Raw genomic sequence first — 144,179 nt, forward strand, 5'->3', positions numbered from 1 at the left:
AGGGGAATGATGAGGGGCTAAACTCTGACCCAGGACTACACCAAGGTGGCAGGGACACCCAGGAGACTTTAATCCAATGAACGTTCAGCTAGCTCAGCACAAATAGATCAGGAGGACCAGCCTTGCCTGGCCCCTCCATACTCGGAACTTAAGTGCTAAATCTGCCACTTCATCAGCTGCAAGTAAGGGCTTTGGACATAAACTCCAATGTCCACTCAAACACTCATGACGTGTCTGTAAAACATACAAATGCAGAACAAAGGAGCCACCCTGAGCCATGGTAACACATCTGGTTTTAATTTTCACCATCATAAGGTCACACAAAGTCAAACCAAAACGTTTTTCAAGCTTAAATAAGTAATAATTCCCTCATCTAGGGCCAACACAAAAGCATCAGTGAAAATCCCGTGGTGTCTAAGGTGCCTGATGCTTACGTTTGTGGGTGCTACGTCTTGGTGCCGCCCCATCGCTCGGAGTGGCTTCTGAGAGAGCCTGCTGACTCTGCTGTCCAGGAGGCCTCGATGGCGGCCGTCCTCTGGCCCGTGGAGCCTGTGCTGGGCCCGCCTGGGAGGGAGCTGCCTGTTCCGCAGCTGGCATCTCCCCAGTCGTCGCAGCCTCACCCGATGAAGCGGTCACTGGAAGAAAGGCAGAGCAGCTGTTGCCCTCATCCGGAGCGCCATGAGAGGTACCCACAGATACGGCAGGCAGCTGCTCTGCCAACGTGAGGTCGCCCCAGACCTCCATGCTCACTGCCGATGGATGGGCAATGAGCTGGGAAGCTTGAAGCCCACATCATCCCCCGTATTGGCAATGACCAGCTGTGGCCACTGGCACTGTGAGGGCTTGCAGGTCTAAGCGTATCCCCAGGAGAAGCTGCTTGTTCTCCTGAAAGCCCCTCTTCAGGAGAGTTGCCATTCTCTCCATGGAGGAAACATGACGTTCTGCCATGAGGCTCATTGCATCACTGATGCTCCGCGTGGACTCCTCCAGCATGGACACCAAGCGAAGCATAGTCTCCTGCAGCACTCCCAGATACTCCCGCACACCTGGCCGCATTTCCTGCATCATGGACGACTCCAGAGGTACATTATCACGCACTGACTCAGCATTTGCCTGGTCCCCTGCAGTCCTCCGGCTGCAGGCACCATCGGCACTCTCTTTCTCTGCCATCTCCTCCAGCGATTGTGAAGTGACCCTTCCACTGTGACCCGGGACACTAGCTGATGTTACAATGCCCACCGAGGTGCTAGTATCTGCGCTGATGCCTGCCTCATAGAAATGGTGTGATGCAGGTGACATTTAAGGGCCCTCAGGTGTTAGAGGGGGTGTCTGGAATTGCTCCTGGTGGACGGGCTCTGATGATGCTGAAATTAACAATAAGGACAGTGGATCAGTTAGCGTGCACACAGTGACACACTTCATCCCTTTCCCACTGGCTCATTATGCGCTCAACCTTCCAGAATCTAAGGAGATGAACATTAGTGGGGTGGCAAATAGTCAGGAGGAGACCCTAACATTACAGACGGATACAGACGGGCTGGTCAGCTGGCCTAAGGAATGCCAAATGGAATGTTATGTGGATAAGTGTGAGGTGGTGCACTTGGGCAGGAGAAACAAGGTACGGGAATACATGAGGAATGGTAGGACCGTGGAAAGTAAGGAGGATCAGAGGGACCTTGCTGGGCATGTTGACAGGCCCGTTAAGGTAGTGGGACAGGAACATAAGGCGTCTAAGAAGGTAAATGCCATTATTGCCTTTATTAGCCAAGGAATAGAATATAGGAACAGGGAGGTCATGTTGCAAGTGCAGAAAACACTGTCTAGGCTACAGCTATAGACCTGCATGCAGCTGTGATATGAGCTTCACGGGAGGTGATTGGAATGGAGAGAGTGAAGAGGTCATTGGCCAGGATGCTGGCTGGGCTAGAGAATTTGACTTCTGAGGAGACATAGCACTGACTGGGGTTATTTCCTCTGGAGCAGAGGAGATTGAGGAGCATAGATAGGGTCAACAGAAAGGAACTTCTCCCCTTGATGGAGGGATGAGTAACCTGATGGCATTGATTTAAGGTAAGGGACATGAGGTTGACAGGTGAGGTGATGAGCAACCTTTGCACACAGTAATGTGGGGCACACTGGCTGAAAGGGTGGTGGATGCAGGAACCCTCCTAACATGTAATAAGTATTTGGATGTACAGTTGCGATGCCATGGCATACAAGACCATGGGGATAGTGATGGGAAATGGGATAAGGCGACTTTGGAAGGTGCTTGACATGCGCATCTTCGAAGGGCCGAGGGACCTTTGTCTATGACCCACACGACTGACTCTATCAGTCTGTGAATGAGCAGTGTTGCTACATTAACGATTCAAACAATCATCAGTGCTTTGGATGTTGGGAGGACAGAGCGGATGGGACATTTGGCCTCAAATACCTGGCCTTTCACCCCAGCCTCACCTACACCAGTGGGCCTGGGCACATGGCACCTCTCAAGCTCCAGGGCCTCCTGTTTGAAATGGCTTAAATTCATCAACTGGGCCTGGCCGCCTCCAGTCTGCGGATGCTCACATGCATTATGCGCATTCTTCTCCTGAAAAATAGAGAAGACCATTCATTGTGGCTAATCGCACATGGAATGTGCACACGCTGCACCCCAATCACAGTTGCCCATCTCAGGCCTCCGGTGCTTCCTCTCCCCGCCACTGCTGATCAGTCACACAAAACTAGTACGCCTGCTCCCAACGTCCCCCAACGGCCACTTGGATACTTTCTGCATCCATCACTTTGGAGAACACACGGTCTTAGCTCCCATGGCAAGGAGGCGCAACTATGTGCAGCTTTGAGGGCAGCCGATGGCTCTTGGCCATGAGACCTTGAGGCTCCCCTTCCACAATCTCATCACCATGACTAGGACATGTGTTGGAGTTCTGAGTATGCGCCTAGCTGCATCCCCTGCAGGTTGCCCCTAGACTAGTCATGTGCGACATAGAGCAACGCATGGTGCAGGGGAGAACCCATCTCCTCATGAACCACTGAGGTTGATCTAAGCATGGGCACTATCTGCTTTCCCACCCAGCGTAAAAGAAATGCCCAACATGATTCAATGCAGTCACGACAGTAAGACTTGTCGGGGGCGGGGGGGCGGGGGCGGGGAGGTGGGGGGCAGTGGCCTCAAAGGCTAAGGCTACCTGCTGGGTTAAAGGCCCAATGCCAACATGGTTCTCAACCTTCCAGAGTACAACAAATCATTGAAGCGCTTAGGGCACTGGATCCAGGTGCGCTGCACCACATTGCGGGAGCTCACCACCTCCGCCACCTCCTCCCAGACACGTTTGGTCATTCGGGGGGCCTCCTCCTCCCATCTTGGGGGACCAACATCTCCCGCTGTGCTGCCACCTCCTCGAGGAGGGCAGCAAGACAGACATCAAAAAAACAAGGGCCACACTGGCCTATCCTGCAGCCTGCCCTGCTCCTGTGGCAGACCCTGCAGCCTGCCCTGCTTCTCTGCCCTTCCCTCCAGCGCGCCCTGCTCAGCTGACCCCCCTGAAGTGTGACCTGGAAGTGGCCATTGTGAGCAGCCTCCAGGAGGCTGCCAGGCGTTCCTTTAACCAGACTGCCAGGTTGCCATCGGACCTGATTGTCTGTCACGCCCGCCGCAGCCCGCACACTCCCGCTATTCGCGGGAGTCAAAAATGCGCTAAGCAGGCCTTAATTGGCTCACCTGCGCAAAATGGCAGTTCCGCCCTGATCGGGTCCATGCTCACCCATGGCCGCTCCTGCTCTGCCCGCCCGACAGGCAGAAAATTCTGCCCCATGTGTTTTTATACAGATTACAATGAATCAGGTTCCTGATATCATGGCTTTAGCCACCTTGGCTTTTTTTATGAGCTTGGATGTATCTATTAATTTAAATCAATTAGCACTGTGTATGTGCACTGTAATTTTTCTTAGACACTTACTGATCAGGGAAGTCGGTTTGACTGGCTGTGGGGGCACCCGCAGTTTTGTAGATCATGGTCATAATTCTGATACTTTCCTATGATAAACTACTCTAAATTATATTTGGTTCTTTTTGCAAATATGGGAAAAGCAATTTCCTTATTCACAATATTTCCTAATTCCTTTTTGTGTCGTTCTTACAAATTGCTTTCCCAGTGGTCTTTGCGTCTTCAGTAAATTTGACTACAATTTGGTTCCTTCATCAAAGTTATTAATATAGATCATAAATAGTTGAGACTCCAGTACTGATTTTTAAAATTCATTCATGGGAGTTGGGCTTCACTGGCTAGGCCAGCATTTATTGCCCAACCCTAATTGCACTTGTTCACAGAGCATTTAAGAGTCAACCACTGGTCTGCACTGGAGTGCTGCTGTTTTTGGCTGCAGTCGAGTGCTTCAGTTGGAGTTTGGTGACTGAGGGAGTTTGGTGAGGAGGGGGGAGGTGCTCCTTTCTTTTTCAACCTTTCCTCAGAATTACAGGTATATGAAGATGGAGTTTGTGAGTGAAATAGGAAAATATATTAAAAGATGTAGATAAACAGTGGCAGACATCTAAGGATTTTTAACTAAAAGAACTATTCCATTGAGAAAGACAGGTTCCATGAGAAGGAGGCTAACTAAGGAAGTTAAAAACGTTATCAGTTGAAAGAAAAAGCTAACGATGTTGTTAAGGTTAGTGGTAGGCTGGAAGATTGGGAAATTTTTAGAAACCAGCCAATGATGACAAGAAGGGAAATAGATGAGGGTAAACTAGTCTCTTTATTTACTTATTTAGTGTCTGTTTATGGGATAAGCCTTCTGAGTTACATATTAAGGGAGCAAACCTTTTTGGTTTAGGTGATAATGCAAAATAGAATTCCCTGAATGACTGCACTTTGAAAACTCGCCCATTTGTAATATAGTTAGATTTTTTTTAAGAAAATAAGAGAGATACAAGTTATATTGTCATTCTATACACTTAAATTGTTTTAATCTAGCTTCTGCCGGACAGACATGCCGGACACAAACCTGCAGCACAAATTGGCCAGGTTGATGGGTGGAGTGGTAAATAGAAAGACCACAATCAGAGGATGTACATATTCAAGGAGGAGCAGTTTTACCCTGTGTGTAAATACTATTCTTCAATAGTATGCCCATATGTGGAAAACAGTTACAAACAACATAGAAAATTGTTCTATTCTTCAGAATTCTTCACTTTGATATGCACAAGTCAGCTAAACATGATAAACATTACCATTGAGCTGCACAGTAGTGATGTTTTCAGTCTTTACATTCTTCCTCTTTACACAATTGTAAAAAACCCGACTCCTCAGCCAGTTCTATAAACTGACTCTGGCGGTTTCATCACATCTCCTCTGAGTTCACTAATCGTGTTACATGACAATTCTGTTCCATAGCTAAGTTTTTGATGATTCTGATGTATTATTTTTATTCCTTTCAGACTTCCTAATAACACAATAGAGCTCATGGTGCTACTTCAAAATCATGTTTGACTCCACCCCCGCCACCCCCACAATTCACCCATTGAGCTTTGCCAATTTCTAAACAGTACTGTAACATTTTTTGCAACAGCTCAGTAAATATCAGTCTGTAAATGTACAATTAGAGAAGTAAACAATGAAACCAAACCACAGTGGCCACTTGTTAATTTGTTTAATGCACATTCTAAACAGCATAATTAGTGCTTTTACAATCAGTGGCTGGCCACTTATGTGACAAAAGCTCCAATATGCGCACGCCTTTGGAGTTAATTATTTTCATGAAATTCTTTTGTAACCCAGCCTAAGGAAAATAGCGTATTAAAATTCCAATCTCAATTCACAATCTAACCATAATTCATTTTTTGATTTACAGCAATGTCCTCATTAATTTCATTTCCAATACGCAAATATCTTTTTGAAGATAAAAAAACTGTCTATACTGTTACCTAGCTATGATTTAAGGATTAAAGTAAGTCTGTAACAATACAGCCCATAAAATGCCTTTCAGCACCCAATTCATCTTTCTTACAACAATTTTTTTTATTCATTCATGGGATGTGGTCTTCACTGGCTGGGCCAGCATTTATTGCCCATCCTAGTTGCCCTGGAGAAGGTGGTGGTGAGCTGCCTTCTTGAACTGCCACAGTCCATATGGTGTAGGTACACCCACAGTGCTGTTAGGGAGTTCCAAGTTTTTGACCCAGCGACAGTGAAGAAACGGCGATATATTTGCAAGCCAGGATGGTAAGTGACTTGGAGGGGAAATTCCAGGTGGTGGTGTTCCCATCTATCTGCTGCCCTTGTCCTTCTAGATGGTAGTGGTTGTGGGTTTGGAAGGTGCTGTTGAAGGAGCCTTGCTGAATTCCTGCAGTGCATCTTGCAGATGGTTCACACTGCTGCTACTGTGTGTCAGTGGTGGATTGAGTGAATGTGGTGCCAATCAAATGAGCTGCTTTGTTCTGGACAGTGTCAAGCTTCTTGAGTGTTGTGGGAGCTGCACTCATCCAGGCAAATGGGGAGTATTCCATCACACTCCTGCTTTGTGCCTAGCAGGTGATGGACAGGCTTTGGGGAGTTAGGAGGTGGATTACTCGTCACACGGTTCCTAGCTTCTGACCTGCTCTTGTAGCCGCAGTATTTATTTGGCTAGCCCAGTTTAGTAACACCCAGGATGTTGATAGTGGGTGTTCTGCCAGTTAAGATGCAGCAATAACCCCTGTTTATGATCTGGTGAGGAGTGAACTGGCTCTCCTCTGTTGATCCTACTTAGTTGGTATTATGACTGATGCAGTTGGTAAAGCTAAGTTATTTTAAAAAATCCCAGAGGGAAACTTTAAACAACTGTCATAACCTATAATTTTAAGTGAGATGTGACTCTAAACTCAGGAATCAGACCACTAGTTCTTGAGGTTTTACATTAAACTAAATGGAACATTTTATTAATTTACACAGGTTAAAATACAGAAACATAGAAAATAGGAGCGGGAGTAGGCCATTCATCATGATCATGGCTGATCATCCAACTCAATAGCCAGCTCCCGCTTTCTCACCATATCCTTTGATCCCTTTCACCCCAAGAGCTATATCTAACCCCTTCTTGAAAACATACAATGTTTTGGCCTCAACTACTTTCTGTGGTAGTGAATTCCACAGGCTCACCACTCTCTGGGTAAAGGAATTTTACCTCATCTCAGTCCTAAATGGTCTACCCCATATCCTCAGACTGTGAAACCTGGTTCTGAACTACCCCACCATCGGGAACATCCTTCCTGCATCTACCCTGTCTAGTCCTGTTAGAATTTTATAGGTTTCTATGAGATTCCGCTCATTCTTCTGAACTCCAGTGAATATAATCCTAACCGACTCAATATCTCCTCATATGTCAGTCCCGCCATCCCAGGAATCAGTCTAGTAAGCCTTCGCTGCATTCCCTCTATAACAAGAACATCATTCCTCAGATAAGGAGACCAAAACTGCACACAATATTCCAATTGTTGTCTCACCAAGGCCCTGTATAGTTGCAGCAAGATATCCCTGCTCCTGTACTCGAATCCTCTCGCTATGAAGGCCAACTTACCATTTGCTTCTTTACCACCTGCTGCACCTGCATGCTTACCTTCAGCGACTGGTGTATGAGGACACCTAGGTCTAGTTGCACATTCCTCTCTCTCAATTTATAGTCATTCAGATAATAATCTGCCTTCCTGTTTTTGCTACCAAAGTGGATAACCTCACATTTATCCACTTTATATTGCATCTGCTATACATTTGCCCACTCGTTCAGTTTGTCCAAATCACCCTAAAGCATCTCTGCACCCTCCTCACAGCTCACCCTCCCACGCAGCTTTATGTCATCTGTAAATTTGGATATATTACATTTAGCTCCCTCATCTAAATCATTAATATATATTGTGAACAGCTGGGGTCCCAGCACCGATCCCTGCGGTACCCCACTAGTCACTGCCTGCCATTCGGAAAAAGACCCGTTTATTCCTATTCTTTGTTTCCTGTCTGCCAACCAGTTTTCTATCCATCTCAATACACTACCCCCAATCTCATGCGCTTTAATTTTACACACTAATCTCTTATGTGGGACTTTGTTGAAAGCCTTCTGAAAGTCCAAATAAACCACATCCACAGGCTCCCCCTCATCAACTCTATTATTTACATTCTTGAAAAATTCCAGTAGATTTGTCAAGCATGATTTCCCTTTTGTAAATCCATGCTGACTCTGTCCGATTCTGCCACTGTTTTCCAAGTGCTCGGCTATTAAATCCTTTATAATGGGCTCTAGAATTTTCCCCACAACCTACGTCAGGCTGACTGGTCTATAATTCCCTGTTTTCTCTCTACCTCCCTCTTTAAATAGTGGGGTTACATTAGCTACCCTCCAATCTGTAGGAACTGTTCCAGAATCTATAGAATCTTGGAAGCTGACCACCAATGTATCCATATTTCTAGAGCCACTTCCTTAAGTACTCTGGGATGTAGATTATCAGGCCCTGGGGATTTATCAACTTTCAACCCCATCAATTTCTCCAACACCATTTCCCTATTAATACTGATTTCTTTCAGTTCCTCCCTTTCACTAAACCCTGTGTTCCCCAACATTATTTGCATCCTCCTTTGTGAAGACAGAACCAAAGTATGTATTTAGTTGGTCAGCCATTTCTTTGTTCCCCATTTAAAATTCCAGTTTCAGACTGTAAGGGACCTACATTTGTCTTCACCAATCTTTTTCTTTTCACATACCTGTAGAAACTTTTACAGGTGGTTTCTATGTTCCCCAGAAGCTTATTCTCGTACTCTATTTTCCCCTTCTTAATCAATTACTTGGTCCTCCTTTGCTGAATTCTAAAGAGCTCCCAATCCTCAGGTCTGTTGTTTTTTCTGGCCAAGTTGTATGCCTCTTCCTTGGATCTAATACTATCTCTAATTTCCCTTGTAAGCCATGGTTTACCTTTCCTATTTTACTTTTGCACCAAACAGGAATAATCAATTATTGCAGTTCACCCATGTGCTCTTTGAACATTTGTCATTGCCTATCCACCGTCATCCCTTTAAGTAACGTTTCCCAATCCATCATGGCCAACTCGCGTCTCATACCATCGTAGTTTCCTTTATTAAGATTCAGGACCCATGTCTCAGAATCAACTCCGTCACTCTCCATCTTGATGAAAAATTTGTACGTACAACGCAAGGCTACAAATTACTATCCTCTGCCATTTCCTCCAACTCCAGCATGATGCCACCACCAAACACATCTTCCCTTCACCACCACCCCCACCCCCCCCACCTCCGGCAGCATTCCACAGGGATTGTTCCCTCCAGGACACCCTGGTCCACTCCTCCATCACCCCCTACACCTCAACCCCCTCCCAAGGCACTGTCCTATGCAACCACAGAAGGTGCAACACATGCCCCTTTACTTCCCCTCTCCTCACTGTGCAAGGGCCCAAACACTCCTTTCAAGTGAAGCAGCATTTCACTTGCACTTCCCTCAATTTAGTCTATTGCATTTGCTGCTCCCAATCCGGTTTCCTCTACAAACGCAGACTGGGTGACCGCTTTGCAGAACACCTTCGGTCTGTCTGCAAGCATGGCCCAGACCTCCCTGTCGCTTGCCACTTCAACACTCCACCCTGCTCTCATGCCCACATGTCTGTCCTTGGCCTGCTGCATTGCTCCAGTGAAGGTCAACACAAACTGGAGGAACAGCACCTCATCTTCCGACTAGGCACTTTATAGCCTTCCGGACTGAATATCGAGTTCAACAATTTTAGATCATGAACTCTCTCCTCCATCTCTACCCCGTTTCTGATTCCCCCCATTTTTTCCCAATAATTTATATAGAATTTTCTTTTCCCACCTATTTCCCTTATTTTTAAATGTAATTGTTTTATCTCTAATTTTTAGCCTATTTCGATTCCTTCATCCCACCCCACCCCCACTAGAGCTATCTGTACCTTGTTTGTCCTGCTTTCTACCCTTAATTAGCACATTCCTTAGATAATGTCACACCGTCAACACCTCTTTGTCCTTTTGTCTATGACAAGTTTTGGCTATCTCCACCTATCACTGGTCCTCTAACCAGCTCTATCTGTCCCCACCACCACCCCCACCACCAGCCCCCCCCCCCCACCCACTTTAAACCAGCTTATATTTCACCTCTTTTCTATTTTTACTTAGTTCTGTTGAAGAGTCATATGGACTCGAAACGTTAACTGTATTCCTCTCCAAAGATGCTGCCAGACCTGCTGAGTTTTTCCAGATATTTTTATTTTTATCTTGAACAAGTAGTAAGCCATCTCTCCTGACCTTCAATGACAATGTCATGAAGAGATATTAATGTCTGTAATGTTATTTGAAATTGTTAAATTGGAATTGTAGTAGGTTCTGTGTCGATGTGCTTGATTGTGCGTGTTTAATTGGATTAAAAGGCAGCTAGTCTGGATGCCTTGATGTATAGTAGTTTTGAAATGTTAGGTAAACTTGAGGAGAAGGTAAAGTGTTAAATTTTCATTTGTTGAATAAAGCATTTAAAACAATGGGTACAGCCTTGCATCTTCCTGGGAGACACCAAGCAGTGTGTTTATATTACTAATAAAATTAGTGTAATGAAAATGTTATTGTTAGAAGACTGTTAGAAGAATATTGTTAAAAGCCTAGGATACAATAGAAAATTTACATTCAAAAGAAAAACTAGGTATAAACAGAAAGGAGTTTGTGTGTAAGTCAGAAGCATTTAAGATCTAACCAGCCTGTAAACTTACAACTGTGTCTGCAAAGGAACCAAACTGCAAGGAACTTAATTTTGAATTTGTGAGGTTACATGTGCTTTGTGTCTATTTAAAGTCTATGGGTTATTGTTGCCTTGGTGAAGATTTACCTGGGAGTGATTATTTGGGAATTTGTTTACAAGTTATTATGGTAGTAATTTGTAGACATGTGTGTGTGTTTAATTTGTTGTTAAATTAATAAATGTTTAATTTAGTTTTATATTTAAAAAAACCTCGAGGCGGTGGTTTCATTCCTGAATTCAGAGCTGCATCTCAAACATACCAATTGAAAACATAGGTTGTGACAGTTGTTCAAGTTTCCATCTGGGATTTAAACAACTTGGCCTTTACCAACTGCTGTATCATAACAGGACTATTAATTATTAATGCCCCACCAACATCTTGGAGGTCACCACTGGACAGAAGTTGAACTAAGCCAGCCAAACCAATAAAAAGGGTATAAAAGTGGGGTAGAATACAGTTGTAAGTCCTGACACGCAGACCTCCATGGGAATTGCCAAGGATGTTTCAACTTCCGCTGGGCAATTCCCCTGCTGCCTGGGATCTGCCATGTCTCCAACTCTGATCTAGAGTTGGAGACTTAGGCCAGTTCCGATGTACTTACCTGGACAGTTACCCAGGAAATGTTACAGAAAAATCTTAATCTAACTCCTGGATACCTACACGACTGACACCCCCCACCCCCCCAAACAATTACTCACATTGACTGCCCACCACCCCCCACATGATTCCAGTTACCTACTCCCCTGACCAACAGCACCCCCCAACTTATGACCTGACTACCTTACACGACCATGATGTGATCTTCTTCTTTCAACTCCACACAAGTTTGTCGCAAACTTGGAAAAAGGTTTGTCTATGAAGGTTTTATCACTTTTATTGAAACATAAAAGGAATTATTTGTAAAATACTATCAGCTATGCCTACCAGTTCATTAGGTTTCTCCTTGAACACCAACAACAACAAATGAAAACATTAATTTAAGGGGTCTTGTACAGAAAGACTCCCCTGAGGTGGCCTCCTTCAAGGTATCCACCCTCATAATAAAGATGGTTTTGCCAAACTCAGAAATAAAATCACAAGTTTTAAAAAATCCCCAACAAATATAAAACAGAATTTGGTAGAGGCTTTAAAATCAGGGGAATTTTGCTACAACTGGATTGAGTTCAACAGATTTAGATTCTTCAAAGCAGGCATGTTAAAGGGAATTCATTGTTAATATTTGACCTTCCAAAAAAAACCCATAAAAATTAAGAACTTAAAACAAGAATTATCAGAGGCCAGAGAACTTTTAAATGCCTATTGATGACGGCAGTTATTCATTTAGGTTTTATTGTTATAAATGTTGGAATGCATCAGCACTCAAAATGTAACATTTAAAATGAAGCATCTCTCAACTGGCCGAGTGCAAGAACAGTGGAGCTTTAATAAGGAAACAACAACATTTCACCTTTGTCACTAGTAAACATATTTATTAGAATAAATAATAGTTAATGTTTCTCAAGCCATGCATACACCAAGACACTTTGTTTCACAGGATTATAGTTTCTGAAATTTCCAGTATTTTTTTAATGCCCATACTGCACTTTTAAATGGCTGTATCACCTTGGCGATCAAATACATATCTTTAAACAGCATGACAAGTCATTAGCAGTGCATGAAATCAAAATAATTTCTCAAGTCTATTAAAGACTTTTGACTGTAGCTACACTTCCTTATTCTTCTAATAGGCAAACACTTCTGTAGGGTGTTTCAATATAAAATGGGAAATTTCTTTCCTCTTAAAGACATCAGGTACAATCCCTGCAATGTGCTACATTTTAAAAAAACAGTTGAATTTGCGTGCTCATCAAGTTGAGAGGTGTCAGTGCTGAGGAAAGAAACTCCAATATCATAACTATTCTCAATGAGGTAAAGCACTGGTTAGTTGCAAAATCAAGTTCCATTAGGCAGAAACCTGTAGTTAAATCCCAAAAGCAAAACCATGTTTTCCACGATCCATGCCAGCTATCCTAGTCCATGAGCAAGACTGACTATTTAGTGCCAAATTGTACTTTTAAGAATTGATATTGAATAGGAACTAATGCACATGGAAACCATCTAAACTCAGTTGGGGTTGGATTCAAATCCAGCTCCTAGAGATGAAAGGACAGTTTCTTGACCCACCACACAATCCCCACAAAAATAGTATATTTAAGACATTTTACTACAACACATGGTACAGCTAACAATACATCAGAATTTAAATCAGTTTGAGATTTATGGAATATTTTGCCTGCCATGTCTTAAAAAAGATTCTGCTACAATCTTAGGCTATTTTCAGAGATTTGTATTTAATCTCTTAAAATACCTAGACATGATGGCTTTATTGCTTAAGCACTGGACTGGGACATCCAAGCTGAAATCCCATATTAGCTGACATTTACATTCTAATGACATTGCCTACTTGAGCAGCTTCAATCGCAACATCCTGGAAGGGTAATAACCGTGACAATACCTTTCCTTTGTTAAAGAACACCCTCTGAAGTGCTGTTGAAGAACTGAACTCACCATTATACAAATGGTCGACTATGGATTCCCAACCAGAGAGCACAACAGGAATGGGAAATTTGGATGATTGCTACAATATGCTACTTCACTGAATGGTTACGACACAGGTGCATTCCAAGAATACAGTCATGCTGACAAGGATGTCAAGTGTATCCTATGACGCTGGATTATGAACTGCTTTAAACTCAAATTATGGTTGAATTTACTACTGTGCAATAAAGCTTATTTAGCAAGGTGCAGTGCTAGCATCAGCTGTATCATGCTATCACTGATAAAATATTTTAAAATATATTGCAATACTATTGCGTCTATTCTTTCAAATACTTCATTAGACTCCTAATGATAGTGGTTCTGATGTTTATTGCACTGAGATTCATCCAGTAAAGTCACTTGGAATAAATTATACCTCACTACACTACAACTATAATTGAACTTACTAAATGCATGACCAACCTTTTGCCCCATACAGCCTCATATCACCACTAATGAGGTGAACTAGATAATCCAATTCCTTCCTGTGTAAAGTCAAAACTGTGATTACCACCATACAGCCCAGGGTGCAGCAGCTCTGTTGTCAGCATGCTATTTACATGCAGTAGTACCTATGTAGAAATTGTGAAGGAAGCTGTAAAGTGCATCTTCAGAATCCGACAGATGCTTCAGCAGACATATAAAAATGGAACTTCTACATCACCTTTGCAAGATAAAGATGTAAATGTGCTGTTAGGGATAAGAGTCCAAGTTACTCAAGATTATTGCTTAAGTTATCTGTTTAAAAAGGATTCAATTTGAATTACACCCATGTCTAAAATTCGATCAACCTTAAAAATAGTGTATTTGATTTTAAACATGAAAAAGAAACCATCTAACCTCTGCCTTTTTTGTAAGTCTTATTAGAATGGACAACACCCCACATAGTAGAACGAAGGAAGTCTAAACAATCAAAATGTTTCTCCAGTTTTGAAACAATTTTAAAACTTGGTTCAAATTGAAAATCAGATTCCTGGGCCTCACTTTGCTGCAATATATCAGCTAGTTTTTAGCAAAAAGTATCATGCTCTTGATGCCTGAAACTTTTAGGTTTTGGACACTACAGTGTCACTGGTTGCAATGATTTATCTACAGTTATTGTCATGAATCAATTACCGTTTATAACCTCTATATCCTAAAGAACACACTGTACACCAGTTAATAATTGTCTCTAGTGTAGAGGATGTTCTGAAGAAATTCAGCCATGTAACAGCCAGAATAATATGACTCATGGATTAATTCTGGTAAGAGTGATCTTGTTCGTATATACTAGGAATAGGTAAACAGCATGGTAGGTTGGTTCATTTTGATGTCTGCCTGTCAGGACTGACCCATGACCTAAAATTACCACATCAACCCAGAGGAGAGGCAGAAGAAGCTGCACTCAACAAGGTGGCAGCATTCAACAAAACATGACAAAGAGCCCTACCAAACTTGAGGTCAGTGTGATCAAAGGCAAAACCAAGTGGCTGAAGTCCAAGGAAGACACTGTGGTTCAGGATAGGGGGAAAACAATGGCATATCAGGTCATCAAGTTCAAAGGAACATCCTGGAGGGCAAACATCAGATGTTTTATCAATGACCTTCCCTCCCTCATAGTCAGGATTGGGGCTCAATCAATGATGATTCCATAGTATTCAGCTACATTTACAACTCTTCCAATAATAAAGCAGCCCATCCAAGTCATTCTGCAGGCTGGGATTACAGCCAGGCAAAGGTAACAAGTGGCAGGTAAAATCTGAACCTTGTAAATGACAGGTATCAAGCAACACTTGGTCAGGTCCTTGATGTAGGAAAAGTCCCAAAATGCTTTTTGGGAAGTATTCAAAAGAAATAGGCACCGTGCCAAAGGAGCTGACATAAAAGTAGGCAAACAAAGGTTTGGTCAATAGAATGGGTGTTAATGAAGGTAGTAAGGGAAGGAATGTGGGGGTATAGAGGGGGACTTCCACAGAGATGGATGTAGGCAGCTAAAATCACAGGTGCCGATGGTAAAGGGGTGAAGTGCAGAGGATTTGGTGTGGGATGGGGGAGTGGGGGGGTGGGGTGCATAGGGAGGGAAAATGCATGAAAGACAAAATTCTCAGGTAAATTGGGAGGTAGGTGGAGGTACTTTAGGAGGTTACAAAGCTTTGGAGTACGTGTCCATGGAGGCATTTAAATACGAAGATAAAAGCAAAAAAACTGCAGATGCTGGAAATCCAAAATAAAAATACCTGGAAAAACTCAGCAGGTTTGGCAGCATCTGCGGAGAGGAACACAGTTAACGTTGAGTCCGTATGACTCTTCAACAGAACTACGTAAAAATAGAAAAGAGGTGAAATATAAGCTGGTTTAAGAGGGGGGATAGAGCTGGATAGAGGGCCAGTGATAGGTGGAGATAGCCAAAATATGTCATAGACAAAAGGACAAAGAGGTGTTGAAGGTGGTGATATTATCACCTTCGGTCTGGCCGCAAGCATGACCCAGACCTCCCTGTCGCTTGCCATTTCAAGACTCCACCCTGCTGTCATGCCCACATGTCCATCCTTGGCCTGCTGCATTGTTCCAGTGAAGCTCAATGCAAACTGGAGGAACAGCACCTCATCTTCTGACTAAGCACTTTACAGCCTTCCGGACTGAATATTGAGTTCAACAATTTTAGATCATGAACTCTCTCCTCCATCCCCACCCCCTTTCCGACCTCCCCCCTTTTTTCCCAATAATTTATGTAGATTTTTTCTTTTCACACCTATTTCCATTATTTTTAAATGTATTTCCATCCATTGTTTTATCTCTACCTTTTAGCCTATTTCAATCCCTTCCCTTCACCCCACCCCACCCCCAATAGGGCTATCTGTACCTTGTTTGTCCTGCTTTCTACCCTTATTTAGCACATTCCTTAGATAACATCACCACCTTCAACACCTCTTTGTCCTTTTGTCTATGACATCTTTTGGCTATCTCCACCTATCACTGGCCCTCTATCCAACTCTACCACCTCCCCCCCTAAACCAGCTTATATTTCACCTCTTTTCTATTTTTACTTAGTTCTGTTGAAGAGTCATACGGACTCGAAACGTTAACTGTGTTCCTCTCCAAAGATGCTGCTAAACCTGCTGAGTTTTTCCAGGTATTTTTATTTGCATTTAAATACAAAAGTTGTTGAAGTTGAGGCACTGGGTGATCAGGAGCTAATTTAGATCAGCAAGCACAAGGGTGAGGAGGACTTGATGCTAAATGGGATGAGTTTTCAATGAGGAAAAGCTCACGAAGAATGATATGCCCATCTGGCAAGGTGTTGTTGCTTTGTGTGCCTCATTTACACGAAGTATAAAAACTGCAGCAGTAACATTAGAAATAATTCATGCAACTTACATATTGAAGAAACTGATTCCTTATCACGATTGAATAGTATTTATAATCTTGCCAGATGAAAGGAAAAAGAAAATCACATTACTGATCTTTCCACTAAGGCAATTCAGTGCAAAAGGAACACTCAGCCCAATGCTTTTTCATATTACACTGGTCAATGACTGCACTGTAAAATTATCTTCGCCTTCTGAAGAACAGTAGTCAATATCACACTTTTCTACCAAAGGAAAACAACTTCTATTAAGTTAATGCATGACACTGCAAGTTATAACCATACAGGCTTCTGGTTACATACAACTGATACCATAGTTGATGATATAATGTAATAACAAAATTACCTGCTTTGATAAATTGTATAGATTATGAGAAAGCGAGAGTTTATAAACTGTGTAGGCAGCAAAGCAACTAATGATGTGCAAGTACTGGGAGCAAACCTAACTGTATGTGCTTGCTGGCACTATTTTCTCCAAATGTTCAAGTGCCAGTTACAGGACATGATTATTTTACTGTCTGACCATCTGCCTTAATTCCTTGCATTTTTCTCTCCATTATCATTGCAACTCTGAATCTAGCAACAGAAAACCGTTTTCAGATGTAATCATTATGAACAGAAAGTGGAAGAAAAATAAGCTGTTACTACATATGAGTCACAATGCTTTCTGAAAATAATTCTTGTACCATTAAAGTGTTTGCTTTGCAGGAGTCCTGTGCAAGAGCTCAGTTTGAGGGCCCTACATTTCACTTGTAGTTCACAAGGGCTGAATCCTACCTTTTCCCACCTCAGCCCCCATTCTTATGGGAGGGTGAATGGGGTAGGTGAGAAGGGAAGCACCGAGATCAGCTACTGCAGGCAGTTGTGTGCACCCTGGATTATGACTCAAAGTGGAGCTGTGAATTCCCTAGTTTAAGGCCCTAAGTAATTGAACTGCTTACACTGCCCTAATGCTGCCCCTGGGTCAGTGGGTAACATGTGTGTTCCTATGTACATGAGAAATAACCACCGACTCCCATCAACAATTTTAACAAAAAATTCACATGTTGTATGTATGTTAACATCTTTCCAACAAAGTCATCAAGGGGAGGATTTTAGCCTTGCTGGCATTAGTCATCTCAAGTATACCCATCCCATAATTAGTTGTATTAAGCCTACCTCAGTCTCCAATTATAAAACTAATTTTCTAAGCATTTCTGGTGATGAAGAGTTTTGCCTCCAGACATACACAGCACCCTGAAACTTAGTGGTGTTTTGCAAAGTAACGAGAGGGGATGTCTCAAGGCAGAAATGTTTCAGTCCTACTGTTAAGTTTCACCTGTGCCTTGCAGTCTACTTGTGCTACAGTACCACCACCTGGTTGAAGGAGTCATTAGCAGTTTGGTCTCCTATCCAATATTTTCATTTTCTTTTAACAGCATTTCAAAGCACAAATGAAGAAAAAATTGTCACAGAATACAGAATTCAAGTACTCAACCACCAATATTTGTACGCAATATACATCAGCTAGTTTATGTTTAGTCCTAATGCATTGCGTTGTAAGAAAAGATTTGGTATTATTTAAACTCAGTCTTTTACACGCCTACACTTAAATTAGCATTAATATGTTAATATGTACTTAATATATTAAGATCTATGAGATTTACAACACTGCAGTAGCAACTCTGGGCATTTTCAAGCATTATGAATGCTGAATATTTAAAGAACAAATAAACTCCCTTTGGTGAAGTCATTATTTTCATTGTATTATTCGCTTTTCCTTCCATTTAATTTTGATGACCGTTTTTCAACCCAGCAATGTGTGCTACTGCTCTGCTCAGAACATTGTGCTCATTTATCTCAGCCTCTTTCCTTCCTGTGCTCATCACTTTCTTAAGAACTAGGGGTAGATTACATAATTAGAAACTCTGAGCCTGTGTAAAGCCCCCTTCCTAACAGCACACACAAATTACTTTGTTATATACTTAATCACAGCGCAGAAGTCCAGTGATGAGGAATCCTAGCTTGTAGTAGTGCTGCAGCACTGCTCTGAGATACAATTGGCTGCTTTACCAAGTTCTCAATCCCAACTGCACTGTTGTAAAGAGATATTTGAGCCCAAGGAAAGACCTGTCTATCTCTCAATGTCATTAGTAAAGGATTAAAAGGAAGCTGACAACACAGCCTCTCAGCTGTAAGGATGCAGTTGGACTTCTATATAAAATAGCATAGTGCATGAATTGTTTACTCAATTCCAACTAACCAAGGGGTGGGGGCAGAAACATATATGCAGTGTTGTGATCAAAGAAATGAAGATAATTTTTGTCATGATTACCAGAAGTAAACAGTATTGCAACAGAAGTAATGACTTCATTCACAAAGTATGACTCGCCTTTAGTACTTTTGAGGACCAGTGCAAACTTTTGCATCAAATTGATACCGGTCACCCTGTCACTTTCTTGAGTCAATTAATTGTTGTAGAATTGAATACAATTCTCCAACCCTAATCAATACCCATATTTACAGGAACACTACGTTAAGAAAGAGTTCCTGTACTTTGAACGGTGAAAGACTGCTCAATCCTCAAAAGGTCACAAGGCAAAAAAATTATACATTCTACCCTGATTATAAAATGGTGTTTGAGAGCCAAATAACATGCATGATGTAATAACATTCATGCTACAGTACAGCATAAAATGAAACATGAAAAATCAAACATTCAGGTTCCACCAGCCCTGTAACAGACAGTACTGTGACTGAAGCACTTAAGGCAGGATGAGTACGTCTAGTTATATACCAAAATAGTTTTAGGAGGAGAAAATGGACCCAGATGGACAGATGACAGTCTTCTTCATATAAAAACAGTAACAAAATGGTATCTTCCATGTTTTAAAAGACCCAAAGGAACCAATACTATGTTGTAGGCTCGGCAAGGCACGGGTGTATGGGAGTTATTCCTGGTAACTGCCAGTGATGCTTCTCCTGGAATGTGTCTTGGTTATTCAGGCAATTATTCCACATTCTTGTATTTTGTGAATAGATTGTAAAGCACCCTTAATGTTGACTTCAGGTCCAAGTTTACAATGTCTGATGAGAGAATATGCAACAACACTCAATGAAAATCAAAACAAAAATCAGCAAATTTACAAAAACAGAAAAAGTAGGGGAGAAAAATATCTGGAAAGGGAAGATCACAGGCTAGTTGCTTTGCACATTGTAGCATATCCCCAGGGAATGGAAGAATACCGGTTTAATCCTTCCTTTTTAACTGCATCCCAATTTATATTTTTGGTGTGTAACATATGGCATAAAGCGTGAGCTTGCAACAGATGTCTCCACAAAAGTGAGAGTTTGGGAGTCACTGCTACATGCCATGTCGTCATTTCCTGTAGTCAACAGAAAACAAGCATCACAAGGAACAAACCCAGCAGTGGCAGCTTTTCACTCCAGCAGGGAATTTGCTCTTTGCACAGGGTGCTGCATAAAAAAGATGTCTATGCAACCTGAAAATTTAAATATCAGGTAGCATGAGACTCAGATCTGACCATACACCGATATCTAATAAGCATCTGAACTGATGCACAAATTAATCTCACACAAATTCTATTTTGTAACCAGTAACTAGTGTTATGTCTCATTATTTTTTTTATTTCTTTGGAAATTTGACATTGGTCTCAAGTTCTGTTTGATGGCTACAAACACTGAAGAATTGTTTAGCTGGTATGAGATCGGAACCTCTGTAGTAAAGATTATGTCTTTCTTAAATTCAAAAGGTACCTTCTGGGCGAGCCTTTGGTTTCTTAAGTCCTCCATCTTGCATAAGCTCAAAGGAAAATGCTACATTGTGAGCCTACACAAAATAAAAATCAGTCTGTTTAGTCCACTTACTTCATCACATTAAAATGCAATTAATCAAAAAAATTCAATTCTAAGAAAAAAAAAATCACTGTTCAATGCACAATTCACAACTAAGTCTACCCTGCATCTGTATGTTGTCCCATTTAAAGCGCAGGTCACCAACTCCTAGTGCTCCATGTGTGATTGGGGTCACCCAGCCCAGCTCCCAAACACTGCAACACCTGCATCAGTTCCAAGACTGTTCAGCATTCAACATCTCTGCCTCACCAGACAAGAATGAAGACATGAGCTTTAAACAGAAAACTTCCTTAATTACCTGATACATGTTAGTAGCAAACACAGAAACTGGCTTGTCATAAGCTTTACTCACTGGGGCAGTACTTTCTGGAAGAAAGTGCAACCTTACAAATGTTACTGTTTTGCTTCTTAATTTCCAACATTCATCCTTCACATGCCCTTTTTGCAACAAAAGTAGCTTGCTGGTCCCCTTGAACTAAACCTGTTCTCCGAAATTTTACTTTGACTAACCAAAGAAGGGCTTGGGTCTTTATCTTTTTCACCTTTCTCAGTAGGACTTGACCTATCATCGACCTTCCTTTCATCCCAGTCTCTCTGCAAGGTTCCAAAATGGAGCCTATGAATCATCTTATGAGATAACTCAATCGTTTGCCATTACCGAGGCTTCCCTTATTTGACAAGCTTTATGGTCTTCCAGATGATGCCTTAACCCCAAGGGGCACTATTTTTGAATTCCTCCACCAACATCATCTTCCTAAGGTTGTTGAAGCACCTTTTTCAACCTCCACCACCTATTGAATGTAATTTCCTTTTCCCTGGCAAATTCTGCATAGGTCTGGCCCATTCAGTTTCTCAAATTTCTATCCGTAGGCCTCTGGCACCAACTCATAACATTGAGTACAGAAGTCGATACTTCCTCAGAATCACAAGGTGCTCTGCCGAAAGAGATGTATGCATCTCCAATGCCTTGCCTATCAAAGCACTTTGTAGGAGCAGAGCCCACTGTTATGTCAGCCAATTCAGATTCGTGGTAATTTTCTCAAATACATCTCCACTCCCTCTTCACTTAATTTAGGTACCAAGCAAAAATTTTCACCAAATCAAACTTGAGGAGTTCCCCAGTCAGCCTTGCTTCTCGTCAACTCAAGTTTGCGTAATTGGAACACAGCTGTATTTGAGTTTTTCATCTCTCTCCATCTTTTTCCCTGTCCCTTTCCCTATCTTATTCTTCTTTTGCTAATTTCTCTCTAAGTCCATCTTTCGAAGTCCTATTTTAAAAAATATTCTGGCCATTTGCATGCTATCATTAATGAAACCGGTCCTTTCCCCCACGAGCCTCAGGTGCCTAGTCAATTCTTCAAAGTTCCCGTCCCTCTTAGCCGCTCATCTTGCATCAACAACCACATGTTCTGCCTAGGCCTGTAAACTGTCTTTTCTCAACTGTTTCAAGTCTCAGAGTCAAATCTGCTCTTTCAGCAAAGGCTTGAGCCTCTAGATTTCTCAATAAAATATAGCAAAAGCAAATGTGAAATCTTGTTTATTTAAATGCTGGAAAGTTTCAGTGAAGCCATTACTGTCTCTCTCAGGTCAGATCATTTCAGACTCAAGCCCCCAATTTGGTTACAATACCTGTGGGAATCCATAAACCAAAAATGACCAAATTTAACGAACAACCCCTGAATGAAGAAATTACCAAGATGATTTTACTTTTTGTAACTTTTAACACGAATCAAAATCAACACAAACTAAACATGAATTAACAGGCAAATCACAGTCGGTTTGAACTATAAATTACACACGGAATAGCAGATACACCAAAGAATATCCCACACCATTAGTAGGCAGTCCACTCCGCCTTTATGGTCCCAGTCCTTCCCAGTAGGATTACAGTCCATTTCCTTTAAAGACTTAGTTGATTTTCCATGGGCAGCAGCCAGCTCATGTTTCCTCTTTGTGCCTGTGTGCCACACATCCTTCGCATTTTAACTTCCTTCTTGTACTGCTTCCAGGTCAAGGGTGGCCAGGTCGCAAACATTTTAAAGTAATTTTCCTTACTATTACTGCCTCCAGCTCAAAGGCTGTCACAACTTGCATACCACAATTAATTATAGCACACAAGGATTAACTGTGCTGATACAATGAATCATAAGTGGTCTATACCTGCTGGTTTCCCTATTTTACTAAATTAATAAATGTTCGCAAGTCCTGAGTGCAATTGATTTAATGCATTTCGATGGCAGTCATAGTACTAACCTTCTGTTCAAAACTTTCTGGTGTCAGATAAAAGTTGTAGAGAGGAACAAAGTAATCTTCAAGAAGTCCCATAAGCAACACCAGGTACACACCATCTGCAAACTGACATCAAGGAAGCAGGTTAAAATATCACTGCTGCTATTCTTTAAAGCAAATGGTTAGTCAAAATCACTCCATACATACTTAACATTCTAAAAATCAACACAACATATCTGATTAACATGGAATAGAAATGAACAAAACAAAAAGGATGCTGAACGATATTGATTGTATAAGTAGGGCTCAAATTCAAAGGCGACGTGTAATAATACAAGCTCAGAATTGGTGCAAAGTAGTTTACAGTCTGTGCACAGCACTACTGTGGCCAGTTCCAGGACCAACATATAAATGGTACAGTCAAGCTATGGAGCTAGTGCAGGGAAGAACCAGGACACCAACTCCAGTCATCAGATCATTGTGTTATGAAGAATCACTGGAGAAACTTGGATTTTTCAGTCTTGAAAGGAGGTAACTGAGTGGTGATCTGACATAGAGGTGTAAAGAAAAAAAATAAATTGTATATGGAAATGGTAACTCTGAACATTATTTCTGTATACTGACAAGAGAATGAGGTACAGGTTCCAATTAGTGAAAGGCAACTGAAGACCAATGTCAGAAAGTGTGTGTTCATAAAAGGAGCAATCAACACTAAAAATATTTTTGAATAGAACAGAAGACGACACAAAACCCTGCATTCAATTAATGACAAAGGGCCTGTCAGGACAGTCAAAAGGTCCTTCACCTGTACCAATCTTGTGAAAGCAATTTTTTTTTCAAATACTCAAACATAAGAGATTCTCACATTTGCATGAAATTTTCCTGATGCAGCATCATTTGATTCAAAAACTGTAGCCATTTTATTAACTTGAAGCATAGCTTTCATCCTGATATCTAACCAAACTAAATGTTCTTTTTTTTAAACTACACTCTCACAATATTAATTGTAGTTTTTGGGTGTAGGGCTGGATGACCGGCAGGAAGACAGAGGGCAGGAAAGAAACTGACTGAAAGCACAGGTGCCTCAAGGGACAGCAAATGGATAGGGAAGCTGTGGCAGTAGATCCCATTTAAGATGGAGATAATCGATTCCGAAATTAGGCTTATTAACTTCAATATGTCATTTATAAAAATGAAGTGTTAAATGGGGCTATCTACCAATTTAACTAAAAGCAGTTGGGATGCAGGAAAATTTCACATGCCTGTGGTGCAGTAGAGAACAATGTGATTGGTTCAGTCACAAACATCCAGTCTGAAATGACACCATAGACATCTTTAACAAATAGCAAAAAACTTAAGCCCCACTTAAATCTGCTGCATGCTGTTTCAGACACAAACTAGAGATGGATGGATTTGCATTTGCTGGGTTTCACCCTTAATGAAGCTCCAGCAGTAAACATTATAACACAGCAAGACTATAAATGAACACAACTGCTCGTCAAACCTCTGGCTTTGGGATGGGAGAAAATCTATGAGTCAGTCTTACAGCAATTGTGTCTATGAACAAAATTTAGAAGTTTGTCAAACATTTTTCTTCATGAAGGTGATGTCACATTACTTTAGTGAACAGTGTCTCCCATCTCTTTCAGGGTTTTTCAATTTTCAAGTGAAATGGACAATTGCCATAGTCATGATCATTTCTCCTCTACAAACACATAATCACCGAGAAATGACACAGAATGAGTTACAAGTTTGGACTCTGTAAAATAGTTGTTTTTAAAGTTTTTCTCAAATGACGGGTCACAGGTTGCAGGCTCTGGTACATGGGGCATCTTATGAACAAAATTATTTTGATGACTAATGAAGAAATTATAAATAATGCGTACTGTACCAGTGATAAATGTTCATCCTAGTAATCAATTACAGTGCGTGTACTGCTATGCAAAAAATGAAAACATTTGTGTTCATACCTGTGTTTCCAGTTCTGTCACTTCTAAGTTGAGCTTGTTGAGATGTTTATTCACAAATGTGATAAGTGACTGGGGAAATAAAATAATCAAAAAAAAATTAAAGCTCTACTAATTTTCAAATCCACCAAGGTATCTCACAAACCAGTGCCTAGTTGCAGGTGAAAGCAAACTATCACAAAGCTTTAACATATGAAAATTTAACTAAAAGGCATAGGGATTTTGTTGGTTACAACTTATCCAAACTATGCACTAAATTGTAAAGTTATACATGGAACTTTACGCAAAACTATTGGTTCAGATTTTACACTTTAGAATAAATACACAGTCTGCAAAGGACCATTCAAAAAGGGTGTCACCCCGAGTAAGGGCACTGTGCATGTTCTCTATTCAATCTCTAACAGACTCCTAGCTATACAATGAGCTGGATTTTACTGTCGGCGAGCGGGGTGGGGCCCACTTGCCGACGCGTAAAATGACACACGGCGACGTCAGACAGAGCTCCTGACGTCACTGCACCTCATTTAAATTTTCAGGAGGCCATTGACAGAACAATTAAACTAATTAGTGGTCCTGCCTGTCCAACCTTAAGGTTGGCGGCAGGTCAGGAGCCCTGGTGCAAACTAGAAAAAACATGAAACCTCAAAATTTTAATAAAGTTTTTTTGGAAATTATGAACACGTCCCAACTCATGTGACAGTGTCACATGAGGGGACATGTTAGGGAAATTTTATTTTACTATTTTTGGCTTTTTTACATTTAGAGCTGATCTCCCTAAGGCAGCACTTAGCCTCAGGGAGATGAGTGCGCTCTTTAGTGCGCGTGCGCGAAAGAGGGCACTCTTGATTTTGGGATTCTGTGCGGAAGTCATGCTGGGTGGGCCTTAATTGGCTCGCCCACATAAAATGGTGCCACACCTCCGATTGGGGGTGCCAATCAGAAGCGTGCCAGTACGCACCCGCCCGCCTATCAACTTCAACCCCAATGGAGGGAAATTTCAGCCCAATGCATTTATAAGTTGAAATGTATTTTTGTTCAGCTTTGAAATCAAACATATAGCAGGCATACTCACTAAGGTGCAACAAGTAAGATCCTTACAACGTATTGGCCCTTATGAACCAATTGGACACCTCGCTTACATAACTGAGTAAAACTCACTAAAAGGTAAGGTACTAAACAATAGAAAACAGAAAAGCTACAGGTGTGATCCCTGGTCAGAATTGCTTTAGCTAATATCAGCTAATGGAGCACTCAGTTATCCAGTGTATTGCTGGACAAGACGGGGAAGGAAATAAAGGGAACGGTCGGAGTTGTCGCTCCTGACTATCTTCCAGTGACATTCTGCTAGACATGATCAAATTAAGCTTTGATGCTCGTGCCCTCTGTCAAGGTTTATTTAAAACCTTCCTCTTAAATGAAAAATAATTTCCCAATCAAGATCACACGACAGTTTGGGTCTTCACAGCTACAAACTTACTCCTTACAAACTCATTCCTTCTGTTCAGTAAATAATATCGTTTATTTGTGTTATTCATTCACTAAGATCAATAAATAAGGTTCAAATTTAACTTTTGGCAGTTATGGTAAACTGGCAATATTGGATGAGCAGTCCATCATAGTCAATGGAGAGGAATTGTTCGAGGGATAGAACGGCTCCATTATCACCAGTTTCTGCTACCGGGAATTAAAAATTGACCTATAAAATGAAGATATTAATCACAAAGGTATTATATCTTTTGAAAATTTGCTTCTTCTATTTAGATAGAGAACCTCACTTAAGCTACTTTGGCCAGCCAGCATGGTAGCCTTGTGGTTATACGGCCATAAGACGTAGCAGGAGTAGGCCATTCGGCCCACCAAGTCTGCTCCGCCATTCTATGAGATCATGGCTGATCTGATAATCCTCAATTCCTCTTTCCTGCCTTTTCCCCATAACATTCGATTCCCTTACCGATTAAAAATCTGTCTCTCAGCCTTGAATATACTTAGTGACCTAGCCTCTACAGCCCTCTTTGGTAAAGAATTCCACAGATTCACTACACTGAGAAGAAATTCCTTATCTCGGTCTTAAACGGGCAACCCCTTAATCTGAGATTATGCCCTCTGGTCTTAGACTCTCCCATTAGGGGAAACAATCTCTCAGCATTTACCCTGTCAAGCCCCCTAAGAATCTTAGATGTTATAATAAGGTCACCTCTCATTCTTCTAAACTCCAATAAGTACACGCCCAACCTACTCAACCTCTCCTCATAAGAAAATCCCTCCATCCCCAGGATCAACCTAGTGAACCTTCTCTGGACTGCCTCGAGTACATCTGGAATGCCAGTACATCTTTCCTTAGATAAGGGGATCAAAACTGTTCACAGTATTCCTGGTGTGGTCTAACTAGTGCCTTGTATAGTATTTTAGCAAGACTTCCCTATTTTTATACTCCATTCCCTTTGAAATAAAGGCCAACATTCCATTTGCCTTCCCTATTACCTGAACTTGTATGCTAGCTTTTTGTGATTCATGCACGAGGACCCCCAAATCCCTCTCCGCTGCAGCTTTCTCTATTTAAATAATATTCAGCTCCTCTATTCCTGCCAAAGTGCATGACCTCACATTTTCCCACCTTATATTCTATCCGCCAAGTTTTTGCCCACTCATTTAAACTGTCTGTCTATATACCTCTGTAGACTCTTTGGATCATTGTTTGACTTCCCACTTATTTTTGTGTCATCCGCAAACTTGGTAATAGTACATTCACTTCCCTTAGCGAAGTCATTAATATATATTGTAAATAATTGTGGCCCCAGCACTGATCCCTGTAGCACTCCACTAGTTACAGGTTGCCATCCTGAAAATGCCCCCTGCATCCCAACCCTCTGTCTTCTATTAGTTAGCCAATCCTCTATCCATGCTAATGTACTACCCCTAACACCATGGGCTCTCATCTTATTAAGTAGCCTGATGTGTGGTATCAAACACCATTTGGAAATCCAAATATATTACATCTACTGCTTCCCCTTTATCTAACCTGCTTGTTATCTCAAAGAATTCTAATAAATTTGTCAGGCATGATTTCCCTTTCATGAAGCCATGCTGATTCTGCTTGATTATATTATGTATTTCTAAATGCTCTGCTATTACATCATTTATAATAGACTCTAAACATTTTCCCAATGATAGATATTAAGCTAACTGGCCTATAGTTACCTGTTATTTTGCAGGGTGTTACACTGGAAGTTTTCCAATCCTCTGGGACTTTTCCAGAATCTAAGGACGCTTGGAAAATTGCTATCAGTGCTATCTCTGTAGCTACTTCATTTAATATCCTAGCTTGCAACCCATCAGGTCCAGGGGACTTAGTAACCTTTAGACCCATTAGTTTCCCTAGTACTAATGCTGAATTAGCAACCCAGGATCTTATGGGAACTTGTGAAATTGAATTTAATAAATCAGGCCATTTGCAATCAAATCATGGTTTTAAAAATTATAAAGACAGCAAATAGTGAAAGGCCATTCCCACTTGGTGAATCAGTAAGAAGGGAGCATGGATTGGAGATTATGGCTAGAAGAACCAAGGGAACATTTAGAACATTTTTTTCCTACACAATGAGTTATCAAAACTTGAGATGTTGTCAAGTGGCTGCTAAATTGATAGAGACACTAACACTATTTCAAAGGGAATTAGGCAAATAGGCGAAAAAGGAGGAATAAAAAATGATGCCTAGAAAGGACAAATGAACAGGATTATAGCAAATAGCTTCAATTGAAACCTAACACCGGCTTTGGCATAATAGGTTGAATGGTGTCCTCTGTGCTATTTGATAGAAGAATGATTGACCTTAAATAAAAGTGACTCATCAGAAACGAACATACGAATTAGGGATAGCAATAGGCCACTCAGCCCCTTGAGTCTGCTCCGCCATTCAATAAGATAATGGCTGATCTGAACGTAACCTCAACCCCAGGTTTCTGCCTACCCCAGATAACCTTTCACCTCGTTAATCAAGAATCGATCTAGCTCTGCCTTTAAAATATTCTAAGACTCTGCTTCCACCACCTTTTGGGCAAGAGAGAGTTCCAAAGACTCACGGCCCTCAGAAAAAGTTTCTCATCTGTCTCTTAAATGAGCGACCCATTTTTTTAACAGTGACCCTTAGTTCTAGATTCTCCCACAAGAGGAAACATCTTCTCCACATCCACCGTCAAGACACCCCAGGATCCTAAAGGTTTCAATCAAGTCACCTCTTATTCTTCTAAACTCCAGTGGATACAAGCCTAGCCTGTCCAATCTTCCCTCATAAGACAACCTGCTCCCATTCCTGGTATTAGTCCAGTAAACCTTCTCTGAATTGCTCCTAATGCATTTACAGCTTTCCTTAAGTAAGGAGACCAGTACTGTACAAAGTACTCCAGTTGTGTTCTCACCAGTACCCTGTACAACTGAAGCATAACCTCCCTACTTTTGTGATCAGTTTCCTTCACAATAAACAATAACATTCTATTAGCTTTCCTAATCATTTGCTATACCTGCATACTAGCTTTTGTGATTCATGCACTAGGACACCCAGATCCCTCAATCTCAAGCTCTGCAACCTCTCACTACTTAAATAAGCTTTTTTTTAATTTTTCCTGCCAAAATGGACAATTTCACATTGCCCACAGCCAGATTTTTGCCCACTCACTTAACCTATGTTAAGTCCTCTTCCCAATTTACTTTTCTACCTATTTTTGTGTCGTCAGTAAATTTAGCAATCATACCTTCAGTTCCTTCATCCAAGTCATTTATGTAAATTGTAAAAAGTTGAGGCCCCAGCACAGGTCCCTGTGGCATACCACACATCACATCCTGCCAACCCGAAAAAGACCATTTTACGTCTGGTCTCCGTTTCCTGTTAGCTAGCCAATGTTCCATCCATGTCAATATGCTACCCCTACACCACGAGCTTTTATTTTCCACAATAATCCTTGATGTGGCACTTTATCAAATTCCCTCTGGAAATCTAAGTACATCTCCTTTATCCACAGCACATGCGACTCCTTCAAAGGACTCCAATAAATCGGTTAAACATGAATTCTCTCACAAAACCTTGCATTTTTCTAAGAGCCCTGCTATAACATCTTTAATAATAGCTTCTAACATTTTCCCTATGACAGATGTTAGGCCAACTGGCCTGTAGTTTCCTGCTTTCTGTCTCCTCTTTTTGAATAAAGGAGTTACATTTGCTATTTTCCAATCTAATGGAACCTCCCCTAAATCTAGGGAATTTTGCAAAATTATAACCAACACATCAACTATCTCATTAGCCACTTCTTTCAAGACCTTAGCGTGAAGTCCATCCGGACCTGTGGATGTGTCAGCCTGCAGCCCCAACAATTTCCTCAGTGCCACTTTCCTGCAATTTTCCTGAGTTTCTCCCTCCCTTCCATTCCCTGATTTGCAGCTATTTCTGGGATATTACCTGTGTCCTCTATAGTGAAGGCCGACACAAAATACCTGTTTAATTCATCTGCCATCACCCTACTTTCCGTTATCAACTGACGGTAGAAGATCACTTGATCCGCTATTTTAGAAATTTTGCATCAGCACATTTTATTCAATTAGTGAATTTCAAGTCAGAGTGCTATTTCAGAAATTCAGGCATTTTAAAATCCATTTTGGAATTTACCTTCTTAACAACACTGAGCTTATCAGGTGCATGGTCGAACAATGTATCAAATGCATCCCGCTCTGAAATAATAAATGAGAATGCAATTGAGTTATTCTAACAGCAATTTAGAAACTTCAGTCCAATTTCTTCAGTATTTATTCCTTCTCTGGGGTACAGATGCAGCACTGGCACCAATTTTAAAATTTAGTTGCTCTGCATGGCCCATTTATTCCAGTGCAAAGTCCCTTCAATTTTTATTTTGTGCGCCTGCGAACACACATTATTTATTGAAGGAGGTCTTTTAGACTGTTGCATGGCTGTGCATCCACGCAGCTTGGCAGAAATTGCTGGATACCCTCTGGTATCTCACCCAAATGTCATTATTCATGATCTTGAGCGAGAGCCAGAAGCAGAGTTCAATCTTTCTTCACCTGGTAACCTGTTCATTTTTCACAAGGGTTGTTGCAGAGTGACCAGGAGCTGAAACTCTCAACTTACCCCCTCCCTAACCCAGGGAAATCAAGCCAATTTTAAAAACCTTTCGTGGGCTCAGATAATGTAACTCACCTCTCAAGATAAAAAGTCAAACCTGGAACCTCTTTGCCTGTATGGCTCCTAGGTGGAAAATTAACCTCCGTGCAAGTGAGGGAATTGTTATGAATCAGAGATTTTGAACCACAAAAGATTGGATGAGCAACCCATTATTGTAACACAAAGCAATTTCCTGATCTGAACTGTACCATCAGGAGGAAGTGCAGAGCGAAGACTGCATATAAGATGTAAATGAAACAAAATTGGCTGGTAAGTCAATTTGGGCATGTTCTCATTTAATTATGTTCATGCTGGTGCAACAGTGGCACTGGGGACAGTATAGCAGTAGGCTAGCTAATTACCCTCCAGAGAATACATGATCGTCTCATCCAGTACAACAAAGTTTCATTCATTCCTTATAGAAATAGAAGAAATCATATCAGCTTCAGACATCACTGCAGGAGTTCTTCACATAGTGTCCTAGGTCCAACCAGCTTCAGCTGTTTTATCAATGACCTTCCCTCCATAAGGTCAGAAGTGGGAATATTCACTTATGTTTGCAGTGTTCAGTACCATTCGCAACTCGGATACTGAAGCAGTCTGTGCTAATATGCAGCAAGATTTGGACAACGTTCTGACTACAGCTGATAAATAGCAAGTAACAATTGTGCTACACAAGTGCCAGGCAATGAACATCTCCAACAAAAGAGAATCTAGCCATCTCTCCTTGATATTCAACAGCGTTAGCATCACTGAAGCCTCTACTAACAACATCCCTGGGTGTGTGTGTGTGTGTGTGTGTGTGTGTGTGTGTGTGTGTGAGTGAGGGGGGGTGGGGGGTGGTTTCCATTGACCAGAAACTGAACTGGGCCAGCCACATAAATACTGTGGCTAGAAGTGCAGATCACAGGCTGGGGATTCTTGTGGTGAGTAATTCACCTCCCAACTCCTCAAAGCATGCCCGCAATTACAAGGCACAAATCAGGATGTGATGGAATACTCCCAATTAGCCTGAATGAGCGCAGCTCAAACAACACCCAAGAAACTCAACACCATCCAGGGCAAAGCAGCCCACTTGATTGGTACCCTATTCACCACCTTAAACATTCACTCCCCCTACCACTGGCACACAGTAGCATCAGAGTACGCCATCGCAAGATACACAATTCGTCAAGGTACCTTCCAAACCCACAACCTCTACCATCTAGAAGGATAAAGGCAGCAGATGCATGAGAACATCACAACCTGCAAATTCCCTTCCAAGTCACTCACCACCTGACTTGGAACTATATCATTGTTCCTTCACTGTCACTAGGTCAAAATCCTGGAACACTCTCTCTAATAGCACTATGGATGTACCTACATCACATGGACTGCAAAAAGGCAGCTCCTTTTCAAGGACATTTAGGGATGGGCAATAAATGCTGGCCTAGCCAGCAATGCTCACATCCCAAGAATGATTAAACAAAAAGTAACTTTGGCCCTTTAAAAAAAGGAATTGGGGACTTACATGTTTTTGAAAAAAATTGTAATTTCTAGTTACAAAATCTCTAAGATGTCATATTGATATGTTGCAATCATGTAAATAAAATAACTCTAGCATTGGAAGGACTTCACATCAATTTGGCTGCCATTTTTCTCTCAGGGCTAACAACTCATACTGGGGTATATTTGCACAGGTACCAGCTGATATCTCACCCAAGTAGCTCTTTTGGTGTAAATCTAGACAGTGACCATAAAAGCTAAAGAGGAGGAGAGCATTGTAATTGAACCTGCTTCTGTCATTCCCCCACCCAAGCCCACATACATGCAGTTTCCAGCAGGTGTCACTAGGTAGCAATCAGGAATGGGAACTCTGCACTCCGTTCTCTCAGGTCCACCTTAACATTGTCATCAAACCCGCTGACAAGGGTGGTGCTATTGTTGTCTGACGCAGTGACCTCTACCTCGCGGAGGCTGAGCGTCAACTCGCAGACACTTCCTCCTACCTCTCCCTGGACCATGACCTTACCACTGAACATCAAGCCATTATTTCCAGGACTGCCACTGACCCCATCTCCTCTGGAGATCTTCCTTCCATAGCTTCCAACCTGATAGTCACCAAACGTTGGACAGCCCGCTTCTACCTCCTACCCAAAATCCACAAACAGGACTGTCCCAGCAGACCGATCATGTCAGCCTGTTCCTGCCCCACGGAACTCATTTCTCGTTATCTTGACTCCCTTCTCTCTCCCCTTGTCCAGTCCCTTCTCACCTACATCCGTGATTCCTCTGACATCTTACTTCACATCAACAATTTCCAGTTCCCTGGCCCCAACCGCCTCCTCTTCACCATGGACGTCCAATCCCTCTACACCTCCATCTCCCACCAGGATGGTCTAAGGACTCTCAGCTTCTTCCTCGAACAGAGGCCTGAACAATCCCCATCCACCACTACTCTCCTCCGTCTGGCTGAACTTGTTCTCACACTGAACAATTTCTCCTTTAACTCCTCTCACTTCTTCCAAATAAAAGGTGTGGCTATGGGTACCCGCATGGGCCCCAGCCAAGCCTGACTCTTTATGGGGTATGTGGAACGTTCCTTGTTCCAGTCCTACTCCGGCCCCCTCCCACAATTCTTTCTCCGGTACATCGATGATTACTTCGGTGCTGCTTCATGCTCTCGTCGGGACCTGGAAAAATTTATTAATTTTGCTTCCAATTTCCATCCTTCTTCATTTTCACATGGTCCATCTCTGACACTTCCCTTCCCTTCCTTGACCTCTCTGTCTCAATTTCTGGTGATAGACTGTCCACCAAAATCCATTACAAGCCTACGGATTCCCACAGCTACCTCGACTACAGCTCCTCACACCCCGCTTCCTGTAAGGACTCCATCCCATTCTCTCAGTTCCTTCGCCTCTGTCGCATCTGTTCTGATGATGCTACTTTCAAAAACAATTCCTCTGACATGTCCTCCTTCTTCCTTAACCAAGGTTTTCCACCCACAGTAGTTGACAGGTCCCTCACCCTCACGTCTTCTCCTCCCTCCCAGAAACATGATAGGGTCCCCCTTGTCCTCACTTATCACCCCATCAGCCTCCGCATTCAAAGGATCATCCTCCGCCATTTCCGCCAACTCCAGCATGATGCCACCACCAAACACATCTTCCTTTCACCACCCCCCCCCTCACCGGCGGCATTCCGTAGGGATCGTTCCCCCATGACACCCTGGTCCACTCGTCCATCACCCCCTACTCCTCAACCCCTACCTACGGCACCTCCCCACGCATACGCAAAATATGCAACACCTGCTCCTCACCGTCCAAGGGCCCAAACACTCCTTTCAAGTGAAGCAGCATTTCACCTGCATTTCCCCCAACTTAGTCTACTGCATTCGTTGCTCCCAATGCAGTCTCCTCTACATCGGGTAGACCAAACGCAGACTGGGCGACCGCTTTGCAGAACACCTTTGGTCTGTCTGCAAACATGACCCAGACCTCCCTGTCGCTTGCCATTTTAACACTCCACCCTGCTCTCTTGCCCACATGTCTGTCCTTGGCTTGCTGCATTGTTCCAGTGAAGCTCAACTCAAACTGGAGCACCTCATCTTCCAACTAGACACCTTACAGTCTTCCAGACTGAATATTGAGTTCGACAACTTTTAGATCTTGAACTCCCTCCTCCATCCTCACCCCATTTCTGTTTCTTCCCCCTCCCCTTTGTTTATTCCAATAATTTGTAAAGAATTTTCTTTTCCCACCTATTTCCATTATTTTTAAATTTATACCTTTTCCCTTTTAGTCTTATTTCACCCCACCCCTACTAGAGCTATCTGTACCTTGTGTGTCCTATCCATTCTTAATTAGCACATTCTTTTACATAATATCACCACCCTCAACACCTCTTTGTTCTTTTGTCTGTGACATCTTTTGGTTATCTGCTCCTATCACTGCTTTCTTGTCCCTACAACCTTCCCCCCACCCACCCACCCCCCACCTTAAACCAGCTTATATTTCACCCCTCTCCTATTTTTACTTAGTTCTGTTGAAGGGTCATGAGGACTCGAAACGTCAACTTTGTTCTTCTCCGCCAATGCTGCCAGACTTGCTGAGTTTTTCCAGGTATTTCTGTTTTTGTATGGGAACTCTAGTGCAGGGCTGCTTTGGGCAATTGCTGTAATGACACTGCTGGCTGCCCCAAACAAAATCAAATAATTCAGCACAGAGCAGGAATTAAAGCCGAGGCCACCATGGTCCATCCAGCTAAATACCACAAAAACATTTCCTCCTCTGTGTCATTACGAGAGTTTCTTTTGGATCAGTGAATATGCTGGCAGCTGTGCCACAGTATAGTCTAGCTTGCATTCAGCCTGTGGTACTTTCTTTAAAAATGGTCTATGCATGATTAAACTATGTTACTAGGTTATGGTAGCACCATACAATATATCTATGAAACATCTCTAGTCAGGCTTGTTCCTGTACCAAGATATACACTTTTTAAAAAAGAAATCCCACCTTTCATCAAAGTGAGGATTCCGCAAGTGGTTCTTTGATTTGATTGTTATTGAATATCTTGTTTCAAACCGCAGCAATAAAAGAAAGGAATGCCTTTCTAATAGGGATACAATACCATCATGCACTAAAAATCAACAGAATAAAACAAAACTATTTGGTGCTTTGAGTTTTGGTGCAAAGACTCAATTTATTTGGCTCTTTACTTACCGAATCTCCCCATCATCATCCTGTAATACAGAATATGACAGACCAGTCAAGAATTGGAACCAAATAAACTTATAGTTAGGTTATCTCTCATTCATAATAGAATTCTGGTCAACTTTTAAACATTCTTGAATAAGACAGAGCTCATACATCTAATTCTATAATATTTGGCAAACCTCGTATTATTTAGAAAATAAATGACAATTAGGGGAATAGGTCCAGTTGGAACACAATAAGAGTTTAGATGGGATCAATTAACCTCAGAACCAGGTTAGAGTTGTTCTCACAGCCATCCTAACTCTTGGGATAGATTATATTTAAGAAAGATGTTTTGTTTGCTTTTCCTTCCTATGTTTTTTCACATCACGTGACAGAGAAAGGGGCATATTAATCAGGGTTACTGAAGTTTTTCTGTGAAAATGATACGCAGAAAGTAGATTCTTATTTTAGCGCACCTACATATGCAAAGGCATTGTTGCACATCCATATTCATGTCTTGGTCATCTATTGTTCATATAATATAGCTATTCCCATCACTTCCAGATCCCACAGTTCAATCCAACCCAGATTGATGGGATATTTTCTCACTTCAATGGCTTCAAGTGCAGTTAGTTCAATTTCTCATACGCACAGGCTCACAGATCATATCTGAATATTGGATGGCAGTTTCAGTGAAGCAATACAGATTGCTGGTGAAGAAATTGGAAATGTCGCACAAGCAAGGCAGATGTTTATATTTGAAACAGCTCTAATCTGTATCAGACAAGATGTACTTAATCTGGGGGAACGCTATAGTTTAAGTTATTGAAATGATCAGCACGTGTCCTACAAATTTGTTTCAGTGAGATTTGACCATTTCATACAGAACATGGGAGTCCACTCATTAGCAGCAGATAATGCTCGTCTGAAGTTGGGCAGCCTGGATTGGCTATCAGGCCAATTCAACATGTCAGTCCTCGTTTACATAAATGCAGTCACTTCAGCACACGCGCAGGTCATCCATGTAGCTAACATCACAGAGTGGCTGAGGAGGGAAGGATACCACAAAACAGAAAATCTTCATTAGCTAGATTTCTTAACTGGTAAAGTTTATCTTTACAATGATGCCTTCTGAAGAAGGTTAGCCAGTGAAGGTGGAGGGGGGTAGATAGTTGTCCTTCAAACAAAAGGGAAACCATTCACACCAAAGTCAAAGGAAATGTTTCTAAGACAATCTCGAAGTCTCTGTGAAGGTCTGCTTTATTAACCTCAATGCATGGGAAGCAGATGCCCAACCATGACCAAAATGGTGATTCATCATCAAAAATGGTGTCAAGTCCTTCAAATCAACAAGACCAGCCACTGAGAGAGAACGGTGTCAGAGCCACAGTGAGGTAGCAGTTTGAGACAACAGCCTGGCACCACCTCTACCAGCCAACTACCAATATCCTCACTGTGGGGGAGTCCACAATGCTAAGCTAGGGCTCACAAACCATCTGCAAACCCACAGCCAACACTGACATCTCATTTCCACAAGAAAGAATCAGCCTCAACACGAGAGATTGCTGATAGATAGGAGAAAAATATATGGCCTTAAAAAAGATACAGAAGAGAAAAGTTCTCTTGCCTTATTGTTAACATGAAAACTTGAAACAAGATAGCTTGCAACAATCAAACTGGGCTGTCCAATTTGGCCATTAATCTGTTAACAGAGGTCAACATGTTCACAGGCTCTCTACCGAGGTCATAACTGCTTAAAAACCTTACCAATTTTACTGGAAAAAGGCGACAGCGTTAAGAATTAGGGACTACTGACCCATCAGGGAGTGGGTGTCTATTGTCGCAGGCATTTTGAGCCTGCATATTTGATGCTGGTGTTGACTTAACAGGCCACTTAGTGTACCTGGTTAACACCAGAGCCTTTTCCCAGCTTTTCAATTCCGTTATTGCCACAAAATTTATACAGACAGTGGCAGTATAATTCAATCTTTCATTTAAATGATTTGTATATTTGTTGTCTGATTTTGCTTCTATTTTTATTTCTTAATAAACCTGTTTAGCAATTTTAGCCTGAGATATAGAATCTATGTTATTTGTCCCACAGAGAGGGTCAGAGCAACTATTTCCAATGAACATATCAACAAATTGCTCACACAGAGTTTGCTACCTTCCAGATTACTTCTTATGTAAAATCATGGCAATTTGCACTGGAAAGCACCCAAATCCCCTCAAAATGTTCTTTCGCCAGTTTTGGCATGGTTTCAACTATACAAAATGAGCCTAATTTTTAAACAAATTCAACTTCTGGAGGTAATAGTGCAGCTTGATTTTTTTTTCCCCTAACTAGTCTGTGCTGGATTTAGATTTGGGACAAATGGTAAAGTTCAACTTACTCTGTTGTACTGGTGAACTCTTCTGTAACATGTGATGTCTGAAGTATGCCCTCCCGCTTCTGGAGCACAGTAAAAAAAATTACAAAGTCAACTAATCAGAAGCAAAATCAACTTAACCTTTTTACAAAGATATCATCTGTCTGCAGTTTGTAATAAAATTAACAATGCAATTATACAATTGCAGTACCAAGAAGTGGAGAAGGTAAATCTTCCTTCTGTAAATTAAAATATTCCAGTGTTGTACCTATCTCTATTTACCACTATAACAAGGTCTTAAAGCTATGTTATCCAGAAAATTCACCAGTCTATGTTGAGTTAGGTTATCACAGCCAGGGAATTCAGGTGAGGAATTAGGGCTCTTACAATTGGCCTTAGCATTCTGGGCTGGAAGTGGAAAAAAATAGCCAGAGTGCCCAATTCCACTATTCAGCAAGACCTGCTGGGAGTACTGGGCAAAGGAAAAGTTGAGCTCAAATGTGGTGTCTTCAGTGTCAAATTGCTTCATAAAGCTTATTGTCTTGCCTCATTGAAGAATGACACTGGTCTGAAGTACCTGAGGGCACCCAAGGATGTACACCAACAGGGGTCAACAATTTGAGATGAAGAAATAGCAGAAAGAGAAGGGGTTGAGAGATGATCATTATTAACCTCTGCCGTAGATCCTGCGCCTTTATTTTATTGCACTACATACGTTTTTGAGATTGAATGACCAGGGACTACAGTGGGAAACATTACTGAAGTCTAAAATGATAAAAACATAGATTTAGATTTTGTCATCTTGAATAAATCTTCCTCGCTCAAGCTCATAAGGTGTGCTTATAAAGTCCTTGCAAAACTTTTGAACTTTAATAACTGTGGATGTACACAATAGAAGCAAATTGTAAACAGCAGATGAAAGCACAGCTCAAATGTTTTAACATAATAGGCCATAACTCCCTTGGAGTGGCAATCAGCGTCGGACTGCCACTCCGTGCCCAATTACTGACTCTAAATTTCTTCTGTGCCTGTCTTGCCCAACATTTCAATTCAGGGGAAGCAGTGCTGTAGTGGTATTGTCACTGATTAGTATTCCAGAGACTGAAGGTAATGCTCTGGGGAACCTGGGTTCGAATCCCATCACAGCAGACTGTGAAATTTGAATTCAATGGCTGATGATGGCCGTGAAACCATTGCTGGTTGTCTTAAAAACCCTTCTGGGTTTACCTGGTCTGGCCTACATGTAACTCCAGGCCCACAGCCATGTGGTTGACTCTTAAATGCCCTCTGAACAAGGGCAATTAGGGATGGGCAATAAAGGCTGGCCTAGACAGCGACGCTCACATCCCATGAACGAATAAAACAAAAGGTCAGGAGAGATCGAGGCAGTGCAGCTGTCCTCGAGGCACAGCTTCGCAATCCAGCAGAGTCAGATCGAAGAAGGACTCGCAGCCTTTTTTATGGACCTCGGGGGGTGGGGGGGGTCCAGTCCAGTCTTGGTCTTCACAATAGCTACCCAAAAATTAGAAGAGGTTTTAATTCTAACTTTTTCTGGGTGTAACACAGCCGGAACCATCCGATTTAAATCGCATTTTCTGATCGTTCCCAGCACAGGGCAATTGCCGCGCAAACTCTTGCCTGTGAAGTTCCGAAAGAGATTACACTGCACATCTTTAGGGTATCCCTCAATCCAATGCTGGGGAGCCCAGAAGTTCCAGCCCAAATTTCCAGACTTCAACATAACAGCCCCATCTGATACATTGTTCAATCGAATTTTGTAAAACTTTATCGTTTCTTCTACTGTCACCATTTTCAGTTTTAGCATCATTAACATTTAAAAACTGGGAATTATGCTATATGGCATTTCTAGTTTGCTATCTTATAAGCAACCAAAGTTATTTATTTAAAGCTGCACCCTGCACCTAGATTAATGGTTAAAAAAAATTAAATCTTCCTACAACCAGATTTGGGGTTAATAGATGTCTCGTTTTATTTCCTTCCCTTTTTCCAAAGTCAATACTTAGAAATTTCTTCTGAATTTCCAAGAACAGAGGTAGTTTTTGCTCCAGACCTCATCTGCAATATAGCAGTTAGTCAGCATGATGTTAGTCTCATCAGTCTATTTGATGTGGCCTGTACCAAACCTGGTCTGCACGATTTTATTTCTGAAGAGTAACATTCATGTTTTTCCCCATGTAGTGGTGGTGGGTGGGGGAAGGAGAGGGAGAGAGATACTTATCAACTCACAAAACACTAATTTTTCAAAAACCAGCTACATAAAATTTCTAACTGACGTTTGTTTCTTACATTATACACCCATTTCCTCCTCTTCTAATTACAACAGAATTTAACAAAGGAAGTATAATAATAAAACACAGCCTACGAACACACCTTTGTGACAGAGGACAGCAGAGTCCAAATATCTGGTAAAAACTGGATTTGAATTTGGGCCTGAAGAGATTAAATCACTATCAGTATTGATTTATTTTTCAAGCATATTGTATTGTTATTAAGGGCCAGGAAGAAGCAGATTCCATCTCCCACAGTGACTGCTGCTTGCTGGCAGGACCCCCATCACCTGCCAGCAGGTTTCCTAACACCTGGCCAGAAGACCACAACCGACAATCAATAGGATTGTCACCTTCAGCTTGATCCCCTACCTACAAAACAAAGTATCTCTGGGTGATTTGCAGATCGGAACAAGTACTATAAAGACTGCAGCCAGAACTTTAATTTTTTTCCCCCTTATTCGTTCATGGGATGTGGGCGTCGCTGGCTAGGACACCATTTATTGCCCATCCCTAACTGCCCTCGTTCAGAGGGCATTTAAGAGTCAACCACATTGCTGTGGGTCTGGAATCACATGTAGGCCAGACCAGGTAAGGACAGCAGATTTTCTTCCCTATAGGACATTAGTGAACCAGATGGTTTTTTATAACAATCAGCAATGGTTTCATGGTGATCATCAGACTTTTAATTCCAGATTGGGTTCTAACCCAAGCCCCCAGAGCATTAACCCAGACCTCTGGAATACTAAAACAAAAATAAAAATACCTGGAAAAACTCAGCAGGTCTGGCAGCATCTGCAGAGAGGAACACAGTTAACGTTTCGAGTCTGTATGACTCTTCAACAGAACTAAGTAAAAATAGAAGGGAGGTGAAATATAAGCTGGTTTAAAGGGGGGGGGGCGGTTGTGGGACAGGTAGAGCTGGATAAAGGGCCAATGATAGGTGGAGATAACCAAAAGATGTCATAGACAAAAGGTAAAGAGGTGTTGAAGGTGGTGATATTATCTAAGGAATGTGCTAATTAAGGTTAGAAAGCAGGACAAGCAAGGTACAAATAGCCCTGGGGGGGGGGGGGGGGGGTTGTGTGTGTGGGTGTGTGTGTGTGTGTGTGTGTGTGTGCGAAGGAATCGAGATAGGCTAAAAGGTAGAGATAAAACAATGGACGGAAATACATTTAAAAATAATGGAAATAGGTGGGAAAAGAAAAATCATCTTTTAATTGAGAACTGTTGGCGTGACATTAATCGTCTCAATTTCTCTGCTCCTCTCACCCACTCTAACCTGTCTCTCCCTGAACTTGCTGCACTCCGTTCTCTCAGGTTGAACCCTGACATTGTCGTCAAACCTGCTGACAAGGGTGGTGCTATTGTTGTCTGGCGCACTGACCTCTACCTCGCAGAGGCTGAGCGTCAACTCGCAGACACTTCCTCCTATCTCCCCCTGGACCATGACCCCACCACTGAACATCAAGCCATTATTTCCAGGACTGTTATTGACCTCATCTCCTCTGGAGATCTTCGTTCCACAGCTTCCAACCTCATAGTCTCCCAACCTCGGATGGCCCGCTTCTACCTCCTACCCAAAATCCACAATCAGGACTGTCCCGACAGACCGATCGTGTCAGCTTGTTCCTGCCCCACGGAACTCATTTCTTGCTATCTTGACTCCCTTCTCTCTCCCCTTGTCCAGTCCCTTCCCACCTACATCCGTGATTCCTCACCCTACACCATATTAACAATTTCCAGTTCCCTGGCCCCAACCGCCTCCTCTTCACCATGGATGGTCTGATGGCTCTCTGCTTCTTCCTCGAACAGAGGCCCGAACAATCCCTATCCACCACTACTCTCCTCCGTCTGGCTGAACTTGTTCTCACACTGAACAATTTCTCCTTTAACTCCTCTCACTTCCTCCAAATAAAAGATGTGGCTATGGGTACCCGCATGGCATGGTTGTGCCTGTCTCTTTATGGAGTATGTGGAACATTCCTTGTTCCAGTCCTACTCAGGACCCCTCCCACAATTCTTTCTCTGGTACATTGATGATTACTTCGGTGCCGCTTCATACTCTCGCGGGACCAGGAAATATTTATTAATTTTGCTTCCAATTTCAACCCCTCCATCTTTTTCACATGGTCCATCTCCATCACTTCCCTTCCCTTCCATGACCTTTCTGTCTCAATTTCTGGTGATAGACTGTCCACCAAGCCTACCGACTCCCACAGCTACCTCAACTACAGCTCCTCACACCCTGCTTCCTGTAAGGACTCCATCCCATTCTCTCAGGTCCTTCGCCTCTGTCGCATCTGTTCTGAAGATGCCACTTTCAAAAACAGTTCCTCTGACATGTCTTCCTTCTTCCTTAACCAAGGTTTTCCACCCACGGTGGTTGACAGGGCCCCCAACCGTGTCCGGCCCATCTCCCGCGCATCCGCCCTCACACCTTCCTCTCCTCCCAGAAACATGATTGGGTCCCCCTTGTCCTCACTTACCACCTCACCAGCCTCTGTCTTCAAAGGATCATTCTCCGCCATTTCCGCCAACTCCAGCATAATGCTACTACCAAACACATCTTCCCTTCACCCACCCCGGCGGCATTCTGCAGGGATTATTCCCTCTGGGACACCCTGGCCCAGTCCTCCATCATCCCCTACACCTCAACCCCCTCCCATGGTACCTTCCCATGCAACCGCAGAAGGTGCAACACTTGCCCCCTTTACTTCCCCTCTCCTCACCATCCAAGGGTCCAAACACTCCTTTCAAGTGAAGCAGCATTTCACTTGCACTTCCCTCAATTTAGTCTACTGCATTCGTTGCTACCGATGCGGTTTCCTTTACATTGGAGAGACCAAATGCAGACTGGGTGATAGTTTTGCAGAACACCTTCGGTCTGTCCACAAGCATGACCCAGACCTCCCTGTCGCTTGCCATTTCAAGACTCCACCCTGCTCTCTTGCCCACATATCCATCTTTGGCTTGCTGCATTGTTCCAGTGAAGCTCAACGCAAACTGGAGGAACAGCACCTCATCTTCCGACTAGGTACTTTACAGCCTTCCGGACTGAATACTGAGTTGAACAATTTTAGATCATGAACTCTCTCCTCCATCCCCAGCCCCTTTCCGATCCCCCCCCACCTTTTTTCCCAATAATTTATATAGAATTTTCTTTTCCTATTTCCATTATTTTTAAATGTATTCCCATCCATTGGTATATCTCAACCTTTTAGCCTATTTCGATTCCTTCCCCCCACCCCACCCCCATTAGGACTATCTGTACCTTGCTTGTCCTGCTTTCTACCCTTAATTAGCACATTCCTTAGATAATATCACCTATATTCTATTTTTACTTAGGTCTGTTGAAGAGTCATATGGATTCAAAGCGTTAATTGTGTTCCTCTCTGCAGATGCTGCCAGACCTGCTGAGTTTTTTGCTTTTAGCTCTGGAATACTAGTCCATTGACAAAACTACTATGCCATTACCTTGCCTGGGTAACTGGGAAAATACCTAAAGGAAACTATCCCTTAAAAGAGATTAAACACATTTTTAAAATAAAACAAGACTCAGATTACAAAGAGAAGAAAGGCCAACCAATGACAAAGAATAATTACAAAAAGAAAAATAGCTATGAATTAGTGGAGATGGATGAATGGGCATACAATCCTACTCGCAAGCTTCCCCTCGACATAGTGCAAGGCAGGGACTGGAGAAAAGAAGATACATGTCAGAAAATTTACAAACAGAGTAAATTGATCAGATTGCTTTCTTCAAACAGATTATGGGCAGTTTTAAGGTTGTCCTTTTCCTCAGACTCTGTTGACCAAAGACATACACAGCTTTATGGTTAGACACAATGCACATCATTCCTTAAGCTTTTCTAGGAAGAGAGATGCATGATTGGAAGCAAACTGAAGGAGCATATTTCAGAAGCAAAATACTGCAGATGCTGGAAAGCTGAAATTAAAATAGAAAATGCTAGAAATACTCAGGTCTGGCAGCATTTGTGGAGCAAGGAAAAGAGTTAACATTTCAGATCAATGACCTTTCACCAGAACTGGGAAAAGTTAGAAATGTAACACTTGCCAAACAATCAGCACCTCTCTCACTGTATAAATTGTTGTTTTCCCTTTGTTTGGTATTCTTGAAAGTATCCTGATGAGTGCAAGATGTAAAGCTTCGACATGTCTCTTTATTCAGCAATAATAGGTTTAAAGCAAGGTAAATGGAGAAACGGTGGGAAGTAGTAAAAAAAGATTTGTGATGGGGTGGAAAACAGGAGAGATTAAATGACAAAAGATTGGTGGTAGAGAACCAAAGGGAGAGATAATAGGTCAAGTATAAAAACAAAAAATGTGTCTAGAGGAGGTGTGAACGGCAGACTGATGAACAGCTACTGTCCCGAGAGCAAAAACAAGGGGAAATGAGACTATAAACTGCAAAAGAAAAAAGGAAATAATGGGGGCAGAGATTACAGTCCGAAATTGTTGAACTCCATTTTTAGCCGAGTAGCTGTGAAGAGCCTAATCGAAAGATGACGTCCTGCTCCTCAAGCTTACACTGAACTTCTTTAGAACATGGCACAAGCCCAAGGACAGAAGTCAGCATGAGAGCAACCTGGAAAATTAAAAAATTATCAGGGTCATGCTTGCAGACTAAACAGAGGTGTTTGCAAAGCAGTTCAGAGTGAAAGCAGGAAACTTACTGGTATAGTCATCAAATATGCTGGAAAAAGAGGTGAGAGAGGGGGCATGAGTAGGACTGAAACAAGGAATGTTCCATATTACTCTCAATTTAGATACCTACTCAATAATGGCTAACCACATTCCCTCTGTTACACCATATAACAATGCTTCTAAGGGATACTTGCAATCTCAGGTTTATTTCCTATTACCAGCATGTGGACTGCTGTAGAAATTTAAATTCTTTCAATCTCAACTGAAGAAATTATAATGACTCCTGGAAAATTCCCTAGTTTTGAGAGGCATTTCTTACAGACATCTTTCTCCATTTTCCACAACAAACTGTTCGATATCACAGAATGCAAAGTTAAATTAAGCAGCCACATGAATGACTTCAAGAATCTATACTTACTAAATTATCTCTAAAGAATGATGCTTCACTTACCCGTACAACCACCACCTGCACGGAGACATGTTCTGGCAATCTGATGGGTGCTCGGAAATGCATGGCTAAAGCCACAAGAAGGTGAAGAATAGCGACCATGTTTTTTGTGTGGATCGCTGAAAAGTAAATAAATTTATCAAAACACCACCCAGCTAACAGTTTTCAAGGGTTCTATATCACAACTTCTGTGCAATCATTTACATTTTTCTTACGTTACATCGAGTACACAGCACAGAAACAGGCCATTTGGCCCAACTGGTCTATGCTGGTGTTTATGCTCCAGGTGAGCCTTCTCCCGCCCTATCAGCAATCCAACCATTCCTCTCCCTTGTGGGCTTATCTAGCTTCCCATTAAATGCATCCATGCTATTTGCCTCACCAATACCTTGCATATGCCACATTCTTACAATGTTTAGGTAAAGGAGTTTCGCTTGAATTTCCTATTAAGTTTATTAGTGACTATCTTATATCTATGGCCCCTTGTTCTAGACACATGCAAGTGGAAACATTTTTGCAAACACCCTTTACCCTAGTGATGGATGTTTTGTGGGGTAGATGTAAAATCTCCATCAGGTCACACCTAAGCCTTCTCTTTTCCAGAAAAAGAGAGCCAGCCTGTACAGCCTTTCCCCTTAAGTATATCCTCTCTATTTTGTGAGTTCTTTTGCACCATCTCCAATGGTAATATATCCCTTTTTATAAAAGACGACCAAAACTGTACACAGTAGTCCAAGTGTGGTCTAACCAAGGTTTGATATATGTTTAATATAACTTCTCTGTTTTTCAGCTCTAGCCCTCTAGAAATGAACCCCAGTGCTTGAATTACCTTTTTATGGCCTTAATTGCCCATGTTGCTTTTAGTGATTTGTGTATCTGTCGCCTTAGGTCCCTTTACCACTCTATTCAGACTATTGTCTAAGCAGTTATGTGGTCTCCTTATTCTTCCTACCAAATTGCACCAGCTCACACTTGTTTATATTGAAATTGAAATTCATTTATGCCCATTCTGCTAGTTTATAATGGTCTTTCATTTTTGTCACATTCTTCCTTTGAATGACTACACCTTCCAATTTGGTCTCATCTGTAAATTTTGAAATTGTACCTCTGATTCCTGCATCCAAAAGATTAAGGTAATTTGTTAACAACAGTGGTTACCCTTAACCCCTACTCTCTGGTTTTAGCCAGCTTGCTATCCACTCTGCTATATGTCCTTTAACTCCATACGCTCTGACCTTACTCTTGAGCCCTATGTAGTACCTTCTCAAAGACATTTTGAAAATTAACATCAATTAATCTTCTGCATTATCCTTGTCTACTTTTTTTGTCACCTCTTCAAAGGATTTAATAGGCTTATCAAGCATGGCCTTCCCTTTTGACATATCTGCTGACTACTCTTTACTTTTATTTGCCAAGGCAGAAATGCGAAAACTTCTCTAAAACTTACAGGAATCTCAGCAAACAGAAACACACTCCAGTCAATTTAACAGCAGCATTAGCAGCTGTCATGAGAAAATCTATAGCCCAAAGCATCCTAATTAAAAGCATAAAGAATTACATATTCATGCATACAAATTCGTTAAGATGAATGTGGAAATGCTTCAACATAATTTTCCCACATGATCATAAAATATATTAAAATGACTTCATTGGAAAGCAAGTAAACAATCCTTATCTCCAGAAAAAGAAAAAAAAATCTATTTTAGTAAAATAGTAATGTCTGCATTGTAATGATTCTTTAAAGTACATCTTTATTTATAAAAGTAAACTATATGAAAGGAAAATAACAACTTAGTCCTGTGGTTAAAGGATATTTACTTTGTATACTTCACCAGCTAGGAGACCAGCTGCTCTTCAGAATATGATGCAACAGGAGAGGCTCTCCCATTAGGTGATATCCCAAGGAATAATTTTCTCATTTCATTGTATACAGTGAGAACTTGTGTCATTTTATACTTAGGTTACATTCACTTCTCAATCAGCTCATGGACAAACTGTCCCCTGACGGCATAAGAAATAAAGATGGCAACTACCTTTATTTATGACATCAGAGTCCATTGGCCAACAGGAAACAAATCTCTTAACTATGCTTGTTGACGCAACTGCCAGAAGAGTATAGTCTCCGCAGCGAATTAGCGTGCAGTAGCGAAAGTAAGCACAAATCAATGAGCTTTTTAAATTCAGATAGAGTGCAAGAAGACAGAAAGACAACATTTTTATCAAGGCAGGAGGAATTTTGGTTATGCAGGCTTTCAACGGAAAGGGAAGTACAAATGCAAATATTCACTGCTGGCAGCTTTAAGCTGTGAGCAGTAAACTGCTTGCAACAAATGAACGAAAGGGCACCTGTAATGGGGGCACTGCTGAATGTCATACCAGTGCATTACATCAAAAATTGGCAGGATATGTTTTCAATTCTTAAGACTTTCAGGAAGCTATGCGGAGCAGAGACCAAACACTTTCCCACAAAGGAGCAGAACAAACACATGGAAATATCTCCATATCCAGTCACTCATGTGCTGTTGGTGAGATAAGGAACAAAACTAACAAAGGCAACCTACCCCTGATAAGGAATGGAACATGCTGCTTTAAGGAAGAGCATGAACCACAATGGGTATAAATAAGCATAAGCTAGAATTACTGTAATACTGCAAACCTTTGGCAGGTCAACACATTCCTTATCATACTTACTCCAAGCATTGTAATCACTATACCCTGTCAAGTTAATTGCATTATTTTATCAAGAAGATTGTAAAAAGATTTTCTCAGGAATCCCATTAAAAATAAATCTAAAAGCTCCTTTAATTTAAAACTCCAGTAAAACTGACTGGAAGGAAGTACTATGAGGGTAATGGCCAAACAGTTTTCACAAGGCATTGCTGGCCTGCTTTTCACCTGCTCCTCATGCTTACTTCAATATATCAGAAAGCAAAGTTAATGGATTCTCCATGGATTGTTAGAAAGAGCAATACTTCACAAGCATATCAAGTGATAAGCACAATTTTTCTTTCACTAAAACCCAATTTAAACTAAAATGTGAGATGAAATATTCATTCATTAATTTTATTGCAAGGAAATCAGCATTTTAATGTTACCTTTATCCACCTTTCATGTAATGTGAAAGTGAAATTTAAACATTTGTAACTGAAAATGTTTCATTAGTCTGGTACCATCTCAGTTAACCAGTGCCACAAGTTTTGTATAAACAAAAAGGACAGATTTAGAGCACTTATACTCACAATCAACACTCCATTTAATAGCCCATCCTTGAGGTCGAAGCAGGTCATTCACAGATTCCAACACAGTTTGAAGTTTCTGCTTCTGCCCTATTTCTGACTGTGTCACTTCAGCAACATTAAGCTTTCGATTTGCAAGTTTCTCTACGTGAACAGAAAGAAACAAAAGTGACCAAGTTGAAGCTTTAGAAAACTCCTGCAAAAGAAAAATTAAGATTTAACAGAATAAAACATGCTGACTTCAAGTTTTTAAACTGATACAGTAACACTTTTTACTGGCCAAAGCTAGGTTTATAAGTGCCTCATACAGAAGTCTGTTTAACAATGGGACAAATGATGTAAAGCAGAAAATGATTAAGAGTCCACTGTGATCTTACACAAAAAATTTCAGGATTAGTGACAGGTTCTTCAGATAAGTCTGCTTACTAGCTTTGCTCAAAGTTGTTAGTGATAATCTGAGATCACTATTACTATTAAGTTATAATTGTTCTCCAAATGTGGGTTATGTTAGCTAGGTTGCATTTATTAAATAATTCTAGTTAAATTAAGGTGATTATTGGTGGCCTTATTCTTGAACCACTGCAATCCTTGTGATGATGCTGTTCTCAAGATGATGCTAAAAAATTCTAGTATATTGACCGAACAATGATAAAAAAATGGAGGTAAGGAAGCTGGAGGTGGGTCTCATGGACAAGCGAGTTGAGAGACGAGATAAGGGAAGATGGGAAAGAAAGAGTATGATGAAAGTTCAGCACAAAAAGGGGGTTTAAAGTGTGGAGGAGCTTTAATTAAGTAAGAAAGGAAATGGAGGGAAGCAGCAAAGGCAGCTGAAAAGGGTCTTCAATCTTATTAGGAAAGAAGTCCATCTGCTCCTCAAATTTGTTGGAAAAAGTGAGAGCATTTTAAAGGGAGGGATAAAAGGCGAGAGGTTATCTTTGCTTTCCAAGATGATCCTGGAACAGTAGCTGATTTTAGCAGAAGACAACAAGGCCCAATAGCACTCTATGCAATCCAATCAGATTTAATGACACACGCTTGAACCAGTTGTGTCCCAGATACACTCAAGTCTGCTCACCTTAAAATGTGAACAAAAGAAGATGTGGGGGTCATATCAACAAGTGCAACTGTTTAAGGTTTTGCTGGTGTTAAGGACAAACGTAGAGGTGAGGGTGCAGTTGAACATCACCACAACTGCAGTTATTGTAGGACATAGAAGGCCAAAGGGTTAGCAATTGAGAGTTTGAAAGCGTGGTTATAAATGACAGGGGACAGCATTTTCCCTTGGGTAAATGAGATTGGAAGCGAATAGGCAGATGTGGGGAGAACGATGTGGCTGTATATGCCCATGCCGGTAATCAAGACCGAGGCATTAGAGAGGCCATGAAAGATAGTAAGATCACAGTGCTGGCCACATGCATGAGTAAGAGAGTTTATATATGAAAGATAAAGTTTAAGCAGATCAGGAAAAAAAACATTTCAGAGGAGAGGAAATGAGGGTAATATCTTTATCATTAAGAGTTGGCAGGGTCTAGAACATGTCAACTGGAGCGAGGTGATGGAAGCGGATTTCTTAAATAAATTTAAAATGGAATTGAATAGGTTTGATAATGAAGAATGTATAGGGTTGTGGACAAAAAAAGCAGGGGTTTGCAACTACCACATGATGGGCTGAGCAGTCTCCTATACTGCAAGTCTCTATGATTCTATAAAATTGGGCTTGTTTTCTGCAACAAAGATTATGGCCTAAACTTTTCCCGCATTGGGTGGGGGCGGTCGCGGAGCCGACCACCGCCCGCAATCTGCTCCACACAGCCGTTTTACGCGGGCGGGCCAATTAAGGCCCACCCAGTGTAACACTACCTGTGCAGGCAGGGAGAGGAGGGGCCAGTGTTCTTCCGCGCATTCGCGTGAAAGAGCGCTTCAATCTCCAAGGGACGGAGTTGCCTCAGGGAGATTGAAGCAATTTGTAAAAACAATTTTACAGAAGTTAAAAATTTAATGAGACATGTCTCCTCCTGTCTCATAAGATGGGACATGTTTTTATTTTTCATATAAAATTTTTATTTAAGTCGTAAAAGCTTTAGGAAACCTCATCCCGCTCGTGGCTGAGATTTCCTAAAAAACGTGGAGGCTGCTTTGGCTTTTCACCTGCCCGCCAACCTTAAGGTTGGATGGGCAACGCAAACAATGACACTAATTAATTCGTTAATGGTTTTAATAGACCTATCAGTTATCGGCAGGCACGCAGCTGACTCCGGGCCCGCCGAACACATTGCAAGACAACGCGATGACGTTGGGACGCACCACCCAACGTCATCGCACATCATTTTACTCTGTTCGCCGACTGAAAACTCCTGGCCTATGAAATTATGTAATTGATTATTTTTGTCATGGTCACAATAAACTGATTTGACCCAGGCAAATTATGTACTGTGGTGAAAGGACGTAGGGGACACAGGTTTAAAAAGGGGGGTAAGAAGTTAAGCCAAGCCGAATATTCTCATCAAAGAATAATAGCATTGTGGAATAATTTACCACGAAGGAGTCAGGACAGATGGATTGAATAGATAATAACATGTATTTCTAGAAAGAGAAACAATTAATCAATGCGGTAAGATGAAGTTGACTGATGAAAAAAACACCAGGCTTGTTTGGCCTAACAGTCTTTCCGGATCACTAAAGAAATCTTATGTTTTAATGAAAAAGCTGTATTCTTACCCAGCAACTTCTGCAGAACCTGTCCATCATACAAATCTTCTTCAAGAGTCTTCACTATTATTCTTTCTTCTACAAGTACATCATTAATCCAGTCAATTAGAACCTAAAAATTGTAATTATTGTTCCATAAATGAACAAACTAATACATTCAGATGCTGTCTAAGCCTAGAGTGACAACAAAGGGCTTTTCTTAAACAGGTCTCAATCTGCTGGCAGATCTGCTGTGCCTTTTCTAGCACCTCTACATTACCCATCTTTGAAGGGGTTAAAAATAGTCATAGTATTCCAGATGAGGCACAAAGTTGTAAAAGGCCATTATAATGCTTTTTGTTTTATATAGGATTGCCCTAAAAATCTTAATATTCCGTTGGCCTTTGCTATATCCTCAAAGCACTAATCACGAACTGTTAAACACATGCACTATCATTTGTAGATCACTTTCCAACATAAAAACTTTAGTTCAGAACCTAGCATGGTATGCACATGGTTTTCCACCATTGCATCAGGGTCTGAATATCATCATTTCTTCTCATCCAGGGTTCAAACACCAGCACAATTGTGTGTGTCATCTGCAAATGTGCTACATCTTCATCCAAATTATTAATGAAGATGGTGAAAAAGAATAATCCCAATACTGATTCTACCAGGAACCACTTCCCACGCAGATCTAGTAGCATTAATAATAAGCATGTGCCTACAAGAATACAACCCATTTCTTATTCACCCCTGGGTCTGTCCTCGAATCCTACAGGTCCATATTTATAACTTGGTGCACTGTGTGTCACATTGTCAAAAGTTTTTTGAAAATCCAAGCATACTATGTTGACCAGGCTACCTTTGTGCAGAATCCTTGTAACCTCAAAAAGTTCAATCAAGTTGATGAGACATGACCTTTTCCTGATTTTTAAAAATTATTTATTCAATACAGGAACACCTTTTTAAAAAAATTAAACTAATCCTAGCATTATTGTTAATCCTGAAAACCTGATGACACTGACAGTTGAAATTGATGCAGGCCATTATTAATAGGGTATAATTGGCCACTGCAACGACAGGACAGGTAAATGGTAAGATAAAAAGGAATAATTATACTATGCCACAAATTGCCAGGGAATTCACAATGCAGTATATATTTTGTAATATATAGGATCTGTACAGGTGACATCAGGCAAGATCAAATTGTGCTTGATCGTAAGTTACCAGAGAATTCAGCATATAATACACATTTTATTCAAGCGCTTCACCTTTACAAGCTCTTTGAACTTAGCCTCTTCCTTGGAATATGGCTCAATCATTGTTCGTTCTTCATTCTCCTCTATAATTGAATCCAACAAAGAGTAAGTGAGCAGTTGAAAGAGGCAATACTATTTTTTTAAGAAATTGGATTTTTTTTTGTATGTCAACACCAGAGAGAAAAGGCTCACAATGAGCTCCAAGCAAAGGAAACCAACACATTTGAGAACAAGTTATCACTATCACAGGGCTTAAAGATATAAACATCTGAAAATGTCACACGAGCACCATGTAGAAAATGAAATTTTTTTTATCCTATTAGACATTCAAGAAAACAATAGAAATATAAAGTGAAGATTAGAAATAATGCATTAGCATTCTTAAATACCTAGCATGGTGTCCTCAGGATGAATGTCTGTGGGTGTTGGAGACAATGGAGCATTGATGGCATTTTTACCTTCTTCTTGTAAGTCACTCACTAGCAAGGAAGAAAGCAGAATGGTAAGTCCAGAGGAAAAATAAGTGTCCCATTGGTCCTGGCAGAAAATTTAAATCAGGCAATGTGATAGTTCAAAAAAAGCAGGTACTAATGGCTGGTGATAAGCTTTCATTTTTTTTTAAATGGATACAACAAATCAAGAGCTATGCAAGTGAACTCTTAAGCTCTCACTACCATCTTGCATTTTCTTTAGCCCACTTGTAATGTTGATCATAACTGTATGACTTTATCCTGTAACACCCATGATGCATTTTCAAGGGCAAGCCCCATGTTCATGCATAAATAAGCCCAACTATACAATAAGGCATCTTCACAAACAGCGTGAAATACATTATTACACTTCTGAGTGTGCACTATGCCATCTTGGCTGGTTTAAAGACCCCTAACACCGATTTAAGATTTTCCCCTCAACCTTTTAAATTGCTGCTAAAGTGGGTAAAAAGCCCACAAAGATATTTAAGCATCCATCACAGGAGGGAGGCAAGCTTACAGAGGCCCCATTTTTCAATGCTATGAACCCTGCAGTGCAGTTTGCCGGCATCCACATGGCAGGGGTTCTATGGTAAGGTCATCAAGAACTGAAGCTTACACAAGTTTCAAATTTGTGATTTGTGCAAACTTGGTTTGAGCTGGAAATGTAAATGAGAGTTTGGTCTTATCATATTGTTACAAAATAAATACTAAGCTAGTTATAGCATTCTGCAAAATAAAGCCTATTGGTGTTTGAAAAACATTTATATTATATCAACCCTCAATCTGTATTCAAGGTTTTAATTTTTTTATTGCAGATGGAAACTATTAGGACAACAGATCAGAATGTAGTCATTAGTCAAATGGTAGCACAACAAACATTATTTTCACCATTTGAATCAAAGTTCATAGGCTAACCATCATCCTTTGCAAACTACTGCAGCAACATTCTGTACTCTTGCATAGAATTAATTGCATAGGACGGAGAAAAATTTTAAACCTTGAAACGAACAGCAGTTTCCCAGATTAAAAATAGAATAGGATTTTCTAGAACTGGTTAGATAAAACATTGGAAAGCTTATAGTGTAATAGTATCTTCAAAACAGAATCTCATTTTACTAACAGTGATTAAATGCAAAACCTTAGCTGCTGATCATGAAAGAATTTGCAGTCCATTGACCTCATACTCCCAATTAATGCAAAATATGTAGAGGCTTTGTGGGTGAGAAGCCAACCTTATAAATAGATACACTAGCCCACTAAATTAATGGGTGCAATAATATTCCTGAATTATCACATGACACATTATACTGGAGGACGTGTGTCAATTGTTGGTTTCCAACCACCTGTCACTTGAGAAAACTGATCGACTGTGGCACCAAACCACAACTAGTTTGTTAGGCTTTTGACATTTACTGGAATAAACAAATTCATGTTCTGATAAATCTCTCTGAAGTGAGGCTTCTGTAATAACCCAGTTCATCATCTGATTCATGAATGGTTACAAAAACTCAATACCAGCTATTGGGAGCCAAATGCATTACACCATTTTCATTTTAATCATCTTGGATGTAACTAAAATTGACTTAAAGCTTTCTTTGACAGATAGAGAATTGTTAATTTATCAGGATTTTTAAATAAGGAAGTGACTTTGTAACCATGATTGCATCTAATGACATGAACACATTCTCCAACACAGCTGTTCTTGCCTGTACTTTAAATGGCATAAACTCACAGTGTATTTACCTAGCATTAATGACAAAATTGTTCTCCACTCATCACTTCACATGCAGACTCAGAATAACAACAAATCAACTAAAAACAATCATTCCTACCTTTCTTCCTGCTCTTTTTTGTCCCACACAAGAGACCTGCCATCTTTTTTATTAACAGTTATATATCCGAGCTAAGTAGTGTGCCAGCCCAGCTGCGGAGGAAAATCTGCAGCTGGGCCAAGCATGAGCTGCTTAACCAGGCATCACATGTGTCATTTCTATCATTGTGACAGGACTGAAAGCAGCAAGCTGGCAGCAAGAGACACACGCAGTGATCATTGCCATTTTACGCAACAAGGATGCAATCAGCATTCACAGTCCAAAACTGCTAATCTACCTGAATTTGCTTAAGTAACTGCCATGAATATTGAAGCAGAATATTTCCAGGTACAAGGTGCACTGCGCATGAGCTAAATAAATTCTGAATGGTAAAATGATTACAGATAGAATACTGTCTGATAATTTCAAACTATAAACCATGACTAATGCTAGTTGTCTACACAGTATGGACAGTTATCGAAATAAATGCTCATGATACAGTACTGATACATGATACAGTATTTGCAGAAATTTTCTTGTATATTTGATGCCACTTAATGTAGATATCACGCCCAATTTAAAGAGATTTTAGAATTAGTCCCTAGAGTCATGGAAGCTAACCTGCATAGTGCCAAAATGGGACAAAGAAATAATATGCATTAAAGTGGTTTCATAGTTCTGAAATACATGATATTTGTCAGACAGGATATTCAGCATACATATATGCACACTTTTCTGAACTCTGCAGCTCTGCTGTTCCATTAATGTAATCAGACTATTAAATTCCATGAAAATAATCTGTAACAGTTTAGATCATGAGGTATTAGTAATATGAATGTATTCAGCTTTACATTAGTGCTTTTGATATTTAAGAAGTAAAACAGATTCACAGGGGTGGGATAGAGAGAAGGTATATTGAAGTCCAATAGCCAATGTTGCTCATTGCAAAACATTCCCTTCAGAGATTTTCAGGCAGCTTTGTTACACTATTCATTATATGTGACAGCAGTATAGAGGAGTCCTAACAGAACTACATGTGGATAAGTGCGACATAATTACAGACCTTGTTAACCAAAATGCTACTGAAATTCTTAACAGTTAAACTAAACATAGTTTTAATCTCTTTATAAAGCCACTGCTTTTTAGTAAAAGTTACAGCTACAGTGCTACTACAAGAAACTCTCTTTTTAGGTAGACTATGCTTGGATTCCAAAAATGGAGGTTCTGCTAAAGTTAGGGGAAGATCAAGTCAAAGAAAATAATTTTAGTGGGCCACTGTCTTCAAAAGAAATAATTTATCAAAGTCCTTATTTTGAAGGGAAAAAGGATGAACCACCCAGAGATAAAAATAAGTGAGAGGAAGGCAAGCAGGTTTTATAACCTGTGTGTGTATATTGGGGGCAGGAGTTAAGATCACAAGAGTCACAACTGCAGAATCTGAATTTTTTTTCTGAGATAAGCACACCCAGAAAAACTGGGATTAGGCACCCAAATTGCCATTGTGGTTGTGAATGGGTATATCAGAAAATGGTAAGGCTCGGAGAAATCCTATGGAAATATTTAAGAGCAGAAAGGGCATAGACAAAATAATAACCTACATTAACACAATTAGTGATTCTACCAAAGACACAAATGTAGCTGAGGGAGATGTGGAATATTTATGATCCTACAAGAGTGATGACTTCATAGAACAGGCTACCAAGAGAGGCAATGCGTATTATTTGTAACAGCAAATTCAAGAGAGTTCATTAAGTATTGATATTTCCTGGACACTACAGAGAGATAGTCAGTTGGCTTGCCTTTTCATTTCCAAATTTTTCCATGATTCTAATTCTGTTTGGGGAAACAGGAGATTCATTTTCATTAGGATGATGTTGCACAAATGCTGGGATGATGTTTTTTCATGCAACTTCTGTGCTCACACTGCATATCTGTAAACTAAATAATTTTTCAAATATTTTATGAAAATAATGATCCAGCAGGATCCGGATATCAAGACATTTTAGGCTCCTTAATCCCACACCCTATAGCCCATCAGCACAGCACTTACATAGTTTACAGACGTGCAGAAACTATCATATCATAGGTCTGTATCAAATTCCAGGTGCAGAAATCAAGACCTACCACAGTGAAAAACTGAACAGAATTTCCAACCTTAGCTGTATGCCCAATGAAAATCATTTTGAGGTCCCTCAATCAGGAATCAAAAAAAAAGGGGATGGGCCAACCCAAGACAGTTCATACACGCCTAAGGTGGTCAACACAATAGTGGCATTGTTAACGGCAAAAGCCAAGGTTGTTTTCTCACATTCCTCACAAATGAAATTTGCATCAACTAGGGAGAATGCTTAAAAGAACTCAAGGTGAATGTTTATGAATACTTGAGTGCATCTCTACTGCTGCGAATATTATCCAAAAATAGAGCAAATATAGTTATTAACATATTTATAGAAAGTAGGAAAAGCAGAAAATCTTTTTTTTAAGTTTTTATCTGCACCACATGTTAAACCTTGTAAGGAAGTGTGTGTTGAAGTGAACAATTTTTCTTTAACAGTAAAATGACACTGAAATTGGAGTTTGAGTTGGTGCAACTCCAAAAAACAAGCTGACCGTCAGCACTATATTTTGTAATACTGAACCATTTACCATTCTCAATTACAGGGTACAGAATACAGCTCTCCATGAAGTCTGCACCAATAATATCTCACCAATGGTGCAAGGATCAAGAGCAGAAAATGAACTGGTATCATGGGAAGACAGTAAGGGAATAAAAATGATTGGCAGCCAGTCAAACATTATATTTAGTTTTACAGGAATTCAGATCAAAAGCACAGTTGGGAACATCTTCACGCTAGCTTCAGAGCTGCACTGCAGGTCATGATGACAGCAAAACAATGTTTCTTCCTTTTTATTTTCGTTCTCACTGATGCTTTCAGCGTTGAAAGGAGATGACGAATGACTGAGCACTATACGAGCAGCATTTTTAAACTGACATGCATCCCACAATAGCACAGTGGAAGACTGCCTAGGTTTGTGGGACAGCCGGATTTGAAATTAAGGAGCACAAAGAGAAAATAACCCCACAGACAATGGGGAAAAAAATTACCGTCCTTGATAAAAAGCAAAGCATGTTAGGTTGAAGATAGTCTCAATTTTACTTTGCCCTCGGTAGCAAAACAGAAAATATAATTATAAAAATACTGGACCATTGTCAAAAGCAAACAAACCATATTTTGCTGATTAATATCATAAATGCGATTTCAATATCATGAATACACTCAACTATTTTCAACAGAACAGAGATTGCCGGGGGGCTGGGCCAGGGGGGCAGGAGATTACCCGCAATCTGATGGCCTACTGGTACACTATATGGTTCACCTGAAAGTAACAGCAATGCTGAAACTCCTGCAGATGCGAGATTCTTCCTCCATAAAAAACACAACCATGACGCAACAAAGAATACTGCATTGTGAATAACACATGATGCTAACTGCCCCATCAACCAAGATGGGGTAGGACGTGCAGTTTAAAAAGACAGGCACCATTACATTTAACCACAGAGTCAAGCACTCAAATAATCTGTGTATGCTGTATACATTTGTTTTAAATGTCACAAGACCGTAATGTGCAGTGAAAGAGACTTATATAATCAAGATTTGCAGGACCTACCTAACATGCACCTTCTGTGGTGTTAAGGGGGAGGCAGTGGTGTGGTGGTAACGTCACTGGACTAGCAATCAAGAGGCCCAGGCTAATGCTCTGCGGACAAGGATTCAAACCCCATCATTGGAGCTGTTGGAATTTGAGTTCAATTAATAAATCTGGAATTAAAGTCTCAGTAATGGTGACCATGAAACCATTGCCAATTGTCATAAAAACCCATCTGCTCACGAATGTCTTTTAAGGAAGGAAATCTGTGGTTCTTATTTAGTCTGGCCTATATGTGACTCCAGGCCCACAGAAATAAGGTCAACTTTTAAATGCCTTCTGAAATGGCCTAGCAAGCCACTCAGTTGTATCAAATCGTTACAAAAAAGTCAATAAGGAATGAAATCAAAAGAACCACCCGGTATCACCCTAGGCACTAGAAACGACAATGGCACACCTAGTCCTATAATCCCTGCAAAGTTCTCCTTATTAACGTCTGGCAGCTTGTGCCAAAATTGGGACAACTGTCCCACAGACTAGTCAAGCAACAGCCTGATGTAGTCATATTCACGGAATCACACCGTACAATGTCTCAGACACCATCGCCACCCCGGGTATGATCTGTCCCCACTGGAAGGACAGACCCAGTAGAGGTGGCAGCACAGTGGCATACAGTCAGGAGTTGCCCTGGCAATCCTCAACATTGACTCCAGACCCCATGAAGTCCCAAGGCATCAGGTCAAACATAGGAAACGTTCTGGTGATTACCACCTATCCCCCATCTCCTCTCCTCAGCTGATCAATCAGTACTCCTCCATGTTGAACACCTATTGGAAGAAGCACCGAGAGTGGCAAGGGCAAAGAATGTACTCTTGGTGGGGAACTTCAATGTCCAACACCAAGAGTGGCTCGGTAGCACCACTACTGACTGGGCAGGCTGAGTCCTAAAGGACACAGCTGCTAGACTGGGTCTGTGGCAGGTTGTGAGGGAATCAACAAGAGAAAAACCTACTTGGCCTCATCCTAACCAATCTAATTGTCACAGATGCATCTGTCCATTATAGTATTGGTAGGTGTGACCACCACACAGTCCTTGTGGAGACGAAGTCCTGTCTTCACATTGAGGATACCCTCCATTTTGTTGTGTGGCACTACCACCGTGCTAAATGGGATAGATTTCGAACAGACCTAGTAACTCAAATGAGCAGCCATAGCATCAGTAGAATTGTATTCAATCACAATCTGCAACCTCATGGCCTGACATATCTCCCACTCTACCATTACCATCAAGCCAGGGGGATCAACCCTGGTTCAAAGAAGCGTGCAGGAGGGCATGTCAGAAGCAGCATCAGGCATACCCAAAAAAATGAGATGCAGCTACAACACAAGACTACTTGCATGCCAAACAGCATAAGTAGCATGCAACAGACAGAGATGAGCGATCCCACAACCAAAGGGTCAGGTCTAAGCTCTGCAGTCCTACCACATCCATTCGTGAATGGTGGTGGACAATTAAATTAAATAACTAACTGGGGGAGGCAGCTCCACAAATATCCCCATCCTCAATGATGGGGGAGCCCAGCACCTCAATGCAAAAGACAAGGCTGATGCATTTGCAATCATCTTCAGCCAAAATTGCTGAGTGGATGATCTATTTTGGCCTCCTCCAGAATCCTCAGCATCATAAGTGCCAGTCTTCAGTCAATTTGATTCACTCCTCTTGATATCAAGAAACGACTGAAGACACCGGATACAGCAAAAGCTACGGGACCTGTCAACATTCTGGCAATACTGCCGAAGACTTGTGCTTTAGTGCTAGCCGTGCCCCTAGCCAAGCCTAACCAGTACACCTACAACACTGGCATCTACCCAACAAAGTGGGAAATTGCCAAGATGAGCCCTGTACACAAAAAGGGCAAATCCAACTCGGCCAATTACCGCCCCATCAATCTACACCCAAACATCAACAAAGTAATGGAAGGCATCATCACCAGAGCTATCAAGTGGCATTGGCTCAGCAATAGCCTGCTCACTAACACAGAGTTTGGATTCCGCCAGGGCCACTTAGCTCCTGACCTCATTACAGCTTTGGTCCAAACATGGAGAAAAGAGTTCGACTCCAGAGAGGAGGTGAGAATGACTGCCCTTGACATGAAGGTAGCATTTGACCGAGTGTAGCATCGAGGAGCCCTAGCAAAAGTGGGGTCAATGAGAATCAGGGGGGATAACTCTCCACTGGTTGGAGTGATACCTAGCACAAAGGAAGATGATTATAGTGTTGGAGATTTTTTACAAGTATGTTAGTTTTTAGCTTGGCATTGCCCCCCTTTAATTTGTCACAGTACTTAGGCTAAAAAATGGCATTGCTTGCAGAAATCTTGCACCAGCTCTATTCAAATAGCCTAGTAATTGAGAAGTCTGCTTGAGGGAAGGGCTAAGTCACTTAATTCAAATACGCAATTAGTTCAGTTTTGTGTCTGAATAGAAGCTTGAATAGGCAGAAATTCTACCTGGCTCAGATTAAGCTTTCTATTCGAATCTTTTGAGTTTTGAAATAGAGTCTTCAAAGGGAGGTTATTAGATAGGAACTGCCGAAAAGGACAAGATAAACCAGAAAGCCCTTCTACCTAGTTAAGGATCAATAAAATAATTATTTTCCAAAACAAGTAGCTATAGTCATAACATTCATAGCTTAAGCTAAAATTCCCTACTATAAACAAACTGATGGCAAAGCTTAATTACTAAAAATATGCTTTATTTAGTCTTTAATAAATTTGTTTAGCACCAGTCTAATCTGTCTTGCTCTGCTACTTTCAAAGATGGGAAAATTCCTGGTAGCACACGATAGGACAAGTGGTTGAAGTAATCTTAAAAAATGGTTCCTAGTTCAAAATTTTACCGAAGTACATGAGAACTGAAAATTCTTAAAATATGAAAAATCATTGGGAGCAAAGTCTACAAGAACAGTCTGAAATAAAAATGATAACTACAGTAAAAAAGACAGTGAATTTAGTGTTCTATGATTGCTATCATTATTCCTGCCCAATATTGTCACAATAAGTAAATGCCACAACTTGACCCATTCAATATTACTTCCTTAGGTACAATCATGTGGTTTTTAAGTTGGCAAATATGTTATAGGTCTAATAAATACAAGCATAAGGACTCAATATTACAATTAAGCTATTATTTGAAGGAATGCTCTGAAGATGCTTGACCAAGATCTTCAATTATGCTACTGGTATTCAGACTAATTTCACTCAGCATCAAGATAATCCCTACAGTGGCTCCTGAAGAAGCTTGGTTAGCGGTTAAAAATGCACCGACAGTCCGCAAAACAACGGGCAAATTACTGGCCCAAAGTAGAATTTGCAGCCAAGCAAGTGGCAAACAGATGGTTATAGGCATTGATTGATGGCAGCAGTTAACAAACCAACTGTAGGAATAGAATTTACAACAAACATATCTAACGACTACAAACTCAAAGGTTCGATAACTTCTGTTACTCAGGAAGGATAAAAATTTTACAATTTATGCTTGCATATAGCAAAAACCGTTGTCCTCTTCAAAACTTGTGCAATACTTCAAAAACATATATATTAAAAATGTGGCTATGCATGCTTCTTGTTTGTCTCACACATTTCCTGTGTCACAATTTTATCTCACTTAATGTGACAATTTTCTCAAGTCTAGGTAGAGATAATGCTCATTTATGTCTAGAAGCTTAAATTAGTTAGGCTGCACTGCAGGCTTCCCAACACAGGTGCTCATATTAGCACTGTCTCCAGGCTGATCTGCAGCCCTCCTCTCAAAATGCCAACCTCACCTATCTTGCATCTTTCTTCACAGCCTTTCTTCCAAATCCAGTCCCACTCCTCCTTCCACTCAGGCCCAACCGAGACCTTCTGTTGGCAGCCTTGGTACTCTTCTTTCCTGACTTCCCTGACCTTTCTTCAATCTTGCTGTTCAGCCTGCCCTATTACTCTCCTTGGCTGCTGCACAGTTTTATTAGTGGCCTTGCCAGTCCCACTCTGCTCTTCCTAATAACCATGAACATCAACACTCAAGACCTGCAGGTGTCCTCCACCACCATTTCATTACTTTGTGGCCTTGTCACTGAACTTCAACTTTTCACTGCCAGTACCTAGCACTAAACTGGGATCCATCACTTGTGCGTGTCCATATTTAAAAATGTACATATTCTAATGAATGAGAGCTATGAGACGAAAGAGAGGAAAATAACAGAAAATTAAAGAGGTGAGAGAACACAAGATACACTAACAATGTATTTTGTAATCTTGTTGGATTAATCAAAAATATTGAACTTCGGATGCAAACAAAGCCTCCAATTATCAACAGTGTACACCATCTACAAGTTGTGCTGCAGCAACTCACCAAGTCTCCTTACAGAACAGCTTCCAAACCTGTGACCTATACCACTTAGTATAACAAGGGCAGCAGACACATGAGAACACATCACCTGCAAGTTCTCCTTCAAGCAACACACCATCCTGACTTGGAAGTATATCGTCATTTCTTCAGTTACTTGGTCAAAAACCTGGAACTGCCTAACAGCACTGTGGGTGCACCTACACCACTTGGAATGCTGTGGTCCAAGGCAGTGGCTTACAATCACCTTCTCAAGGGCAATTAGGGACGGGCAACAAATGCTAGCCTTGCCTGTGAAGCTCACATCCCATGAAGGAAGAAAAAGCTGATGAGCACCTCTTTCATTAACAGAGAAATCAAACATGTTGATACCTATGGAGAGAAACCAATGCAGAAAGAGACAGAAGCCAGAGATATACTTCCAATCACAAACAACTTTAATGTCTGCAGTGATTTCTACACCAGGAGTATTAGGAGTGGTCAAAATGGGAAATTTTAAGAATAGTCTTACAAGGACAGGGAGTTTGACAGGGGAGTGGGTTCAATGAGGGAAATCTGGAGCACAAGGATAAGGTAGCTGAAGGGATAGTTACCTACAAATGGGAGGCAGGGATGCACAGGAAGCTCGAGTCAGAGGAATGAAGAATTACAAAGAATCTACAACATCCACAAAATGTGCTGCAGTAACTCGCCACGTCTCTATAAAGAGCACCTTCCAAACCCATATCCACTATCACCTAGAAGGACAAGGACAGCACAGTAACAGATAATTCAACCCAGTGGGTATAGGCTTGTGATTAAATGCCATAAAGCCTCCTCCCACTCTATTTATTTCTTCCCACCCTGTTGCCACAATTCTTTATTCTCCCCATCCGTTATATATGCTGCAAGCCTCCCCTTAAATGTATCCATGCTAGCTCCGTGCATAAAATAAATTCCTCCTAAATTCTTTGATTTGTTAGCATCCATCCAAAGAAGAGTTTCCATGTCACACATCCACCCTATTGAGCCTTTGCATAATTTTGAACAAGTCCATCAGGTTTCCTTTTAATCGTCTCTTTATCAGGGAAAAAAAAGAGTCCTAGCCAGCTCAATCTTGACTGATTGTTCTTTAGAGGTTGTAGGGCTGGAGCAGGTTAAAGATAGGATGCAACCTTGAAAGGATTTAAATATGAAGATGAGAATTTTAAATTTGAGGCAATGATCAAGGGCACACGGACTTGAGTTAGCAATAGTCAAATTTAGACAGACGTCTGGAACTTTTTCTTTACAGAGCAATCAGTACATGCAATGGCTTTCTGGATTGAGCAGTACAGGCAAAGACCCAGATAATAATTTAAGAAAAGACTGACTGATGCAATGAGATTCTTCCCAAATGGATGAACCAGGACGGGTAGAATGGCCTTCATATTAAAGCGTTGAATTGTATTAAGATGCTGAATATTAATTTTCAATTCATCAGCTGGTAACAGGAGTAGAACTTTTAAAAACAGATTTTTTTTTGAAACAGACTAAATTGATTTCAACCATCAAGATGGCTGACACTAATTTACATTACTATTTATTCTACATTTCAACCCTATGGAGAGGGGACAGCAAGTCTGCAAGAACCATCACAAGACAATGACAGCTCTCTCCCTCAACCCACCAGGATTTGTGAACAGCCTTTCTTCCTGCCCTATCATCAAGGCATCTATAGAAGCCACTGGCAGTACTCAACAGCTGAAGAAGAACCATTCAAAGGTTAACTAATTGGACTAAGAGACATTGATTTTTAAAAAGACAGCTCTCCAGACTAGCTAATCAAGTTATAATTGGAACATACAGTTATGTTTTAATTAATGGTTGCTGAAAAGATCACATGACCAGCCCAAGGCTTTTGTGTGGTTTAAGCACATGGCTCTCAAAAGAACTGGAGTAGCAGGTGAACTAAGTGGAGCTCCTACCCCCTTGCACTCTCCCTCCCTCTCTCCACCCAACTAACAAACTTGTCTACTAATTTGACTTCAGCTCCATTCTGCAGTAGGCAGAGATTTTTTTAAAAACATAGAATTCAATTCCACAGCAGCATCTCAAGAAGAATAGAAAATCCAGATACAGTTTTAAACTGCATTTGCACCGAAAGCAAGACCATTGGATTCTGCCCGCAGCCAGTAGAGATGCCAAGCTATGAACTTTGCACTGAAAGCAAGACCATTGGATTCTGCCTGCAGCCAGTAGAGGCGCCAAGCTATGAACTTGTTTTATTTCTTATGGGCTTTAATTTGACCAATCTATCTCCTCTACTCTGTGATCTGTATTTGTGTACGTGAACTTAAGAGTGTGTGTGCATGTGTGGGAGTCAGGGCTTCTCTTATTATTTTACTCAGATTGGAATCTCTTTGATAAACTCAAGGAAACCTGTCCGATTGGTTCTTTTATGGTCACAGTGCGCCAACAGTTAAGTTCATACTGAATTGGCAAGTGTACCTTTTTAAAACAAAAACCCTGTTGCAGTCAAACATGGAGAGGGAAGAGGGGAGCCATGTGACCCCTCATCTGGTTGTAATATCTCCCTCATCCATTATGATTGTGTGATACAGTTCTACAACACAAATGAACAATGGTGTGGAGGTGACAGACGCCCTTTTTAAATAGAGGATGGAATGATTGCAGCAATCAAATTTCATCATTTATCAGAAACAATGGACTGAATGTCTTCTTTCTGCGCTGTAACAATTTTGAGATTCTGTGATCACATGTATCGTTATAGCCCCATCTGCCTGCTCATCATGGGCTTAAAATATTCCATCATGGGGGGGGGATGTAGAATGCCCTCTTGCTGCCACTACACTGACACTACAAATATTTTATCTGGTTATTTATCTAACTGATGTTAGTGAAATCTTGCTGTGCAGAAGTTACTTGCCATATTAACCTATGCTTCTAAAGGTGTTTTTGATCAGGTCACTGATTGTGAAATATTTTGGGACATCCTGAAAATGTAAGAGCTGCTACATAAATATACACACTTTGTTTATTTTAATTAGCTTGTTTTTAAATGTAAAATTCAAAAATAAGTATTGAATAAACTCAGGATATCCCAAACTTTCCACTAAATTAATTGAAGTAGAACGTATCATGTACAATAGAAAAATTAAGTGGACTACATCATCTTGGACAGGTCAACACAGAAAGCAGTATGATATTTATATAGTGCCTTTATGCAGTAACATGTCACAAGGCCCTCAGCAGGGGTAATATCAAACAAATTTTAACACAGATCCACTTAAGGGGATATTATAACAGGTGACCAAAAGCTTGGTCAAGGACATAGGTTTTAAGGAACATCCTAAAGGAGGAAAGAGAGAAAGGCAGAGAGATTAAGAGAGGGCATTCCAGAGCTTAGGGCCCAGGTAGCTGGTAACAGTGGGGCGATTAAAATTGGAGTTGTACAAAAGGCTACAATTGAAGGAGTGCAGAGATTTTGGACAGCTGTAGCCCTGGAGGAAGTTACAGAAATAGAGGAGGGTGAGCCCATAGAGGGGCGTGAAAACAATTAGAAGAATTTTAAAAACAAGGTGTTGCAGATTAGGTGCCAAATAGCAAGCAGTGATGGACAAACTGTACTTAGCGCAAATTAGGATATGGACAAAATTCTCGATGAACTCAAATTTATGGTGGGTGAGAAATGTGAGGCCGGCTAGCAGAACATTGGAATAGTCAAGTCCAGCAGCAGGTGAGCTGAGGTAGAGTTGAAGACTGGCAATGTTAGAGGTGGAAGTAGCACTTTTAGTAAGGAGCCCATATGTGGTCGGATGTCTTCTCAGGGTCAAATGCAATGTCAGGATCGAGTCTCTCATTGCTCCATACAGAAAGATAATCCAGGAAAATAACAAAAAAAATGACAAAACCCACAACTGTGAATAAAAGCAATTTACTGGGATTAACTGGATCCGTGAAAAGGCAAGTTAACATTTTACGTATGCCCCTTATTTTATGCAATTAATGGTTTGCCTTTTCTTCCAATTTTGGCAAAGTGTCTACATCTGAGGAAGTATTTTTGAAAACTATCAACGCCCTGTATATTTTCAACATTTTCTATTTGTATTTTGGTAGCAGTACTTGTAATATTTTGTACAGGTACAAGTTCAGTTTTCTATTGTATTGCAGCGCCATCTACTGGATGGTTATACACATCAACTAATATCAAATCCCTCAGGTAGAGATGCAAAAGATTACATGGCAACAGATAAAAAACTATAACGAGAACATGAAAATTTTCAAGCAGTGTATACTGCTCAACACAAGGACTTAATAGGGCTTGATTCATTTATTCCCAAGCTGGTAATACATTTTGGTGCCCAATACTTTGTCCCTTACATGGTGAATAACCCAACATTTTCTTTGCATAGATGAGTCAAGCTTCAATGTAATTCCAATACTTTACTTTCTGCTAGGTCTAATGTTAACAAGGTGACAACATAAAGCTTTGACCTAGGTCGAGCCATTAATGCCAGCAGCATAATCTCATGAACAACGTTCTTTACAGGTGCAATGCAAAACTTATACATTTTTTATAATTAAATATTAAAAAGGTGCCCCAGCTTGGAACAAATGTGCCTTCTCTCAGCAGGACCTAGTTCTAATCATGATCACAAGATTTACCTCACAGATAAAAAGGCTTTGGAGGCACTGAGAAGAATTACTAGAATTATATTAGAACAGAAAGGTTATACCTATCAGGAAAGATTGAACAGGCTGGCACTCCTTTCTCTAGAAAAGAGAAGACTGAATGCTTTGTGAAAGGTTTTGATAAGGTAGATGTAAGACATGTTTCCACTTGCACTCAAAAGGAAAAAACTAAGGGCAATAAATATAAGACAATCATACTAATAAACCAAATAGAGAATTCAGGAGCAGCTTCTTTATTCCACAAAATGGTTTGAATGTGGAACTTGCTACCACAAAGAGTAGCTGAGAACAGCATTGATGCATTCAAGTAAAAGCTAAATAAGCATATGAGGGAGAAAGGAATGGAACAATGTGTCACTGGGGTTAGTGAAGACTCGTGTGGGGCATCACCATCAGCATGGACCTGTTGGGCCAAACAGCCTGTTTCACTGCTGTAAACACTTTGTAGATATACAAGGAAAAATATTTTAAAAAATTTATACCTAAAATGCCTCAGTAATTGGGAATTTTCTAGTTATTTTTCCAAAGCATTTATAGTTTTTTTAAAATAAAAAGTATTGGAGATGGACAGCACAAAAGAATCCTGACTGTGACATGGAGTGAAGGGATACAGGTTAGCAATCATTCACAGCCTCTAAGAGACGATACTGTGCAAGATGCCTGGAGTGACCAGCCATAGCAATCTGTTTTGATCACAGCAGCTCAGTAATCAAAACCCAATTATATTTCTGTGGCAGTGGTATAGCTTCAGTTAATTTTAAAACTCAGTACGTTAAGAGCAAGGAATAGGGAAGAGCAAGAGAATAAACAAACTTGCTTTTTTTTTGAGGATATGAAATCCCAATTTCACTTCACTTCCACTTTTACACAAAACAGCGCAAAGGTTCAGAAGTCATATAACCACTCAAACTAACTTCTCGAGACAGAATCCATAATTAAAACCTCGATTCAACTTAACACCCAAACAACAAGGCAGATATTGGTGCAAATCTTTTCAAACCCGATCATACTGAATGCATTCAAATCTACATCCCCTTAATATATGCACTATTCCACAATAAACTGAGCAAGGTCAAAGACGTTTCCTTTAAGAATTTCCCTCTGAAATTAGTCTCTATCACTCCAATACCCAGAACAAGATCTGAAACATCCTGTGGGAAATTGCAGACGTGACCTATTACATTCTTACTAGCAACCAATACAATTTTATTAGCATTAATGACCTTACTTCTCATCATTTTAAGTTACTGAACTGCATGCAAAAGCCTAAGATTCAGCCACTATGTCATGCTGTTATTTTCAGCTCTGCACTGAAAGGTTAATTTAGGTTCCCCACATAGTTGCACACAGCAAATTGCCTAATCTCATCATTATTCACTGTGTAAACTAAAATAGTAAATCTGTCTCATGACCACGGAAGGAGAAAAAAACTCAAGTCTTTCCTACCCTGTAACAAAAAAGTTCTACATTTCTATGGACAGCAACATATTTTATATATCATACATTACATACAAGAATGGCTGGAATTATGCAGATCAAGACATTAAGACAGATGAGTTTAATTCTTGGCTTACTCACTTTTGTTTAAGGTTCTTTCAATGCAGACACTGACAAAAAAATTAAAGTGGAGCTGATCAACAGTAAAGAAGAGACAAGCTTAGTCCAGCTTCTCTTGTCTGAGTGCAGCACAGTGAATAAATGTACTGGCTACGGTCAGACGTCACAATTGTCATGATATAAAAATATCTTTGCATGCTATGAAAAAGATTAAGGATTTACCCCAAAAAAAACAGAACAAACAAAATTATCAGAAAAGGGCCAATGAAACAGCATTAAATAAGGAAGGGACTGCTTTCATGTTAGAATCCAACAATCTATTTCCTCCATACATCTTTTAGACTATCAGTAACATAAGTACAGCATTCAATTGCTTCCTTGCCTTTGTCAAAAGAAATTTTCAAAAATTATCAGCTTATATGGACATACCTAAAACCACTGGATGCTTCCAGAACTCTTTATTTAATGTCAAACACACCAACTACTAGTAGATTGATCATACATATATTTTCTTGATGCTGGTATAAAATAAGGCTTTACCATTCAGGAATGCTTTCAAAATAAAAATATTTTTCCTCCCGTTTTATCTTCAACCTGCTGCACAATTTAGCAGCGTTTTCTAGTTGATAGAAGCATGGATCTAAGCATCTTTCTGTCAATAGGCCTCTACCTGAATTATTGACTTCTCCCTCCTTATGTTTACATTCACTCATCACTTCAACAGACTGCTTGAAATCAGTCACTCAAGAGAAGAATAATATTTATCTCCATTTTTATCATCTAAAACTTAACATTTTGACGTTGAAATCCTTGCACCCTGGTCTTGGACCAGCAATTATGAAAAGATACCAAACATGAAAGACACATGGAAATAAAAACGCTAAGGAGGTGTAACATACTTAATATCACTCAGGCTTAAAGTTAAAAAGCCAGAGAATCATGCCGCATCTCTTAAATGTAACAAAGTTTCCTTCTTCAAAAAGCCAAATTTCCTTATAAAACAATGCAACTGAACTAAAATTAAAACCATTACAATGGTTTGTAATGGTCCTCTTCCCAAAACATTCCGTGGTTCTTCAAAAATAAATCTTACTGGGCCAATTATTTCCTAATATCTCCATCACTTCCTAGTGTATTCCTGCTATTTAGAATAACACATCCAAACAGCTACACCAACTCAGCATATAATTAGTGCAGCAAAACAGTAATTCCTATTTGGTGGTGACCCATGCACTTTGGGAATCATATTTTCTTTCTTTTTCTTTCCCCTTTGAGATGAAAGTGGCCTGGGGAATATTCTGAAAAAAAGGCAAATTGGTTTCCTATAATGACATCATTAGGTTCCAAGAAATATCAGAGATCTGGGGTTACCATTGGGTTGAACAGTTAGGAAGCAAGGGATAAAAAGAAAGCTAATTACAACTCTTTATGGGGTATGTGGAACATTCCTTGTTCCAGTCCTACTCCGTCCCCTCCCACAACTCTTTCTCCGGTACATCGATGATTACTTCGGTGCTGCTTCATGCTCTCGTCGGGACTTGGAAAAATTTTGCTTCCAATCTCCACCCCTCCATCATTTTCGCATGGTCCATCTCTGTCTCAATCTCTGGTGATAGACTGTCCACCAATATCCATCACAAGCCTACCGACTCCCACAGCTACCTCAACTACAGCTCCTCACACCCCGCTTCCTGTAAGGACTCCATCCCATTCTCTCAGTTCCTTCACCTGCCTCACATCTGTTCTGATGATGCAACCTTCAAAAACACTTCCTCTGACATGTCCTCTTCCTTCCTTAACCGAGGTTTTCCACCCACAGTAGTTGACAGGGCCCTCAACCGTGTCCGACCCATCTCCCGCGCATCCGCCCTCACGCCTTCTCCTCCCTCCCAGAAACATGATAGGGTCCTCGCTTATCACCCCACCAGCCTCCGCATTCAAAGGATCATCCTCCGCCATTTCCGCCAACTCCAGCATGATGCCACCACCAAACACATCTTCCCTTCACCCCCCCAGCAGCATTCCGTAGGGATCGTTCCCTCCGGGACACCTTGGTCCACTCCTCCATCAGCCCCTACACCTCAAACCCCACCTATGGCACCTCCCCATGCCCACGCAAAAGATGCAACACCTGCCCCTTCACTTCCTCTCTCCTCACTGTCCAAGGGCCCAAACACTCCTTCCAAGTGAAGCAGCATTTCACTTGCATTTCCCCCAACTTAGTCTACTGCATTCACTGCTCCCAATGCGGTCTCCTCTACATTGGAGAGACCAAACGTAAACTGGGCGACCGCTTTGCAGAAACCTGCGGTCTGTCCGCAAGAAAGACCCAAACCTCCCTGTCGCTTGCCATTTTAACACTCCACCCTGCTCTCTTGCCCACATGTCTGTCCTTGGCTTGCTGCATTGTTCCAGTGAAGCCCAACACAAACTGGAGGAACAGCACCTCATCTTCCGACTAGGCACTTTACAGCCTTCCGGACTGAATATTGAATTCAACAACTTTAGATCTTGAACTCCCTCCTCCATCCCCACCCCCTTTCCGTTTCTTACCCATTCCTATTTTTTCCAATAATTTATATAGATTTTTCTTTTCCCACCTATTTCCATTATTTTTAAATCTTTTATGCCCTTCCAGTCTTTCCACCCCACCCCCACTAGAGCTGTACCTTGAGTGCCCTGCCATCCATTCTTAATTAGCACATTGGTTTAGATATCACCACCTTCAACACCTTTTTGTTCCTTTGTCTCTGACATCTTTTGATTATCTGCTCCTTTCACTGCTTGCTTGTCCCTACAACCACACCAACCCCCCCCACTTCTCTCCACCTTCTCCCCCCAACCCGCCCCACACAACCTTAAACCAGCTTATATTTCACCCCTCTCCTAATATTCACTCAGTTCTGTTGAAGGGTCATGAGGACTTGGAACATCAACTCTTTTCTTCTCCACCGATGCTGCCAGACCTGCTGAGTTTTTCCAGGTAATTCTGTTTTTGTTTTGGATTTCCAGCATCCGTAGTTTTTTGTTTTTATCTAATTGCAGTGGGGTTGGATCACCTAATGCTTTCTGTTTGGCAATTCAGAATACACGGAGAATTCAAAGAGGAAACATGCAAGTTTATGCTCTGAATGGAACAGATTTCTGATTGGAAATCTTCAAACAGGGAATACAACAGAGAATTTGTTACAGTATTACAGTTAGAAAGAGCAAAGTGTGGAAGAAAGAAAGGGCAATGGTTTGTGGATGGGAAAAGACTCCTTGCTGCTGTCTGAACATTGCCAGAGCCCACCAGTGTTTAAAGGGATGGGGGAAAGGGCATCTCAGAGGATTATGTGCCATCAGGACCATTGTGACCAGAGTGAGGGAGTGTGTGTAAATGTGCACCTTGTCCGGGGTCTTCAGATGAAAAACAGCTGTTGGTGAATGCAACTCAAGTGACAAAATGTTTGGATGGGAAGTGAGAAATCCTACAAAATAGAGGTAGAGTTGGAAGTATTGAGAGTGTATACATGATCCCACATTTGAGTCGGAAGTAATGTGAATGCTTGTAATTACAATAGGCATGCTCTTTATTCCAATCAATTATTTAGAGTGAAATTTATCTGTTTGAAATACTCTTTTCCTGCTGATTACTGTTTGAATGATGCTGATTTCAGTTGGTTTGTTACAGTAAAAATTTTAAAAAGTGAAAGCTTGTCCAGCATTTTTTTTCCCCATTGGTGTTATCAGTTATATAAAAAAGTGATGATGAGCTAGAGCAGGAATCTGGGCAAGCTGAAGTTTGAGCACGGCAGAGTTCAATAGCAAACTTTGAAGAAGTCGAGTGGTGGTGGTGAGTGAGGCAAGTGCTGAGGTGGGCATTGTTGTAATGGATATAAACACTTTGGGTGATGGATATGCTAAATGTTGAACCTATTCACATTCAACCAATGAAATTCTGAATTTTAAGTTCTGCTTTTCTGTTGTTTTGCTTGTTTATGTGTTACTAATTATTTTGTTTCAGTGAAATTCTTATCAAGCCTTATTTACAAATTGCTAGATGGTTAATTATTTGACCAAAAAGTAAATTCTAAGTTAGTATTTAAAGTGTGTGCATTGTGCCAAATAAACTGAAAAGTACTCAGCAGGTGTTGAGATGAAAACACTAAACTGGAATTTCTAAAGTTGTGCACAACCCAGTTATACTGATTTGCTACTCAGTCCAGGACTAAGAAGGTTACAGGGGACTCAGAGAAAGCTCAATGTGGAGCAGAGTGGAAAAGTGGATATTTTAAATGAAGATTGCATTGAAGAAAATGGGATCAATCAATTTGGTCCCCAACCAACATAATGAAAACCTGAGTGTTGTAAATTGATTAGATGTGGATAGGTTCAACATTTAGCATGTTATAACAGACGCTGATAATGAAGGTAGGCGAATAGCTAGACAGCAGTGCTGGTGGATTGTCCAACCAATTGTGATCACGATCCCAGTGCATGTGCACATGAACCTAGTTGGAAAGTTTTTCGCCCCTACTCAGTTTTAACTTGCAGAATCACTTCCTTTTTCATTCATGGAACAAACTAATTTTCTAGGAAAATTCTCTTACTAAAACTTACTGAGAAACAAAAGCTTCTGGTCTATTTGGTCATCCATACTGAAAATGCTTATTCTGTCAGATTAGCAGCAGCACGATTTAATTTGTAATTTCTCTCCTCAAAGTGATATTTTAAGTCAGTACACCTGCACTCATCAACATCAAATAAAGCAATAAATTCCTCAGCACAACCGTAGCTAACGGCTAACTGAGAGTGGCTAACACAAAAAGGAACCCCAAAAACTCCTACAAGTACATAAATAGTAAAAAGGGCAGTCAAAGGAAGAGTGGGGCTAATTAAAGAACAAAAAAAGATTTTCCTCTGGAGGCATATTGGGACAGTGCTAGAGGGCTGGAGAATTGCAAATGTTACACCCCTGTTCAAAAAAGGGGTGAGGGATACACAAGGCTATCACCTGATGTCAATGACAGGGAAAATTTTAGAGAATAGCCTGAGGAAAAATTAATGGCATTTGGAAAAGTGTGAGCCAATGAATGAAAGTCAGCATAGATTTGTTAAAGGCAAATCAACTTCGACGAAGTTGAAAGAATGGAGAGGAAGGAAAGGAGGAGTGGCGGTATTGGTTAAGGAGAGCATTGCAGTGCTGGAGAAAGGGGATGTCCCAGAGGGTTCAAGGGCAGAATCAATTTGGCTAGAGCTAAGGAACAAAAACAGTGTAATTGCATTGCTTGGTGTAGTCTACAGACTGACAACTAGTGAAAAGGATGTAGAAGAAAAAATCTGCAGGGAAATTGGAGAGAGATGCAAGCATTATGGAGTAGTTATATTGGATGACTTTACCCGAATGTAGACTGGGACAGTGGTAAAGGGCGGAGAGGGGAAAAAGTTCCTAGATTATGTTCAGGAACACTTTCTACAGCATTATGTGTCCAATCCAACAAGGACCTAGTTCTTGGAAATGAGATGGGCCAAATAGATCACATGTTAGTGGGGGAAACATTTAGGAGACAGTGATCATTGTACTGTACATTTTAGGATGATATAAAAGGATGATAGGCAATCCAGAGTAGGAGTAATTAACTGAATGAGAACAGACTTCACCGAGGCAAGAACGGAGCTGGGCCAGAGAGACTGGGACGAAAGATTGGTGGGAAAAACTATAGCTGAACAATGGGCTACCTTCAAAAAGAACTGGACAATAAATGCTGGCCTAGCCAGCAACGCCCACATCCCATGAATGAATAAAAAAATTTGCCCAAAAAGATGCCATGGTCTTGGTTTAATGGCTTATCCAAAAGATGACCCCCTCCAACAATGCAGTATTGCACCGAATTTTCAGCCTGGATTGTATGTTCCAGTTCTGGAGCTTGCAACCTTCTGCAGCAGAGGTGAAAGTATAATTTAGTTATACCCAAATACCTTTGGTCTCCAGTAACTATCAATTTTCCTATATCAAACAGAGGGCAACTGTTACAATCTGGATTAACACCCCACCATCTCTTTTGTCTTAGGCTGCAGCTAACGAGACATGGCCAGAAGTAGACCAAATCCTGTAAAATTAAATTTTTGTCTTTATAGATGGCTGGTAGAATAACACGATATGGGACTAGAATTACCCCTAGTTATGATATAGTGCAGAGATTAAAATATTCTTCAAAAAGTACTTGTCATACAATTATAATGGGCAAGCAATAACTGCCCAAATTATTTACAAGCAAAAATTACCTAGGAAGCAACACAAATAATCGGAAATAATACTTAAAACAGAAAGATAGAATCAGTCCACAACAGGTTTTAACATATTTTCTTTAGCATGCACTCCTCACACTGCTAATCTGAGAGAATTTTGGGTAAAACAAGCTGTCAAAAACTGTTGATGGCATGAGTAATTGACATTAGGTTAACTTCATACCTGAAATTAAATGAAAAGTGAGTAACTGAGGCAATGAGATTTTTTTAATGCCAGAAGAGAGATTATTAATTTATTTTTTCCCTCAGCATTTGGGTTTGGGTACATGCTACTTTAAAAAAGCAATCTTTGACCAACTTCGTTTCAGAATAGTCAGTGGCACTTACCAAGGAAGCTAACAAAATCTTATAGAATACATGGTTTATCTCTGATTGCTTACGTATTGTAGCCCCCCCAAAAAGAGCCAAAGGGAACCTTTTAACAATATATTTAGCTGAAGTCAATTTTAAATTATTTTGGTCATATGCAATCATAATACTGAAAATCACAACCTAATTACAACTCCTTCACAAAAAATGGAATCTCAGAAGAAATTCAATAACAACTTATAAAAAAAAGTTTCAAAATTGATTGGGGGCATTAACCCAGTCTGGGTACACATGGCATTTTTAATCTGCTCAGTCATTGGTTTGGCAATTTATCACTTCATCTGAACCTCTTGACTACTGCAACTTGAATGTGTATTTTCTCTACTATACATGGTACATTTCTTCATTCTGGAAATCATAATGGAACATAAATCCAATTTCTATTAATAACCCCACAGCAAACGTGAGATAGGATGAACTCAAAGGGTTAGTTTATTTTCTCACAGTCACAGAAGGGTAGCAACATTGCCTCCTTTGCACTTGCACAGTAAAAGAGGAATAGAGAGAAGAAAGATTTACAATGCAGAGACCACAAAAAAAAAAGAAACATTGGACCCCTGTGGGTCCAGAGTCCAGAATCAAAGTCCAATGAGGTATTACTTCACAGAGGTTGTTGGGCTGAAAACTGATGTGGTACAATTCACTTTTCCAGTGGTGTCGACTTCACATGATGAGATAGGCATGCAGAGATGAATCAGTCTTGTAGGCAATGGTACAGGAGTTCCAGTAGAAAGTATAGATGGGGCCAGGTATTCAGTCTGGGCAGAGCCGCTTTTCTGTGGTGCTGCTGCTAGTTAGATGGTAAAATGGCAGACTAAGTTTGAAGCAGAGCAAGGCAATATAACTGGTTCTACCAGCTAAAGGTTCATGTTACACGGCTCCTACCTCTCCACATTATCTTTGACAAGGGACGTGTATCCCTCGTCTGGGTCCCCGAGATGGTTAAATATCTCAACCATTAAGAATTGGAAGGAAGGCTGCATGGCCCTTTGTCCTAGCAGACGAGTAGACTCCGGCTGACCAACCTGGGTGAGGAAATGCAAATGGCCTTTGTATAGTTTTCTCAGAATTTGTTCTGTGCAGCCCACAGGGGTGTCGTTAGTGTCTCTTCAGAGATAACAAGGTGTAAGTTTCCCCGATACTGCAATGATCAGGGCATACTGCCACGAGTACCCTCATGACTGGAATAAAGGACTAGGTTTTCTTCTGTTCGCTACCAGGGACTCATCCAATGAGTCTACCGATTTTACTCTGTTTGAATTAGTTTATGAACACCAAGTGCAAGGACCTCTGAAACTAATCAAGGAGAGGTTTTTTTTAGAATAGAAGGAGGAAGTCTCCATGTTAGACCACGTGACAGTGTTCTGGGAGCGACTCAGGAGAGCCTGTGATGTGGCCCGAGAACGCTTAAAAATCCCCCAGGCAGCTAAGGAGAAACAAGCAGACAAACATGCCAGTGCCTGAACCTTTCAGCCAGAAGATGCTGTGTTAGTGCTCCAACCAATACCAGGTGAGCCCTTAAAAGCCCAGTTCAGTGGCCTGTACAGAGTGGTGTAGAAGCTCGGGGAAGTAAACTATCTAATTGAGACCCCAAATCAGGGCAAAAAGCAAAGTTTGTGTCATTTCAACAAGATAAAGAAATATCACAACTGAGGAGACGACAAGCAGGTAACAAATGGCCTGTTGCATTGCCACTGGCCTAGAGGATGAGGATAGCAGTGGGGATGAATTGAAGGGAGAAGTGGGTGAAGCCAACATTGAACTCCCTACTACCCGGCTAACCAACATAGGCATACTAGTGAACTTAGACTTCTTAGTCACCTATCTAAATGCAGAACAGAGAGCTGACTTGACAAGGCTGCTCACTGCACTTAAAAGCTTATGCAGAGGCAAGCCAGGCTGCACCACACTCGCCCTACATGATGTGGATGTGGCAGAGGCCCCTCCCATAAGGCAACATCCTTATCGTCTAGGCCCAGAAAAGCTGGTCCAGGTTTGGAAGGAGTCTAACTACATGCTAGAGCCCAGCAGCAGTAGCTGGAGCTCCCCAGTTGTGCTCATGCCCAAGCTGGATAGCTCCACAAGGTTCTGCATTAACTACCGAAAAGTTAATGCAATGACCAGAGCTGACTCTTACATGATACCCCACCCTGGAAGACTGCATGGATAGGGTACGTAAAGCAGCCTACATTGCAAAGATAGATTTACTCAAGGGATACTGGCAGGTTCCCTTGACTGCCCACACGAAGGAAACCTCTGCCTTTATAACTTCGGATGGGGTTATACCAGTGTCGGGTCATGCCATTTGGACTCCAAAATGCCCAAACCACCTTTCAAAGGTTGATCAATCAGGTAGTGGTGACTTATCCAATTGCATAGTGTACCTAGACAACCTCCTGGTTTACACCTGGGAAACTCACTTAGAGCAACTGGAAGCCCTCTTCCATAAGGTATAGTCAGGTAACCTAGTGATCAATCTCACAAAGAACAAGTTTGCTAAGGCTCATGTGACCTACCTATAAGATGCAGTCGGTCAAGGACAATTACTACCTAAGGCTGCAAAGGTACAAGCAGTAGCACAGTTCCCCATTCCCACAACAAAATGGGAAATCATGAGGTTCTTGGGAATGTGTTGGGTTCTACCGTATGTTTGTCCCAAACTTCAGCACAGGAGCCGCCCCGCTGACAGACCTACTACAGAAATAAGCAAAGATAGAATGGACTGAGAAGTGTCAGGCAGCTTTCGAAAAACTGAAAACCATTTTAACAGGAGAGCCTGTGCTTGCAGCTTCGGATTTAACCAAGCATTTAAAGTAGCCATAGATGCGAGTGACATTGGGATAGGGGCTGTCCTCTTCCAGGAAGATGAATCAGGGATAGAGAGAGTAATTGGATAGCTCTCCAAAAAACCAAGCAAGCATCTGAAACGGTACTTCACAGTGAAGAAGGAAAATTATTACTGATTCTCAAATACTTTGCATCCATTTCGGACATATATCTCAGAGAGACCACAGTCTATACTGACTGCAACCTTTCAACCTTTGTGGAAAAGTTTAAGACACAGAACAGAACTGAAGAGATAATATTGACCAAGGCTAGAAGAATGAATATGTATGCGTGTTTGTTTTTTTTCCCCTCTTTGTAATAAAATGAAAATGAATCTCATTTCATTCGTGGCACGGGGGTAGTGTCACGAAAAGCCAATTACAGCCACGAACTACTTAAGACATGTACAACTTCTTAAGGAAAATGTGTTTGTAAAGAAATACAAGCAAGGACACTGAGCAAAAGATGGCTGATAAAGTGATCACTTTCTGGAAAAATTCCTATGTGGATTATCCCGATAGACCTTCCCTGACAAAACATGGAATGTCACACCTGAAAAGGTGTCATGGCCTTCTTCAAGCAGAGACACTTAAAAGGGAGACCGAAAAGATGCAAAAGACTGAACTTTAATCCCCTGTGGTTGCAGAGACAAAAGACTGATTACCATGTCTCAGCAGTTATCTAAAAATCCATCTCCTGATTTGTATCTCAGAATGTGCAAAATGAATGGAGATTAAAAAAAACAAGCTCTGGGCCCAAGAATTTTTTTTTAACCTAACAGGAATACACAGGGAAAAATGGGTTAAAAAGTGAGCTGCAGAGCAGTGCATGATGTGCTGTTGTGTGTGACAGCAAGAAAAAGACCAACTAGTCACCCCTGAAGTTGCAGGTGAAGTCTTGCTCTGTTGCTGGAGAGAAGGCTCAGTGGAAGCCATAATCAAAAAGGAAATAGGACAGCTTCTTCAGCTATCCTGCAGCACCAGGTGTCTCCAAGCCTACTGCAAAATTGCCAAAGTCCACTCTACCGGAATCACCCAACTTAACGTCCACAATGTTTCGCCATCTACGCCATTGTCATGGACAAGCCAAAGACTGATTCGTAAATCTTTTTAAACTTTTATTTGGACTCTTAACTTCCCATTTCTGATCTGTGTGTACGTGTGTTGCATTTTTATTATTTTTCTTGGATTTTTAGTAACTAATAAACTTACTCCTTTGACTCAAGAAAGCCTGGTTAAGTTGGCTCCTTCTACAATAATAAATACATTTGGACTGGGAAGAGGTATCCACGGGGTTGGGATTCCCTTTTAAATTAACCATGTTGCAACCCTACGGGGGGGCTGAATGAAGAAGGGGAGCCAGCTCATTCCTCCTCACCCGGGAGCATAACAAAATTGGGGTCTCATTCGCAAAGCTAACAAATTGCTCGGGGACCAGCCTTAACACCTTTTGGGAAGTCTATTCAGAGTTAGTGTTCCAAATTCCCTCTGTTGAGGATCAGGCATAAGCAAAGCCATTGGTTTCAGAACTCTTGCCTATCCAAATCCTGATTGTGTCCCCTCTAAAGGGTCTGGAGATTTTACAGGGTGGTTAGCACTCGGGGGTGAGTGATGGTCAAGCTGCTCTGGACTATCTGCAGAGGACACTGGGTATCTCACTCTGAGTGTGCCAGGTCTTTTGATCAGAGGGCTGAGCTGCTCTTGTCCAGCTTAGCTCCTCCCTGTCCACCTTGGTAGCCTGTGGGTTCAGCTGTTCAAACACAGGGACTGTGGTCAGGTTGATTATCAGGATAAATTGGGGTGTGGTGGTGAAAAAAACAAAGATAAAAACAAAAAAACTGCGGATGCTGGAAATCCAAAACAAAAACAGAATTACCTGGAAAAACTGGGGGGTGGGGGGCGTTTAAAAGGGACTTTGGTTTCGTTAGGGGATTCCAATTCAGTGTCTGGCTTGGGCACAAGAATAGCTGGAGTGTTCCAGCTTCTAATGCTAGGTGCATAGGTTAGCATGGCAACAGGCGAGCAGTCTGCTCCTGGTCTTGGGCCAGCTTTTCTGGGCCGGGATGATAGCCTTCTGGTAGAGGCCTCTCTCTCATCCATAATAGGTAGGGCTACAGTGCTGTAGCCTGGTGGTATAAGGATCATTTTAAATGCAGTGTACAACCCTGACAGGTTGCCTCATGATTCTGCATTAAAGTGGGTGGCTATGGGATCCAATTTGGTTGGGATCCCTCTGCTGGTCAGTTGGGTAGTAGGCTCCATGTCTTTTGGAGCACTACTGCCCTCTGGTGGGTGATCAGCCCTCACTGTACCTCCTGGTGGCTTTTCAACTAAGTGGGGCATTGTCCTCACTCTCTATGCCAATTTGGGAACTTTCTTGGTCCCTATTTAAACTCGCCATAAATCTGTCAGCTAGCCAGAGCCTTTGGCTAGGGAGTGGGAGCTCTCCTAACTTTTTCCACTGCTCTCAAGTAGAGGTGCCGCTCCAGCTACAATCCCTTGTGGCTTTTCAGCTTGGGGAGACATCTCACTCCCTATCTGTTCATCAGTCTGGAAGCTCCCTTTGTCCCTATTTAATATCAGAAAGAAGGGTTCTGCCAGCCACACTTGCAGTAATTCCTTAATTTATTTTCCTGGTTTAATAGTTTGCCTTCCTTCAGGCTCTTCAACTATATGTGCCATCTCCCTTATCATTTCTTTCCCTGCTCTAGGACTTCTCTGGTCCCTGTTTAATTCTGGGACATTCTGAGGGTCCACTTTAAATTCTATTAGCCCTTCCTGGACCTCTTTTAATCATACTGGCCTGGATTTGGCCTTATTACATTCGAGCAGCCTTCATTCAATGTTTATGGATGCTCTCTTTCACTTTTGGGCCTCTGGACCTTCCCCAGCTTGCTGCTCTCCTGCAGGTTTCTGCTGTATGATGTGGGCCTCTTTTCTTTCACTGGCTAACACCTTGCTGCCAGCCAAATTGTTTCCGAGGAGAAAATTGATTCCTGCTACTGGTAGTTCAGGGACAATTCCGAGCGTGACAAGGCCTGAAACAAGGTCACACTCTAGGTGGACTCTATGAAGGGGTGCAAACATAGATCCTCCTCCCACTCCAAAGATCATGGCTTTGGTCTTCAGGGAGGACTCGCGGGATAGGTTTAGGTCTTCCTCCAACACCAGAGATTGAGTGGCCTGTCCATTTTGGGATGGGTAGGGGGACACTGACACTGAAAACACTGACAGCTGTGTTTTTTTTAATCATTTTCTCCCCCCTCAACTAACCCCCAAAAGGGCCATCTGTCACTTGTTCTATTTTGTTCTTTCACAGAGTGCTGACCCCTGTTCTGCTAGTCACATATTCTGCTTTCTTACCTTTATGCCACTATCAGCACCTTTTTTAGTCTTCAGCACTACCATTAACACTGCCTCTGTCTTGCGTCCATTACATCTTTATCAGTCTCCCCTTAGCCTCCACCTATCACTGACCTTCTATCCTGCTTTACCTGCTCTACACCACCCCTCTTAAATAGTATAAATTCCATCACATTTCCACTTCTCTTTAGCTCTGAAGTCATGGGGACTCGAAACATTAACACTGTTTCTCTCTCCACAGATGCTGTCAGACCTGAGTTTCTCCAACATTTTCTGTTTTTATAACAATTCATACTGTATGTGAAGAGAGTGCTGATTAGTTGGCTAGTGATGTTGCCATGGAGAATGCACCAGTGATGGTGATTGCCAAGCATTATTTTAAACCAGGCAGCTTGACCCTGACTGGTCAAGGCATTGCCCTGAGGAATGATTCAGCGAATGGCTGTCACTTGTAAACTGTTGTAAGTTGTTGAAATATAATCAAATATAATTCCCTTTTACTATTTTTTGGCATTAAGCTTTGCTAGATTTCAGTTTCATGCAAAGGCTGCTAGTCAATAGGTTTATTATTTCAGATTGCTCATTTATTAGAATTTGAGAAAGTATGCTTTAAAATCATGGTTCTATTTGCAGTTAGGACTCTTGTTGTCCTTAAGTTCCAGAGCTGCATCAACCATGGAAACAGAAAACAAACAGAAAAGAAAACTTAAGCTCAAACTATAAAGCAGATAGGGGAAGTACATGGCCCTGTGTCTGAATACAGAACTTGCTGTATCCCTGGATAAATTCTTATGCAGTTCTGGTTTTTGGGTTATATCCTCAAAGGTTTGTGTCATTCTCAGCGTAAAAGGGCCAGGAAGGATGCAATTCAAATGAATATTTGAGGCGACGGAATGGGGAATAGGCCACATCTTCTATCCAAAAGGCAGTAATGGATAACATAATTTTCAATTATTGTTTATAAATTTATAAATAGTGATACTTAATACATGACATTAATGCTTCTATAAAATGATAACTTACCAATATGGAGTCAGCTTCACAGCCCAAAGGGACTTGAAATTTATTATAAAAGAAACTAACAATCTTCTCATTAACACTAGTGTAGACGGGCTGGACTGCATTCACCATGTTTCTTTTATCTGCCCATTAATTGGAAGAACATCAGAGTCTATAGCTCTCAACTACAAATCTATAAAGTTATGTTTAATACAAGAAATATTCAGACACTAAATAAAACAACTTTTCTTGGTGCAGAAGGCTGTCGTCTGAGTTTAATGCAAACGTTTCCAAATTAGGTCTTTAACAGTTTCAGATGAAGCAAAACATGGGCTCCTGGTACTACGAAATGCCTTCTTTGTATCTATCTTGATCTTTTGTACCTGTCCTCACAGTAGAAGACACAAAAGTATACCAAAATAGTGGACAAACAAGGAGCAATTAGATTAAGGAACATAATTAAATCAGGAAAGAAAAAGAATGAGAGAAGCAAAAGGATTTTTAAAGGGGAGAGCGCGAGAGGACCATCCTGGGACAGGCTGCCAGCAGCACCGAGAGAAGAGTGCGAGAGGAGGGCTCTGGGACAGGCAGTCAGCAGCAGCTAGAGGAGAGAGCGAGAGGAGGGCTCTGGGACAGGCAGTCAGCAGCAGCTAGAGGAGAGAGCGAGAGGAGTGTTTTCTGCAGTCACCGTCGCCAAGTGAAAAATAGAGTGACATCACAGGAAAACCGTAAGTTCATTGGTTGGTAAGTAACTGCCAGTTTGAGCTACCTATTCTAAGTTAATTTCAGGTTAAGGGTGACGACTGGGGCCCAGAATCAGAGGCCTAACACTTCAGCTTCAACTCAGCAGAGAGCGCGAGTTCCAATTGATTTTTAAAAATGTATTTTGAATCTCTATTCTAGCTTGCTTTTAGATTAAAGATAAATAGGAGAAATATTTTACAGATTGCATGAAAATATAAAAAAATCAAAGTTTAAGGGGAATGTATGAGTGCAGGTTAGTGATGGGGCTGATTGCTATCAAAAAGTGAAAGGCAGGGACAGAGTGTGTGAACGCCATATTGCACCAAAGAGTCATATAAGAGTAGGGAAAATTGACAACAGGGCAAACGTAAAGGCTTTGTATCTAAATGCACATAGCATTCGGAATAAAGCTAATGAGTTAACAGCACAAAGAGAGATAAATAGGTATGATTTGGTAATTACCAAGACGTGGTAATAGGGAGAACAGGTTTGGGAGTTGAATATCCAAGAGTACTCAGTGTTTTGGAATGATAGGCAGGAAAGAAAAGGAGGTGGTGTAGCTTTGTAGGTAAAGGAAGAGATCAGTGCTATAGTGAGGAATGATATCGGCACTGGAGAGCAAGATGTAGAGTCAATCTGGGTAGAAATAAGAAATAGCAAGGGAAAGAAGTCCCTGGTGGGAGTAATCTATAGGTCCCCAAACATTAGTTCAGCGGTAGGGCACAGTATAAACCAGGAAATACTGGAAGCATGTAAGAAAGACATGGCAATAATCATGGGTGATTTTAATATGCATATAGACTGGACTAATCAAATTGGCAAGGGTAGCCTTGAGGCAGAGTTCATAGAGTGGATTAGAGATTGTTTCTTGGAGCAATATGTTGTGGAACCAACCAGGGAGCAGGCAATTCTGGATTTGGTTTTGTGTAATGAGATGGGATTAATTAATGATCTCATAGTAAAGGGTCCTCTAGGGAAGAGTGATCATAACAAGAGAGAATTTCAAGTTCAGTTTGAGAGCGAGAAACACGACTCCCATACTAGTGCTCTGGAGTTAAACAAAAGTAACTACATAGGCATGAGGGCAGATTCCAGTGGACTGGGCAGGAAGACTACATGGTAGGACAGTTGATGAACAGTGGTGGATATTTAAGGAGATATTCAATTCCTCCCAAGTAAAATATATCCCAATGAGGAAGAAAGATGGCAAGAGGGGGAAAAAACATCCATGGCTAAGCAAAGAAGTTAAAGATAACATAAAGGCAAAAACTAAGGCATACCAAATTGTAAAGATCAGTGGCAGGCTGGAAGATTGGGAAACTTTTAAAGATCAACAAAGGGTTACTAAAAAAAAATAAAAAGGGCAAAGGTAAATTATGAAAGAAAATTAGCGCAAAATGTAAAAACTGACAGCAAAAGCTTCTACAAGTATATAAAAGGAAAGACAGTAGCTAATGTGAATGTTGGTCCCTTGGAGGAGGATACTGGGGAGTTAATAGTGGAGAATTCAGAAATGGCAGTGACGCTTAATCAATATTTTGCCTCAGTTTTCAAAGTGGAGGACACTAGTACCATCCCAATAGTAACAGGTAGTGCAGATGATATAGAGGAGGTACTTAGAACAATCACCATCACTAGAGAAAAAGTACTGAGCAAACTATTGGGATTAAAGGGTGACAAGTCCCCAGGACCTGATGGCCTACATCCCAGGGTCTTAAAGGAAGTGGCAGTGGAGATAGTGGATGCATTGGCTATAATATTCTAAAATTCTCTGGATTCTGGAAAGGTTCCAGTGGATTGGAAAAATGCTAATTTAACGCCCTTATTCAAAAAAGGAGGGGGGAGGCAGAAAGTAGGAAACTATAGACCAGTTAGTTTAACGTCTGTCATTGGGAAATTGTTGGAATCCATTATTAAGAAAATAGTAATGGGGCATTTGGAAAGTCAAAACGCAATCCATCAGAGTCAGCATGGTTTTATGAAGAGTAAATAGTGTTTGACTAATTTGCTAGAGTTCTTTGAAGATGTGACAAGCAAAGTGGATAATGGGGATCCTGTAGATGTAGTATATCTGGACTTCCAGAAGGCGTTTGATAAGATGCCACAGAAGAGATCACATGGAGTTAGGGGTAATATATTAGCTTGGATAGAGGATTGGCTAACCAACAGAAAGCAGAGAATCGGGATAAATGGGTCTTTTTCTGGGTGGCAAGCTGTAAGTTAGTGGGGTGCCACAGGGTTCGGTCCTTGGGCCCCAACTATTTACAATCTATATTAATGACTTGGATTCAGGGATAGAAGGTACTATAGATATATTTGCAGATGACACCAAAATAGGTGGGAAAGTACGTTGCAATGCAGAAATAAGAATTTACAAATGGATATGAACAGGTTAGGTGAATGGGCCAAAATTTAGCAGATGGAGTTTAATGTCGATAAGTGTGAGGTTATCCATTTTGGTCGGAAGAATAAAAAGGCGACTTATTATTTAAATGAAGAGAAACTTCAGAATGCTTCAGTGCACAGGGATCTGGGTGTCCTTGTGCATGAATCGCTGAAAGCTAGTTTGCAGGTACATCAGGTAATAAGGAAGACAAATGGAATTTTGGCATTTATTGCTAAAGGAATAGAGTATAAAAATAGAGAAGTATTGTTGCAACTATACAAGGCACTGGTGAGACTGCACCTGGAGTACTATGCACAGTTTTGGTCCCCTTACTTGAGGAAGGATGTAGTTGCACTGGAGGCGGTTCAGAAGAGGTTCACTCGATTGATTCCAGAGATGCAGGGCTTGTCTTATGAGGAGAGATTGAGCAGTTTAGGCCTATACTTGCTAAAGTTTAGAAGGATGAGAGGAGATCTAATTGAGGTATATAAGATGCTAAAGGGGATAGACAAAGTAGACATGGAGCGGATGTTTCCCTCCTGGGGCATTCTAGAACAAGAGGCCATAGTTTTAGGCTAAGGGATGGTAGATTTAAATCAGAGATGAGGAGGAATTATTTTTCTCAAAGGGTCGTGAATCTGTGGGTGCAGGGACGCTGAATAAATTTGAGGAGATACAGGTTTTTAATTAGTAATGGGTTGAAAGCAACAGCTGGCAAAGTCAAATCTAAGACACAGAGCCTTTCTTTACTGAGAGTTTATGGAATTTGTTCAGTATCACCACTCAGATACATCCAGTGTCCCAGCTATCCTCTCTTTATAGGTGTTCAAATACCTGTCATTTTTTTCCCTTAATGTAATTGACAATCATTACTGAAACTAGTTTTCAATTCCAGATTTTATTATTTTTTTAAATTCCACCAGCTGCCATGGTGGGATTTGAACCCATTTCCTCAGAACATTAGCCTGGGCCTCTGCATTACTAGTTTTGATATTACCACTACACCACCATCTCTCCATTAAATGTTGAAAAAGCCCCTGAACTTGATGGCCTAGATCCTAGGGTTCTAAAAGAGGTGGCTGCAAAGATAGTGGATGCACTGGTTGTAATCTTTTAAAATTCCATAGATTCTAGAGCAATTCCAGCAAATTGAGAAGTAACAAATATTAACAATGCTACTCAAGAAAAGCAGGAAGAAAAAAGACGGAATTGCAGGCTAGTTAGCTCGAATTCATTGTTAAGGTGGTGTCAGCTGGGCACTTGGAAAATCATTATATAATTAGGCAAAGTCAACATGGTTTTCGGAAAGAGAAATCATGTTTTACAAATCTATTAAAAAAGAGTTTTTTGAGGATGTAACCAGCAGTGTAGAAATAGGGGAACCAGTGGATGTAGTGTATTTGGATTTCCAAAAGGCATTCAATAAGCTGTTACATGAAAGGTAACACAAGATATGGGCTCATGGGGTTGGGGTGTAATATATTAGCAATGGTTGGAGGGTTGGTTAATGAATAGAAAGCAGACAGCAGAGATAAATGGGGTACTTTCAACTTGGCAGGGTCTAAATAGGATGCATGCCACATGGATCATTAACATTATTGTTATTTACAATGTTTGTCAATGACTTTGGCGAAGGACTGAGGACAATGTATCCAAATTTGCTGACAATACAAAGCTAGATAGGTCAGTAAATTGCAAATAGGACACAAACGGCTGCAGTAAGATATAGACAGGTTAAACAAATGGACAATAAGGAGTAAAATGTGGGAAAATGTGAGGCTATTTACCTCAGCAGGGTGAATTTAAAAAATCAGGATGATTTAAATGTTAAGAAACTTTTAAATGTTGATTTAAGAGAGATTTGGGTGTCCCTGTACGAGGAACAAAGTTAACATGCAGGTACAGCAATTAGGAAGGCAAATTGCATGTTGGGCTTGATTGCAAGGGGGGATTGGAGTACAAGAGTAAGGAAGTCTTACTATAATTGTACAGGGCTTTTGTGCGGTCACAAGTGGAGTAGTGTGGACAGATTTGATCTCATTTATCAAAGGATGTACTTTCCTTGGAGGTAATTGCAGTAAAATTTCACTAAATTGATCTCTGGGATGAGAGGTTGATTAGAAATGGCCTGTGTTCTCTAGCATTTCGAAGAATGAGAGGTGATCTAATTGAAACCAAGTTTCTGAGGTGGTTTGACAAGGTAGATGCCACAAGGTATCTCCTCTGGTTGTAGAGTAGAAATGGGGACATACTTTCAAGAAAAGGATCATTTAAGACAGATGAGGAGGAACCTCTTCACTCAGGGTTGTGAATCTTCAGAATTCTCCATCCCAGCAGGTGGGATGCTCAGTCATTGAGTATATTCAAGACTTTGAAATATTTTTGGACTCTAGGGGAATCAAGGGATATGGGTGGAATTGATGTCAGCCATGATCTTATTCACTGGTAGAGTAGGCACAAGGGAGGGCCATATGGCTTACTCCTGCTCTTATTTATGTTGTCAGTGACTTGGACTTGCATTTTCCAGTTATACTCAGACTGCCATTGTTACACCTGGTCCAGGCAGTTTATACACATCATAGAAAAAAAAAATCCTTCTTTTGGAAAAAAAATCTAAGATCTTTTCTCAAAAGCCAGGTAAACATTAATCATATCTTCCAGCAGCCATAACATGAAATGACAGTTTTTTTGCCAATATGGGTAGATCCTAAATAATCAAATATTTGACATATTAAAACATGAAAGGTCACTCACTCAAAACATGAACTGTTCCTCTCCACAGGTGCTGCCTGGCCAGCTGAGTTTTTCCCAACAATTTTTGTTTTTTTTAATTTAGGCATTAAAACAACTTGGTCCTATCTACTGTCAAAGTGGTGATCTTACACATTAACATTTCACAAACTAAAGATAGAAACCTTTTAAATGATCAACTCATTTCCTTCAAAGGTCTGAAATTTATTAGCTATTACTAGCTTTTAAACTTACAAAAATAAATCTCCAACAGAAACAGTAGTTAGCTGTTTAGATTTACCAATCTGGCCCAGCCAAAACTTCCAAAGGATCTTAACTTTTATCATTTACGGCAGCCCAAATCTCAGTTATCATACAGGCTTCTCTTCAAGAGATTAACCTTACAGAAAAATCATTTTTAAAATAAATTTAAAAATACAAAGAGAATACGCGAGTTTTATTAAATCAACATTAAAGTAGCATTGCCTTCAATTAAAAAAAATTCTGTATGGGAACGAACTAGAAAAAGGGCAGCTTTTTAAATGCAATGAAAACAAAATGAGGGGTATTTTCAAGCGGGCAGAGGGAATTCATTTACCTTTAGAAAGTAGTTTAAATATAAAATATCAGAGAGGCACAGCTTCAAATAAAATCCCAATCGAGTAATGCAAGAACTGGAGATATTTAAGGGTATTTTAACTTTTAAAAAAAAACATCATTCAACAGAGGAAAGCGACTCACGCTGCCTCATTGGAGCCTGACCCTGTGGATGAGAGAAGCTCTCTCCCACCCCCCACCCCATGCCTCTCTCCTCACCCTGCCGGCGGGCTCCTCACCTTCTTTGGCCTTTTTCTTTCTCACCAATGTTCCTCCCAGCTTTCCCAGAAAGGATTCGTCCTTCTTCATCCTGCCGGGTGACTGCACGTTCTGGGACCTAAGCGGTGTGGTAGCCATGCCGCTTGCTGTTAAATTACTCCCTCAGCCCTCAACACAGACCACAGCTCCTCCTCTCTCTGGTCTCCAGGAGCCGCAGCAACAGGATGTGGGGAACCACCAACGACCGACCGACGAGCGACCGACTGCCCACATTCCCAAAGCAGCGCCCCCTCCCCGCGCCCGCAGCGACCTGCCACTCGCCACTCAACACCGCTGACACTAAATGCCACCCTTGCCCTCTCAGCCTCCCTCCCATTCTCCAAATAAAGAGTTTCTCGCTCCTGGCAATGATCAGTCCTTCGCCAATCACAAATCATAAGGAAAGTCATTCCTCCCGCCTTAATTCATCCACCAAGAACCAGCCTATGCTCCCTACATTAATGCATCCAATGGCTTCCCAAATGGTTTTTACCTCCAGAATTCTGAATAGAACTACATTCGAAATCGGGCAGTCAACCCTCCAGGAATCTGCTCAAGTCTCCAGGAATTAAAGATTTCTTGCAATTTACAATTTTACATGCACCAGTAACAACTTGCATTTATATAGCACCTTCAACACAGTAAAAACATGAGCAGCTCACAGGAATGACATCTAACCAAATTTGGCACAAGCTGCAGATGGAGATAATAGAGGTGACCAAAAGCTTGGTCAGAGGTAAGTTTTAAGGAGCATAATAAAGAGGTTTAAGGAGGGAATACCAAAGCTTGAGGCCTTGGCAGTTGATGACATGACTACCAACAGTGGAGTGATTAAAATCAGGAACGAGCAAGTGGCCAGAACTGGAGGATCGGAAAGATCTCAGAAGGGTGTACAAATGGAAGAAGTTCCAGAGGTAAAGAAGGATGAAGCCATGGATGGATTTGAAAAGAAGGATGAAATTTCATATATCATGGCATTGCCTAACCAGGAGCCAAGTAGGTCTTCAACAGTAGGAGTGATGGGTGAAGAGGACTCGGTGAGAGTTTTGGATGACTTCAAGTTCAGAGGGTGGAAGATGGAAGGCCAGCCAGAAGTGTTTCAGCAGTTGATGAACTAGAGTAGCAGGAGAAATTGGGCAACGTTAAGTAGGTGAAAACACTAAGCAGTCTTAGTAATGACACAGCTATGTGGTTGGAAGTTCAACTGAAGTCAAATACAAAACCAATGTTGGAAACACTGTGGTCCAGCCTGAAACATTTGGCAGGGAGAGGGATGGAATCATTCTAGGAAAGAGTTTGTGGTAGGGGCCAAAAGCAATGGTTTTCGTCTTCCCAATATTTAGTTGAAGAAAATTCCTGCTTATCCAGTATTCGATTTCGGAAAAACAGTCTGACAATTTAGGGACACTAGAGGACTTCAGCGATGGTGAAGTAGAGCTGGGAATTGTCATGTGGAAACTGACATGTTTTGGGTAATGCCGCTGAAGGGCAGCACAAAGATGGGAAATATGGCGGGGGGTGGGGGGAAAGAAACAAGAATAGATCTTCAGAGAACACCAGAGATAATGATGTGGGAATGGGAAGAGAAGTCATTGCAGGTGATTCGCCAACTACATAGGTAAGAATGGAAGTAGGAAAGTGCACTCCCACTAAACTGGATGATGGAAACACATTAGAGGATGTGGTTGATGTGGTCAACTGTGTCAAAGATTACAGAGATCAAGAAGGATAAGGAGGGGTAGTTCACCACTGTCAGTCACATGGGATGTCATTTGTGATTTTGATAAGAGCCTTTTTGTTACGGTGTTACGGGCAGAAACCTGATAGGAGGGATTCAAGCATCGAGTTCTGGAAAAGATGGGCAATAATTTGGGAAGTGAAGCACATTCTTGAACTTTGAAAAGGAAAGGGAGGTCAGGGATGAGACAGCAGTTTGCAAGGGCAGAGCGATCAAGGGCAATGTTCTGTCCAAGATGCATGTATGCAAAGTTATCTGGAATGTATTACCTTTCAAAATAAGCAGGCCACTCATCTTCAGCTCATCAGGAGAAATTTCTAGCAAGATGTAAATCGTGACCGTTAAAATGTAAACAACCGATGGACAAGAATGTGATAGTGGAGTTGATGCCCAACCAGTACAAAGAAAACCTGGAGCAAACATTGGTCAAGAGTTGGTTTTTTGAGGAGAGGGATGATGACAGCAGACTTGAAGGAAAAGGGAGTCAGACCTGAGGAGAGAACCGTTAACCATATCAACTAACATGGGGACCAGGAAGGGAAGTTAGGTGATCAGCAGTTTAGGAGGAACAGGATCGAGGGAGCAGGGGGTGGGTCTCATGGACAGGTTGTGCTCAGAGAGGGCATGAGGGAAGATAGTGAAACTAGAGAAAGATGCAAGTTCATGTCTAGGACTGGCGGTGAACATTACAGTGAAAGGAGTGGACGAGAGGAAGGGAGGGAAGTGCCAGAGACATCTTACTGGAAGGTCAGAACCTACGAACATATGAACAAGGAGCAGGGGTAGCCCCTCGAGCCTGCTCCACCATTTAATAAGATCGTGAATGATCTGATAGTAACTTCAATCTGCATCCTGCCAATAACCTTTCACCCTCTTGCTTACCAAGAATCTATTCACCTCTATCTTAAAAATATTCAAAGACTCTGCTTCCACCGACTTTTCAGGAAGAGTTCCAAAGACTCATGATCTTCAGAGAAAAAATTTCACCTCATTTCCGTTTTAAATGGGTGACCCTTTATTTTTAAACAGTAACCCCCTAGTTCTAGATTCTCCCACAAGAGGAGAATTCTCTACATCCACCCCATCAAAACCCTTCAGGATCTTATATGTTTCAATCAAGTTACCTCTTGCTCTTCCAAACAAGCCTAGCCTGTCCAAACTTTCCTCATAAGGCAATCTGCCCATTCCAGATATTTGTCTGGTAAACGTTCTCTGAACTGCTCCTAATACATTTACATCCTTCCTTAAATAAGGTGACCAATACTGTACACAGTACTCCAGATGTGGTCTCACTAGTACTCTGTATAACTGAAGCATAACCTCCCTACTTTTGTATTCAATTCCCCTCACAATTAATGATAACATTCTATTAGCTTTCCTAATTACTTGCTGTGCCTGCATACTAGCCTTCTGCGATTCATGCACTAAGACACCCAGATCCCTCTGCATCTCAGAGCTCTCCAATCTCTCACCATGCTTCTCTTTTATTCTTCCCAACAAAATGGACAATTTCACATTTTCCCACGTTATACTCTGTTTGCAAGATCTTTGCCCACTCATTGAACCTATCTGTGGCCTTCGTATGTTCTCTTCACAACTTACTTTCCTACCTTTGTCATCAGCAAATTTGGCAACCATCCCTTCAAGTCATTTATATAAATTGTAGAGGTCAAGCACTGATCCCTGTGGCACACCATTCATTACATCTTTCCAATCTCATTTATACCTACTCTCTTCTTCCTGTTAGCCAACCAATCATCTATGCAGGAAAGGAGTTCATGAGCTCCTTGCACTTATTGTTGGAGGTGAAGGTGCAAATCAGTAGCTGCAGAAATCTTTTGGTGAGTGGAGGGCCAAAGGCCAGAGAGTTGAGATTTTGAAAGTATAGGCATAAGCGAATTGGGAGAGATTTTTTTCCACGGGTGATACAGAAATAGGGTTTGGAGGGGGATAGGGGATCTGGGTGCAGAACGACACAAGGAAGTCATCAGAGATGGTCTTAAACATGATTGGCACAATAGGAGTAGCGAGGTCACATGCCAGGTTAACGGTGTGGCCCTGAATATGGATCGGGGGGGGGAGGAGGTTTACATGGAGTGAGAGATGAAGGAAGGATAGACAGGCAGTGAGCTCAGAGGAGAAAGAACATGATGAACTGAGATGATGTTTGAAATCACAGCAGATAAGTTGCTTGTTGCAATGGCTGAGAGAGGAGAGCAGTTAAGATATCTTGGTAAGAAATTTCTTTTGTACTAAGGTAAGAACAAAGATCTTAAATGAGAAGGGAGAAACAAGGTGTAATGCTCAAAGGAGAATTATATGCCAGAGGAGTCAAAGACAGACAAGGTGCAATTTTGGTGAAGAGAATCATACTGCCACAGCGAGGGTCTGGACCAGACAATTGGTGACATGTATGGCCAGGTGGGGAAGCTTCATTTAGGGGGAAGGGGGTCATCACTCCTCAGCCAGGTTTCTGTCAAGACCATGATGTTTATGTATTTATCCACAATAAATTCATGGATGGAAAGCACCCTGTTCACAAGTGAACGGACAGTTTTGCGATGGGGGCAGTGAAAGCTGATTCAGGGGCAATGTTTACAGGGCCAACACTGGGAGGACTAAAGCAGGCAGATTAAGTTAAGATATACATCAGCCATGATCTCATTGAATGGCAGATCAAAATCCATGTACTAAATGGCCTATTCCTGTTCGTATATTTATTTCAAGTTCCAATTATTCCTGCTGGTGAAGCTTTTTTGTAAAAATAAAGTGCATTAAACCCATATCAAATTATAAACAACTTTATTATAATTTTGATAAAGTACTGGTTTTGGCTTTCAATAATGAAACACAAGTAGGTTGCTCCTTTTCAAGAAGGCATTATAGAAACCTTATTCCTGCTCCAAACTGGACACCATCACATATCCTGCACAGAGTAAAAGAAAAAAACATTACGACAGAAATTTTTGCCCAGTAATATTCAAAGTTGAAAGACATATAGAAAATGGAATGTCCTATCCTAGGTTAGTCTTCTTTCTCTTTGGATGATACGGATAAATCCTGTTGTGTATTCACAGTATTTTCTATTCCTAATTTCAGATGTCCAGCACTCATTTTACTTTTTTGTTTCTATAGCTAGCACTCTACGTTGAGAATCAATGCAGCAGGTTGAAAGGGAACTCATACGTTGGACATACTACAATTACACTCTTGTTGAGTTCAGTGAAATTAGTAACACCAATCTCACTACTTTATATAAGGTTGAATGCACTAAAATGTCTGAGCAGAAGCTTAATGTTTTTCTTCATTGTGCAAATGTGTTAGAATATGGAATAAATTTGTTTCCAGTTTCCACAGGTTTCTATATGGTACCAGTGGTAAAATAAATTCTAATGTTATGATGGAGATAACTTAAAGACCCTACCCACTCCTCTTCAAATTTATTCTAAAACACCAATGCTCAATCCACATACATAATATTATATATTTAAATAATCCATTATTAATTACAAGTAGATTTTAAAATGCTTTGACCTACATGACTAAAAAGGTCAGGAGATACTTACCTATCTCCACTCTGCACACCCATGGGAATGCAATAGTTGAGTTCCAGCCTGGCAATGTTTCCCAGTCTCAGGACAATCCCTGCCCCATAGGACCATCGAATGCATTCTGCCAGCTTCTGCAGGTGTGCATAAGGACCTTCTCCTGCAAAATTGATCCAAAGTATTCATGTAAACATGAAACAGAGGCGCATTTTCAGTTAAACTACTTTTCCAAAATAACACTTTGCAACATAAAAAAGTGATTTTTGAATAACTTGGTGCTGCTAAATGTAGGCTCATCTTAAAGGAAATATTACTCCCTTGGAAGCCACTGAAATCACAGTTAGCATTTTTGTTTTGTGGAGGAGTGAGGAAGACAATAAACCCTAGATCACGAGCAACATGCTCCAAAGGAAAATACTGCATTTAGATCTGAACCCTGGAAACAGGTGTTTGAAACACAAATCAGAATTATGGCTAATGCCTAATTTTTACTAGAAAGGCCAGGGGCCTACATTCCAGTATAATGAATTTTGTAACTGTTACTTATATTGTGATGTTTGAGAAATTCCTTCCGCCAAGAAACAAAGAAAAGACAAAACATTTGTTTTATGTCACACATATGTAAGGAACAAGAAGAACCAACTGCATGGTAATGCAGCTCATAAATGTTACATAAATATCTTTAAAAAATTAAAAAGGACCCCACGTAAGGAGCAAATTTATCTGCCATACCGTAATTGAGGTTACAAAGGTTGCCAGCATTCAGAAAGAAGTGGGTTCTGAAAAGATCTCCAAATCCTCCTTGGCCTGGACGGAAAGGCAGAGGTGTGTAAAAGTGTAGCCCTCCAGCCCAGTATGCTTCACCACCAAGGTAGTCCCCTTGCACAGTGGAAAAAGAGAGAATCAAACTTCATTACATTATCTACATTTGAACTCAAAACTAATGAAGCTTCTGAATTTTAAAAGCTGTCAAATATTTACATAAAATTGGAATATACATCCTTTTATAAAAGCACAAACACAATCACCAAAAATTATTACTTTTTTGTTCATGTGACAGAAGAAAACTTTTTATTCATTAAATCTCTTGATCCCACAAGCTCTCTATCACTTGTGGTCCATAACACATGCAGGTAATAACAGCCTAGATACTATTTTCTCTACAATCATTCAGCAGCATTTTCAATATATTGCATCGCTGCTATAATTCTATTACATTTCAAGGGCATTGTTAACATTTTGCCATGATTTTAAAATCATCAACAGTTTTTTATTCCCCAAATGGACTCAAACAACTTGTTTTTTATTTTGAATTCCAATAAGAGCAATCACCATTCTGGCCTCCCATTTTCTCCAGGATTACTTTTCTGACTATAAAGAAGTAAAAAGATAATCTATGAAACTGCTTTCAACTGGTTATTTTTCTTCATAATTTTGTTAGTTTTACTTCAGAATTTTTTTTCCCTTTTTCATTTCGCTGGTGGTGGGTTTGAGATGAATCAGTGACTGTAGCACTAACAACACTATTTTCATAAGATGCCACATGGTAGATTCTAAAAAACAAAATTTTACTTTAGATATTCAAATTTTGTAGTAGCATTAAAAATAATTTCATAACTGAAAATTTAAAGGTAATTTTCAAAAGATCTTTGATAAGATGCCACACGACAAAGGTTAGGGCATGTCGATTCAGGGGACAAATAAACTTTATTGAATAGTAAATAGGATGAAAAGAGGAGAAAGCAGAGTGTAGGGATAGTTATTCAGATTTAAGGAAGGAAGAAAGCAGTGTTTCAAAATGCTGGGACCACTGTTGTTCAAAATTTACATTAATGCTTTGGACTTTGAAATAATGGGCTGACTATCACAGTCAGATTGCCACTCCACTACTTTTTACCTTAGATTGGAGCTGCACATTTCTCACCCGGACTTCCAACCCAGGCCTCCTGAGAAACATGCAGTGTAGCTGGTTCCAGAACTCTTCCAGTGCAGGGCAGCATCATCGCCCAATTTTATGGCACCAGCTCCCGTAAACTGCTAAGTTCAAAAAGTCCCTTTGTTTAAATGTCACTTTGAGAAACCATGGAGAAAGTAATTGTATAAGATGAGTGGGTAGAATGGGTTGTGAGGTGATGGGGAGTTTTGTGTGGTCAGTTGGAGGGGTGGGGGAGTATCGAGATTTGGGGGATTGGATGGTGAGTCAGGCAGGGGTGATTACTATTCGGGGTGGGGTGTGAACATTGCTGTGGGTTCTGAAAAGCTTTGGCAGTCCAGCTGATTTACTTCAGAGTTTTACTGGTTTTATACCTATGAAAAACTAAGTGAATCCATGTAAAAACCAGGGTCGGTATAGGGCAAACAGCCCAAGTCTGCGTGGTTCTGGCCTATCACAGAGCAATCAGACAGGGTAAGTAATTGGAAGCTTAAGCTTCCTGTACGAGGGATATGCTTATGTCCGGACTTCCAATGGGTCCCATGTGTATCTTTCGGGGTACCTATCTGGAGACCTGGGCCATTAACTATTGAAATGTGCAGATGATACCAAACTGGTGGTTATAGCCAGCACCGAGGAAGAATTTGTCTTCATACTGCAACAAGGTGGAGAATTAATACAACAAAAATACTCTTTGGAATGGATAGTGTTAACAGATGTTATATTCACCTTTAAATAAACACATGCATGAATGCAAACATATACAGACACATCATACCTTCACTCTGTGGTCCAATACTATACATGCTGAAACCACGGACAGTTGTTGGTCCCCCAAGGTAAAATCTGAATATAAAACCAATTTGGAAAAGTCATTAGAACTATTCAACTATTCCATCACGCTCCATCTGTTCCTGCTCTCTACAGAATTAAGAAAGCATTTGGCAATGGACTATATCAGTCCAAAATTATTTTTTTAATGTAAAAACAGATTTAGATTTAACTTTTTCATTCATTATTAGTGACAGGAAAGCAATTTTTTTAAGTTATCTGCCAATCAATAAAAGAATTGCATTATCTGGAGGAAGTGCAGCCTGTGACAGTAAAAGGTTTTTCCAAACAGCTAATCCTCATTTAGCACTCCTGTGTTCCTAAAAATAGCACGCTAAATGAAAACGTGCTATACAGAAATAATTTCCCCATTAGAAAAAGTAATAAGGGATTTATATTAAAAATCTATTGGCCGTCTTGAATTTAACTGGCCCAAAAATCCTCTCCTCATAACTTGAGAACTCTTAACTTACTAACTCTTTCTACTTACTTCCTGCTCTCCAGGCCTCACTCATAGCTTCCCTCCCTGACCCTCCCGTTCTCTGCTTCCCACCATCCACCCTGCTTCCTCCCAGTCGAAGCCCCTCTCACTCCCTCCCACTTCCAGTCCTTCTTTCTCCTTCCTGCCACCTCTCTCCCAACCCTCACTGACAGCAAAGGTTCAGGAGAGGGAAGCGGCGATTTGTTTTGTAAAAAGACTGAGCATGCGCAGTAACCGTGCTGAAATGAGAATGAAGGCAGCACTATTCAGTGAACACCCCTAATTTAAAAACTGCCCTAAAACAAAACAGATGATTAGGATGGACTTAGGGTGATGTTTGTACTTCTCTTTAAGGAGCTGACTAATCTTGATGCAGTACCTCAGAGGAAAGTCTGACTGAGGTTGGAAATTTCATGGAGAATTGTGGAAAACTTGTGCTATACCATTCTATGGTGCTGTGCTTCAACAAAGCAATGTCTTATTACCTAAAAGTTGACTTTAGTAATTAAATGGTTACTCTGATGCTTTACCATTAAAGATGCAACTTTTGCCCCAGTATTTTTTTTAATTAGCTAATAAACCAGATTATAAAGTTTTGATTTGCTAGTGACCATCGCAGCTCCTGAAAAGTGAGAACCCAAGTTAGAAATAAAGTATATTAGTACCTCAAAAAGGAGCAGAAAGCAGAAAGAAAATATATTAAAACTTAACCCTTGATGAATCCAGCCTACCATACAAGCCCTTAAAATCCCAAACATGTTGGACAATATTTCAGCAATGAATGCTAGAATAAGGTGAATTTGAAATCCAAAATGTTTCACAAATAAAAATACAGGGACAAAAGAAAACAGTTTGTGCTAACTCGCTCCCTTCACACCACAAATTAATTGCACCCTTCCGCCTAACCAGTTTTCTTAATTGGCACATTTAGCCATTTTAGGCATTATAGAAGAACAGGGAAATTTTGTTTTGTGAGAATCAAGACGGGGACTGTCTATACACCCTATACAGGAGGAATGGAATGAGCTTTGGCACCAAGCACCCAAGTACTTCCAAATGTGGATAGCAACATTACATTAAGTGTACGACACCCTTCTACTGTGCTCAACAAAATATGAGCTCCATCATCTGTATTAGTACAGTACCTGATAATGAATGCACTGCTGCACTCATTTAAAACTGAAACAAACAAACACTCACCTATCAGCAATAGAGGATGGCTTATCACCGATTGGTACTAGAAGGCCACCCCACAGCGAAGCTGAGAGAACCTATCAGTAAAAAAAAGCTTAAGTGGAGTACTTGATAACTTCAAAGAACTATCCATACCGTAATCAATAAATGCATCAACCAAACAGCAGTAAAATTATGTTTAGCCCGCCTCTTTTATTCCAATAGAAAATTAAAAAAACAGCTTTTGTTTTCAAGTGACAGGAAAGGTAGGAAAAATTGTTTTTTTAATTATAAATTATAGTCACTTTTGAACTATTTTAAAATCCAGAAGAAGCTATTCTTAAGTGCCTTTGGCAAATTTAGTCCTTAGGTTTGGGTTTGAAATGAAAATACTGTCAGATGTTTTTATTAAACAAAACGTACTGAATTTACTTTATGAATTTGAAGCAACAAGCTATTATTTTGGTATGCACAATTATAACCAACCTCACCAACACTGATACAGCTGATCACCATACTTCACATCTATAAATACAGCACCAAGAACTCAAGAATGAAGAGAAGTCAGTGTCTAAGTTGCAGTTTTGAAATGAATCTCCTTGGAAAATAATGGTTTTTCTTTAAACATTAAGATTCTTTCCTATTATTCAATCTCCACACACTACCATGTCACAAATCATTGCCTGCCTGCTTTTCAGCAGTGCAAACTTACACAGCACACGCCTAATTCATTCAAGGCTATATTATACAGGTTATACTCACTCCTGCTACATGAAATGTTGACATAACTTTAACATTTCTAGGCAAATGGGTTATATTTTAACCAGATCTAGCTGACACAGATAAATAATGAGCTCTTACACTATCCCACAGCAGGCTGCTGTTAAACTGCAGCTCAACGTCCTCCTTCAAAAAGCTCACATCACCTCCAGTGTAACCTGCCAGCTCCTGTTCAAAGGAAGAAATGGTATGCAATGACAAGAAGGTTTCTTATGGATAAGCATAATAATATTCTGGCTTGCATTTCATGAATAGGGCAGGAGTGCCATTAATATCTTCACAAACATAATAAATGCTTATTTCTTTGGTAAATGTTAAACTCTAAACACTTTTAAACACCAGAGATAAAAAAGATATTGCTTTTCAAAAACATGTTTCAGGTGAAACAGATGTGACGTTTGCTTAGTTTTCTTGTTTTAACAGCCTGTTTCTTGTAAATATTGCAATGTTACAACAATTACGAGATTAAGAATTTCTGCCCATAATATGCAGTATATTTCAAAGCATCTAAGGCTACAACAGCCATACCAAATAGGAGTCAGAAGCTATGGTCTGAGATTAGTGAGGGAATGAAAAGAAACAACTGATGTATATGTGCTGTGGTAGCACCATGGTCATGTTACTGTCCATGTCTAAAATGCAGCAAGACCTGGACAATATCCAGGCTTGGGCTGAAAAGTGGCAAGTAACATTCGCGCCACACAAGTGCCGGGCAATGACCATCTCCAACAAGAGAGAATCTAAACATTGCCCCTTGCATTCAATGATATTACCATCACTGAATCCACCACTGTCAACATCCTGTGGGTTGCCACTGACCAGAAACTGAACTGGACTAGCCATATAAATACTGTGGCTACAAGAGCGGGTCAGAGGCTGGGAATCATGTGATGAGTAATTCACCTCCTGACTCCCCAAAGCCTGTCCACCATCTACAAGGCACAAGTCAGGAGTGGCCACTACCATCTAGAAGGCCAAGGACAGCAGATAAATGGGAACACCACCACCTGGAAGTTTTCCTCCAAGTCACTCACCATCCTGACTTGGATATATATCGCCGTTCCTTCACTGTCGCTGGGTCAAAATCCTGGAACTCCCTTCCTAATAACACTGTGGGTGTACCTACACAACATGGGCTGCAGCAGGTAGAGAAGGCAGCTCACCACCACCCTGTCAAGGGCAATGACGGATGTGTGATAAATGCTGGCCCAACCAGTGAAGCCCACATCCCGTGAATGAATGTAAAAGAAAATGAGTAACCCAGAGGCCTGGACCAATTACCTGGAGACAGGTATAGGAATTTCACCATGGCAGCAGGAAAATTTAAATTCAATTAATTAAATAAAATCTGGAAAAGAAGCTAGTATTAGTAATGACAATCATGAACTACTGGATTATTATAAAAATCAAACCAATTTATTAATCTGTAATCTTTACTCAGTCAAGCCTGTATGTGACTCCAGATCCAGAGCAACGTGTGTGACTCTTAACTGCCCTCTGAAATGGCCTAGCAAGCTGCTCATATGTACTCTTGAAAGTGGCTCACTACCACCTTCTGAAGGACAATCATGGACAGGCAATAAATGCTGACCTTACAAGTGTGATTCACATCCTGTAAAATGAATATTAATAAAAAAAAACACCTTTCACAATCTCAGTTGCTTTACAGTCAAGTAAATCCTTTTGAAGCATAACTAACATTGTAATGCAGGGAACAATTGCAATGAAGTAGGCCCATCTTTGCATGCTGGCATAACTTTTGTAGATTCCACAATAAAAGCTGAACCACAATTTCTCTGTAGCCCTGAAAATGATCCTCGTTAAATTGCTGAAAGTTGGAACATTTTTTTTTGGTTTATACACATTCATTCTTTAGCACAACTGCATTGCTGCACTATTACTTTACCTGGTTTATTTTAAGCAAAGCTCCACGTTTGGGGAGAATTGCTGAATTCCGGGTGTCAACAGTCATGGTATGCTATGAAGAAAAAGAATAATGCAAATCAGTCTTCCAGGAGTAATATAATGTATTATATTACCTGAATGTATAAATAATACAATATGAATGTATTTCCACGAGGTTGTTACAGAAATAATGTTCTGTGAACCGTATTGCGTAGAAATCAGATTAATGAGAACTGAACCTGTGTATATTGGCCATTTAGTTAATTACTTTTTGAGCGATGGTATTTGGACAGAATAGCTGTTTCATTTTATACACAAGTCACTGCACTTCAGAGTAATTCAGTGTGAAGTGCTTTGAGATGTTTTGAAGACATAAGGCATTATATAGTTCTTTTTCACAAATAGTCAAAGGCAATGGATGATTTGACCATTGTTAGTGTTTGAGCTAAAGTTTACATCATCACGTAATGAGACAATTCAGAAAAAACTACTATAAACAAACCATTTAGGTGGATTTTATTGAAAGTTCCAGGATGCACAAGCAGCAGTCTATTTAAAGTTCCTCTATAGAAATTAATCCTGAATAATCCACACACGGTTTCTGAGATTCAGATTACTGCTTTTAAATCTGAGGATAAAAACCTTAATCAGGGTCTAAAATGGTAATTAAAGCATACCAACTATATTCTATGTTTAACTGTATTGTACTGTATTCTATGCATAACTTTTAACATTGGCTTTAACCCTGTTAATGCATCTTACTCAAGTATGCTGAAGGTCACTTCTTTTCTATTTTCTTGGAGCTTTGTCTGAAAGAGAGGTCTTAACTTGGTAAGGTGTTCCTTTCCCACATTTTACCCACTGCTAAATGGGCGGATGTTTGGGGGGGGGGGGTGGTGAGTGAAATCATATCTCCTCTCAAAACAAATAGATGTAAGACCCTTTTGCTTCCATGTAGACTCCCATCAGACTCCCCAAACGAATATCTGCAAAACGCACAGTGTCACCAGTGGGACAAGCAAACCTGACTCATACATAGACTAGGACTGCCATAATCAGAATTGCAGCAAAAGGAGACAGCTAGACTTAAAATCACGGGCAAAATAATCCTGGAATAGGTCCTGGTTGGTTTATTAATTGCCAAAATAGTGCACTACTGTTTTGTAAAAAGCCATCGTGGCTAGCTATTGATTATTAACATGAATGCAAAATAGTTTATAATATAATGATACAGGACCATCAACATTAGAAAATGCTGACTCATCTGGCAGCCAGTTTAAAATTCAAATATCAGAAATCTGTGAATGGGTTGGATTAAATTCTGCAACAGCCTCTGCAACTACTGTGACCAAAGATTAACAGAGAATGCAATCGTAGTAATTGAAGGCTTACCGAAATTGAAGATTTGAGAGAGTGACCACTTTCCTCCCGAACCGAAAAAGATGCTGTGCGTGACAGAGAGCTCAGCTCCCTCCAAACTCCCTCCCATTTCAGACTGTGATGGGTTTTCCATATCGGAAACTATAAGAAGACAACAGTTCCTTACATCAGTACATCAAGAGTACCATATTATAGTTCTAAAGCAAAACAAATATTCTGTATTGCCCTGGTTCTCAAAATCCTCTCAACTCAAGTAGCATCCCTACATTATGTTCTGAACAATCTTCTGAAACATACATGTTTAAGATCGCAGTTAGCTATGATTTAGGAAATGATTTAGTTCAGGCTTAGTGTACAAGAAAATGGAGAATCAGTCAATATGTCTCAATCTCCTGGGATAGTACAGAGAGAGTAAACCGAATATTTTATTTCACAATAGTTCAGAAAAATAATTCTTTAAGTGTGTGAGAGTGCAAGAGGACCACCCTGGGACAGGCAGACAGCAGCACCTGGAGGACCTAGTCTATCTCGAGGGTCTAGCACCTAGTCTATACTCAAGTAGGAGTAAGGGTTAAATAAAAGCAAGTGTCCACAATATGTCTGGGGAGTTCAGTCCCGTGATTTGCACATCCTGCATTATGTGGGAAATCCTAGACACTCCTGGCGGTCTGGATGACCTTGTGTGCAGGAGGTGCCTCCAACTGAAGCAACTCAAGCTCCGGGTTTTGGAGCTTGAGCAGCAGCTGGGGGCACTACGGTGCATTCATGAGGCCGACAGGTTCTTGGGTAGCATATTTAAGGCTGAGGTCACCCCGCAGCTTAAAGGAGTGCAAGCAGAGAGGAAATGGGTGGCCGCCAGACAGATGAAGGGGACCAGGCAGGTAGCGAGGGAACCCCCAAGTGCAACTCGCTCGCAAACCATTTTTTGGCCTTGGAAAACAGAGAGAGTGACAGTTCCTCTGTGGAGGCCAACCAGAGCCAAGGCCATGGCACTGTGGGAAAATGTAGTGTGGAAGGGCAATAGCGATAGGGGATTCATTAGTGAGAGAAGTAGACAGGCACTTCTGCGGCGGTAGGCATGACTCCAGGATGGTATGTTGCCTCCCGGGTGCCAGGGTCAAGAGTGTTATGGAACGGCTACAGGACATTCTGAAGGGGGAGGGTGAACAGCCAGAGGTCGTGGTCCATGCTGGGACTAATGACATGGGAAGAAAGAGAAATGAGGTCCAGCAAGTACACTTTCGGGAGTTATGTAGGAAAATGAAAAGCAGACTTCAAAGGTAGCAATCTCTGGATTACTCCTGGTGCAACGCAGTAGTGAGTATAGGAACAGAAGGATAAAGTAGATGAATGCATGGCTGGAGAGATGGTGCAGGAGGGAGGGCTTTAGATTCCTGGGGCATTGGGACCATTTCTGGGGAAGGTGGGACCTGTACAAGTTGGACAGGTTACACCTGAACAGGAATGGGACCAACATCCTCATGGGGAGGTTTGCTAATGCTGTTGGGGTGGATTTAAACTAAATTGGCAGGGGGGTGGGACCCTGAAAGTAGTTCAGACAGGAGAGAAACTGAGATGGAATTAGAAGTTAAAATGCTTGTAAGCTAGTAAGTAAGTCTGGAAAGCAGAGGAAACAAACTAGAAAATAAAAAAGAAGTGAGTTTAACAAAGCTAAATGGAATATATTTTAATGCAAGGAGCCTGAGGAATAAGACAGACGAGCTGAAGGCACAGATAGGCACGTGGGAGTGTGATATCATAGTTATGACTGAGACTTGGCTAAAAGCGCAGGATTGGCAGTTCAACATTCCTGGTTACAGGGTATTAAGGTGAGATAGAGAGGGGGATAGAAGAGATGGGGGGGTGTTGCAATATTGATCAAAGAATCAATTATAGCAGTGACGAGGGATTATATCTTGGAAGGATCATCAAATGAAGCCATATTGGTAGAAGTAAAAAAACACAAAAGGGGCAAACACACTGTTGGGTGTGTACTATAAGCCCCCAGACAGGAAGAGATAGAGGATCGAATATGTATTCATATTTCAGAGAAGTGTAAGAATAATAGGGCAGTAATAGTAGGGGATTTTAACTACCCAATAGTTTTGTGTGCAAGGTAGGGAGGGAGCAAAATTCTTAAGTTGCATCCAGGAGAACTCTTTTAGCCAGTACGTAGAAAGCCCAACAAGGGAGGGGGCAGTTTTGGACCTAATATTCGGAAATAAGCCCAGGCAGATGGAAGGCATATCAGTAAGAGAGCATTTTGGAGATAGTGACCATAACTCAGTTAAAGTTAGGATAGTTAATGGAAAAGGATAAGGTTGGGCTGGGAATAAAAGTTCTAAACTGGGGAAAGGCTAATTTTACTAAGGTGAGATATGATTTGGCTCAAGTGGAGCAGCTACTTGCAGATAAAACTGTGTCACACATTGGGAGGCATTCAAGGAGGAAATAGCGAGAGTACAGGGCAAATATGTCCCCGTAAAGACAAAGGGGGGGACCAAGTTCGGAGAACCCTGAATGTTAAGGGATATAAAAGGTTAGGATTAAGAAAAAGAGATAAGCATATGGCAGATACCAAGGGCTCAATACAGCAGAGTCCTTAGAGGAGCATAAAAAGTGCAGAGGGGAACTTAAAAAGGAAATTAGGAAAGCTAAGAGAGTGCATGAGAAAGCTTTGGTGGGTAGAATTAAGGAAAATCCAAAGGGGTTTTTTAAGTATATAAAGAGCAAGAGAATAGGGAAAGAGTAGGGCCAATTAGGGATCATAGAGGTAACGTGTGTGTGGACCCTGAAGACGTGGGTCAATGAATACTTTGTGTCGGTCTTCACAATGGAAAAGGACAACACAGATATAGACATCAGGGTGGAGGACTGTGTATTATTAGAGGAAATTAACATAAAGAGAGAGGGGGTACTAGCAGGTTTAGCTGCCTTAAAAAGTGGGTAGATCTGCAGCCCCAGATGAGATGTATCCCAGGCTGTTGAGGGAGGCAAGCGAAGAGATATCAGGGCCCTGGCAGTAAATTTCAAATCCTTTCCAGCCACAGGTGAGGTGCCAGAGGACTGGAGGACTGCTGATGTTGTCCCATTATTAAACGGGGGTAGAAGGGATAGCTCAGGAAATTACAGGCCAGTCAGTATAACCTCAGTGGTGGGGAAGTTACTAGAAAGAATTCTGAGGGACAGAATATATCTGCACTTGGAGACACGGATTGATCAGGGATAGTCAGCATGGATTTGTTAAGGAAAGGTCGTGTTTGACAAATTTGATCAAATTTTTTGAGGGGGTAACCAGGAGTGTTGATGAGGGTAATACATTTGATGTGGTCTACATAGGCTTTAGCAAGGCCTTTGATAAGGTCCCTCATGGCAGACTGGACGTGATGGGCTGAATGGCCTCCTTGTGTGCTGTAGACATCTATGATGAATTCTGTTGTGGTAATTCAATACTACCAGTTTCTCCTTGGTATGGGAACATAGCAGCAAAGATACTCTCCAAAGCAGCCTCTACTCCAAAACACAGGCTTGATGTTATGATCAAATTTGCAGAAATATTCTCAGTTGTTTCCACATCAGGGTCTTCATAATATTTAAATATTGTACTGGAATTGATTCAATTTTTCCATCACTTTCTTTAATATCACTAACATGCTGACATATAACCACATCGATGCTTATAAAAATGCATTTACTGACAGCAATGAAAACTTCATTCCAAATAAACAGTATCTGTAATCTTCTAAAGTTAAACATTACAAAGATTATCAATTATCAATTAAACCAATTAAATAAAGAAGTGCTTCACCCATACATTGTATTCAGTTGAGACCCCTCTATCAGTCTCACGAAGCGAGCTCCAGGGAAACTGTCCAGTTACCTTATACAAATTAACAGCAAAACTGTAGAAAAAGATACACACATATTTCAATTGATGATCAAATGTTTTGTTTACATCATGAACTATTTACTTTCTTTGAATACAATACTGAAGTTTCATTAACATATTTAAGTATCCCTTTACAGCAATAAAACAGATATTTTTTCAAACCGAATTATAGTTTCACCCTAGAGGGAAAGTAGAGAACATTACCTTATTCATTGCTAAATGTTTAAGAACATTAAACATCAGCAAACCCGCCATATTCCTTAGCACCATTCCCGCCTTGCACCAAGCACTGTTACCTTGAATTTAGCTACTCACAGGTCTGAACTAATTTGTGCCTATGTGTTTATATTTGTGATCTCTTAAAAACACCAAATAAGTGACAACACAACCTTTCTTGGATTGAAGCAAATTGAACAACTAGATAACTAATGATTATGGTAACAAGTACAAATAATTAATACTTCCCAATCCAAGGGATGTTGTGCTCGTTTACACAGTGTGATCAACACATTGTATTTTTTCTTACATTAAAACAAAGGGCTGAGTTCCAACCAACTGAACACAAAAGGCAATGATCTTATATTTAGGGAATAATTGAGTTATAAATTGACGCAATTTACCTTTTACCCACCATAATTAAAATGACAGTACTTTTTAAGCTATTTTCTACAGATGTATCACAAATAACATAAAAAAATAAAGTTTTGTGTTAGCATATACCATCGTACACCTATCTCACTAAGGTATAGATGATGCAAAGCAACATTCAAGAAAAGACTCATTGGCCCAGAACTAGTTATAGCTAGCCTCTGGTTGATCTCACTAATTTATAAATAGCTTACATTTACCAGACATTGCCTGTTCAGAAGCATGAACTTGAATTTAGCAGTTAAACATTATAGCCAAGGCTGTCCACGAACAGTGGAAGACCACTAGTCTTTCAAATATTTTTGAGCCCGAACATGTAAGAAGGAAACAGTATTTTTTTTTCTTCACATTTGCAACGTCCAAGGTCACAACGTGTGTGCATATGAAAGACAAAAAGCCCCAAAACGTGTATATTGTTTCTTTGGCCAGTTTACTAAAAAGGTAAAAATCAGAATAACGAAAATGTAGGCTAACGTAATGTCTGATATTTATTCTTCAGAGCTAACAGTCTTTTAACAATCCAATTGATCCATATATACCACAATAAAAGGAAAAGGAAGCACTGATCATTCAGCGAGTACTTGAATCATCTAATCCAAGATAATCCCAGTTTCTATCCCAGATCAGCTCTGAATTAAGTTTCTGACCAAGCAAGAGGTGGGTGACTTTTAAGTGGGGGCAGGGTTGGAAAAAACAACAGCTCAGGTCCTCATCTTCTATTGGAACAATACCTGCACCCACATTTGATGAGGACAGGATTAAGCTTGGTTATAATATTGTGCCTATTCCACACCATCTTAGTCAAATAATTCACAAAGGTTTACACAAGACTCGCAATCATTGAACTGGACAACAGTAAACTTGTAGAAAAGGAGGGATAAAAACAGACAAGCAGCAAGGAAAAACAGGGAAAATGAGTCAGAAAATATTGGCTCAAAAATTCCTTTAAAAGATCAACAAACCATTGCTGTCTTTAGTTAAATGTGCCCAAGCCCATTTAACATAGATAATATTTTGTGCTACAATTTGCCAGAAATGCAAAATGGCAACAGTGGTGGCATCTTCTACAGGGCATCTGGAATCTGAGTGAATATGACACGCAACTGTTAATATCCTTAACCAATCTAATTGATGGATTGTGAAATTAATAATGCATGGTCTGAACAAGGAAACATAATTTAGAATGATGAATATCAAATCAGGTCAAGGAGAAAGAGAGAGAAAAAGAAAGATTGAATTAAAGAGAGAAAAAAGAGGGACTGGTAAGTTTAAAAAAAAAACATTTTAAATCTCCAACAAATAAAACCTGTAGCCTGGGACTCCAATCATGTAATCGTTAATTTTCATGCCAGAGATTGACTGGCAGTAATTAACACTTATTACAGCATTAACAAGGTATTTATACTTGACCCAATTTTCTGTGGTGAGTTTACCTCTATCTACAGTACAATGCAGGAACAAGCGCCAAACTGCTAGATGCTATTTTTGCAAAGCTAACAACAGAGGTGCACGTCCCTGACAGCAACTTCTTAATTTCCACGTTTAATTGTGCATCTGCTCTTGCCCGGAATTGCTGCAGCATTTGTACTTAAATAATGGCAAGTGCCATTAGCCTCGCCATAGTTTTCACGGGAATCTTTGGGCTAATATTTGCAATGTTATGAGATTTACATTATACAATACCCCAATCCTCCCCAAAGAGTAATGGTCCTGGAGCATGGGGTGGTGGAGGTTGCATTTTCTGTGTAATGTTTATAGAAACACTAGCCTATTCTGGAAAAGTACAAAAGAAAATGTACATCTCCACTGGAAAGTTAGTAATTTATTGTACCAAGATGAGTCAGGGGCAGGTGATGGCCTAGTGGTGTTGTCACTGGACTAGTATTCCAAAGGTAATGGCAGATGGCGGAATTTGAATTTTAAAAAATCTGGAATTTAAAGACTGATGACAACCATGAAACCATTGCAGATTGTTGTAGAAACCCATCTGGTTCGGTTCACTAATGCTCTTTAGGGAAGGAAACCTGACATCCTTATATAAAAGCAAAATACAGCGAATGCTGGAAATCTAAAACAAAAACAGAAAATGCTAGAAAAACTCAGCAGGTCTAACAGCATCTGTTAGACCTGCTGAGTTTTTTCAACATTTACGGTTTTTGTTCCAATATGCCATCCTTACTCGGTCTGACTTACATGTGACTCCAGACCAACAGCAATGTAATTGACTCTTAACTGCCCTCTGAACAAGGGCAATTATGGGTGGGCAATAAACGCTGGCCTCGCCAGTGATGCCCACATCCCATGAACGAATAAAAGCAAACATGCACAAATTAAAAAGGCCGAGGACAGTTGACACCAACTTTTTTTTTTGAAAGCAGCAAGGCCATAATCTTCTGCCTTTGTTTGCTTTTTTCATGGAGGCAAGGGATGAATAACTACTCACTTTTTGTCAAAGTTTCCAGGCTGTGGTTTAAAGTACGAGAGGCCATAGGAGGTCTCCTTTGTTCCATAGGAGAACTGGAAAGTTATCTTTTCTGCTCGACCAAATAGATTGGGTAGCTTTAGACCCAAAACCTATAAACAAAAAGAAAAAATTGGGAACTGCAGTTGCAATGGCATGTCATAATTAATGCAATTATAAAAGGTCATCTTACCATACTTCCTTCGTTATTCCCAACCATAGTGTTGTAGCTCCCAGTTAATCGTCTCATTTCCTTTACTTCAAAGATCACGTCCAATCCTTCAGACAATGCCTCCTCACCTTTAATATCAACAAAATGCATCAAGAAAACGAAAACTTGAAGCTACTGCTGCACCACAGGTTAATGTACAAAAGCTTGGAATGATAAAACAAGTCATAGCAAGATATTGTTAACACAATGAGAGCTTCTGAGCTTTAACAACCGTTTTACAAGTTCTTAATATACATTCCAGTTAACTTCAAGAAGAGGGAAGGAACACAATTCTCAAATTCTGCCACGACATATTACAGATCAGTGGTGGTGAGGCTGGAAACAATCTGCCCTCTTGATAAGTAGCACAGTGGCACAGTAGCCAAATATAGAAATTACAGGACCCAGCACAGAGGTCTAGCAAGTCTGAAGAATGGAATAAACAAGACAGGTGAAAGACAGGGTTAAGATTCCACTGGACAAAATTATTAATCTAAGAGAGGTACTTTTGAGAGAAAGCAGCAAAGGCTGAATTGGAGATGTAGGGGAAGAAAAAATAATTAAAGGAGGCAGGCACTTTCAGGCCTGAGTCTCTCAGAAATCATGTTCATTTGCACTCAGCTAAGGCAATAGCCATGCTGAATTCTCACTAGGCGAAGAGGCTTAGAGTAAGAACATTTTGAGAATTACCCTGGGCTGTATCAATGAGGACTTCCACATTTCTGAAAATTCCTAGGCGAAGCAACCGTTCACGGGCTTCATGAGATTTCTTCATTACCTTTTTCAGAAAAGATAGAAAAAATATTGTTGACATTTTGTCAAAATCCACTGTTGAAACAAGTGACTAATTTATAAAATTGAAATGCAACTCTGTGGTGCCACCTGCTAGACCTAGCCTTGCTAAGTTTGCTTGTACTTGGTGACCATTACATGGATAAGTTTCAGGGGAAAAAAAAATTTCAATTGTATTAAAAAGCTTACTGTAGCCTTTGAGGATGGCATGCTCAAGATTCAAGAAAGATCATCTTGCCTAAGTGAAAAATCAAAAGAATCAATAACCCTATAACCAATAAGATTGGTGAAAGGCTACCAGAAGAGCAAACAAGCAGCTGCAGAGATCTGTCTCACCCATAAGTTCAAGTTTAAGTTGTTGGTACAGAACCCTGGTCTGTTCCAATTAACCTTGTAAATCTTTTGCTGACTGAGGGATGACACTGTACTTTGTTATTTGTGCATGAAATGCCGTAATGACTCTATAACCCTGATTCAGAACATACACTGTGACAAGGGCTGAAATATTTCACTCAGTTATTATTTTCAGTAAAAAAAAATGAAACAATGTACTTTAGGGCTAGAACTGCTAACCATCAAATTACTCTGATATTCAAGCAATGTCTTTTTCAGCATTCTACTACTCGACATATCTTATGGCAGCACACTGCTAATGTCTCCATTACAATTGCACTATTCCAGATATATCATGCTACATATTAAACAAAACTACTATTCATATCCAATTACAATCCCATAATTTCTGTTCACGTAGGTCTGTTCTGGTCAGATGTCAGCCTTGGCTCAGTGGCAGCACACTCACCTCTTAGTCAACAACAGTCCCAATTCCAGAGATTTGATTGCATAATCTTGGTTGACACTTCAGTGCAGTACTAAGGGAGCGCTGTAATACCCCATAGGCAAGCTTTCATAAGGCCCAACCCTGCCTGTTGTGCGGACATAAATGATCCATGGTACCGCTTGGAGAAGAGCGGGGAGTTCTTCTCGTGTTCTGACCAATATTTATCATATAACCAATATCAATAAAAATGTTAATTGGTCACCAATTTAACTGCTGTTTGTAAATTGGCTGTTGTTTTTGCAACAGTGAGAACACCTCAAAAGTAATTAATTGACTGTGAAACACTTTGGAGGCATTCTGGGGTCACAAAAGGTGATACATGAATGCAATTTCACCTCTTTTCTATTATGTTTTCTTCTATGCTAAAGAAATTGATTATAAAATATATGAAACTTTGTTTTGACTCAGATGTTCTGCTGAAAAATACTAATAGATAAAAATTATATAAAAATATCTACAGTGGATATCCCTAAACTTTGTGATTTAATGACATCATCTTAGAAGCAAACATGCTTAAGTTGCAGTAGCACCAACCTCATCTATTTTGTGCCTTTCTGCCTGAAAATGCATCAAAAGCAAAGACAAAGTGCTGTAACTTGCATTATCGGTCATTTACTTAATTAATGTCTAATGCAGTTTAAAGGGGCAGAAAGATAATTGAGGTTCAATGGTCTTGCCTTTAATATCCTGTCCCTGTGGTGGTGCTTGTCTCTATCATTTTGCACTTTGACCTAACTAGCTGAGATCAATAAATCATCATATAAGGAAATCAAGAGGAAGCAACTCTGCAGTACAAGTCAGTATAAAACATGATAGGTTACTTAATAAGATAGAATCCTGTGGGGTTTGGTTGGTTAAGCAGTTGGTTGCATTGTCATTGGAAGAAGTTGTTATTAATGGCAATCATTCTGTAAGTGAACTGATTGTTATTAAATTGGTATTAGGACAGTTGATCTTCACCATCTTTATTAATGATATGGATGGCGGACAGCATTGAGGAAAACGTCACAAGTTACAAAGGATTTGAGAAGATACCAGGACCTTGGGTGAGAAAAAAGAGAGATTACAAGCAGATCTTTGGAATGTTATGGGGGGAAATGCGCACGTCCGATCGATGTCATTTCCGATCGATGTCATTTAATAAAGATAAAGGCAGTATAGAAAGTCAAATATGTGTCACTCAAGCAGGGATAGAACTTGAAGCTGTTGAACAAGGAAAAGCCTAAGTTTTACAGTACGTGAATCTCTCAAGCATCAAAACCAGTATCCCGAGACTATAGCAAAAGAAAACAGCATGAGGATGTATTACCCACTTCATTATTTCTCAGGCATTTTTCTCCATGCATGATGCCAGGGTTTTTATTTTTAGTTGAAATGCAAATCATGCTCTCCTAAAATTTGACTAATATTGTTGAGTAGGGCCCTGAAAAGACCAGAGCCTAATACTTAATGCAAATTTGTTCTTGTAATTTTTATATGTACACTTACTTCAATAAGGTTTTTAGCTTTGAATACATCAGCAATTTCATACACTAAAAGATCATCTTTGGTTCTGCTGATTCCATCAATGTGCACATGCTGAACAATCACCTAAAATGGGGAAGAGAGCGATTATAGCATGACCGATAATTCAACCAGAACCAGTTCTGTATTACTGTTGAGAAATTCCATATCCAACCATGTATTTGTGCTTTGTTAACCACCATCTACCAGCATAGTTTGAGTTGAAATCTTATGTTCAGCACTTTAAAAGAAGCTTCTGACTGCATTTAAAACTTAACACCAGGTGTCAATTCAGCAACATAGTTCCACATATTTTAAGCACTACAATAACTAACAATTAGGGTATGTATAAATACAAACATCGTGGCAGGTTATGCACAACAGTCAAACACATTAACCGAAAAGAAGTGAATATCAGAATGAGGATGGAGCTATTCCAAAAGGGGATTTAGAATAAAAAGAAAGATCTGAAATAAATAGAAAAGGCTGGAAGTACACAACAGCTTAATCAGAAAATGTGAAGAAGAAAGAGAAACTGTATAACCCCTCAGCAGATGCAGATGAGATATTTTGGTGGTGGTCAGGCACTGAAAGGCTAAAAATATTTTCTATGCTGTGTTACTGTTCTGATCCACAGTAAAGTGAATAAAAGCATTCAACAAGCATTCACCTGAAGTAGCAATGAAAACAGAATCCCCAACACATTCAAAATGAAGTAGTAAACAGTAGAATTAATAAGTTAAACTGAATAGTTTCTGTCATTTTAGGATTTAACTAACAAGGCCTAACTGAATGTCATTTAACAAAGATAAATCCAACTTTATTTACATGGTGCAGAACACCAAGCATGCATCCACTATGCAGGCTTCAGAAATTAAAGCTGTTGAGCAGGAGAAAAGCCTAGATTTTATAGTACATGAATCTCTCAGATTCACAACCAGTGCTGCGAGGCTATAGCAAAAGCAAACCGACAATTAGGATGTATAGCCAACTTCATGGGGTTGAAATAAACCCAGGATTTTTACAATGATTTGCAGCACATACACTAGGTTAATTTCACAACTCACATCATATCTTGATTTATGAGATTTGCTCACCACCTTATCACTTAGTCTGCAGCTCACCGCACAGCTGACATCACCAAGTGAGGGAAATCAGTCAAATATCTCTCACGAGATCATCACAACATTAAAAAAATGATTCAAATAAATAGTTCCTCACCCTTTTATTTTCCAGAATTTCCTGTTTGGTTTCAGGTTCCACCTCAACTGTCTCGGTTTCATCCAATGAAGGCGATAAATCCGGGCCACCGCCTGGAAGGGGTTCCAAACTCTGAAAGATTTTGTGTTTTTCTTTTAATATGTAGCATTATATTTGCAAAGACACATTTACTGGATACAACAACAGCAAAAAATGGTGAACTCAAATTGGCCCAGCCCAGTTCTTAGAATCTTCAATAGCTGTACCGTTTGGTTCTTCCCTCACAGCCGATTACAGACACATTTGGATTTAATGAGCAAAATACATTGTTAAAATTAGTAAATAAATAACACGTTTTAGTTGCCTACATCTTTTTTGGCTGTGTAGTAACAAAAATAATAAAACATTTATTTTAGATTTCGAAGCATAAATTTTATTCAAAAATACAACAAAACCAGTCATTTAATTTTGGGAAAAGCAACATGGTTACATCCTAGGGAGCAGGATAACTTAAGATTCATATTCAGGTCACATATGTCTGCAAGAAATGAGTTTGTGACACAATTTTCAGAAACCTGTAGGTATCCTTCCTAGGTGTGCTTTCATTTGTACGTAGTGCATGATCTGGAGAGACAAGAGGGGCAAAAATTAGGGGCTAACATACCTGTGTGTACTTGTTGCTATACATGGTTCTTTCTCTGTGAAATAAATTCTTTGCTGAAGCAAAATAATGAAGAACAGAGAACACATGGGTACAAATCAAGTCCCCTAACTCATCATAAGATCTTTAATTAACTTCCAATTTATACACAGTTTATAAGTCAGATTACTCACGTGAGCACCTTTATTGTATTTTCAGGTGTCCTTGTTAATCAAATAGATCACAATAGTTCCCCTTTACCTGCTTTCTGGGCTTATTAGACAACTCCCTTTTCTGCAGTTGACCTATTCCCAAGTTTTTTGCAACTGGGATCTGGGATCTAGGGAAATGTGAGCCTGCTCCACTGACTTGGTTGAAACTCAGAATGGAAATCAAGAACTCAGTCCCTTCAGTTCAGTGCAACATTTATTACATCACTCAACATTATATCTGGCATTATAAGTGAAGTGTAACTGGGCATCAAATCAACAGATTCAATCATTTTTAACGCAGAACAATTCTTGTGCCATTTTCAACTAGTTTAATAGATATTACAATCAAGAGATAACAAATAACTCCAAGATTTGGAAGTAACAGTTTTTTGTCAATTCTCCCTCATTTCCCTCTTCTTGGGAGGGAGCATTCTTCCTGTCCTTTTTTGCAAAATGTTACAACACAGAAATAGGTCACTTAGCCTATAAATTGGCAATAGTATTTTCCCTCCACAATGTCAACTCTCCTGCCCATTCCACAACTTTCTCCCAGTCGTGACAATATAAATACTTTGAGGGAGACTATGCTGATCAGCATTTCTAATGAAGTCAGAAGCAGGTTCTTTACAAACACTTCTACTAGAAATGCCAACCAGAGGAAATCTTCATCTGTTGACTTCTTTCAATGGTAGTGTTCTCACCGCTGGTAGAACTTCAGGACTTGAGCACAAGACATGCCTCATATTTGCAGAAAAGTAGGACGTTCTCCTTGGATCCTGGCCAACATTCATCCCTCAAATACCACAAAAACTGGTCATTTATCTCATTTGCTGTCTATTGATCCTCGTTATACATTTATAAATTTACCAATATAACAACAGTGATTACACAAAAAAAAGTCAAGTACTCTGCAATATTCTGACAATCCAAAAATTTAACTCTCCATCACCTTCAATAGTTCCACTATCATGGATGACCTGCTACTATCTGGCAGTTTTAATCCCGTGTGGAATTTAAAACTGCCACAATTTCAAATGGAGCAAATAACTTGTTAATAAATAGTACAGCTTAAAGAGTTGGGCTGAGGCAGTATATGCTGCAACAGGCAGTTCACCACTTGACTCCTCAAAGCATCAGTAGGGCTCAAGTCAGGAGGATGATGTCACATACTCACCATGCATTGGAGTGGGTGCAGTCACAGGAACACTCAACATTCAAGATCTTTCTCTACAACAAAGCTCAATATTCACAATCTCCACCATTGCCACAATCCAAACTGAAGGAAGCACTACCATAACTTACTAAAACTTCAACAATTTCCCTTTCCTACAACCTAAACCAAGACAGTCATGAGCATCAACGTAATGGGAACACTATCATCCCAGAGTTTTAGGACTACACAGAGCTGATCCACCAGCACCATCTCAAGGTGATTATTCTTATTTATCGTTAATGTGGTTAACTCCTAACAACCCTCTGAAAAGGCCTAGCAAGTCACTCAGTTCCATCAAACCACTGCAGGAAACACCACATGGAGTGCAGCAGTACCACCTTCCCAGTTACAGAAGGAAAATAAATCCTTGCCTTGCCAACAATCCAAGAGCGAAGTTGAAGAAAGAATTGCCAACATTTCCCACATCTTAAGAACATTTTTTTTTAATTGCTTCTTTATGCTCAAGGGGAACATCGCTAAATCTTCCCTTTTAAGGCATGCACAAGCGTGCAATTTCAGCAAAGATCTGTAATCAGCTATCAGGAAACGTCAACTCTTTTCTTCTCCGCCGATGCTGCCAGATCTGCTGAGTTTTTCCAGGTAATTCTGTTTTTGTTTTGGATTTCCAGCATCCGCAGTTTTTGTTTTTATCAGGAACCCTGCCCCACTCTCCATCCCATCCAGGTCGCAAAGATATTGCAGCAACCCAGTGAGTGCAGCTCAAGTGGAATCTGATCTGGAGTGGCTGATTTACTCGCTGGGAAACTCTCTTGGCCGTTCAACAACAAAAAAAATCCCTATAAAAAATGCCAATTCAATGAGAAAGCCCAGCTACATTAGTATTATGCGCTGGGCTGAGCCTTCAGACCTGCAGCCCCTGTAAGAATCTCCTCCCTTCAACCAGGCCCCAGGTCACTCCTTACCCGCGCCTGGACGGTCCCCATGGTCTCCCCCGGACTCCGAGCCAACCTCCCGCCTCACTCAAAGCCGCCGGGCGGCCGCCGAATTGCCGCCGCTCTCCCCTAGCTGCCCCCTTGGATTATTGATGGTTTCTCACTAACGTCGGTCACAACTCAGCAAGGACGCCGCCATCATACATCACGTGATTGTCTGCTCCTCGCCACTGATCGGCCAATAGTTGGAAGGCGGGACTGTGCTAATAGCCAATCTGAGTTGCGGGAAAGCTGTCAATCAACAGAAGAATACAGCAACCGGAGGCGAAAAGCAAAATATTGCTTTTTTCAATATTCATTTCCATTTTTAAAATTTTTATTTTTATCCACTTCTTAAATATATTTTTCATTTTATTCATTGTTTTATCCACATCTTTTATCCTATTTTCAATCTTTTTTCCCACCACCGTCCCCTCCCACCCCCACAAGGACCATCTGTCACTTGTTCATCATATTGTTCTTTCCAGAGCGCTTAGCCTTGTCCTGCTATTATCACATTCTGCTTTCTGACATTAATGCCACCATCAGCACATCCTTTAGTCAGTACCACTACCATTAACACTCCCTTTATCCTTGAAATGTTAACTCTGTTTTTCTCTCCACAGATGCTGTCGGCTCTGTTTTCTCTCCACAGATACTGTTGGACTTGCTGAGTTTTTCCAGCATTTTCTGTTTTTGTTTCAGCAACAGAAAGCAATGGGATCCAATTCTATAGTATTATGGGGTGGAGGTAATGCTTGTAGCATTGTTTGGAAATAACAAATCTGAAAAGTGAATAGATGGATTTCAGCAAAACCCGGTATACAAATAGAGTATGGCCCAAGGAAGAACCAATTAGTTCTTGCTGAAGATGTGGATGCAGATCTGGATCCCACATATTTTTTAAGTATCTATTAACATTGGGAGATGGGGCAAATTGATTTTTTTTAAAGAATGTTGTGGGTTGTTTGACTTAAAATGTTGTTATTTTACAATGTTGCGGATTGTCTCAGCTGCTTTAGTGAAATTTGTTCCAGTTGTCTAAATGTGAACAGAGTTTTCAGAGCAGGCTGTTGGATCTGCATTGACCTGAAACCTCCTCGGTGAGATCTTAAGCTCTTAATAATAATATTTTTATTTCAGCTTTGTAGTTACAGAGCATCAAGTAGACATGGAAAAACCTCAATGAAGAGCTGCATAATTGTAATAATATTGAGTTAACACAGCATGGCAGAGATATGTGCTCTACTAAGTGTCCTCTTCACTTTGTTCCAATATGTTTTAGGAATTATATTGCCATGGATATGTATACATGTATATCTGGAGTGCCACATCACTCACTACTTCACTATAGAATACCAATGTATTATTCCACAGCACATGGTGAGATCTGAGAAATACATTCAATGCCAGCTCCGGTGTAAAATAGTGTGATTATTTCATACTTCTGGAAACCACAAGAAATAAAACCAGCTCTTTGTAAGAGCTATCTAATTAGTCCCACTGCTCAAGCATAGCGATGTGGTTTCCTGTTCGGGTAGTTATTTAGTTCACTTTTGAAAATTATTAGATCTGCTTCTACTCTTATTAAAATCCTTTATAATATTGAACACATTAACTTTCTCTGTTCTAAAGAGAATAATACCAGCTTCTCCAGTCTCTCCACATAACTGAATTCCCACATCCCCAGTATCCATCTGGTGAATACGCTCTGCACAAGCTCCAAAATTTTGACATTCTTTCCTAAAATCTTGTGACTCATTGAAAATAACTTTTTCCAGCCAACTATTAATATTTTGATTCTTCTTTCTCTTTAATGTTCATTTGATTACTAGATGTATAACTGCTGTCTTCCTCTTACTGGTCCTGATGATCTATTTTATTGCTGTTCTTGTCAGTTCGGATATTCAATACATTGGGCTTTAGAAGTGCATGTTCATATACCCAAATAACTGTCCAGCCCATTTATATTGTCATTTCTATCAATGTAAATCCTACCTGTTCTTAACAGAAGTCAGCCACAAGGTGTATACTATTCTGGTTTTTCTTGGACAGCAAACTAAAGTGAAAAGACCATAGACCATAAGACATAGGAGCAGAAATTAGGCCATTCGGCCCATCGAGTCCGCTCCGCCATTCAATCATGGTTGATAAGTTTCTCAACCCCATTCTCCCGCCTTCTCCCCGTAACCTTTGATCCCCTTACCAATCAAGAGCCTATCTATCTCAGTCTTAAATACACTCAATAACCTGGCCTCCACAGCCTTCTGTGGCAATGAATTCCATAGATTAACCACTCTCTGGCTAAAGAAGTTTCTCCTCATCTCTGTTCTAAAAGGTCTTCCTTTTATTCTGAGGCTGTGCCCTTGGGTCCTAGTCTCTCCTACTAATGGAAACATCTTCCCCACATTCACTCTATCCAGGCCTTTCTGTATTCTGTAAGTTTCAATCAGATCCCCCCTCATCCTTCTAAACTCCATCGAGTATAGACCCAGTGTCCTCAAATGTTTCTCATATGTTAAGCCTTTCATTCCTGGGATCGTTCTCATGAACCTCCTCTGGAACCTCTCTAGGGCCAGCACATCCTTCCTGAGATATGGGGCCCAAAATTGCTCACAATATTCTAAATGTGGTCTGACCAGAGCCTTATAAAGCCTCAGCAGCAAATCCCTGCTTTTATATTCTAGTCCTCTCGAGATAAATGCCAACATTGCATTTGCCTTCCTAACTACTGACTCAACCTGCAAATTAACCTTAAGAGAATCCTGGACTAGGACTCCCAAGTCCCTTTGCACTCCAGATTTCTGAATTCTCTCCCCATTTAGAAAATAGTCTATGCCTCTATTCTTCCTACCAAAGTGCATGACCTCACACTTCCCCACATTGTATTCCATCTGCCACTTCTTTGCCCATTCTCCTAACCTGTCGAAATCCTTCTGCAGCTTTCCCACCTCCTCAATGCTACCTGTCCTCCCACCAATCTTTGTATCATCTGCAAACTTATCCAGGATGCCCTCAGTTCCTTCATCTAGATCATTAATATATAAAGTGAAAAGATGTGGTCCCAACACTGACCCCTGCGGAACTCCACTATTCACCAGCCGCCATCCTGAGAAGGACCCCCTTATCCCCACTCTCTGCCTCCTGCCAGACATCCAATCTTCTATCCATGCTCGTACCTTGCCTCTAACACCATGGGCTCTTATCTTACTGAGCAGCCTCCTGTGCGGCACCTTGTCAAGGGCCTTTTGGAAGTCCAAGTAGATAACATCCATTGGATCTCCTTTGTCTAACCTGCTCGTTCCCTCCTCAAAGAATTCTAACAGATTTGTCAGGCATGACCTCCCCTTGATGAAACCATGCTGACTTTGCCCTATTTTACCATGCACTTCTAAGTATTCTGAAATCTCATCCTTAATAATGGACTCTAAAATCTTACCAACGACCAAGGTCAGGCTAATTGGCCTGTAATTTCCCGTCTTTTGCCTTACTCCCTTCTTAAACAGGGGGGTTACAGTAGCGATACTCCAGGCCTCTGGGACCCTCCCTGTCTCCAGTGATTCCTGAAAGATCACCACTAACGCCTCCACTATCTCTTCAGCTATCTCCTTCAGAAATCTGGGGTGTAATCCATCTGGTCCAGGTGATTTATCCACCTTCAGACCTTTCAGTTTTCCCAGCACCTTCTCCTTGGTAATGGCCACTATACTCACCTCTGCCCCCAAACTCTCTTGAACTTTGGGGATGTTACTCATGTCTTCCACTGTGAAGACTGACGCAAAGTACCTATTCAATTCCTCCGCCATTTCTTTGTTCCCCACTACTACTTCTCCAGCGTCATTTTCCAGCGGCCCAATGTCCACTTTTGCATCTCTCTTGCCCTTTATATATCTAAAAAAACTCTTGTAATCTTCTTTTATATTACTGGCTAGTTTACCCTCATATTTAATCTTCTCCCTCCTTATTTCTTTTTTAGTTGTCCTCTGTTGGACTTTGTAGGCTTCCCAATTCCCTGGTTTCCCACTGCTCTTCGCCACATTGTATGATTTCTCTTTAGCTTTTATGCCGCCCCTGACTTCCCTCGCCAGCCATGGTTGCCTCGTCCTCCCTTTAGTATGGTTCTTCCTCCTAGGGATGAATTTTTGCTGTGTCTCCCAAATTACTCCCAGAAACTCAAGTCATAATTTGAGGAAGGGATAGGGCTGGGAGTGGGGAAGTGAATGGTATCCTGTTATATTATTGAAAATACTTCCATCCTTATTAAATAAGCATTCAATTTATTTATTTTTATAATGTATTACACAAATTATAGGTAATTTTAAGTAGTGTTGGTATATTCGCACATCAGTGTAATTGAAATGCCTTCTGTAAGCAAACTCTTTTGCTCACAGTAACAACACAATGCTGCTGTGTGTGTGCTCAGTTAGCCTTCCCACATCTATTGTGCATGTTGAATTTAGATTATTTCATACAGTGGTTAGAGATATAGTGGCAGCTTGACTCAGTTCGACTCACTTCTACCCAAGTTAGAATATCATACGTTCATGTTCCCTACAATTATTGAGCACATAATTTAGGTCGATACATTAGCGCATTACTGAGAGCATGCTGTCTCTCAGACAAGATGATCAGGCGAATGTAAAAGCAACTTGAAAATTTCTCCCTTAATTAGGAAAGTTCCAGATTGAACAACTGGCATGTGCCAAATTTGCCATTTTGAGGGCTTCTACCATTGCCTCAGTGCCCAGAGATTGGGAGGAATATCATTTAGGGTCGTCATTCCTGTTCCTTCTAATAATCTCTGCTGCAAGTTCTTACACATGCCTGACAAATGAGGTTAGGATCAGGCTGACCTATGATACCAGCTAATAATTAGTGGCAAAACTCAAATGTAAATAATGGCAACTTAAGTAAAATACCAGACAGCAACCACTGGTTGTTGAATTTTACCACAGTAAGAAGTATGGAGTCTAACTGTCCATAAAAGAGAGAGAAAAGAAACTGACGTTAGCAGAGGTTCTGACTTCGGCCAGTGAGAAAAGAATCCCCTAGACGTGTCATAATTTGAACAAATTCACGGAAAAAACACATTCACCAGAACTAATGATTTGTAGACTGCAATTTAAAGCAGAGAAGCTTCAGGAGATATGGTGCGGAATTTTACAGCCCCATTGCAGCAGGGACAGGGCCTTAAAATGTCCTTCGACAAAGAATTTACACAGAATATACAGCATAGAAACAGGCCAATCAACCCAACTAGTCTGTGCTGGTCATACTGCACATATCTTTCTACTCCATCTCATTCTTCCTATCCCATTCCTCTCATGTATTTGTCTCATTTCTTTTTGAAAACATCTTAATTATTTTCCACAGCCATTTCCCGAGGTAGTGAAATCTACATTTTAACCTGAGCAATGAAATTTCTCCTTTGTAATGATCCTGTATTCACAGTCTCTAGTTTTGGATTCTCCCACAAGTAGAAACATTGTCTCCACATCCATCCTGTCCAACCCATTCATAATATTTAAAGCCAAATTTTCAGGTCACTTGCAAACCTTCTCTTTTCTATATAAAAAAAGTCCATTCAATCTTTCCCAATAGCTGTCTTCTCTCAGCTCTGGTACCATCCTTGTAATTATTTTTTTGCACTGTCTCCAGTACTTCTATATTGTTTTCATCGTATGGAGACCAAAATTGTACATGGTATTCTAAGTGCAGTCAGGTCCGATACATGTTTAATGTAATTTACATAATTTGAACTCTGATCCTAGAAATCAATCCCGGTGCTTTTTTTTTAGCATTTTTAATTGCTTTGGTTACCTGGCAATGATGCTTTTTAATGATTTGTTCACCTGTATCCCTGGATCCCTTAGTTCTTCTATCCCATTCAATTTTAGTGTGTAAAGTGGAACAGCATTTCATATTCACCTATATTAAAGTTTATTTCCCAGTCTACAAGTTTTCTAATGTATTGTATTCTGTTAGCTTCTTCCATTTTGCTATAGTCCTCATTTGGTATCATCTGCACATTTTAATATATAAAATGGAAACAAATTAAAATAGAAGGGAAGGAATGCTCAACTGGAAAGGGGACTGAACATGTGTGTCCTTGTCCAATTATAACCCAGCCTCTAATCCTGATCTATTTGAAGAGTATAATTGGCTTTGCCCTTGTATAATGTATAATGGCACTGGAGAGTAACTAGTAATATTAAGAGTCTTACCTAACATGCTTTTTGTACTTTACCAACTTTTCCATGTTCACATTTATATTAGAAACAGCCTATGTAAACTCGACATGCGAAATTACATATTCTATGTAGCACCTTGGTTTGCATCTCTAATGCTTCAATCAACTCTTACTTGTCTGCTTCCTCAATTATAAGTTTTTCTGTTTAACCATAAGTAAGATCAAGGCATTATATAAAATATTAGAATGCAGGACTTTAAAGTGAGGGCTGAGTTATATCTGTGCTTCCTAGTTCAATCACAAAAGCAAAATACTGTGGATATTGGAAGTCCACAATAAAAACAGAAAATGCTAGAAATATTCAACAGATCCAGCAGCATCTTTGAAGAGGGAAACAGAGTTAACATTTCAGGTCCATAACCTTTCATCAGAGCTTTAAAAAAAGAGAGCATTGAATGAGTCACTGATGTAGGTGGGAGCAGCTTGGGCTAAAGAGAGAGGGGAAAAAATGTTGCTCGATGGAAAGAAATCAGTTCTGTGGGACAGGAACAGGCTGAAACAAAGGTGCTGCTAGGATATATTCCTACTTGTGGATCTTGGGAAGGACATAGGAGTGGTCTGTTTGGTTTTGGGGGACTACGAGATTAGAGGCTGCGGAAGGACAGTGACAGTCCAACTAACAATGGCTTTATGTTCAGTGATGAGCCCATGATCCAGAGGAAAGTAAAAGGAAGTATCAGATAAATGGTGTTCAGCCTCTGTTATTTAGAGATCGGTATTCCTGATAACACCACCATCATCAAAACCTGCTGACAGGAGTAGTAATGTGAGGATTGGATCAAAGACAATGGAGAACTGCAAATTCGGACGGAGATATGTTAGAGTGAGTGACTGGAGCAAAGAAATTGAGAAGGCTGATGTCACACCTTTTCGATAAAAGATCATAAGCCTGGAATGTTAACTCTATTTCTCTCTCCATAGATGCTGCCAGACTTGCTGAGTATTTCCTGGTATAGTTATCCCCTGCTTCGTCGTTAAAAGAACACCTTAGTCTGGACTCCCTGTGTGCAATGGCACAAGAGATTGATGTATATTATTGAAGATATAGCATTATTAAAGACCTCAGATGGCACTAATGTGGAATCAGGAGATGTGGTAGTACAGGGAGGAAAAAATCTTGGAGCATCTTTAAAGAAGAGAACAAATTTTGGAGACACTATAATTGGCACTCATTTTGGGAACTAATGTAAGAGTAGACATACACTATATCTTTCTATAAATATTCACTCCTCTATAAACCACGCATGAACAATATCAGAAATTTCTCATAAGTATAATCATGGTTTTATTCAATACTTTATTTGCCCATAAAAATATTGGAGAGAGGTAAACATAATTACATTTATTAAAAGGTTTAGTGTTCAAATGCTGACTTGGATAATTATGAGGTATTTGCCAATAATTGGAACTGACAAATAAAAAGGCACAGCAGGAGATTTTCATACTTTTTCCAAAAAAAAAATCAGTGAAAACAGCACCACAGCCAAAATAGTCTTATCAGAGTGAGAGTATGTAAATATCAAATTTTTTCCCCAGCAGTTTCAGGTTTCCAGTCATTTCACTGGAATGAACAACAAGGTACATTCTGGTTTGAGAAACACATATGTATCCACCTACATTATTCAGAACTGAAGAAGCACAAGTTCATTCAATGGAGGTCCCATGTTCTGTCACTGATAGTGGATAGCAGCAGGTAATCAAACAATCTAAATGTAAAAACTTAATTGTTAAAGCAATTCTTAAGGCACAGGAATAAAGTACAATACAAACATTAATTGAATTTAATGTTTCTGGTAGTGCAAGACTGATTAAAGTCAGAAAAATAAGAATCAGTAGAACACGTAAAAGGATGACTTTTTGTACAAGATTTTAAAGTTTAAATCGAGAAATTAGTCAATGGTGGTTCCACTGCATTTACAAATATTTAAGTATGAAAGAAGCCCCAAAGGCAAGAACACTCAACAGGTATTAGTTACAACCATAAATTTCTTAGAAGGTCTTTAGTTAACAAATGAAATCAGTTTTGCTTCTTCAGTCAAGTACAAAATAAAAGAGTACACGAATAGTGACAGCATATGTACAAAGAAGTGACGTAAAACTAATGCATGGATTAAACTCGATATGCATTATAAGTAGTTTAAAATTCAGTGATTCTGCTGTTTATGTAAATAACATATTTAAGGTATCAGACTATAAAAGCTTTTAGAATGATAAATACTAATCTGAGTTGATGAACCATAAATAGTTGGGAACTAATCACTGACGCTGGGGAAACTGACTGAATTTAGTTAACAATAAAGTGCAAACATAAGCAATGGCCTACACAATTCATAACATGAGTTCTTGAAAGCAGTTCGATAGCGCGACAACACAGTTCTGTGTAATGACAAAGTTTGGAAATGGCTTTAAGATTATTGATTTGAAAGCAGAAGAACTAGGTTTCCTCTGACTAACTAAAATAATTATCACTGTGCAATAGGTGATACATACATTTCTAACCAATTGGTCCGAGGGCCAACTTTGTGACCTTCATTCCAATCTTTGAACCATTGTTAGAAATGATTTCCTGGTCAGCTGTCTTTGCAAACTTTTCATCACCATTCAGAAATTATCTGAACTAGTGAAGAAATCAATTTTCTTGCCCGAAGTTGCCAGATCCCGTTTCACCAAAGCAACAGATTCGTTCACCATTGGATCTAAGGAGCTGGGGAGCTCATAATGCTGGGAGTTAAGTTCCACAGTGGAGATTTGAGAAGTGAGGTAAGGCTGGTACTGGTTTGAATTAATTGGTAGGCTCAAGCATTTTCTCAGAGGTATGTTCGGCTGAACACTGGAAAATAAAGCAAACATTACAAGAAATTCAATTTATGTTTTATACTAGGGCTTTGTTAAATTAAATGGAGTTGATCATTATAAAACGATCAACCACTACACAATTGTTTTGATAAAAAAATACATTCCTTATATCTTCTCCACAAGAACGTGGTGTTCAATAAACAATAGAATGCAATTAAAACAATAGAAATCAACTATTCAGCCAACAGAAGAAACCATCTATGGCTACTCCTTTGTGATTGCTGTGGAAAATTCTTCTATTGATGCCATGATTTCAGATTGGTATGATGTATAAAAACGGGACACAGAGTCAACCTGGCAATTACTGGTGTTCAGTTTACTAATGGCAGCCAACTCATTTCCAAATCATAGACTCATCCGTTTGGATATTCAGCTATTTACCTTAGCAATTTCCAACAAGACCTTCTCTTTCAGCTCTTTCCTCATGTTACATGAGGTCGCCACAATGCTGACTGGTCACCCTCCTCCATCTCCATTCATATCAACCACCTGGGACTGGCACTGATGTACACTGGCTTGCCTACACCAGTGATTAGGTTCTTCCACGGCCAAAGTCCCTGGAGCAGGACTCAAACCCGGAACATTCTGGATCAGAGGTAGGGTAGCTACCGCCTGAGCCACAGACAGATCTTTATACTCATTTCCAAGATGCATACTAAAAATGTATACTTATTGTCTGCCTCATTTCTGACCAAGAAAAATATGGTAGCCCCACAGAAGCCTGTAAAACCTGGAAGAGTAAATCCAAGATTATGAGCCATTCAAAAGGTAATTCTCACTTTTAAAGCCACCCTTTATTCTAAACTGTCTTCAACTTTTGTTGCTTCCAAACATATTCAAATTTCTGAAGTCTTAGTCACTATATTGTTTATCTTTCTTATTTTGAGAGAGAAAATATGGCTGGACTCTGGTCACATGTGGAATATTTTTTTATATATGTGTTTTTTTATATTTTTATAAATTTTCCATATAGTTACATACCTAGAACATGGTTGCAGACCAAACCGCTTTGTTGCTCGATGATAAATAACACCACCAATAATGCATAATTGTTCACGCATCCAGCAAACATCCTCTGGGACATCAGGAAGCCACTCCACTAACCTGTGGAATATTTTCAAGAGTATTAGTCACATGGAAACCAGAGCAGCCAAGTTATTGCAGTTGATATATTCATTTGTTGTTAGCAATCATTCCAGCATTTGCCTGAAACCAACACGGAACTTTCGTTATAAACAGACAATTTCTCTATTCCAAGCTAGTGCTGGTATAAGTCACAATCAGTCTGGCAAACTGTGCATCACAACCCTGCCCCTATTCTATAACAGAATTTCATTTGAAAATAAAAGTGGGTTCCCTGTCTGCTGAATTTGTAGACAACTGCAAGTGAAACAGAAAAAAAAAAATCGCAGAGACAGTTGTGGTGAAAGAGTGTTAACATCAGATCAGCAACTTTCCACAGCTCTGATATTATGTATTTCCATCATTTTCTGTTACTTTTTCAGATTTCCAGCATTAACAGTATTTTTATGTCAAGAGCAACTCTACCTACATGTCATTGCAACCACAATGTATGTGGTGTCACTGGCACATAGGCAAGAATCTACCTCCAGTAGACTCAGAAGCTTGACCAGCACAGGTATCATTAAGTACACTTTGCAACATTGCGTAAAACAACACTCTTGGCATAGTAAGAAATCCTGTAAAAGTAATTGGGAGATCAAAACTTGCTACCTTAAAAAAAATTCTCCCTCCCCTCATGCTGGCACACAGCTCCTTATATGCTGGCAACCCTCCAGTACCTTGTAGGGATGGCCATCCTCCACATGGGAGTCAAACAATCACAGAATCGTTACAGTGCGGGAGGAGGCCATTCAGCCCAACATGTCTGCACCAGCTCTCCAAATTAGCATTATAACTCAGTGCCCATTCTCCTGCCTTTTCCCCGTAACCATGCACATTATTTAAATAGAAATAATCACCTACTGCCCTTTTGAATGCCTCGATTGAAGCTGCCTTCACTGCACAGTGACCCGAACCACCCATTGTGTGAAAAAGTTTCTCATATTGCATTTGCTTCTTTTGCAAATCACTTCAAATCTGTGCCCTTTTGTTCTCGACCCTTTTATGAATGGCAACAGTTTCTCCCTATCTACTCTGTTTCCCCCCGTCATGATTTTGAGCATATCTACCAAATCTCCTCTTAGCTTTATCCTCTCCAAGGAGAACAGTCCCAACTTCTCCAGTCTATCTTCACAACTGAAGTTTCTCATCTCTGGAACCATTTTTGTAAACCTCTTCTATACTCTCTCCAATGAGTTCACAGCATTCCTAAAGTGTGGCGTCCAGAACCATACACAATACTCCAGCTGAGGCCTATTTAGTGTCCTATACAAGTACGCTTTATTAACTCCTCTCTCCACCGGTCCTGCCACCTTTAATGACTTATGCACATGTAAACCCAGCTCCCTTCTGCTCCTGCACACCCTTAAGAGTTGCACCCCTTATTTTATGTTGTCTCTCCATGTTAGGGTCAGAGGTCTACAGCACAGAAAAAAGGCCCTACGACCCATCGAGTCTGCACCGGTCAAACAAGTACCTAAACTATTGCAATCTCTTTTTCCAGCACTAGGCCAGTAGCCTTGTATGCCATGGCATCGCAAGCGCACATCCAAATAGTTCTTAAATGTTATGAGGCTATCTGCCTCTACCACCCTTTCAGGCACAGAGTTCTAGATTCCCACCATCCTCTGGGTGAAAAAATTCTTCCTCACATCCTCTCTAAACCTCCTGCCCCTTACCTTGAATCTCTGCCCCCTCAATATTGATCCCTCTGCCAAGGGGAAAACTTCCTTCCTGTCTAGCCTACCTATGCCTCTCATAATTTTATACACCTCAATCAAGTCCCCCCCTCAATCTCCTCTGCTCCAGGGAAAATAACCCCAGTCTAGCTAATCTCTCTTCATAACTAAAACTCTCCAGCCCAGGCAATGTACTGCTAAATCTCATCTGCACTCTCTCTGGTACAATCACATCCTTCCTACAATGCAGATTCCAGACCTGCACGCCATACTCTAGCTGTGGCCTAACCAGCCTTTTATACAGTTCTAGCACAACCTCCCTGCTCTTATATTCTATGCCTCGGCTAACAAAGGCAAGTATCCCATATGCCGCCTTAACCACCTTTTCTACCTGTCCCGCTACCTTAAGGGACAGGTGGACATGCAAACCAAGGTCCCTCTGATCCTCGGTACTTCCCAGGGTCCTACCATTCCTTGTGTGTTCCTGTGCCTGGTTTGTCCTGCCCAAGTATATCACCTCACACTTATCCGGATAAAATTCCATTTGCCACTAATCAGCCCATCTGACCAGCCCGTCTACATCCTCCTGTAACCTAAGGCTATCCTCCTCACTATTTACCACCCCATCAATTTTTGTGTCATCTGCGAACTTACTGATCAACCCTCCAACATTCTAAATCGTTTATATATACCACAAACCGCAAGGGACTCAACACCGCTCCCTGTGGAACCCCAATGGACTCAGGCATCCAGTCACAAAAACACCCCTCGACCACCACTCTCTGCTTCCTGCCACTCAGCCAATTCTGCAATTTGCCAAATCACCTTGGATCCCACAGGCTCTTACCTTCATTATCAATCTCCCATGCCGGACCTTATCAAAAGCCTTGCTGAAGTCCAAGTAGACTACATCAAGTGCATTGCCCTCATCTACACACTTGGTCACTTTTCGAAAAATTCAATCAAATTGGTCAAACATGACCTCCCCTTAACAAAAATATGCTGACTGTCCTTGATTAATCCCTGCCTCTCCAAGTGTAGATTAATTCTGTCCCTCAGAATTGCTTCCAATAGTTTCCCCATCACTGAGGTTAGACTGACTGGCTTGTAGTTCCCTGATTTATCTCTTCCTCCCTTCTTGAATAACGATACTACATTGGCTGTCCTCCAGTCCTCTGGCACCTCTCCTGTGGTTAGAGAAGTATTGAAAATTATTGTCAGTGCCCTGCTATCTCCTCCCTTCTCTCACTCAACAGCCTGGGATACATTTCATCCATGCCTGGAGATTTATCTACTTTTAGGCCTGCCAGACCACTTAGAACCTCCTCCGTTTCTATGCTAATTTCTTTAATTACATCACAGTCCTTCTGCCTGATTTCCATACACATGTTGTCCCTCTCACTTGTGAACACCGACACAAAATATTCATTTAGAACCCTACCTACGTCTTCCGGCTCCACACACAAATTACCACTATGGTCCTTAGTGGGCCCTACTCTTTCCCTAGTTATCCTCTTACTCTTAATGTACTTATAAAATAACTTTGGGTTTTCCTTCACTTTACCTGCCAATGTTTTTTCATGCCCCCTTTCTGATCTCCTAATTTCCTTTCCAAGTTCCTCCCTGCACATTCTATACTCCTCTAGGGCTTAAGCTGTTTTGAGCCCTTGGTATCTGTCATAAGCCTCCTTTTTTCTCTTTATCCAATCCTGTATATCCCTCAACATCCAGAATTCCCCAGATTTGTTGGTCCCACCCTTTATCTTTCCTGAATATGTTGGCCCTGTACTCTCCTTATTTCCTTCTTGAACGAGTCTCACTGCTCTGACGCAGATTTACCTAAAAGTAGCTGCTCCCTGTCTGCTCTGGCCATACATGGTCTTATTAAAATCAGCCTTCCCCCAATTTAGAACTCTGATTTCTGGCCCATCCTTGTCCTTTTCCATAACAACCTTGAATCTAACAGAGTTATGATCACTATCTGCAAAATACTCTCCCACTGATATCTCTACCACTTGCCCAGCTTCATTCCCTAAAATTAAGTCCAGAACTGCCCCTTTCTTGTACGGCCTTCTACGTACTGGCTTAAAAAGCTCTCTTGGATGCATTTTAAGAATTCTGCTCCCTCTAAACCTATCACACTGACTAACCCAGTTAATGTTGGGGAAGTTGAAATACCCCACTATTATTACCCTATTATTTTTACACTTCTCTGAAATTTGCCTACATATCTGCTCTTCTACTTCTTTGACTGTTTGGGGGGCTCTAGTACACTCCCAACACTCCCAGCAATGTGATTGCTCTTTTTTTGTTTTTAAGTTCTACCCATATAGCTTCATTTGTGGAGCGCTCTAAGGTGTCATCCCTCCTTACTGCTGTAATTGATTCCTTGATCAATATTGCAATACCACCTCCTTCCCTGTCTCTGAAGACCCTATATCCTGGAATAGAGCTGCCAATCTGCCCCTCTCTCAACCATGTCTCTGTGACAGCAATGACATCATACTTCCATGTGTTAATTTGTGCCCTCAATTCATCTGCCTTGTTCTTCCTACAAAAGTGAATGACTTCACACTTCTCTGCATTGAACTTCATCTGCCACCTATCTGCCCACTCCACCATCTTAGCAGGCTATTTGATGGCAATAATAGCCAAGGCTGATTTACACTACATTTTCTATTGGCTTCACTGCCTGACAATCTGGGGTGGGAACAATGACAGATTTTTGTCTGTTTCCAATGGGGATCGGTTAGTTGACCTTAACTAAAGAAATATATATTTTACAATATATTTTATACTTGCATGCCTTTAAAATTTCAATGTTACCACTAGACAGCTACATGGCTGCATAACAAAACTCTTTCAAAGAGCTGGCAGAGAGATGATGGTCTCCTTCTATGCTGTATCACTTTATGATTTTAAAATGCAGCTTCTAAGAAGGTTTTAAACTTTCCTCAAAAAGAGATTTTCGGTGGCATGTCTAATGGGTGTCTCAGTGAATGTTTATTTTCTTCAATACTGCTTCGTCAATTTGTTTTTCAATAAGATGGTTGTTCACAGGTATGAATGCATCAACTGGGTTTTATTTGACTATTTGCCACTGTACTTGTGGAATTGCCATTACTAGGGAGTGAATAGGAGTAATCAGGCAGTGGCATGGTGGTATTGTCACTTGACTCGTATTCCAGAGACCCAGAGGCCCTGGGTTTGAATCCCACCATGGCACTTTGAATTCAATATTTAAAAAAAAATCTGGAATTAAAAGTTTGATGATGACCACAAAACTATTACTGATTGCTGCAAAAACCCATCTGGTTCACTAATGTCCTTTAGGGAAGGACATCCACTGCCCTTACCTGGTTTTGCCTATATGTGACTCCAGACCCACAGCAATGTGGTTGACACTTAAATGCTATCTAAGTAAGGGATGGGCAATAAATGCTAGCCTAGCCAGTGCCCACATCCCATGAACGAATAAAAAAAAGATATATTTTAATGCATATGCAGGCACACCAAACCAGGCTTAAAAAATGTAAATGCTCTGTAGCAGCACAACCCCATAGAAAATAATTTTCATATCTCCATTCTGCACTATCATCCTGAAATAATTTTGCTATTACTATGCTTTCAATGCATCTGGGTTCCACCCACCATTTTTTCAAAGTAGAATTTTGTGTAGTATAATAAAGTGATGTTAAAACTGCAATGTAAGTTGTGTCGTTCTATGCCCCACTGCAGACCTAGTCCAACTGACTTCACATACTGCACATCTATATTCAGCCCTGTTTTGGTGGAATCAGCTTTATTTGGTGCCGAGGTGTGAGTGTTGACTGCTCTGTCTACCTGTGCAGACCATTGATGCGATAACAGGTTTTTGTGCATGTTCACATCTACAGAATCTACCCAAAGTACTGGGGGAGTTCCACAGACAGAAATTAATGTTATCAAATAGGCATTAAAGAGGAAAGAAAATAACAAAAACACAAGTTTTCTCCAATGGCTCAAATACATCACCAAGAGTATGCAACAGTTTTGGTCTCCTTATTTGAGGGATATATTTGCATTGGAGGCAATTCAGGGAAGGTTCATTAGATTGATTCCAGAGATTGGGGTGGTGGGGAGTGTGGGGATGTATCTTGTGAGGAAAAGATGAGTAGATTGGGTCTGTACTCATTGGAGAGGTGATCTTATTGAAACATACAAGATTCTGAGGGGGCTTGACAGGGTAGATGCTGAGAGGATGTTTTCTCTTATAGAACGAGGGGACACAGGCCTAGATTTCCGGAGAGTCGCAGAGGCTCTGTTGATCTTCCAAAATAGCAATTGGGACCCAGATGCAGTAGTCCCACTTCCATTTCTGACAGATCCCATTTTCGCCAGTAGGGGAGAGGGGGCAGGGTGTGACTCACATGAGGGAAACCCAAACTCAGCAGGGCCATTTGAACTCAGTGCTGAGTTCAGACTCCATTTTTTGCTGTAGTAAGAGCCTTAACCCACAGGTGGGAACTACAATATTTTAAAGTAGCTATAAATACTTTTGAAGGGTGGAAGAGGTCTGTAGAACTGTCAAGCTGTGAAGTTATTGGATATTTGGTGAGTTGACATGGGGAGTGTAAAGGCAAAGAGTGCTGGGTACATTGGCACTATATTGGCATTGGGGTTGTAAGGGCCCTTGGAGGGATTGGGTGGAGGCAATGAGTTGGCTTGGAGATTACAAGGGGCCATTGGGGGTGGGTGTGGGGATTTGTTGACATGGAGAGTGGGTAGGGGGGTGAGGCCTAAAGGGCATAAAATATGAGCAAACAACTGGAACAAAGTCCTAGAGAACTGGTTTGACCTTTTAAACAGCCTACCACCTAGGCACTCAGCAGCCTGAGCATCCAGGGGCGGCAGACCCAACTCTATCCTGCCTCCCAACCCCGATTTGGGGAAGTTTCTCCTGAGGCAAGTGTAGCGAGCCAGGAAATTTCCCGACCTCTGCTACGTGCCTCAGGAGTGAAAATCCAGGTAAGTTTCAGGATAAGGGGCCATCCATTTAAGGCAGAAATGAAGAGGAATTTCTTCTGAGGGTTTGAATTTTTTGAGTTTTCTACTTCAGAGTTGTGGAGATTGAGGGCAGAATTTGGCAGCCCCATCGCAGCAGGGGCAGAGCCATAAAATGCGACAAGCCATTCAAAAGGCCACTGACTCAGAACCAGAAAGTCCCGATAGCAGGAAGGGCTGTAAAATTCCACACTGGGTCACTGAATATATTCAAGGCCAGGAGACATGTCTATGAGACTGCAGGGGAGTCAAGTGTTATGGGGAACAGGCAGGAAAGTAGCGTGAGATCAACCACGATCTTATTGAATGGCAGAACAGGCTCAAGGGGCTATATGGCCTTATCCTGCTGCTATTACTTTAATTCTTATATTAAAAGTTCATGCTGTGGTCAAACAATTTTGTAAAGTAAACATATCTGTTGCTGTAAAGCCAGGAAAATCAAACTGCTCAGAACGCATACCTGCAGCCAAAAGAATAGGCGGACTCCAATGGTAGTGTGTAAGGTAACATCACATAGGATGCCATTCTAACCAGGAAGAGGTTGCTAAGCTGTGCATAAAGGCCACTTTTCTCTTTACACGCTTCATGCAATGCTACAGGTAAAAAAAAGGGAAAATATCAGAATTTAACGCTTTAGGTTGATTGCAGATATAGTCTGGACTCATATATACACCCATGGAGTCAACATATCACATTTCTTCAATTCTCAGATTGCACAGATGGTCTACAATTGAATTAGTTAATTGAACTTGTGCATTCAAACCTAACACTTCTGTTTTCACAGTACCGTTACGAAGTCTTGGTGGTAGATTCTCTATTATTCTTTCATCCAGTGCCGATGACCAATACGGTTTCCTCAGTTGTTTGTTATTCGATTTTATTGTTGAAGCTCCGTCTGTAACCATTGTTGCCACCCCCTCTTCCATGAGCCGAGTTATGCTGTAATGATTGTCCTGATTCTGGATGTAGGGTGTGGTGGTCGCCCTCAATGAAGTGACAGGAGTCAAATCATCTACGAGAACAGGCATTTCAAGTAGGTCTGAGAAGCAAAAAGAGAAACAGGGTGGATTGGTGTATTAGAAAAGAGTTTAATAAAGCTAACATTGCAACTTCAACTACATAGAGAAAATTAAAGAAAACAGAGGTCAATGCTTTTTGAGGGATGCAACACTAAAAATTTAGCACTGATGCAAAGACACCAAGCTTGTGAAATGCAAATCCAGGAGTTAAGAACTTAATTAATTCTGGAACAAATCAAAGCAAGATTCCTTCCTCCAGAGAATCTTCTCCATTTCACTTTGTCAGATCAGGCTCTGTCTGGATTTAGGCTGCATTTGCATTATAATTTTAACAGTTTTGCTTTGTACTAGTGGTATGAATACATCCAAAATCATGTTCACTCTAAAAAAGATTGATAAGTAATACTAAATTTACATCTTCTCTTATTATAGAAAAGTTACAATTTGTGAAAAACCTAAGCTCCACTCATACAAAATTTTAATTTAAAAAAAAAAATCATTTATGCGTTGTGGGCATTGCCGGCTAGACCAGCATTTATTGTCCAGCTCTAATTTCCCTTGTGAAGGCGGTGGTGAACTGCCTTCTTGAACTGCTGCAGTCCATGCGGTGTAGGTACACCCACAATGCTGTTAGGGTGGGAGTTCCAGAATTTTGACCCAGTGACAGTGAACGAACCGCGATACATTACCAAGTCAGGATAATGAGTGGCTTGGAAGGGAACTTGTAGGTGGTGGTGTTCCCATCTATCTGCTGCCCTTGTCCTTCTAGATGGTACCGGTCATAGGTTTGGAAGGTGCTGTCTAAGGAAACTTGGTGAGTCCCTGCAGTGCATCTCTTAGATGGTACACACTGCTGTGCATTGGCGATGGAGGGAGTGAACATTTGTGGATGGGGTGCCAATCAAGCAGGCCGCTTTGTCCTGGATGGTGTCGAGCTCGAGTGTTGTTGGATGTGAATGAGATAGGAATGCAGAAAATGACAAATGAGATGGACACTACCCTTTTCTAGGGAGAATTTTCTCCCCATCAGGCGGACCGGTCGGGCGCAAGTGTGGAGCCAATCACTGCCCGTGATTGGCTGTGCGGCACCATTTAATGTGGGTGGGCCAATTAAGGCCTGCCCAGTAGCGCTCAGCACCACCTGTGCGGGTAGGGGGAGGAGGGAGAGTCGGGGCCTGCTGCTCGGAAATTAATTTCAATATGAAACATTGAAAAAAATAAAAAAAAATAAATTTATTCAGACATGTCCCCTCATGTCACATGAGCTGGGACATGTTTGAGTTTTCATGAAAATTTTTATTGAATTAATAAAACCTTCATGAAACCTCTTCCTGCCCGTGGATGAGGTTTCATGAAAAATGTGAAGGCCGCCTGGGCTCTTCGCCTGCCCGCCAACCTTAAGGTTGGACAGGCAGCCCTGTTAATTGGTTAACTAGATTATTAATTGCCTTAATAGGCCTTTGACAGTTTAATAATGCACAGCCAACTCCGGTGCACGCCCGCTGAACTAAAGATCAGAATGATGTGTGGTGACATCAGGACACACCCCCAATGTCACTGCACGTCATTTTACGCATCAGTGTGCGGGGCCCACCCCCATACACTGGCCAGAAGATTCTGCTCTCTAAGTAACTTGAGATCTAAATCCTCCAAAAAACAACCACCAAAATAAATCAGGACTTACTATTTCCTTTGAGGAATCGAAGTGCATCTTCATAACCTTGATGGCACATTTCACCAAGCACCTGAAAAACAGGTTGCATCAAGTTAAAATAAAAAGAGAAAGATAGGCTGCACAGGAAAAGCAAAACCTCCAAATATGTACAGATATTCTGCTTTATTCCAAGAAAGCAGAATATGTTGCATCGATTTTATCAATAGACAACAGTGACAGTAGAAATCTAAACTCTTACATAAGAACCAGCTGCATGCTTTAACTGCCCAGTATATACAAGCTGATCATGTACTTTTCATTATTCATTTAAAATAGAAAACACTTTAGTAAAGAAAGATCACACAGAATAAAGAAAAATGCCTACATTTGAAATAAACATAGAAAGTTCTGGAAGAACACATTTAGGGCAGCAGCAATTGTAAAAGAGAGAAGACAGATTAATGTCCTGATGATGGATCTAGATCTGAAACATTAACCTGTCTTGCCTGTTGGACCCATTTCTTTCCTGTATTTTCTATTCTTATTACATCAAGACATTAGTTTGATTTTGGTCTATTTATTTAAGAAAGGATATAAACGGAGTGAAGGGAAAGTTCACTCGACTGATACCTAGAATTGGGGGGTTATCTTATGAGGAAAGGTTGGACAGGCTGGGTCTGTATCCATTGGAGTTTAGAAGAATGAGAGGTGATCTTATTAAAAGATATAAAAGATCCTGAGGGGACTTGACTGGGTGGATGCTGAAAGGAAGTTTCCCCTTCTGGGAGAGATTAGAACTAGGAGACACAGTTTAAAAAAAATAAGGGGTCTCCCATTTAAGATGGAGATGAGAAGAATTTTTTTCTCTCAGGCGGTGGTGAATCTTTGGAACTCTCTTCTCCAGAGAGTGGTGGAGGCAGGTTCACTGAATATTTTTAAGGCAGAAGTAGATAGATTCTTGACTAACAAGGGAGTCAAAGGTTATCGGGGGTAGGTGGAATGTGGAGTTGAGGCTTTAGTCAGATCAGCCATGATCTCACTGAATGGCAGAGCAGGCTCAAGGAGCCTAATGGCATGCTCCTGCTGCTAATCCCAATGAACATTCATATGTTCTTTTTGTATCCAAGAAAGAAACAGCTGTTCACACAAAATAAAATCCAATTCTGAACTGTCAAATCCAGACATTGGAAAAATAATGTCTGTAGTGTTGTCCATAATTGGTTGATTATTAGAATTGTTTTTTTTTTAAATACATATTTTTCAAGAGAGACTTCAGACGCTGAAGCCATCCATTGGCCAGAGCCTGAAAATATAGAGTCATAGTTGGCATAATAAAATGAGCAGGAAATATTGAGAGTAAATTTAACTCTGTCCTGCTCAGTCAAAACCGTTTTTTGGTGGTCAGTTAAAAATTGCCCAAGTTACTTTGCTGCTCGAGGGTCACAGAGCCAACAGGTTCCAGTTTTCATTTACTGTCTTGAGCAGGCAGCAGGGACACTTACCAAAAAAAAGTTTTTTTTTTAAATAAAAACCATAGATTCATGTCAGACCCAACTTCAATTAGGCCTCAGCAAGAACCAACAGTGGATTGCCTGCCAAGTCAGCCCAGGCACAAAAGAGGGTTGGGGCTTAAAAAAATTTCCTCTGAGCCTAATAAGGTTCAGATTCAGCCTCTTTGACTGCAATCTTGCCCCCTTCCCCACACTGTCCCAAAGATGCTAAAATTATGACATGAAATAAGATTTGTGGACAGCAAGTGTACATTCTAAGATAGATTAGTCAGAATAACATTTGAATATCCTGATAAAATAAAATAAATAATAAATCGGAAGAATTTTTCCATTACCAAATGAGCGGGAAAATTCAGAAAGGCCAAGTTCAGTTTTATTTCAGAGGTAATTGTTGAAACACAGGTGTGAGTACTCATGTCCAAAAAGAATTCACTAACAAATAGTAGCTAATATTTTAAACTTAATAAGCCATTAAAAAATTTCAATAATCTGAAATACTTTAAATTTCAACTATCTACCTTTGGTTCTGGAGGGAAGAGTGCTCGAGTCAGTCGATATAGGTTTCCCAGGCTGAATTGGATGCTGGTGTTGGTAACACGGAGTTCATGGAAGTTGCTGGGGTTGTCTCGAGGACATATATCACTTTCTCCAGAGAACGGAGACACAGTTATTGTATTCTTCAATTCATACTGAGGCAAGTTGTTGCTGATCCCTCCATCCACATAACGCTAACAATATAAGGGGTTCATTTTAAACATAAGACAATGACTTTCAGATCAGAGTTCTGAGGTGGAGCTTTCACTTCCAACTGAGAATGCCTTTTAAAGCCAAAGTTTCTTCCTAAGCCGCAATTGCAAAATAGTTACTGTTTAAAAACTAAAATGTTAACTTTAGAAAAAAATAGTAAGGTAGAAAAATTAAAATACTGAGCAAGCTTGCATAACTAAATGTTTGTGCCCTGTATGAGGGAGATAAATTAAAGATAATTATAAATCCAAGATGATTCAGCAGTTCTTTGGAAATCAAACTTCCATGTTAACTTGTCCTGTGTGCAGTAAGCATAGAACTCTATGCTAATCCTTCAATTAGGTCAATAGCGCTTACCTTTATAAAAAGGGGCTGCACATATTACACTGGTGCTGTTTTTGAGAAGAAGCAATTTTGTAGTTCTTTGAAACAAGGATATTGGCATCAGAAAATTTTAAAAAGTTACAAGTCAAAATGCAAAAGAGGCACCAGTGATGATTGCTCAAGTAAAGAACCTTCATGTCATGTACTGTACTGAACTTCTCAACTGAAGTCACCAGTGAGCTCTGGGCTAGAGTTTCAAAATATTCTGGTACACAAGGTTCCTGAGAAGCTGACGGGGCTATATGGTATGATGCTAGTACCATGCAATAGGTTAAGTCACACTGTGGGACCATCTGTTAAGGGCAGTTAGGGATGGGCAGCAAATGCTGGACTTATCGGTGATGGGGTGCGTGCATGTGTCTAACCCGGAACCTTTTCTTAACTTGTTTTGGTCAGTGTTTTCCCCATTAATGCTGAAATCTAGGGAAACGTAAGGTTGTGGCTCTTCCCTAAGGGCTCCTTGATGAAATTATTAATTAGCCCTTTCTCATCTCACAATACTACATCTAAAATAGCCCATTTCCTGGTTGGTTCCTTAACAAACCATTTTGTAAATACTCTAGGAATTCACCCTCCACAGCATTAGTGCTAATTTGGTTTATCCAGTCTCTTTGTAGATTGAAGTCCCTCATGATTATTGTATTGTTACATGCACCTCTAATTTCCCAATTTATACCATGCCCTACATTGCCATTATAGGTTTGTGGCCTATAAATAACTCTCACCTATGCTTGCTGCAACTTGCTGTTTCTCAGCTCCATCCAAACTGATTCTACATTTTGATTTCTGATCAAAGATCCTCGTTCAGGACCTTCCCATCATTTGGGTCACGGTTCTTTGCCAAGCTGCCAGTGCCTTGTTACAGAAAATTCACTTTGTTGGAAGGATGGAAAAGAAAGATCCCAACATAGATGTCTCTTGAATCAACTTCCTCACTAGCCCGTATCATAACATGACTAAGACAATCTGCTCCATAGCATCTTTCCATGCTGCTAAGTCACCAGTTATGAAGTGATAGCATAGCACTTGGAGGAGGCATCCAGTCCCTAATCAGCGCCTACCTCTCTTGAGGGTTTGATCAAGAATTAGATCCAGCTATTATGCTGAGTGATACAAGTCCCACTGGTCACACCACCCAACCACTGTGACCAAGAATGCTGCACAATTCTGGCAGACTCCCACCAGAAAATTCAAAACAGAAAACAAAAGCAACCTTTGATTTTAGATCCATTAGTGTGCCTGTTCCATTTCCAAGTCATCCCATTACATTAATAGCTTTGCAGTGCAACTTAGCCCAAATGTGAATCTGTCTCACTACCTCTGACCCCACAGCTTTCCTTCATAGAATTCCAAACTCATGGAATTTATGGCACTATTTTTTTTCCATGGTTCTCAGAATTGTGGAACTCCTGATCTCTATCAGTCTTCACTTCATCCTACAATGTACAGACTTTTATAAGCTGAACAAAAATTTGATGAATCTTATTTTCACTCTTTAACTCTTAGGTGATTGCTCAAGGTGCATTAACTCTTAAAGATAATAGCACCTTAAGGCACTCTGTATACAATGTTTTATGGGCTTTCAGTAATCACTTGTTTCTCTATAATGACAACATTAAAGAATAGGTTCAATAGTGAAATAAATAAACTAAGACAAATAAAATGACTCCCTTTTCAAACCGTGTAAGCTGCAAAGATCACAGATCCTAAATAAAATGCTCTTACAAAGATAATTTCCAAACCCAATCGCTCTTACTAATACAGCCACGGCCTAGACACACACTATGAAGAGTTAAAAGAATTATACTCTATATTGAATACAACCCGATTACAAGAACATTAACATGCAAAACACACAAGTGACAAAACAACAAAAGCACAAAATGTTCCTTTTAACTGTGCTTTTCTTGTGACTTGTGCCTTTGCATATGCACATTTTTGTAACTAGCTAGTGTTTCAGCTCTTACAGGTCAATGGCAATACAGCACTGGTAAGAGTGACTGGTTTTGGACAGTATAACTGTAAAGCTCAGTAAATTTGTTATGCACCATTGTAAACTAAGAATCTTATTAATCCCTTTGCACTCAAGCTATTCCTTTCTTCGCTCCTCCTCCTCAACATCACTCCAAAAAAGAGAAAAACTGAATTGCAAAGGGCCTCATACTGGAAGCAACAAACATCAAGGGCCATTTCCTGAAAATACATTGGTAGCAGCACAATATGTAAGTTGGGGGCAGAAAGAACTGCAGGGCACGTTATAGTAAATCGAATGTTTTACTTTAAAAAAAAAACACATTGCATCAAGCATGGGTTATCAGCAAGGCTGATAAAGAAAGATGAGAAAAATCTTTAAATGAAATTTAAAGTGGGATTTCCACTTTCTCTAAAAACAATGAGATTTATTTTCTTCATTTATTTATTTTCTCCTACAAGTCACCAACTCAGTGAGGTTATGGATGCTGAAATGTACAAACACATTAAGAACACAACTACCATGCAGGACTTCAATCCTTCAGGAAATAACTGTAAGGACGACAGTGGAATCAGGAGTAATATTTACCTCTCGGATTAAACTAGCCAATGGCTAGTCAAGAAGTTATTCCAGGACTCCAATTGGCCTGTGCAAGATCATACTCTGACCTTAGCTGTCTGATTCTCCTGATTTTCTGCAAGGAAGCACCTTATCAATGGCACAATTAGCAATTTGATCCTGAAAAACTATCAAAAGGCAAAAATTCCTCTAGGCCTCTGCAAAATGACATTGGAGTATTTGAGAGGATTTTTCTTTTTAAAAACCAGCTACCAATTCCTAGAGCCTTTTCACCAGAAACAAAGAAGAAATCTTTGAGGTGTCCTTACAGTTTCATTCCATTGACCAGACATAAATCCTAGGCATAGTCCATCGTTTCCCAAAACAAACAGATGCCAATCACATTGGCCAATCTAAAAAATTGCTATCCTGTATGGAAAATTACAAATGACAGTATCATTTATCTTTGTGCTGGCAGATCAAAACCCCCTTTTGGAGTGAGTTATTTTATAAACCAAAGTTTTCAATGCCAATTGCACCAGGAAGCATTCTTAAAGGTTCCTATATTAAATCAAACATTTCAATTCAACCACATTCAATCCCCATTGATGCCTGATTCTTTGTTAATTTGACCCTCCTTTTCAGATTAAAGAGGGCTTTAATTCATAATTGAAGACAAAGATTCTCCAAAACCTAGAAAGACTTACCACTCCTCGAAAAGACGGTGGAATGAGTCCACAGTAAATTGGAACAAAGGCACTGCAGATCAGAGCCTAAGGAGAACAAGCAGAGGAAAGATCTGTTTGTTGCAAGCACATTTTAATGCATTATTCAGCGTTAGAAACAGGCCAGAAAGCAACACAAGTTGTGGAATAAAATGCAGCAACCAGGCCTACATTAACAGAGATGGGTCTCAGGGTGGGAAGGAAAAAGATTCCTTTACTTTATGCAGCTTTCTTTGGGTTGACCATTTGAACACACCCAATCCTAAAGACAGTCCTGGAATTCTCAGGTAGAATGTGTGGAAGGACACTTGACTAATGGGGCAGCAATGGTCAGAGTGATTGCACAGGCTCTGACAAAATAAAAGTTACTTTTTGCTACCGTTCAAACATTTTTAATGAGTCAGATTTCCACATGAAATTGACATTTAACAGTGTCAGTAGTAATGAACAAAAACAAAAATACCTGGAAAAACTCAGCAGGTCTGACAGCATCTGTGGAGAGGAATACAGTTAACGCTTCGAGTCTGTGTGACTCTTCAACAGAACTAAGGGAAAATAGAAAAGAGGTTCTATTTTTCCTTAGTTCTGTTGAAGTCATGCAGACTTGAAACATTAACTGTATTCCTCTCTGCAGATGCTGTCAGACCTGCTGAGTTTTTCCAGGTATTT

At 40.5% G+C, this 144,179-nt stretch overlaps 3 protein-coding genes across 4 annotated transcripts in view; all 3 read right to left on the reverse strand.

Moving 5' to 3' along the window:
• Positions 1-16,463: 16,463 nt before the first annotated feature.
• parvb (parvin, beta) lies at positions 16,464-89,888 on the reverse strand. 2 transcript variants are annotated; one of them, XM_041216317.1, is made up of 13 exons: positions 89,661-89,888; positions 52,955-53,044; positions 52,578-52,648; positions 51,334-51,436; positions 48,619-48,759; positions 45,383-45,498; positions 38,000-38,058; positions 35,631-35,650; positions 30,415-30,476; positions 24,761-24,829; positions 22,815-22,916; positions 20,463-20,535; positions 16,464-19,772 (listed from the first exon to the last, which is right to left on the reverse strand). In XM_041216317.1, exons 1-13 carry the CDS (start codon positions 89,776-89,778, stop codon positions 19,696-19,698), a joined length of 1,101 nt encoding a protein of 366 aa, XP_041072251.1. In that variant the 5' UTR covers positions 89,779-89,888; the 3' UTR covers positions 16,464-19,695. The 2 variants fall into 2 exon arrangements, with proteins under 2 accessions (XP_041072251.1, XP_041072252.1); XM_041216318.1 differs by lacking the exon at positions 89,661-89,888 and adding an exon at positions 69,139-69,245.
• A 4,314-nt stretch (positions 89,889-94,202) lies between these two features.
• LOC121293295 (sorting and assembly machinery component 50 homolog) lies at positions 94,203-118,174 on the reverse strand. Its single transcript, XM_041216195.1, has 15 exons — positions 117,982-118,174; positions 115,015-115,125; positions 113,779-113,880; positions 111,348-111,435; positions 110,640-110,746; positions 110,429-110,559; positions 107,263-107,350; positions 103,461-103,589; positions 102,070-102,141; positions 100,245-100,331; positions 99,411-99,481; positions 97,677-97,744; positions 95,698-95,844; positions 94,984-95,125; positions 94,203-94,343 (listed from the first exon to the last, which is right to left on the reverse strand). The coding sequence occupies exons 1-15, from the start codon at positions 118,000-118,002 to the stop codon at positions 94,298-94,300; spliced, it is 1,410 nt and encodes a 469-aa protein (XP_041072129.1). The 5' UTR covers positions 118,003-118,174; the 3' UTR covers positions 94,203-94,297.
• A 7,346-nt stretch (positions 118,175-125,520) lies between these two features.
• pnpla3 (patatin-like phospholipase domain containing 3) overlaps positions 125,521-144,179 on the reverse strand; it is a 27,584-nt gene continuing 8,925 nt past the window's right edge. The window contains exons 3-9 of the mRNA XM_041215990.1: positions 143,493-143,558; positions 139,643-139,852; positions 137,644-137,704; positions 135,728-135,979; positions 135,401-135,533; positions 128,078-128,200; positions 125,521-127,070 (exon numbers count right to left, since the gene is read on the reverse strand). Of these exons, the coding sequence (XP_041071924.1) occupies positions 126,842-127,070; positions 128,078-128,200; positions 135,401-135,533; positions 135,728-135,979; positions 137,644-137,704; positions 139,643-139,852; positions 143,493-143,558 (1,074 nt within the window). The 3' untranslated portion in view covers positions 125,521-126,841. The remainder of the gene's footprint in view (positions 127,071-128,077; positions 128,201-135,400; positions 135,534-135,727; positions 135,980-137,643; positions 137,705-139,642; positions 139,853-143,492; positions 143,559-144,179) is intronic.

Source organism: Carcharodon carcharias, chromosome 21, assembly GCF_017639515.1.
Source record: "Carcharodon carcharias isolate sCarCar2 chromosome 21, sCarCar2.pri, whole genome shotgun sequence".
Classification (NCBI taxonomy): Eukaryota; Metazoa; Chordata; class Chondrichthyes; order Lamniformes; family Lamnidae; genus Carcharodon; species Carcharodon carcharias.

Coding starts and splice junctions, on each gene's coding strand:
- LOC121293295 (XM_041216195.1), bottom strand. CDS start 118,002: ATGGGGACCGTCCAGGCGCGG. Junction 110,560..110,639: donor GGAATAACGAAGGAAGTATG/GTAAGATGACCT, acceptor TTTTGTTTATAG/GTTTTGGGTCTAAAGCTACC. Junction 94,344..94,983: donor GGTGTGCAGAGTGGAGATAG/GTAAGTATCTCC, acceptor TACTCTGTGCAG/GATATGTGATGGTGTCCAGT.
- parvb (XM_041216317.1), bottom strand. CDS start 89,778: ATGGCTACCACACCGCTTAGGTCCCAGAACGTGCAGTCACCCGGCAGG. Junction 38,059..45,382: donor TGCAGGTGGTGGTTGTACGG/GTAAGTGAAGCA, acceptor ACTGTGCTCCAG/AAGCGGGAGGGCATACTTCA. Junction 19,773..20,462: donor ACCAAAGGCTCGCCCAGAAG/GTACCTTTTGAA, acceptor TTCTCTCATCAG/ACATTGTAAACTTGGACCTG.